Below are 144,179 nucleotides of genomic sequence, written 5' to 3'. Positions count from 1 at the left end.
GAAGCTGATTTTTATAAAACTGTGCAGTGGTCTCTTAATTTTTTCCAGAGCTGTATAAGGACTTTTAATAAATGTACTGTTTGTTGCCTAGATAGTGGCATGATAAGTTAACTCCTTATTGACCCCCGATATGCCCTTTAACTGCGGCAGTTAAGGGTACTTATGATTCAGCTCCGCTTTTTAACAGTGCTAAGAAATAAGTGAGTAGCGCACCCCAGAGTCGGAAATTCTCCGGGGATTTGGCTACCTAGCCAAGACCCCAGAGAACATGATTTGAGTCGGTTTTTAACGACCCCAGTGTTGCAATCACCTTTATTCTTAGAATAACAGCGACCACAAAAAAAGTCAGATTTCCCATTTCATTTCTCTCTCCTCTGATGTGATCGGACATCAGAGGAGAGAGAAACGGGGTACCCCAATGCCCCCGTTACCTCTGGTGTCCCTAGACCCTCTTACATCCCCCCATGATGCCCCCAGCCAGTGGCATCTTCTGGGAAGAAAATGGCAGGCACATGTGTAGTGCACCCGCCGAGATCTGCCGGCCGGCACCCAACAACAATAGGAAATTTTGATAGACCCTATCACAGTGATCAAAATAAAAAGAAATAGTAATTCAAACCCCTCTTTATCACCCCTCAGGTAAAAATTAAATTAAAAAAGTCTTTATTTCCATTTTTCCATTAGGGTTAGGGTTGGGCTAGGGTTAGCGTTGGGGCTAGGGTTATAATTAGGGTTGGGATTAGGGGTTTGTTGGGGTTAGGAGTGTGGTTAGGTTTACGGTTAGGGGTGTGTTGGGGTTAAGGTTGGAGTTAGAATTGGGGGGTTTCCACTGTTTAGGTACATCAGGGGGTCTCCAAATGCGACATGGCGCAAACCATTGATTCCAGCCGATTTTGAATTCAAAAAGTCAAACGGTGCTTCCTCCCTTCTAAGCCCTGCCATGCGCCCAAACAGTGGTTTCCCCCACATACTGGGTACCAGCGTACTCAAGAGAGATTGCACAACAAATTTAGTGGATCATTTTCTCCTGATACCCTTGTGAAAATAAAAAAAATTTGGTTCCAAAGTAAATTTTTTGTAAAAAAAAGTAAAATGTTATTTTTTTCCTTCCACATTGCTTTAGTTCTTGTGAAGCACCTGAAGGGTTAATAAACTTCTTGAATGTGGTTTTGCGCACCTTGAGGGGTGCCGTTTTTAGAATGGTGTCAATTTTGGGTATTTTCTGTTATATTGACCGCCAAACTCACTTCAAACGTGAGGTGGTCCCTAAAAAAATAATTTTGTAAATATTATTAGAAAAATGAGAAATCGCTGGTCAACTTTTAACCCTTATAACGTCCTAACAAAAAAAAATTATGTTTCCAAAATTGTGGTGATGTAAAGTTGACATGTGGGAATTGCTATGTATTAAATATTTTGTGTGACACCACTTTCTGATTTAAGGGTACAAATATTAAAAGTTTGAAAATTGCAAAATTTTCTAAATTTTTGCCAAATTTCAATTTTTTTCATACATAAACGCAAGTTATATCGAATAAATTTTACCACTAACATGAAGTACAATATATCACGAAAAAACGTTCTCAGAATCAGTGGGATTGAGGTATTCCAGAGCTATAACCTCAAAGTGATAGGTCAGAATTGTAAAATTTGGCTTGGTCATTAAATACCAAACTGGCTATCACTAAGGGGTTAAGGAAGTATCTTACAAAAACATAATACAACACATTGTATAGGCCATCTAATCTTTAGAGGAAATGTCACAAATTCCTGTTTATAGGTTACTGGTGAAAGTGAAATTACATTTCTATTAATGCAGTTTTAATTGTAGGTACAAGAAGACACAAGAAACCCTAAGCCAAGCTGGGATGAAAGCTTCTGCTGCAATAACTAACGTGGGAAGCGCCATTGGCAAGAAGCTAGGAGATATGAGGTGCTTAAATAAATGTAAAGTTTATGCTGTATTAATATAATAAGTTTATTTTAACCAGGGAACATTTGAAATAATATGTGCTTGTTCGACATCTTAAACTACTAGCAAGAGGTGCTCACAATAATATTTTGTAGGTCCATGAGTTGGCTTCAACAAATGCCCATGTCTAAATTTCCATTTCCATAAAATCCTATCAGATTACATCACTTTCCAGTTTTGAAGACAATACCAAATATCTAGTCCTCTTACTGGATATTATCCAGCTAAATGGACAAAATATGTTTTATCCTCATGTATTAAAATAAAATAAATAATAATAAATAATGTGATTTAAAGAGTAGGTTCAGCCTCAGTGTCACACACAGATTGCAGAACAATGAGATCAGTGTTACAGATTTGGTCATTTACATCAATATTTCGTTAGTATAAAGGCTTTTAGATGATCGTAGTAAACATCGCTGTTCTGTCTATATGCAAAACAGCACATGGACAAATGTAAGTCAATGGGGTGGTTTGCATGGGCGTGCATCATTGATACATTTTTCTAATCAGATTCACTAAACTAATCCCAAAAATACAACAATGCCATGTCTACACCATTCATATGGCATCTGTTTTACAGATTCATTGCAATTATTAACATAGAAAAGTTTTTTTAATTACCGTATTTTTCAGACTATAAGACGCACCTAGGTTTTAGAGGAGGAAATTAGGAAAAAAATGGTCAGTTCTGTACTGTAATATCCCCTATCCTGGTATGCATGGCTCCCTCATCCCTATTCCAGTGTGCATGGCCCCATCCTTATCCTGGTATGATTGGCACCATCTCGGTCCTGGTATGCACGACCCCATCCCAGTCCTGGCATGATTGGCCCCATCCTTTTTCTTTTATAATTAGCCCCATCCCTTTCCTGGTATGATTGGCCCCATCATTTTTCTTTTATAATTGGCCCCATCTCTTTTCTTTTATAATTGGCCCCATCCCGTTCTTGGTATCATTGGTCCCATCCTTTTTATTTTATAATTGGCCCCATCCTGTTCCTGGTTTCCATGGCCCCATCAGGAAAGATAAAAAACCCAAAAACATTACACTTACCTACACGGCGCTCCCTCGCAGTGTCCTGCACCAGTGCCAGCAGCTGCTTAATGCTTGTAAGCAGCACATGGCAGGGACGTCATGCACTACTCACAAGCAGAGCACAGTTGCCAGAATACTCACCGGGACCGTTCATCAGAGTTCGCATTCCTCTTCAGTAGTGCGCACTGTCAGCCGCCTGCTTCCTGCTGGGGCCAGCGGTCACGTGTGCCGATACTTAAGAGAAATGAATATTCAGAATATTCTGGCAGCTGTGCCCTGCTTGTGAGCAGCGCATGACGTCCCTGCCATGGGCTGCTTACAAGCATTAAGCAGCTGCAGTCACCGGTGCAGGATGCGAAGGAGTGATGTGTAGGTGAGCGTGATGCTTTTTTTTTTTAATCTTTCCTGATGGGGCCATGGATACCAAGAACAGGATGGGGCCAATTATAAAAGAAAAAGGATGGGATCTACATTCCAGGAACAGGATGGAGCTATTCATACCAGGGATGCCAGAAAAATGAATATGCATTGCCCTCCACGCCCATGGGCGTGGAATGCAGTGCATATTCATTTCTCTTTAGCAACAGGCACAGGAGTTAGCCGGAGCTGCCGGCTCCAGCCTCCTGTGACCCGATGCTCCACTGAAACCGCTCCCCCACCTCCCCACCACAGCCAGAGCCCATACATCCGGACTATAAGATGGACCCTTCATTTTCCTCCACATTTTGGGAGGAAAAAAATGTGTCTTCTAGTCCTAAAAATACGGTACTTTTTAAATAATTAATATATAGGGTGGTCCAAAAGTAGGTGGACAGTATGTGTAATAGGGTTATGAAGGGGGAGATTTATCAAACATGGTGTAAAGTGAAACTGACTCAGTTGCCCTTAGCAACCAATCAGATTCCACTATTCATTCTTCACAGACGCTTTGGAAGATGAAAGGTGGAATCTGGATGCTAAGGGCAACTTATTCAGTTTCACAGATAAATCTCCCTCAAATCTGTTTTCTTTTCAGATAATTCAGATATAACCCATAATGGCAAATAATTTAAATACAGATCAAAGAAAATGTATTTTAAAAGAGTATTGGAAATCTCAAAATGCTGAAACAGTTACAGCAAATTGGGTTGAGACATTTGGTACTCAAGCCCCAAAGAGACAAACCATTTACCGCATTCGTGACAAATTCAATGCCACTGGCTCAATCCTTAATGCTCCAAAAACTGGTCGACCAAAAACAGCCTGTACAGAAAATAAGAAGCAACTTGTTGCTGAAACATTTGTTCAGAGTCCAAAAAAGTCCACCAGAAGAGTCTCTTTAGAATTGGGAATTTTACGAGCTTCCATCATACGAAGCCTGAAATCTATTGCATTTAACATTAGAACAACAACTAAATGAGCCTGGTGTCAATGTTTGGGGTGGTATTTCAAGTTTTGGTGTTTTTGGACCATTTTTTTTTATGGAACAGTCACAGGAGATAAGTATCTCAAAATTCTAATGAACCAAGTTGTTCCCCAGTTACAGCAACAGCCTAATTCAAATGACCTTTATTTCCAACAAGATGGGGCCCCTCCACATTATTCAAGAGTAGTCCGCGAGTATCTTGATGAAACATTTCCTATTAAATGGATTGGCCGAAGAGGCCCACTTGATTGGCTGGCACGTTCACCAGACTTGACCCCAATAGATTTTTTCTTTGGGGGAGTACTCAAGGACAAAGTTTATAGTCGAAAGCCAAAAAGTGTCAGTGATTTGAAAAGTTACGTAAGAGATGCATTTCAAGAAATTAATACCCAAAGAGACTTGTGCAAAAATGTTTGTCGAAGTGTAAGAGGCAGACTTCAAAGCTGTGCAAATTGTGATGGAAAACACTTTGAGCACCTGCATTGATAAAATTTAAGGGCTTTTGTATTATTGTTCAGAATAAAATGTAATTGTCAATGTTATGCTTGCGTTAGTAAATATAATTTTATATATAAATCTAAATAAATATTATTTTCTGTCCACCTACTTTTGGACCACCCTGTATATAAGAGATGTAATCCGGATGTAAAAAATGGACATGCAGATGAAAGTACGGATAATAATACGGGTTAAAAATCATTAGTTTTTTCTTAGATGAAAATCGGAAGATTGTACATACGTCATTTGAACCCAGCCTAAAACCAACGGTCGTCCCTCTCATCGCTCATACGATTTTCCTGAAACAATCCTTTCTATTTGCTATAATAGAGTTGTCTTGAGATATGATTCATATTACATGCTGCAGTCACTGTGATTGGACATATTTTACACATATTGGATCAGGTTTCTGCCAGATGAGATAAAATTCAATCATATCAAGCGGCCATTTACACACTTAAATGTCATCTGTCTTCTAAAGACAGTGATAATGGTGTGATATGTTCTCCTGCTTCCATAAATTTTTTAAATACAAAAATCCAATTTTTTTGTTTTTGTTTTAACCTTTTCTCACCCTTCTGGGTACTAAACAGAATGAAAATAACAAATGGCTGTGCCTTTGCACTAATCAAATTAAGACACATTTAACCATCGAATTGTGAAAAATACAATCATGCTTTCTAACATATTTAATCATTTAATTTTGAAACATTCGGTGTCATACTTTCTCCGCAAAATTTAGATTGTGCAAATATATAATTAAAATCATTTGAAAAGTAAGAAAACAATGCTATTTGTTTTTTAAGTTAAATTGGCTGTAGAACTTCAAGTAAACTTTTCCATCAGCTCCCAGGGAGCATACCTGATACCATAAGTCAACTTTTGTGTTTTTGAAGATTTAAGCATGATTGTGCCTGGAGGCTGCATGTTCACTGCTCACATTAGGTGTTTCCTTTATGTTGTAGCTCAAAACTTTTATAACACTCAATGCTTTTCATTCCTCTGCTGCAGATCGCACTCTATTAGGTAAGAAGTTTCAGTATGAATGATTCCCATCAGATATGGAAGAGGTTGCACACATTAATACCATTTTGGACTTGTTAATGTTTCTGTATAAGAAACAAAGATCCATGTACTCTGATATGGCAAAAGTAATCCTATTGGTATATGTATGCGAAAAGTGTTTCATTTTGGCTTAAGTCTAACAGTATAAAGGGGTCGTCCAAGTCCATTGATAGAATGGTTCATCAACATCAGTTCATCGGAGGTATGACACCTCGAAACTCCACAATCCAACTATTACTCTGTTCTAAGTACACGGTGTATCGCTCTGCACAATGTGTAATGACCATTCTCGGGTACTGCAGCTCAGTGCCTATTGAACAGCCTCTACACCCCACATAGTACTCTTTACACTGCGTACTGCACTATTAGTGGAGGAGCTGGATATCGGACTCCCAGTGACCTGACAGTGATTACCCATCATATGGAAGATTTCTAGATTTGACCCTCTCCATAGTAATTTTTGGGAGTTAAACTGATAACTGTTTCACAACTCCGATACCAGCTACAGAGGAGAAATCATAAGGCCTCACAATTTCCCACATATCAATGCTGGCCACACAGTGACCCTCCAACCCAGGATATGATGGTTGAAGACCATGGAGAAAGGTATCCATCAGGTGGCAGAATGTTCTAATAAATTTTTGCATCTAGTTCATGAAACTTGTCTAATTATTGTAGGTATCATAAACCCAGTGTACAACTTATGGTGCAAACTATCAAGTTTCTTCTGTGTGCTGCATGTTTCAGTGAAATGGTATAAATTGTGAAATTTATGGAGTGCGTTCTTTTTTTATCCACAATGCCCTCACATGGCAGCTACTCAATCCGTCACTCTATAAGTATGCCAGCTATGAGGTAATGACATAATACATTTTTATTTGCCATGAATCTACATTTATTGTATTAACATTTTGCTTCCACTTGTGCTAGGTTAAAGGGGTTGTACCAGTTTGGAAGGTATTCCCTTTCCATTGCATAGGAGGTAAATTCCCGATCAATAGGGTCCAACCATTGGGACTCCCACTGATTATGAGATTGGGGCTGTGAAGAGAGATGTGTGAATGGAACTGAAGTTGATCATGTGCATCATCACTGCATTCATTCTTCATGAGATTTAAAGGGAAGGTCAAACAGCAACTGAGCGCAATGCTCGGCTACCTCCATCTATCCTATTGAGAATGAATGTAGCAGAAGTGCACGTGACTATGTTCCATTCAGATGGGACTCTCTAGACCCTCATTCTCAAGATTGGTGGGGGTTCCCAGCTGTCAGACCCACAGCAATCGGGAATAGTGATGAGCCAGTGTACTCGTTGCTCGGGTGACCTCCGAGTATTTGTTAGTGTTCGGAGCTTTAGTTTTCATCACGGCAGCTGAACGATTTACAGCTATTAGCCAGGCTGAGTACATGTGGGGGTTGCCTGGTTGCTAGGTAATCCCCACATGTAATCAAGCAGGCTAGTAGCTGTAAATCATGCTGCTGAGGCGAAGAAAACAATCTCCAAGCAGTCATAAATACTCGGAGACCACCCGAGCATGCTCAGGAAAACCCGAGCAATGAGTACACTCGCTCATCACTAATCTGGAATAAATTCTTTATCCTATAGATAGGGAATAAATTGCAAACTTGGTACAACCCCTTCAAACCTAAGATTGAAAAATACAGCATTACTATTTGTGAATCTTTGTGTATTTTCTGGAAATTGAGATGCCAAAAGTAACCACAACTATATTATATCAGCAGTGGATATGTAATGGTGTCTGTAAATAGGAATATAGTGCTCTATTTAGGATGCCAGTGTTTCGTACTTATTATGCCTGTCAATTGTGAGGTATTTTGAGTAATTTGTCATAAAAGTGAATCCTCAATACATGTCCGCAGTTCGCTGACACAATCTTCTAAGAAAAGATTAACTACAAAGAAAAGGGATTCATTACATAAACCTTTGCAGACAATTACAATGCACCAATGCTTCAGAGATAAAGAAAAATACATATGAATAACGGCATTCACCTCCACGGTTCAAGACAACATAATTGTAATCTGTAAGTTTAATTTCCCATTGTAACATGACAACAAAAGCACGACTTTATATTTAGCAATGAAAGACAAGCCAAACTGGTGTAACCATGCTGGATACAGTACCCTCTGAACATTCTTGTCTGGGCATCATTGTTACATGACCATCTGGGATTAAACACACAGATTGCTTTGTATTTTCTTACAGAAACATAAATGACATATACAGCATATCCAACTTCTAATAAAAAAATACTATCAGGACATATTTCTACTGTAATGTCTTTAAAGTGAATTTTTCTCTTGGTTTTTGTTTCCTCATCTAAGAGCAGCATGATATAAGGGCACAGAACCGGATTCCAGTGATGTATCAATTTTGATAAAATCACTTATCTGCTCCAGATCTTCCAGTAAAAATTAGATGCTATATGGTTGATCCGTATGGGATCCAAATTTATTTGCGTACGCATAGATTTAAATAGGCGAGTTTCATCTGAAATATGGAAGAAACTAGTGCATTCTGCCATTTTTTTTTTCACTCGGACTTTAGGGTTATGTGAAAAATCTGTCATTTTAACAGCCAAATTGAAAAGCATTGATCCTGGAGCTCTTCGTGTGATGTTATTTTTTTTGGAACAGATTGAAAATATGGTTGTGTGAACATAGTCTTACAAGCAATTTGTAATTTTACAAATTTATAATGTTGAGAAAACCCCTTTAAGAACCAAGATGGGAAAGGTCTTTATATCTCAGTAACTAATTAATTTTGCTTAATTTAAACTCACATCTCTAGGAATTCGCCTACATTCAAGTCCTTCGAAGAGCGTGTTGAGAATACAGTGACGACACTGAAGGTAACAGAATGACATGGCTGATTTATGGTTGTACTACAGCAAGGACTTTAAATCTCTGAATTCTAGGTTTACCCTCAACATGGTATAAACCAAGGTAAACATGATTTAGGATATGGTATTAGTTTATCACTGGAGATGAGTTACTAGTTTTACCCGATGCTTAAAACTAGATGTCTAAAATACCATATGAAACTGACATCTAAATAATGCTGCTGACAATCATAGGGATGTATAATAATAATCTTTATTTATATAGCGCCAACATATTCTGCAGCGCTTAACAGTTTAACACTTTCAAACACAACAGTCATAAGTAACAATGTTAACAATACAATAATTAAAGCAAAATAAGACGACCCTGCTCGTGAGAGCTTACAATCCACAATGAGGTGGGGGAGATATAAAGTACAGGTGTGTATTTACAATGATGTATTTACAATGATGGTCCAGCCATCTTCAGGGGGTGTGGGATAGATGGAGATAGTGAATGGGCTACACACACAAACATAAAATGACTTTGATTAGTGAACGTGGTAGGCCGCTCTGAACAAATGTGTTTTGAGGGAGCGCCTAAAACTATGCACATTGTGAATGGTCCTAATATCTTGGGGTAGAGCATTCCAGAGGATTGGCGCAGCACCGGAGAAGTCTTGGAGTCAGGAGTGGGAGGTACGGATTAGTGCAGAGGTTAGTCGAAAGTCATTTGCAGAGCGCAGTGGTCGGCTAGGCCGATAGACAGAAATGAGGGAGGAGATGTAAGGGGGTGCCGCACTGTGGAGAGCTTAGTGGGTGAGAACAAGTACTTTGAATTGTATCCTGTAATGAATGGGCAGCCAGTGTAACAAATGGCGAAGAGCGGACGCGTCCGAGTAACGATTAGCTAGATGGACAACCCTGGCTGCTGCATTAAGGATAGACTGGAGAGGGGAAAGTCGAGTAAGGGGGAGGCCAATTAATAGAGCATTGCAGTAGTCCAGGCGGGAGTGGATCAAGGCAACAGTGAGGGTTTTTGTAGTTTCCATGGTGAGAAACGGGCGGATTCTAGAGATGTTCTTTAGGTGTAAGCGGCACGAGCGGGCAATAGATTGTATATGGGAGGTGAAGGAGAGATCGGAGTCAAACATAACACCAAGACAGCACGCCTGTTGCTGGGGTGTTATTATGGTGCCACCCACGGAGAGGGAAATGTCAGATTTAGGGAAGTTAATAGATGGCGGGAGCAGAAGCAGTTCAGTTTTGGAGAGGTTGAGTTTCAGATAGAGAGCGGACATGATGTTGGAGACTGCAGACAGACAGTCAGTGGCATTCTGTAGTACAGCGGGGGTAAGGTCAGGGGATGACGTGTATAGTTGTGTGTCATCAGCATAAAGATGGTACTGAAAGCCAAATCTGCTGATGGTCTGTCCAATTGGGGCCGTATAGAGGGAGAAGAAAAGGGGGCCAAGGACTGAGCCCTGAGGTACGCCAACAGTGAGAGGAAGAGGAGATGAAGTGGAGCCAGAGAACAGAACACTGAAGGAGCGGTCAGAAAGATAGGACAACCAGGAGAGAGCAGTGTCCTTAATGCCTAGTGACTGGAGCCTAGATAGTAGGAGAGGGTGGTCAACAGTGTCGAAAGCGGCAGAAAGGTCGAGAAGAATGAGCAGAGAGTGGTCACCATTACATTTTGCTGTCAGAAGGTCATTGGTCACCTTGATGAGTGCAGTTTCAGTCGAATGTATGGGGCGGAAACCCGGACTGTGAAGGGTCTAGGAGGGAATGAGTATAGAGGTAACGGGTAAGGTGGGAGTAGACCAAGAGCTCCAAGAGTTTAGAGATGAAGGGGAGATTGGAGACCGGTCTGTAGTTAATTGTGCAGGATGGGTCAAGGGCGGGTTTCTTTAGTAATGGAGTAATGATAAGAGTGTTTGGAAAAGGAGGGGAAAATGCCAGAGGAGAGGGAGAGATTAAAGATTGTAGTTAAGTGAGTTGTGATGATTGGAGAGAGACTGGAGGAGATGTAAGGGAATGTGGTCGGCGGTGCATGTAGTTGGATGAGAAGGAGAGGAGCTAGGAGACTTCTTCTGTGATGGGATCGAATGTGGAGAGTGAGCCAGGGGAGATTCAGGGAGGGATGGGAGTCACTGCACTTGGTGTCTGGGAGCGGATTTCCTGACGGATATTATCTATTTTCTTTATAAAGTGGGAGGCCAGGTCATCAGCACAAATGTCTGTGATAGGGTATTGTGCTTTTGCCCTGAGGAGGGAGTGAAAGGTGTCAAAGTTTCTTGGGGTTCTTGGATAGTGAGGAGATCAGAGTGGTGAAGTAGGGCTGTTTGGCAAGGCGAAGGGCAGAGTTATAGGTCCTTAATAGTGATGAGCGAATATACTCGTTACTCAAAATTTCCCGAGCACGCTCGGGTGTCCGATGAGTATTTTTTAGTGCTCGGAGATTTAGTTTTTTTTCGCCGCAGCTGGATGATTTACAGCGAATAGCCTGCTTGATTACATGTGGGGATTCCCTAGCAACCAGGCAACCTCCACAAGTACTCAGCCTGGCTAAAAGCTGTAAATCATTCAGCTGAGGCGATGAAAACTAAATCTCAGAGCACTAAAAAATCCTCGGAGGACACTCGAGCGTACTCGGGAAATCTCGAGTAACGAGTATATTTGCTTATCATTAGTCCTTAACATAAATTTGAAGTGTATGAAGTCTTCTGGTGTGCGAGTTTTCCTCCATAAGCGTTCAGCACACCTAGAGCATTGCTGGAGAAATTGAGTTTGCGATGTGAGCCAGGGCTGTTTTACTCTGTGTTTGGAGGTACTGAGGGTGAGGGGAGCTACTTGGTCAAGGGTGCTTCTAAGAGTGTCATTGAAGTGATGTACAGCCAGATCAGGACAGGAAAAAGAGGAGATTGGGGACAATGATAAGTGTAGGGAGTCTGAAAGTGTGTGAGGGGTAATAGCATGTAGATTTCTGAATGTGTGGTAGGTAGGAGAGTGCTGGGGTGGGCGAAGAATTATGAGTGTGAAGATAGAATGTTGTGGTCAGAGAGGGGAAGCGGTGAGTTATCTAGGTAGGAGATTGAACAGAGCCAGACAAAGACCAGGTCAAGGGTGTTACCGTCTTTTTGTGTTTCAGAGGTTGAGAGCTGTGAGAGGCCTACAGAAGTGGTTAGTGATAGAAGCTGGGATGCAGATGTGGAAGTGAGGCTGTTAATGGGGATGTTGAAGTCTCCCAGGATAAGGGTTGGTAGTTCTGAGGACATGAAGTGTGGCAGCCAGGCAGAGAAATGGTCCAGGAAGTGGGTGGGTGAGCCTGGGGACCGGTATATGACCGCTACTCTGAGGGAGAGGGGATGAAAGAGCCTGATGATGTGGACCTCAAAAAAAAGAAAATGAGAGTAATGGAGCTGGGGGGGGGGGATGACTTGGAAAGTGCATTGTGGGGACAGGAGTATGCCGACTCCACCGCTATGTCTGTTTGTGGGTCTCGGGGAATGTGAGAATTGTAAGCCGCAATGGGAAATGGCAGCAGAAGAGACCGTGTCAGAATCCTGAATCCAGGTTTCCATGAGGGCCAACAGATTAAGAGAGTTTTTCAGAAAGTAATTGTGTAGGAAACGAAGCTTGTTACATACAGACCGTGGATTCCAAAGGGCACAATTAAAAGAAGGAGATGAAGGAGTGCAACTAATATTAGTAAGATTATTAAGGTTTTGATGTGAGGTAGGGTAGGGGTTGAGGTTGGTGGATGGTGGACCAGGGTTGGGGGAGATGTCTGTCATGATCTCAATGGCAAGAGAACATAGCATAAGCATATATAGGAACTAGCTCTTGGAAGATGGGAACTGAGCTGACCATGAACTAAACCTAACGCACAACTAGCAGTGGCCGGGTAGCATGCCTACGTTGATTCTAGATGCCCAGCACCAGCCGGAGGACTAAATAAAACTAGCAGAGGAAAATATTAGTCCTAGCTCACCTCTAGAGAAATACCCCGAAAGGAGACAGAGGCCCCCCACATGTATTGGCGGTGAGTTGAGATGAAATAACAAACGTAGTATGAAAATAGGTTTAGCAAATTTGAGGTCCACTTACTACATAGCAGAAGACAGAAAGGACACTTTCATGGTCAGCTGAAAACCCTATCAAAAACACCATCCAGAAATTACTTTAAAACTCTGGCATTAACTCATAACACCAGAGTGGCAATTCCTGTTCACAAGAGCTTTCCAGACACAGTAACGAAACTACAGCTGTGAACTGGAACAAAAATGCAAAAACAAACATGGACAAGAGTCCAACTTATCTAGTAGTTGTCTAGGAGCAGGAACAAGCACAGAGAGGCTTCTGATAACATTGTTGACCGGCAAGCAACTAACAGAGCAGCAAGGTTATATAGCGACTCCCACATCTTGATGGGAACAGGTGAACAGAGAAGATGAAGACACCAGTTCAATTCCACCAGTAGCCACCGGGGGAGCCCAGAATCCAAATTCACAACAGTACCCCCCCCTCAAGGAGGGGGCACCGAACCCTCACCAGAACCACCAGGGCGATCAGGATGGGCCCTATGAAAGGCACGAACCAGATCGGAGGCATGAACATCAGATGCATTCACCCAAGAATTATCCTCCTGGCCGTATCCCTTCCACTTGACCAGATACTGGAGTCTCCGTCTGGAAACACGAGAGTCTAAGATTTTCTCCACAACGTACTCCAACTCACCCTCAACCAACACCGGAGCAGGAGGCTCAACGGAAGGCACAACCGGTACCTCATACCTGCGCAATAATGACCGATGAAAAACGTTATGAATAGAAAAGGATGCAGGGAGGTCCAAACGGAAGGAAACAGGGTTAAGAATCTCCAATATCTTATACGGGCCAATAAACCGAGGCTTAAACTTAGGAGAAGAGACCCTCATAGGGACAAAACGAGAAGACAACCACACCAAATCCCCAACAGAAAGCCGAGGACCAACATGACGGTGGCGGTTGGCAAAAAGCTGAGTCTTCTCCTGGGACAACCTCAAATTGTCCACCACCTGCCCCCAGATCTGATGCAATCTCTCCACCACAGCATCCACTCCAGGACAATCCGAAGATTCCACCTGACCAGAGGAAAATCGAGGATGAAACCCCGAATTACAGAAAAACGGGGACACCAAAGTGGCAGAGCTGGCCCGATTATTGAGAGCGAACTCCGCCAATGGCAAAAAAGCAACCCAATCATCCTGGTCAGCAGACACAAAACACCTCAGATATGTCTCCAGGGTCTGATTAATCCGCTCGGTCTGGCCATTCGTCTGAGGATGGAAAGCGGACGAAAAAGATAAATCTATGCCCATCCTAGCACAGAATGCCCGCCAAAATCTAGACACGAATTGGGTCCCTCTGTCAGAAACGATATTCTCAGGAATACCATGCAAACGAACAACATTTTGAAAAAACAGAGGAACCAACTCGGAAGAAGAAGGTAACTTGGGCAGAGGAACCAAATGGACCATCTTAGAAAAACGGTCACACACCACCCAGATGACAGACATCTTCTGAGAAACAGGCAGATCTGAAATAAAATCCATCGAGATGTGCGTCCAAGGCCTCTTAGGAATAGGCAAGGGCAACAATAATCCACTAGCCCGAGAACAACAAGGCTTGGCCCGAGCACAAACGTCACAAGACTGCACAAAGCCTCGCACATCTCGTGACAGGGAAGGCCACCAGAAGGACCTTGCCACCAAATCCCTGGTACCAAAAATGCCAGGATGACCTGCCAACGCAGAAGAATGAACCTCAGAGATGACTCTACTGGTCCAATCATCAGGAACAAACAGTTTATCAGGTGGGCAACGATCAGGTCTATCCGCCTGAAACTCCTGCAAGGCCCGCCGCAGGTCTGGAGAAACGGCTGACAATACCACTCCATCCTTAAGGATACCTGTGGGCTCAGAGTTACCAGGCGAGTCAGGCTCAAAACTCCTAGAAAGGGCATCCGCCTTAACATTCTTAGAACCCGGCAGGTATGACACCACAAAATCAAACCGAGAGAAAAATAATGACCAGCGCGCCTGTCTAGGATTCAGGCGCCTGGCGGTCTCAAGATAAATCAAATTTTTGTGGTCAGTCAATACCACCACCTGATGTCTGGCCCCCTCAAGCCAATGGCGCCACTCCTCAAAAGCCCACTTCATGGCCAAAAGCTCCCGATTCCCAACATCATAATTCCGCTCAGCGGGCGAAAATTTACGGGAAAAGAAGGCACAAGGCCTCATCACGGAGCAGTCAGAACTTTTCTGCGACAACACTGCCCCAGCTCCGATCTCAGAAGCGTCGACCTCAACCTGAAAAGGTAGAGCAACATCAGGCTGACGCAACACAGGGGCAGAGGAAAAACGGCGCTTAAGCTCCCGAAAGGCCTCCACAGCATCAGGGGACCAATCAGCAACATCAGCACCCTTCTTAGTCAAATCGGTCAATGGTTTAGCAATATCCGAAAAACCAGCAATAAATCGACGATAAAAGTTAGCAAAGCCCAAAAATTTCTGAAGACTCTTAAGAGAAGAGGGCTGCGTCCAATCACAAATAGCTTGAACCTTGACAGGATCCATTTCAATGGAAGAGGGGGAAAAAATATATCCCAAAAAGGAAATCCTCTGTACCCCAAAAACACACTTAGAACCCTTCACACACAAAGAATTAGACCGCAAAACCTGAAAAACCCTCCTGACTTGCTGGACATGAGAGTCCCAGTCATCCGAAAAAATCAGAATATCATCCAGATACACAATCATAAATTTATCCAAATAATCGCGAAAAATATCATGCATAAAGGACTGGAAAACTGACGGAGCATTAGAAAGACCAAAAGGCATCACTAAATACTCAAAGTGGCCCTCGGGCGTATTAAATGCGGTTTTCCACTCATCCCCCTGCCTGATTCGCACCAAATTATACGCCCCACGAAGGTCAATCTTAGAGAACCACTTGGCCCCCTTTATGCGAGCAAACAAATCAGTCAGCAACGGCAATGGGTATTGATATTTAACAGTGATTTTATTCAAAAGCCGATAATCAATACATGGTCTCAAAGAGCCGTCTTTTTTTGACACAAAGAAAAAACCGGCTCCTAAGGGAGATGACGATGGACGAATATGTCCCTTTTCCAAGGACTCCTTTATATATTCTCGCATAGCAGCATGTTCAGGCACAGACAGATTAAATAAACGACCCTTTGGGTATTTACTACCCGGGATTAAATCTATGGCACAATCGCACTCTCGGTGCGGAGGTAACGAACCAAGCTTGGATTCTTCAAAGACGTCACGATAGTCAGACAGGAACTCAGGAATTTCAGAGGGAATGAATGATGAAATGGAAACCACAGGTACATCCCCATGAGCCCCCTTACATCCCCAGCTCAACACAGACATAGCTCTCCAGTCGAGGACTGGGTTGTGAGATTGCAGCCAAGGCAATCCTAGCACCAAATCATCATGTAGATTATACAGCACCAGAAAGCGAATAATCTCCTGGTGATCCGGATTAATACGCATAGTTACTTGTGTCCAGTATTGTGGTTTATTATTAGCCAATGGGGTGGAGTCAATCCCCTTCAGAGGAATAGGAGTCTCCAAAGGCTCTAAATCATACCCACAGCGTTTGGCAAAGGACCAATCCATAAGACTCAAAGCGGCGCCAGAGTCGACATAGGCGTCCGTGGTAATAGATGACAAAGAGCAAATCAGGGTCACAGATAGAATAAATTTAGACGGTAAGGTGCAAATGGAAACAGATTTACCAAGCTTCCTAGTGCGCTTAGAGCATGCTGATATAACATGAGTAGAATCACCACAATAGAAACACAACCCATTTTTCCGTCTAAAATTCTGCCGCTCGCTTCGGGACAGAATTCTATCACACTGCATACTCTCTGGCGACTTCTCAGTGGACACCGCCAGATGGTGCACTGGTTTGCGCTCCCGCAAACGCCTATCGATCTGAATAGCCATTGTCATGGACTCATTCAGACCCGCAGGCACAGGGAACCCCACCATAACATCCTTAATGGCATCAGAGAGACCCTCTCTGAAAGTCGCCGCCAGGGCGCACTCATTCCACTGAGTAAGCACAGACCATTTACGGAATCTTTGGCAGTAAATTTCCGCTTCATCTTGCCCCTGAGATAGGGACATCAAAGTTTTTTCTGCCTGAAGCTCCAAATGAGGTTCGTCATAAAGCAACCCCAAGGCCAGAAAAAACGCATCCACATTGAGCAACGCAGGATCCCCTGGTGTCAATGAAAAAGCCCAGTCTTGAGGGTCGCCCCGGAGCAAGGAAATCACAATCCTGACCTGCTGTGCAGGGTCTCCGGCAGAGCGAGATTTCAGGGACAAAAATAATTTGCAATTATTTCGAAAATTCTGAAACCCGGATCTATTCCCCGAGAAAAATTCCGGCAAAGGAATTCTCGGCTCAGATACAGGTGCATGACAAACAAAATCTTGCAAATTTTGCACCTTCGTGGCGAGATTATTCAAACCTGCAGTTACACTCTGAAGATCCATTACAAACAGGTGGACACAGAGCCATTCAAGGGTTAAGAGGAGGTAAGAAGCAGCTAGACAGCAATTAAGGGCTAGGCAGCAAAACTCTGAGGGGAAAAAAAAAAAAATTTCCCTTCAACACTTCTTTTTCTCCTGCTTCAGCCCAAACAATTAACACTTTGAGGGCCGGTCAAACTGTCATGATCTCAATGGCAAGAGAACATAGCATAAGCATATATAGGAACTAGCTCTTGGAAGATGGGAACTGAGCTGACCATGAACTAAACCTAACGCACAACTAGCAGTGGCCGGGTAGCATGCCTACGTTGATTCTAGATGCCCAGCACCAGCCGGAGGACTAAATAAAACTAGCAGAGGAAAATATTAGTCCTAGCTCACCTCTAGAGAAATACCCCGAAAGGAGACAGAGGCCCCCCACATGTATTGGCGGTGAGTTGAGATGAAATAACAAACGTAGTATGAAAATAGGTTTAGCAAATTTGAGGTCCACTTACTACATAGCAGAAGACAGAAAGGACACTTTCATGGTCAGCTGAAAACCCTATCAAAAACACCATCCAGAAATTACTTTAAAACTCTGGCATTAACTCATAACACCAGAGTGGCAATTCCTGTTCACAAGAGCTTTCCAGACACAGTAACGAAACTACAGCTGTGAACTGGAACAAAAATGCAAAAACAAACATGGACAAGAGTCCAACTTATCTAGTAGTTGTCTAGGAGCAGGAACAAGCACAGAGAGGCTTCTGATAACATTGTTGACCGGCAAGCAACTAACAGAGCAGCAAGGTTATATAGCGACTCCCACATCTTGATGGGAACAGGTGAACAGAGAAGATGAAGACACCAGTTCAATTCCACCAGTAGCCACTGGGGGAGCCCAGAATCCAAATTCACAACAGATGTCCCCTGAAATCAGTAGGATTAGGATAAAGAGAAAGTAGTTTTTGGAATTGTATGAAGTTTTTTTGTGCAGTGTGTTTGGGCAAGATGGGCTGAGGTTTTTCAGGAAGGTGAGAAGTGCATGGGAGCTGTACATGGGAGAGGGAAGGAGAGAGGAGCTGATGTGTATGATTTGTGATGGAGGGGGAATTGGGCGGTGAATATGGATTGCAAGGGAACATAGGAGGATAGGAATAAACCACATGGATAGAAGGGTCAGCAGAGTGCTAGGCTACTTTCACACTTGCGTTTTTAGCAATCCGTCGTTTTGGGCAAAAAACGGATCCTGCAAATGTGCTCGCAGGATCCGTTTTTTGCCCATAGACTTGTATTAGCGACAGATCGCGACGGATGGCCACACGTCGCGTCCATCGTGCAACGGATCCGTCGTGTTTTGGCAGACCATCGGCACGATAAAATGTTCAAGTGAACTTTTTTTGTCCGTCGCGTCCACCATTTTCTACCGCGCATGCGAGGCCGAAACTCCGCCCCCTCTTCCCCGGACTTCAGAATGGGCAGTGAATGCATTGAAAAACTGCATCCGTTGCCCACGTCGTGCACAAATTTCACAACGTGCGTCTGTACGTCGGCCCGACGCATAGTGACGGACCCGTACCGACGCAAGTGTAAAAGTAGCCTTACCTGACTCCTGCCCTAACTAACTGCCATGGAATAACTGCTGTATCACGATACTTATCTTTGTGATGCTTTGCTTCTGGGATGCTCACGTGCACCCCCACATCCGTGCACCCCTAAGGATGCTTCTAAATTTATAGTCCAGAATGCTGGGTCAGAACAGTTGGATTGTGGGTACTGGTTGCGGATAATTTGGCAGCTGATCAAAGACATTCAGCCTTGCTACATCTATTTTAACACCTTCCCCCAGATAAGATCTACACTGATCCCAGTCATAGATATGCAACAGTGAGTAATAAGTACAATGCACCAAATGAATTATACCAATGAATTAGCAGGCACATTAAAATATATGTTTTTAGAGGGTAAAGCAGCAGATGACAGGCGGCAAACAGCAAGCAGAGGGAATTTGTACCATTAGAATCTATTGCAGCGGATCAGACAGCAATCAGAGATGGGAAGTTGTACCATTAGAATATATTGCAGGAGACAGCGAGCAGAGGGAATTTGTACCTGTGTGAAGAGAGAAGATTGCCATGGGATAACTGCTGTATCACAATGCTTATCTTCTTGATGCTTTGCTTCTGGGATGCTCGCGTGGTATGTAGAATACAATACCACTATTTGTTCTGAATACAACTATTCAGTTATTAACTAGGTACCGATCTTATATACAGTAAATAGGGTTTAAATATTGGGGTACTGAATGTGCTTCATTTTTACAAAGTAAAATTTAATAAACATTAAAAAGCTAAGGAAACTCAGAATTATCAAATCTGGTGCAAGGGAAAAGTAGAGTGGTTAACCATAGCTACCAATCCATTTTAAGACATACCTGTCACTTCTAATGACTCTTCAAAATAAGCTACCAAGTATGTGCACAATAATTTGTTCAAATATTGGAATCTAATATCAAAATATATTGTTTCCCCATAGGGCACCAAAATGCATAATATTCAAAAATACATATGTACCAGGAACAAAATAATGGACAAGTAAATACCAATCAAAAATATATATTTGTCATTGTACATTTGTGTACACCTTATAATATGTGTACCCTGCAGTGGTATATATTGCTCACTTGGGAGAATTTCACTTAGTATCATATTCATAAAACACACATGCAGATGGGAGGGGAAGGGGGGGTGTACATACATATGTATTTTGTGAGGGATCAGCTCTACGGTAGACGCTGGTTCACATACGGGACGTAGTTCGTTAGTTCAAAACAAACAGGCGATTTATTAAAAGAATATTCATAAACAGGGTTACAAAAATAAGTAGCCTCTTCCAGGTAAACAAAGGTATCACAAAACAAAAAAAAACAAGTCCATAGAACACATGGGATAAATATGAGTCCTTTCCTCTCAGACGCCAGCAGGGTCTGAGCAGTACATGCAAGGCTTCCTCACCTTGCAAAACACACAAAATGAGACAGCCCCGACCTCCTTAAATCAGACCATCCAAGACCTGGACTGGAAGTAAGTGAGCAGCTGATCCCACCAAGCTCTTTCAGCTGCTCATAAAACCCGGACCCATAATCCATGCTCATAAAAACACCTCTCAACACTAAGTGTGCTGGAGCCTGCTTCACCGGGTCCTACAGCACCGAGACTTGGCATCACAGGGTCTCATACCTCCCATCCACGACCTGTCCAGCTGCCACATTGACTCAATCAGCTGACTCAATCAGCTGCTTCCCAAGGTAGACACAGCAACGCTTCTTGTGGTAAATCAGCTGCTGTTTTATTAAGGAACAGCAAAAACCATAGCAGGGTTCAGCAATGTAAACAGAGCCTTTCTGGCATAACTGCAAAACAAAAAGATAGCGTATAACAAAGTCCAATTGTCTGAGGGATTCGCCCTCTCAGACCGCCATATGTAAACCCCAGACCGATAATTCAGCCTCATAAAGACTAGTGATGAGCGAGTATACTCGTTGCTCGGGTTTTCCCGAGCATGCTCTGGTGGTCTCCGAGTATTTGTGAGTGCTCGGAGATTTAGCTTTTGTCGACGCAGCTGCATGATTTACGGCTGCTAGCCAGCCTGAGTACATGTGGGGGATGCCTGGTTGCTAGGGAATCCCCACATGCATTTAAGCTGTCAAGCAGCCGCAAATCATGCAGCTGTGTCAACAAAAACTAAATCTCCGAGCACTCACAAATACTCCGAGCAACGAGTACACTTGCTCATCACTAATAAACACCTCTCAGCAGTAAATGTGCTGGAGCCTGTTTCTCCAGGTCCTACATCACCGAGACACATATCTCTCATCCATGACCTGTCCAGCTGCCACCTAACATACCGTCCCCATCTGCCCAAAAGCTGGGGGGGGCTTGTCACCTTCTGCCAACATACAATAGACCCTTGATAGGGTATCTGCATTCCCAAGTTGTTTCCTAGGCCTATGCTCCACCTGAAAACTAAAATTTTGTAGGGCTAGGAACCACCTAGTTACTCAGACATGGTTTTCCTTTTTCTCTCACATCCACCATAGTGGAGCATGATCTTACACTAACCTGAACCTTCTGCCTAACAGGTAATACCTCAGAGTGTACATTACTGGGTGTTCCTCTCCATTAGACTCTTGGGACAAAAGTGCTTGACATCCGATGTGTTCGTTTGGACCACAAACTCTTTGGAGAAATTGGGCACCACCAAAACTGGCTGTTTACAGAAGACCATTTTCAGTTCCTGGAAGGCCACCTCAGCTTCCGGGGACCACTTAGCCATAGCCAATTTCGTCCCTTTCAGAAGATCCTTCGGCAGGGCTGCTATCAGGGCAAAGTTAGGGGCAAATCTTCATTAGTAACCCATGATACCTAGAAATGCCCTGACCTACTTCTTCAAGAGGGGCTGTGATCAGTTCTGGATCGCTTCCAACTTATATATTGGAGGTTTTATTTCACCTCTACCATGTAGCCTAAATACTTGGCTTCCTCTATCCCCATAGCACATTTTTTTGGATTGATGGTAAAACCTGCCTTCCTTAGGGCATCAAGTATGGCCTGAACTTTGCCAAGATGACTTCCCAAGTCCTGGCTGAATATGACAATGTCATCTAGGTAGGCTACTGCATACTTTTTGTGGGGTGCTAAGATCTGGTCCATGGCTCTCTGGAAAGTGGCCGGGGCTCCCTGCAACCCAGACGGCACCCTGACATACTGATAACATCCGTCTCGCATCAAGAAGACCATCTTCTCCCTGGCCTCTTTGGACAGGGGAATTTGCCATTATTCTTTAGTGAGGTCCATGGTGGTGATGTATCAAGCTGGTCCTAGCCTCTCAATAAGCTCATCTACCCTAGGCATTGGGTAGGTGTCGAACTTCGAGACCTCATTGAGCTTCCTGTAGTAATTACAGAACCGCCACTCTCCATCTGGTTTTGGCACCAACACTATGGGGACTGGACAAGCCACTCTTGGACTCTTCAGTGATCTCTAGATTCAGCATCCGCTTCAGTTCTTTCGAGATCACCTCTCTGCGGGCCTCTGGAATCTGACATGGCTTCAGATTGATGCAAACATGAGGCTCTGTGAGTACCTCAGGCTCTATAACCTGAATGAGGGTTGGTAACTCAGAAAACAGGTCTTAATCCTGCTGCAACAGCTCCCGACATTGCTGTTTCTGTGAGTGGGACAAGGTGTCCGCCACCCACCTTACCATCTTCTGCACTGCTATCAGACTTGGCCACCAGACAAGCAGATTACACGGGCTCTCTGTCCTGCCACTGTTCAATAAGGTTAACATGGTAAACTTGGTAGGGTTTCCTCTTCCCTGGTTGGTGGATTTTATAGTTGACTATAGTTGAATTTCTGCTTTCCTGTCTGTGTTTATCAAAATAGATAATAAAAGCAGCACGGAGAATATTAAACATCACTATTGAGCACTGATGAATCAAGCTCTACCATAAAATAATCTACTAGAGAAGCAGCACATTTTGTCTATACCTCTAAATTTGATCCTTACTTCTCTTCCCAACTTCATAGACTTTAATAGTCAGCTGTAATTTTATATTTCAGTGTGTTGTCAGTCCATCTTGAGCAAATCAAATTTCAGTTAATGATGAGTTTAGAAGGCTGGGGTAGAGATGGTGATGTTGGGGAGAGGTGGGGTGCGTGTAGGGTGTTGAGGAAATGGCTTATAAGTAGAGAAACTCCGTTTTCTCTGATTCAAATTCAGTATTTATTTATGCAAAATTTGCTGAAAGGACAGTGACTAATTAACCATTAGATGCTAAAGGCAATTTTACTCCTTATCCCTTACTATGTAGCTCTGAACCCTCTGTAGCTGCACCCCTCCATTATAAGCTCATACATAACATTTTGATATGTAGTACATTTCAGAGTTTAAGATACATTTTAATCCATATTTTTTTTAAAAAAATTGAAAAACTAGAGCAACAACTTCCATACCTTTCTGCAGCCCCCTCAGTCATGAGCCAATTGCTGGGATTCTGGCTGCTTCAACAAAGATGATTAAATTAGGTTCCAAAGCAGGGTCTGGGTGCAACCCCTTTAAGTCTATAAATCAAGTCATTAAGGTTAATAGTACAAAATCAAATATGTAAAAGTGGAATATGGCTGCATGTCAAACTACATTCTGTCACTATGTTACATTACCACCTAGACATTTCTTTTTAATCCAACGTTGCAGCATTTCAAAGAACACATGGAAATAAATTATGTAAACCCTATTAGCTCAAAGGTACAGACTGTAAAATACTTCAGTTTCTGACAGATGGTGTATGGAAATGTACATGGATTTAGAGGAAATGTAATACAAAAAGTAGTACCAAATGTGAAAGCAGTAGCTATTTCCATGTTGCCTAGGAAACATTCCAGTGCTCTCCAGAACTAGGGTTAAACAATGCCTCTTTGCACAATGAATCGTTAAGTCTCCCATGAAATGTGGTGGAAAGATTCAATACTGTCACCCAACAGCACCAGCTATAGCGTGCACTTTAATGACACAAACAATGTTTGCGTTTCTGAACCGGCTTGACTTATCCAAGATTAGTTTTATTTGGAAGTATGAAAAATTAACATGTTGCTTGGAAAATAAGCGATTGTTGTAACATGTAGGTCTTAACATTGTTATTATTCCAGTAAGTAACATTCGAAAGCCAGGAAAAATCTATATATAAATAGAAGTTTTACAAACAAATTTGATGCAAATAAAATTCAACTTTCTTTTACAAAATCTATAAGTCCTGCTGAATGTAGACAGTTTGTGTGACGCTTGTAAACGTCATTTCGCACGGACAAGTCATGAGGCAGGGGAGTCAAGAGGTTCGTGGACAAATACTAAAAGAGTTTTTCATAAACAAAGTGGCAAAACAAAGGAGTACACTGGTCACAGTCCAAAGTAAAAATTCTGAGAAGATAGTGTTTCAAGACAAATGGGTTAAGCAAATGGTTGGTCAAAACCCAGGTCAGGCAACAAAAGATCAGAATAACAGAGTGGCTAGAGAACAAAGCACATACACCACCAACTGGCAATAATCTAACCATTTTCAGCTAACTAAATAGCCAGGCAATTATTCAGAAAGGGAGACACCTGGACGAAACCTAGCAGGCCTGACCGAAATAGGCAGCTGGGCTGTAATTCACAAAACGGACAGCGCAGCACGCCCCTGCATTCTATAGGGCGGCTGAGCCATCACTCACTGCATCCCTAGGACCTCATGAATGGCAGCATCATGACAGAACCGCCTCTCCTAGGTAGCCACAGAACCCCCAGTTTTCCCAGGAAACCTTAAATACAAGGCTCTGGCCAAGTGATCAGCCTTCAGAGATCAAGCTGGGATCTAGCATCTCTACTTGAGTCCGTATCCCCAACAATGGAAAAGATTTGGAGGGAATTTTGGACCTTCTAAGAATCCACAAATGTCGCCACCTCATGCTCCAAAACTCCACTGACGGAAACAGGAGGAGGCAGGAGAAAGTGTGATAACACAGAGGAGACAAACTTTTAATAGGGATTGGAGAAAGATATTCAGAATGCAAAGAGACGGACAAAATTTTAATCTAAAGGCCACTTGACTGACTACTTCCAGAATCTCATAAGGGCTAATACATTTAGGACCCAACTTCGCCTATGGTACATTAAAAAGTTTAATATTTTTGTTAGATAAAATTAACTATTTTAAAGACAGGACCTCTCAAACGTTTCCTATTGGCATTTAATTTTTTGGCAAAGCTGAGCAACCCCAATATTCTTTTGAACCTCCCTCCATACATCCCCAAGTTTTTGTATGGCGATCTCAACTCAACTCCAGGACTTTGAGAACTTATCCTACAGAGTTCACCAAAATGGAGATGAAAACCATAACTACAAAAAAAGTGAGGTTCCAGTAGACTGATTGACCCAGCCATTAAAGGGGTACTCCAGAAAGATGAAAAATGTATGTAATATCCCTGCCCTTAAACTATAAAGATGAGATGCCCAGTGTTATTATCTTTATGACGCTTATAATTCAGTGTGACAGCAGCTGCTCTTCACTGCTCCCCCCATCCCATCTGGGATGTTATGTCACAGGGCAGTGTTAAGCTCCCCCCTGTGAGTAACAGCCAGTACAAAAAAAAAGGGGGCATGGCCATGCCCCCTGTTCTCTGCAGAGAAACAGCTATCAGGAGACTGGCTGGTAGTAACAGCATGGAGCTGGACACTGATGTAACACTCCTGTCACACCAGCCTCCTGATGTTTTCTTGTCTGCAGTCCGCGGTGAGGAAGCATGACCTGCTCTTGGTTTTTAGTAGCAGCCAGCCCTCTGATAATGTCTTCTTGTCTGTAGTCTGAGGTGAGGAGGCATGGTCTGTTCTTGTTTTTTAGTAGCAGTCAGCCCTCTGATGTTTTCTTGTCTGCAGTCCTAGAAGAGGGGGCATGGCCTGCACCCAGGCTTCTAGTAGCAGCTAGCCCCCTGATAATGCCTCCTTCACTGCAGGGCTACTAGCAAGGATCTGGCCACACCCCCTCACCTCAAACTGCAGACAAAGAGGCATTATCAGGGGGCTGGCTGCTAGTATAAAGGCCCCGTCTCACACAGCGACGCTGCAGCGATACAGACAACGATGCTGATCGCTGCAGCGTCGCTGTTTTGTCGCTGTGTGGTCGCTGGAGAGCTGTCACACAGACCGCTCTCCAGCGACCAACGATGCCGAGGTCCCAGGTAACCAGGGTAAACATCGGGTTACTAAGCGCGGGGCCGCGCTTAGTAACCCGATGTTTACCCTGGTTACCAGCGTAAAAGTAAAAAAAAACAAACACTACATACTCACATTCCGGTGTCTGTCCCCCGGCGTCCGCTTCTCTGCACTGTGTAAGCACAGCGGCCGGAAAGCACAGCGGTGACGTCACCGCTGTGCTCGCTTTCCGGCCGGCAGGCGCTCACAGTGCAGAGAAGCTGAGACGCCGGGGGACAGACAGCGGAAGGTAAGAATGTAGTGTTTGTTTTTTTTTACTTTTACGCTGGTAACCACGGTAAACATCGGGTTACTAAGCGCGGCCCTGCGCTTAGTAACCCGATGTTTACCCTGGTTACCAGTGAAGACATCGCTGGATCGGTGTCACACACACCGATTCAGCGATGTCAGCGGGACCTCAACGACCAAAAAAAGGTCCAGGCCATTCTGACACGACCAGCGATCTCACAGCAGGGGCCTGGTCGCTGGTACGTGTCACACATAGCGAGATCGCTACTGAGGTCGCTGTTGCGTCACAAAACTAGTGACTCAGCAGCGATCTCGCTAGCGATCTCGCTATGTGAGACGGGGCCTTAAGTCTAAGGGCAGGCTACACCCCCTCACCTCTGATTACAGACAAGGAGATATTACCAGGGGGCTGGCTGCTACTAAAGGCCAGGAGAAGGCCACGCCCCCTCACCTCAGGCTGCAGACAAGGAGACAATGAAGAGCAGCTCCCATCACATTGAATTCCAAGTGTTGTAAAGATAATAGAACCGCACTGGGAATCTCATCTTTATAACTTATGAGAGCAGGGTAGTACAACATTTTTCTAATCTCACCAGAGTGCCCCTTTAAAGGCCAACTCAGCCATAGGTGAAAATGTAGACCAGTTCGCCCGCTGGGCTGCAACAAAACACCTTAAAATTTGTTCCAACAATGGATTTATACTTTCTGTCTGACTGTTGATTTCAGGTTGGTGAGCAGAGAAAAAAAGACTAGTCAGTCCCCCAGTTTACTACCAAAAGCTCTCCAGTATTTGGAGACCAATTGCACTACACTGAGATACAATGTTAAAAGGAATTCCATGCAATCTCACATGACTAATAACCTGGATAGTGTTTCAGCATTAGATAACAACGATAATAGAACAAAATGAGCCTGTTTACTGAATCGGTCAACCACCACCCACATAACAGTTTTGCCACAAGACAAAGGCAAATCCATGATGAAATCCATGGACTGATGAGTCCAGGTTTTTTCTGGAATAGAGCCAATTCCTTTGCCAGCCGGTATTGACTGACTATAGAGAGTGCGCAATCTTCACAGGTGGAAAAAAAAAATTCTAATATAATTATACATGTATGGCCACGACATAAGCTTAGCAATGGCTTTTCACGTAGCTGTAACCCCAGGGTGACCACTGAAGATGAAATCATGAAACCCTTGTAATAGGTGTAATCTTCGGTAAACAGGTACAAATAATTGGAATAGCGGAAGGGGCCAATGACTGGACTCTGCGTATCTCTTCTTCCAACTCAGAAGATACCGTGGAAACCACTATGCAGTGAGGAAGAAAGGAGGACAGATTTCATTAGTTGATATACAGCAAATTTAAGTTAAAAATTACTTTTGTCAATTTCACGTGACTTGTGGTATATTCTTTTACAGAAGAGTACCAAAAATGTTGTCAATGTCTGCATATAATGTTTTAGATTGCTTTTATTTTACATTTTTAAGAAAGGTCACTGAAAAACAGCAAATGTGGCATTTTTATGGCATTCAATAGGGCAGGATAGATCTTGTTTTTGTAGTTTGAGTTTTTAAAGCTTCGAACAAAAATAGAAGTCATTGGGGCTTTATTAGGTTTCTAGATGCAATCACAACCTGTTGACTGTGGCATCGTGGCCAAGTCCAACTGTGGCAGTTACAGGCAAATGTCAGCTGTATAAGGGTACGTTCACACAGGACTTTTTTGCTGCTTTTTTTTGCTGCTTTTTTTTATGCTAATTTGGTGCGTTATTTTGGTGCATTTTTGGTGCGTTTTTTGGGTATGTTCACACAGGACTTTTTTGCTGCAGATTTTTGCTGCAGATTTTTGCTGCTTTTTTTATTATGCCAATTTTCAGCTGCTAGGACACCTCACAATGGCTCTTCACACCTCACAATGGCTCACAATGGCTCTTCACACCTCACTAACCACACCCCTAAGCTCTTGGCTGTGAGATCCCTACCTGCTGGCCATGATTTTCTGCACAAAAAACGCAGCAAATAATGCTACATGCGTTTTTTCAGCGTTTTTTTCATCACCCATTCAAGTCAATGGGTGAAAAAACGCTGCAAAAACGCAGCAAAAACGCTGAAAGAAGTGACATGCCCTATGTCCAAAAAAAGCAGCAAAGCAGAAAATACTGATCAAACAAAAAACCAACGTGTGTGCATGAGATTTCTGAAATCTCATAGGCTTTACTGGTACTGTAAAAAGCAGCTGAAAATTAGCATAAAAAAAAGCAGCAAAAAAAAGCAGCAAAAAAGTCCTGTGTGAACGTACCCTAAGGCCATGTGCACATGTTCAGGATTTTTAGCGTTTTTTCGCTATAAAAACGTGATAAAAACGCGAAAAAAACGCTAACATATGCCTCCTATTATTTACAAGGTATTCCGCATTTTTTGTGCAAATGTTGCGATTTTTTCCGCGAAAAAATCGCATAGCGGAAAAAAAAGCAACATGTTCATTAAAAATGCGGAATTGCAGGGATTCCGCACACCTAGGAGTCCATTGATCTGCTTACTTCCCGCACGGGGCTGTGCACACCATGCGGGAAGTAAGCAGATTATGTGCGGTTGGTACCCAGGGTGGAGGAGAGGAGACTCTCCTCCACGCACTGGGCACCATATAAGTGGTCAAAAATAAGAAATAAAATAAAAAATAGTCCTATACTCACCCTCGATGTCCCGCGCAGTGTTCCCGCCTCACCGCTGCACGCTGCCGTTCGGTTCCTGTAGCTGATGTGCGGCGAAGGACCTTGCCGATGACGTCACTGTCCTGTGATTGGTCGTGAGCGGTCATGTGACCGCTCACGTGACCGTGACGTCACGTAAGGCCCTGTGCGCACAGACCAGCTATAGGAAGACGAACGGACGCTGCTGATGAGATGTCTGGGTGAGTATAAGCATTTTTTTATTTTTTTTATTATTTTTAAACATTCTATCTTTTACTATAGATGCTGCATAAGCTGCATCTATAGTAAAAAGTTGGTCACACTTGTCAAACAGTATGTTTGACAAGTGTGACCAACTTGTCAGTCAGTTTTCCAAGCGATGCTACAGATCGCTTGGAAAACTTTAGCATTCTGCAAGCTAATTACGCTTGCAGAATGCTAAAAAAACGCAAAAAAAACGGAAAAAAACGCAAAAAAAAAAATGCGGATTTCTTGCAGAAAATTTCCGGTTTTCTTCAGGAAATTTCTGCAAGAAATCCGCAACGTGTGCACATGGCCTAAGACATGTCTTTCGCCTGTCAGGAAGGATTAAAGTCAAAAACAGTCTAGCCGTAGCAATGTAGATCTATCTGATAAGTAATCGATCCCATTTGTCATGACGGATATAAACAAAATCCATGATGATAAAATGTACCAAACATAACATGGCTTTCCCAACTAGCTAGTTGCTAGAGATACACTAACCCTAATGGCTCATATTCCCAAATATATTATGGTTCTGGAATATTTTTAGATACAAGGAGAAGATTTAGCCCAGAGATCATGAAAGAGGGAGGAATTTAGAACTTCCAAAATGTAATGTATGAATTACTGTGGTCACTTTTTTTTTTTTTATAAATATCTTCACTCTCCTGTTTTCTGACTTGATTTTAGGCTAAAGTAGGAAATACAAACCAAACTCAAGGAAGCTTTGAAGAAGTTCTGAGTTCTACTGCTCATGCCAGTGCCCAGAGTTCGCTGGCTGGAAGCCTTCTGCCTGAAGCTGAAGAAGAGTTACAGTGATGGAACTTACTAGTAATATCTGCTCAGTCATAACACATCGCCTCATGCAGAGTAACATGTCATGAAACTGTCAGACAGCATTTTGTTTTCTTACAATTAAGGCAATGGTGTACGCTTTGTTTTTGACCAAATTTACATGTCAAAACTTGTAGCTGCTAATTTTGAAAAGTGTAAATTAAACTTTTACAGTAATGTGAATAAGTAGTTACCTTCTACAGATGCCTCCTTAATTACATATTTGTCACAGTAAATGGTTTCGGATCAGAAACCGTTCTAATAAAGAGATTCGATAATGGAAAACTGAGTAAATATAAAATGAAGTTTTTGAGTTATTGCAGCAAATATGTAGGGATCAAATTTATACAAGGCCTATAGCATTAATATGTGAAAGTAACTGCCTCATTAGTAATACATTCCACTGATCATGTTTAAAGTACCGGTAGTCATTTTTTTCATACCCCCAGATGTGCAGTTTTCAGCCTAACACAGTTCCAGATTTTTCTCTCCTGAGTACCTCTCCCAGTAATATAGGCTTGATGTGAGGTCTGTGTGTATTCAAAGTGCACAGCTTCTATCTTCATGCTTTTCCTCCTTTTTTAAAGCACATTTTCTGTGCCCTCCCTGAAACTATAAATACTCTACACTGTAGAAGTCTATAACAACCTTCTCCCTGATGCCATCTTTAAGGGCTCATGCACATGACCATAAAAATTGGACAAGTGCTACCCAAAGATATTCAATGAGGCTGTGCACATATCAGATTTTTTTCCTTGGACAAAGTGGTCAGATGAAAATAAGTGCAGTGTACAGTAAAGGAAATAATTATTTGATCCCTTGCTGATTTTGTAAGTTTGCCCACTGACAAAGACTTGAACAGTCTATAATTTTAAGGGTAGGATACTTTTAACATTGAGAGATATCAATATAAAAAACAAAATCCAGAAAATCACATTGTATAAATTATATAAATTTATTTGCATTTTGCAGTGAGAAATAAGTATTTGATCCCCTACCAACAATTAAGAGTTCTGGCTCCTACAGACCAGTTAGACGCTCCTAATCAACTCGTTACCTGCATTAAAGACAGCTGTCTTACATAGTCACCTTTTATAAAAGACTCCTGTACACAGACTCAATCAGTCAGACTCTAACCTCTACAACATGGGCAAGACCAAAGAGCTTTATAAGGATGTCAGGGACAAGATCATAGACCTGCACAAAGATGGAATGGGCTAAAAAACCCAAAAGTAAGACGCAGTAGGAGGAGACAACTGTTGGTGCAATAGTAAGAAAATGGAAGAAATACAAAATGACTTGTCAATCGACATCTATCTGGGGCACCATGCAAAATCTCACCTTGTTAGGGTATCCTTGATCATGAAGAAGGTGAGAGATCAGCCGAAAACTACACAGGGGGGGAGGGAACTTGTTAATGATCTCAAGGCAGCAGCTGAAACTACAGTCACCAAGAGAATTATTGGTAACACAATAATCCGTAAAGTTTTAAAATCCTGCAGTGTCTGCAAGGTCCCCCTGCTCAAGAAGGCATATGTGCAGGCCCATCTGAAGTTTGCCAATGAACACCTGGCTGATTCTGTGAGTGATTGGGAGAAGGTGCTGTGTTCAGATGAGACCAAAATTGAGGTCTTTGGCATTAACTCAACTCGCCGTGTTTGGAGGAAGAGAAATGCTACCTATGACCCAAAGCACACTGTCCCCACTGTCAAGCATGGAGATAGAAACATTGTTTTGGGGGCGTTTTCTGCTAAGGACACAGGACTACTTTATTGCATCAATGGGAAAATGGATGGAACCATATACCGTAAAATCCAGAGTGGCAACCTCCTTCCCTCTACCAGGACATTAACCCCTTTCTGACTTTGGATGGGATAGTACGTCAAAGGTCAGAACCCCCCGCTTTGATGCGGACTCCGGCGGTGAGCCCGCATCAAAGTCGGGGCATGTCAGCTGTTTTGTACAGCTGACATGTGCCCGCAATAGCGGCGGGTGGAATTGCGATCCACCCTCCACTATTAACTAGTTAAAAAAGTTCTGTTAGCCAGCATAAGTACATGTGGGGGTTGCCTGGTGGCTAGGGAATCCCCACATGTAATCAAGCTGGCTAAGAGATGTAAATCATTCAGCTGAGGTGAGGAAAACAATCTCCGAGCACTAAAAAATACTCGGAGGACACCCGAGCATGCTCGAGAAATCTCGAGTAACAATTATATTTGCTCATCACTTTTCCCGATTGCTGTGGGTCTGACAGCTGGGACCCCCCAACAATCTTGAGAATGAGGGTCTAAAGAGTCCCATCTGAAAGGAACGTAGTCATGCGCACCTCCGCTACATTTATTCTCAATAGGATCGATGGAGGTAGCCGAGCATTGCGCCCAGCTGCTGTTTGACCTTCCCTTTAAATCTCATGAAGAATTACTAGAATTGGGAAACACTAAGGATGAATTAATATCAGCAAGTGGCAGGGGGAAACGCATTTTACAATGGGTTACCAGTTTACCCATGCAGCTTGTACAGGTACAACATTTGTTCAATGTGTTTCACCTCTTAAGGGTGCAACCTCGACAGCTGCAGCTGAAAAACCTTTTTGCAGGCAGTTTTGTCCACTATCTGGCTGGGTAGAAACATGCTAACAGTACAAATAGAAGTAGTGTAAAAACAACCCTCATGCCAATATAGCCTATATTACAAGAATCAATACACAAAACTATTTTCTCAAGTACCGATAAGCTCATTCAAGCATCCAGAAACGTGTGCATTATCATCTGCTACAAAATGTGAAGTGAGACAAATGCCAGCAGGTTTACATTTTCACATGGTCAATGATGTATTGTCCTGAACAGTAGGAAATTTATTTTTCAAAGAATACTCTTTTCTAACTAGTTAACAAATGTACAACATTTAAATCTATCATTTTTGTACAGTTTGACAGCACTAATATTTTTATTTTCATCTCCTGGCTCTTAATGGGATATTTATGTGCCAAAAAAACTAAAATGTGACAAAAATAATGTAAAGTTCTTGAAAACAATAATAGCTTAGCATTTTTAGATAGATATTCCATATTTCTGAGACTAAGACACACTTTTTTTCCCAAAAATTTGGGAGGAAAAAGGGGGTGCATCTTTTAGTCCGAATGTAGCTTGTCGTGCGGGGGAGAGGGCAGCGGTGGAGTGGGGTCACATGAGGCAGGAGTGTGGTGATGCTGCGGGCCATGGACTAGGAGAATGGGCTGTGAAGGCACTGTAAGGCAGAAACAGAGTCCCCGCTGCGCCCATTGACCCTGTGGTGGGCTTCAGGAAAATGTCTCCAGTTGTCAGCGCAGATTTAGATCTCAATCTGCACATGCACCATTTTACTGAAGACCCCCAAGAGATCAATGTTCGCAGCAGGGAGTCCGCACCTGCCTCGCACCATCGGGACACTTCTTCCTCCTAGCCCTGGGCCTGCAGCATCACCCCACTCCTATTGTCAAATGACCTAAATGTTACCTTGCTACACCACTGCTTCCCCCAGTAAGCTACATTTGAACTGTAAGGCACACCTGTGACCCCTGACATGCCAGATCCTGATCTTCTTTAAATTTGGAGTGCGTGTTATGGTCCGGTGTGTCTTATGGTCCGAAAAATACGGTTCATGGAAATGGTGTAAATTATCTTTCTAAACTGTGTTTGTTTACGAGTTACTTGAAACTGATCCGAGATGTTTTTGCTTGATCAAACCACGTGATATTTGGTATGCTTATGATGTTGTGTCTGTGTGGATACAAAAAGTATTTTATTAAATAGAAAAGCAAACTACTAGACCAATAGTTTTATGTATACAAGATGAATATTCTTATTAAAGATCTCCTGGTTTCATTGTGTCATGTCTTATTTACTTATTGTTACCTGAGTAATTACTAAGGTAAAGCAACAGGTTCACTTTTATTGAGTCTTGCAGCATATTATTTAGGAAGATCTCACCGGATTTCACAATACAAACTGCATACATTATTAGCCCCTTCATGACTTTGTAATTTTCAGTTTTTGCGCTTTTGTTTTTCCATCCCCTTATTCCAAGAACCATAACTTTTTTATTTTTCTGTCCCATTAGCTGTATGAGGGCTTGCTTTTTGTGGGATGAGTTGTACTTTTGAATGACTTCATTCATTTTATCACGTTATGCACTAGTAAGCAGGAAAAAAATTCCAAGTGAGTTGAAACTGCAAATAAAAGTGCAATGCACCCGTTTGTTTTTTTTGTTTATTTTACCAAGTTCACTATATGGTAAAACTGGCTTGCCTTTATAATTCCCCAGGTTAGTATGAGTACGCAGATACCAAACATGTATTTTTTTTATTCAAGTGGTTAAAAAAAAAATCTGAAATTTGAAAGAAAAATAAATGTAGCTTATGATGTCATTTTCTGAGACCCATAGTGTTTTCATTTTTCAGGATATGGGGCTCAGTGAGGGCTTATTTTTTGTGCCTTGACCTGACGTTTTTATTGATACCATTTTGGGGTATATACAATGTTTTGATCACCTCTTATTGCAGTATTGCGGTGGCAAAACCCCCCATAATTCTGGTGCTTTTATTTTTTTTCTTGTTACGCTGTTTACAGATCGTCAAGGATAACAGCCAGGGGGTCATGCAGATCCCACCACTGTTACCACACTGTCACGATGACACAGATCCCACCAGTTTGTCAAGGGAAATCAACTCCGCTGCCTCCAATCATCAAGGCAATTACGCAATTGACTGACGAGGGGTGGACGAGGCTGCGGCTGCTTCCACTACTAGGCCAGTTGTTGGGGAACTCACAGTGAGCCTATGATATATACACCTCAGATTCCAACACATAGAACGTATGTATATACATTGGTATGGTCACTGCCAACTCCACAATAACAAAAACAACTACTAGCTGCCACCACCAATCGTTTATACAGGCCGATTGGACACCAGTTACATGTAGTGTATGGCTTCAGGGGTGCGCTTTACAGAGCAAGAGGAACAGAACTATTACATTTTATATGGTGGCATGCACCCTCGGCTGTTAAAGGCACAAGATGACTGATTAATTCAATCATCATGTGCGGGGAAAGAAGTGTGCTTGCAGGGACAGAACCTATGACATAAATATATGTCAAAGGTTGTGAAGGGGTTAAAGAAGCACTCCCATGATTTTTTTTAAATTAAATGTATATATGTGTGTATGAAAACATTAGATATTTCATGAAAACTTAAGAGTGATCATCATACTGTGAAGAGATTTGAGACTGAAACAGAGCACAGACAGAGTTCATGCAGGTAAAGGCATAATGAGGAAGGTTTCTGCCAGACAAATTCATGGGTTAAGAGAGCAGCTGCCAAAATACTATTACAAAGCAGCAAACAGTTATTTGAAGCTGTTGGTGCCTTTGGATTCCCTCAAACCTCAACGTGTAACATCCTTCAAAGGCTTGCTGTGGTGCATAAACCTACTATTCGGCCACCCCTAAACAGTGTTCTCAAGCAGAAACGGTTGCAGTGGGCCCAGACATACATGAAGATTAATTTTCAAACAGTCTTGTTTACTGATGAGTGTGGAGCAACCCTGGATGATCCAGATGGATGGAGTAGTGGATGGCTGGTGGATGGCCACCATGTCCCAACAAGGCTGTGACATCAGCAAGGAGGTGGAGGAGTCATGTTTTGGGCCAGATACATTGGGAAACAGCTGGTAGGGCCCTTTAAGGTTCCTGAAGGTGTGAAAATGACCTCTGCAAAGAATATAGAGTATCTGACTAACAACTTTCTTCCATGGTATAAAAAGAAGAAACGTGCCTTCAGGAGCAAAATCATCTTCATGCATGACAAGGCACCATCTCATGCTGTAAAGAATACCTCATTGGCTGCTATGGGCATAAAAGGAGATAAACTCATAGTGTGCCCACCATCTTCCCCTGACCACAACCCTATAGAGAACCTTTGGAGTATCATCAAGCAAAAGATCTACGAGGGTGGGAGGCAGTTCACATCAAAACGGCAGCTCTGGGAGGCTATTCTGACTTCATGCATAGAAATACAAGCAGAAACTCTCCATAAACTCACAAGATCAATGGATGCAAGAATTGTGAAGGTGATATCAAAGAAAGGCTCCTATGTTAACATGTAACTTGGCCTGTTAGGATGTTTTGGAGTTAAATAGCTTTTTTGTTCACTGCATGTGACCTCCTAATGCTGCAAATTCCACAAATGAGCATTTTCAGTTCTTTAACCCCTTTCTGCCATTGGACGTACTATTCCGTCCATGTGGGGTGGGCCCTAATTCCCAAGGACGGAATAGTACATCCAGCACGATCGGCCGCGCTCACGGGGGGAGCGTGGCCGATCGCGGCCGGGTGTCAGCTGCCTATCGCAGCTGACATCCGGCACTATGTGCCAGGAGCGGTCACGGACTGCCCCCGGCACATTAACCCCTGGCACACCGCGATCAAACATGATCGCGGTGTGCCGGCGGTGCAGGGAAGCATCGCGCAGGGAGGGGGCTCCCTGCGTGCTTCCCTGAGACCCCCGGAGCAACGCGATGTGATCGCGTTGCTGCGAGGGTCTCCTACCTCCTATCCCTGCAGGCCCCGGGGCTGCATCCGGGTCCTGCAGGGATTACTTCCGGGTGCAGAGCAGGCTGCAGATGAAAGCTGCAGCCTGCACGGATGTAAGTGAGATCGGTGATCTCACAGAGTGCTGTGCACCCTGTCAGATCACCGATCTGTAATGTCCCCCCCGGAACAAAGTAAAAAAGTTAAAAAAAAAATTCCCACATGTGTAAAAAAAAAAAGAAAAAAAAATTCCTAAATAAAGAAAAAAAAAATATATTATTCCCATAAATACATTCCTTTATCTAAATAAAAAAAAATCAAACAATAAAAGTACACATATTTAGTATCGCCGCGTCCGTAACGACCCCACCTATAAAACTATATCACTAGTTAACCCCTTCAGTGAACACCGTAAAAAAAACAAAAAACGAGGCAAAAAACAACGCTTTATTCTCATACCGCCAAACTAAAAGTGCAATAACACGCGATCAAAAAGACGGATATAAATAACCATGCTACCACTGCAAACGTCATCTTGTCCCGCAAAAAACGAGCCGCCATATAGCATCATCAGCGAAAAAATAAAAAAGTTATAGTCCTCAGAATAAAGCGATGCCAAAATAATTATTTTTTCTATAAAATAGTTTTTATCGTATAAAAGCGCCAAAACATAAAAAAATGAAAGAAATGAGATCGCTCTAATCAAACTGACCCGAAGAATAAAACTGCTTTATCAATTTTACCAAACGCGGAACGGTATAAACGCCTCCCCCAAAAGAAATTCATGAATAGCTGGTTTTTGGTCATTCTGCCTCACAAAAATCGGAATAAAAAGCGATCAAAAAATCTCCCGTGCCCGAACATGCTACCAATAAAAACGTCAACTCGTTCCGCAAAAAACAAGACCTCACATGACTCTGTGGACTCAAATATGGAAAAATTATAGCTCTCAAAATGTGGTAACACAAAAAATATTTTTTGCAATAAAAAGCTTCTTTCAGTGTGTGACAGCTGCCAATCATAAAAATAAGCTAAAAAACCCGCTATAAAAGTAAATCAAACCCCCCTTCATCACCCCCTTAGTTAGGGAAAAATAAAAAAATTTAAAAAATGTATTTATTTCCATTTTACCATTAGGGTTAGGGCTAGGGTTAGGGTTGGGGCTAGGGTTGGGGCTAGGGTTAGGGTTGAGGCTAGGGTTAGGGTTGGGGCTAGGGTTAGCGTTGGGGCTAGGGTTAGGGTTGGGGCTAGGGTTAGGGCTAGGGTTGGGGCTAGGGTTAGGGTTGGGGCTAAAGTTAGGGTTAGGGTTGGGGCTTAAGTTAGGGTTTGGATTACATGTACGGTTGGGAATAGGGTTGGGATTAGGGTTAGGGGTGTGTCTGGGTTAGAGGTGTGGTTAGGGTTACCGTTGGGATTAGGGTTGGGGGTGTGTTTGGATTAGGGTTTCAGTTATAATTGGGGGGTTTCCACTGTTTAGGCACATCAGGGGCTCTCCAAACGCGACATGGCGTCCGATCTCAATTTCAGCCAATTCTGCGTTGAAAAAGTAAAACAGTGCTCCTTCCCTTCCGAGCTCTCCCGTGCGCCCAAACATGGGTTTACCCCAACATATGGGGTATCAGCGTACTCGGAACACATTGGAGAACAACTTTTGGGGTCCAATTTCTCCTGTTACCCTTGGGAAAATACAAAACTGGGGGCTAAAAAATAATTTTTGGGGGAAATTCTTTTTATTATTTTCACGGCTATGCATTATAAACTGTAGTGAAACACTTGAGGGTTCAAAACTCTCACAACACATCTAGATGAGTTGCTTAGGGGTTCTACTTTCCAAACTGGTGTAACTTGTGTTTTTTTTTACTGTTTAGGTACATTAGGGCTCTGCAAACGCAATGTGACGCCTGCAGACCATTCCATCTAAGTCTGCATTCAAAATGGCGCTCCATCCCTTCCGAGCCCTCCCATGTGCCCAAACAGTGGTTCCCCCCACATATGGGGTATCAGCATACTCAGGACAAATTGGAGAACAACTTTTGGGGTCCAATTTCTCCTGTTACCCTCGGGAAAATACAAAACTGGGGGCTAAAAAATAATTTTTGTGGGAAAAAAATGTTTGTTTTATTTTTACAGCTCTGCATTATAAACTTCTGTGAAGCAGTTGGTGGGTCAAAGTGCTCACTACACCTCTAGATAAGTTCCTTAGGGGGTCTACTTTCCAAAATGGTGTCAATTGTGGGGTTTTTTCAATGTTTAGGCACATCAGTGGCTCTCCAAACGCAACATGGCGTCCCATCTCAATTCCTGTCAATTTTGCAGTGAAAAGTCAAACGGCGCTCCTTCCCTTCCGAGCTCTCCCATGCGCCCAAACAGTGGTTTACCCCCACATATGGGGTATCAGCGTACTCAGGACAAATTGTACAACAACTTTTGGGGTCCAATTTCTTCTCTTACCCTTGGGAAAATAAAAAATTGGGGGCGAAAAGATCATTTTTGTGAAAAAATATGATTTTTTTATTTTTACGGTTCTGCATTATAAACTTCTGTGAAGCACTTGGTGAGTCAAAGTGCTGACCACTCCTCTAGATAAGCTCCTTAGGGGGTCTACTTTCCAAAATGGTGTCACTTGTGGGGGGTTTCAATGTTTAGGCATATCAGGGGCTCTCCAAACGCAACATGGCGTCCCATCTCAATTCCAGTAAATTTTGCATTGAAAAGTCAAATGACGCTCCTTCGCTTCCGAGCTCTGTCATGCGCCCAAACAGTGGTTTACCCCCACATATGGGGTATCGGCGTACTCAGGACAAATTGTACAACATCTTTTGGGGTCCATTTTCTCCTGTTACCCTTGGTAAAATAAAACAAATTGGAGCTGAAGTAAATTTTGTGTGAAAAAAAAGTTAAATGCTCATTTTTATTTAAACATTCCAAAAATTCATGTGAAACACCTGAAGGGTTAATAAACTTCTTGAATGTGGTTTTGAGCACCTTGAGGGGTGAAGTTTTTAGAATGGTGTCACACTTGGGTATTTTCTATCATATAGACCCCTCAAAATTACTTCAAATGAGATGTGGTCCCTAAAAAAAAAAATGGTGTTGTGAAAATGAGAAATTGCTGGTCAAATTTTAACCCTTATAACTCCCTAACAAAAAAAAATTTTGGTTCTAAAATTGTGCTGATGTAAAGTAGACATGTGGGAAATGTTACTTATTAAGTATTTTGTGTGACATATCACTGTGATTTATTTGCATAAAAATTCAAAGTTGAAAAATTGCGAAATTTTCAAAATTTTCGCCAAATTTCCATTTTTTTCACAAATAAACGCAGGTAATATCAAAGAAATTTTACCACTATCATGAAGTACAATATGTCACGAGAAAACAGTGTCAGAATCACCGGGATCCGTTGAAGCGTTCCAGAGTTATAACCTCATAAAGGGACAGTGGTCAGAATTGTAAAAATTGGCCCGGTCCGTAACGTGCAAACCACCCTTGGGGGTTAAGGGGTTAAAACATCAAATGTTTAAAAATTCTACTGTGCCTAATAATTTGGAACAGTGCATTTTGAGTTTTTATTTTCATTTTGGAGATTACACGGTTATCATTGGGAGGTTTCTTCAATAAAATTCGATGTATACTCGAATGGGTGATGACTTATTAGACTGACTGTCATTTGCACCGATCATTTAGGAAAATCCGAGAAAAATATAATTTGCATAATAATTTGGAACATAGTGTAGTGTGTGTGAATATTTTCTCCGCTGTTCCGCAACATTCCTCTTCTCAGTGACATCACTGCAATTTAGACTAGCCGGATCACTCTAGACATACGCCAGAAGTCTATTTTACAATGTAAGCCTAAGGAGTCTCTTTCTGACACTCCATAGACTTGCGCTGTAGAAGCCACTTTCAGGTCACGTAGAGCTCAGTGTGATCCAGAGAGTTTACAGAGCGGCGATATCACCGAGAAGCTCAGCATAACGGCGGTAGGCGAGTATATTAATACTCACACTACACACCATACACAACACACATTTAATTAAAACTATTCATGGGAATGCTTCTTTAAATATATAAGACCTGATTAAGATAATGTACTTACTGTAACAATCCGTGTCAGAATGGTTTTACCATTCAGACACCAAGATCGCCATTTCATGAGTTCAGCTAGAACTGATCATCTTAATATCAGGCAGGAACATTTTTTAATAAGGACTATACAGCTATGATGACAGAATGTCAAAGTATATACATCAGCCCCATTAGGTATAAGCTCTAGATAATTTTTTTTAATAATGTGATGTTTATAAGATCAAATAAAATTACAGATCTACTTTAAAGCCAACATCTGCATTCTACTTATAATGGATGCCAGTGCGGTGAAAGTAATGCTTTACCAGAAAAAAACAGACTTTCTAGTAAACATAGATGCCGACAGCACTTTGAAACGTGTTGATAAGGAGCAAATAATTTTAAACTTTATGTGGCAAGTCCCACTGATCCACTGGTCCAAACAGTTCACACGTACCAGAATTGCTGTGGATTTTTTAATATAAAATGTACAGTGGAATAGTAGCAGCAAAGTGGATGACCTAATATTTTTTTTTCTATACCGCCAACATATTCCGCAGCACTTTACAATTTAGAGGGGACTTGTACAGACAATAAAAGACATTAAGCGAACAATCATATACATCAACAGATAACAGAGGAGTGAGGGCACTGCTCACAAGTTTACAATCTATGACCTCTGAACAAATCTCACGTAAATAATGTACAACCCCAATTTTAAAAAAAAAATAGCACGCTGTGTAAATCTAAAGAAGAGAAGAGTGTAATCTCTTATAACCATATTTAATTCACAACAGAACATAGAACACATATCAGAAGTTGAAAGACATTTTTCCATTTCATTTAAAAAAAATAACTCCTTTAGAAATTGATGGCAGTAACATATCTCAAGAGTGTTTGATCAGGGTTATCAAAAGGCTGGGAAATAAGGGATACTAATGAAAAACAGCTGGAGGGTCAATGTTCAAGTCAAAGTATTGTGTATAAAAAAAGCATGTTGGAGAGGCAGAGCCTCTCAGAAACAAAGATGGTCAGAGGTTCCAATTTAGAAGTTACAATACATGTCATCCGAAGATTAAGAAATTCTGGAGAAATCTATGTGCACAAAGGATAAGGCCTAAGGTCAATACCAGATGCTTGTTATCTACGGATCCTTAGGCCACACTGCTTTAAAAAACAGGCATAATTCAGTTATGCAAATCACTGCATGGGCTCAGTCATACTTCCCCCAAATCATTGTCTGTGAACACAATTCACAGTGCAATCCACAAATGCAAGTGAAAGCTCTAGCAATAGTGATGAGCGAGTGTACTCGTTGCTCGGGTTTTCCAGAGCACGCTCGAGTGACCTCCGAGTATTTATTAGTGTTCGGAGATTTAGTTTTCATCTCAGCAGCTGAATGATTTACAGCTATTAGCCAGGCTGAGTACATGTGGGGGTTGCCTGGTTGCTAGGAAATCCCCACATGTAATCAAGCTGGCTAATAGCTGTAAATCATGCTGCTGAGGCGATGAAAACAATCTCTGAGCAGTCATAAATACTCGGAGGTCACCCGAACGTGCTTGGGAAAACCCGAGCAACGAGTACACTCGCTCATCACTATCTAGCATGCAAAGAAGCAGCCATATTTTAACACAATCCAGTAGTGCTGCCATCTTCTCTAGTTCTAAGCTAACTGGAAAACGAAGCAAAATGGAAAACTGTTCTGTGGTCAGTTGAATCAAAATTTGAAATTCTGTATGTTAGGCTGGTTTCACACTTGCGTTTAGATCTGCAGCGTTTTAGCGCTAAAAAACGCATGCGTTTTTTTTCTATACTTAACATTAAAAAACGCATGCGTTTTTTAGCATGTGTTTTGACGCGTTTTCGGCAACGCATGCGTTTTTTGACGCGTGCGTTTAGTTGCAGAAATGCAACCTGTAGTAATTTCTAGCGGCGTTTTTTTGCCGCAAAAAACGCATGCGTTTATTCGCGGCAAAAAAATGTATTGCTGTCTATGTAAACGCATGCATTTTTAAGCACATGCGTTTGCTTGCATTAAAAACGCATGCGTTTTTATAGAAAAACACAAGAAAACACAAGAAAAAACAAGAAAACCCTAACCCTAACCACAAGAAAAAACAAGAAAACCCTAACCCTAGGGTTACTAGGGATCCTAACCCTAACCCTAAGGTTAGGATCCCTAGTAACCCTAGGGATCCTAACCCTAACCCTAGGGATCCTAACCCTAACCCTTAGGGTTAGGATCCTAACCGTTAGGCCGGCGTCACACATGCGTGTTTTACGGACGTAAGAGCGCAAAAACTACGTCCGTAAAACTCGCATAACATACGGCACAATGATTCTCAATGGGTCTAGTCCTATCAGCCGTATATTACGGATCCGCAATGTACGGCGTTCTACGGCCGTACAAAATCGCAGCATGCTGCGTTTGTCAGCGTATTGCGCAAATAATACGCCAATGAAAGTCTATGGGGGCGAGAAAAATACGGATTCCACACGGACCAGCAGTGTGACTTGCGAGAAATACGCAGCGGTGTTAGTGCAAAGTCGGTAATTCAATTGCCGGCTTTTCATTTCTCCTTCACAAACCCGACAGGATATGAGACATGGTTTACATATAGTAAACCATCTCATATCCCCATTTTTTTGCATATTCCACACTACTAATGTTAGTAGTGTGTATGTGCAAAATTTCAGCGCTGTAGCTGCTAAAATAAAGGGTTAAATGGCGGAAAAAATTGGCGTGAGCTCCCGCGCAATTTTCTCCGCCAGAATGGTAAAGCCAGTGACTGAGGACAGATATTAATTGCCAGGAGAGGGTCCATGGTTATTGGCCCCCCCCCTGGCTACAAACATCTGCCCCCAGCCACCCCAGAAAAGGCACATCTGGAAGATGCGCCTATTCTGGCACTTGGCCACTCTCTTCCCACTCCCTGTAGCGGTGGGATATGGGGTAATGAAGGGTTAATGCCACCTTGCTATTGTAAGGTGACATTAAGCCAGATTAATAATGGAGAGGCGTCAATTATGACACCTATCCATTATTAATCCAATTGTTTGAAAGGGTTAAAAAACACACACACACATGATTTAAAAGTATTTTAATGAAATAAACAGCGGTTGTTTTAATAATTTATTGCTCTCTCAATCCATTTGCAGGCCCTCGCTTGGCAAAATAATAAACGCACAAGATACATACCCTTCTGATGTCCGATCACGTCCCACGAGGTAATCCATCTGAAGGGGTTAACTAATATTACAGGCACGAGCTGCGATAAACCACTCGCTCGTGTCTGTAATCCCCCGGGTGCTAAAAGGAAAGCTGGATCTGTACTTACATTGAGTCGCGGTGATGCGCCCCTGCTGGATGTTCTCATGAACTGCAGCCTGGGAACTTTTTCCCATGCTCCAGGTCATATGAGGACATCCACCAGGGGGCGCATCACCGCGACTGAAGGAAATGTAGGTCAATGACCTACATTTCATTCATTCGCCGGGGAATTACAAGCACGAGCACACAGCTGCATTTGCAGGGCTCCTGCTTGTAAATTATTTTAACCCCTTCAGATGGATTACCTCGTGGGACGTGACGGTTCAGCTGAGGGTATGTATCTTGTGCGTTTAATATTTTGCCAAGCGAGGGTCTGCAAATGGATTGAGAGAGCAATAAATTATTAAAACAACCGCTGTGTTTATTTCATTAAAATACTTTTAAATCATGTGTGTGTGTGTTTAACCCTTTCAAACAATTGGATTAATAATGGATAGGTGACACAATTGACGCATCTCCATTATTTATCTGGCTTAATGTCACCTTACAATAGCAAGGTGGCATTAACCCTTCATTACCCCATATCCCACCACTACACGGGAGTGGGAAGAGAGTGGCCAAGTGCCAGAATAGGCGCATCTTCCAGATGTGCCTTTTCTGGGGTGGCTGGGGGCAGATGTTTTTAGCCACGGGGGGGCCAATAACCATGGACCCTCTCCTGGCTATTAATATCTGCCCTAAGTCACTGGCTTTACCATTCTGGCGGAGAAAATTGCGCGGGAGCCCACGCCAATTTTTTCCGCCATTTAACCCTTTATTTTAGCAGCTACAGCGCTGAAATTTTGCACATACACACACTACTAACATTAGTAGTGTGGAATATGCAAATAAAATGGGGATATGAGATGGTTTACTGTATGTAAACCATGTCTCATATCCTGTCGGGTTTGTGCAGGAGAAATGAAAAGCCGGCAATTGAATTACCAGCTGTTCACAGATATCGCGCTGAATGAAATCTAAATACAGAATATATATATATATGTGTCTCATTGACATATATATATATATATACACTGTATATATGTTTTCCCGAACATTTGAGCACATAAATCCATTAGATGTCGGTTTTGCAAGCCTGCGCGAAAATCTCGCAGTACGGATGCCATACGGATTACATACGGAGGATGCCATGCGCAAAATACGCTGCCACACCCTGACTACGGATCACTATTTTGGGAACATTTCTCCGTATTACGGCCGTAGTACGGACATATAATACGTGGCGTATTGTCTTACGCCAAGTGTGACGCCGGCCTTAGGGTTAGGATCCCTAGGGTTACTAGGGATCCTAACCATAACCCTAACCCTAGGGATCCTAACCCTTAGGGTTAGGATCCTAACCCTTAGGGTTAGGGTCCCTAGGGTTAGGGTCCCTAGGGTTAGGGTTGGGGTTAGGATCCCTAGGGTTAGGATCCCAAGGGTTACTAGGGATCCTAACCCTAACCCTAGCTATTTCTGTTTATAGTGGGTTTTCTAGTTGATTTTGATGATTGGCAGCTGTCACACACTTCTCAGCATGCGTTTAAAAACCGCAAGCGCAGGAAAAAACGCATGTAAACGCGGCAAAACGCTGCGTTTTTTTTTCTGCATGCAAAAACGCATGCGTCTAAAAAACGCAGCGTTTGCACGCGTTTACAAGAGTTTTTTCACATGCGTTTTTTTTTAAAACGCTGCAGATCAAAACGCAAGTGTGAAACCAGCCTAACCCATGGACAACGTGTCCAGCGGACTCAAGAGCAGAGTGACCATCCAGGTTTTTATCCACAGCTACAAAGCTTGCAACTCTGAAGGTATGGGGTTGCATTAATGAATATGGCAGCTTACACATATGAAACGCACTATCGATGCTGAGCATTATATAGAGGTTTTAGAACACGATATGCTGCCAATTCAGACATGGTCTATATCAGAGAAGGTCTTGCATATTTCAGCAAGGCAATACTAAAGCACATACTGTACATCGTGACTTTGCAGAAGAAGAGATTGAGTGATGAACTGGCCGCTTGCAGTCCAAACCTTTCCCCAATAGAAAATATTTGGCGCATTATGGTAAGCACAGGTTTCCCAAATGAAATATTACATGTAATAGGTTGAAATTTAAATAGACATAATAGCAATAAGATCACGGAAAGACATAATTAAAGTATCCAGGAAGCCATATAGTATTTTAAACCATACAAAAAGTATTTTATTAAAGTTGGTAGGCACATTAAAAACACATACAATGACAGTATCACTGCATGAAGCAGGAAAAATTACTAATGGATCCTCAATCTGGCATATGGCCATTAGGAGTATATACAATATCTATGCATCAAGTAAAGAAATGTTCCAAGTATATACCCCTAAAAAATAGATTAAGCCAGTCTAAATTGATATGAATTTAGTCAAGCTTATCTGGCACATGTTGGCCAGGGGATCTGTAGAGAGTAATAAGCGTGACACCTCCTGACAAAGAAACATGGCGAAACGCGTGTAGGGGCAGCAGCAAAGGCCCTACTCATCACATTTTCAGTATCAGCCCATTTCATGCACTTTATTATACTCTGCTACATGCACTTTATTCAGCCTTGACTTATTCCCACTACACGGGCATACCACCATGTACGGATACAAACAGCTGGTTGGTCAGCCTGCTTATTACGCTCTACAGATCTGCAGTTATCCAATTTGCCACTGGCAAACATATACCAGATAACCTTGATTAAATCCATATCAATTTGGACTGGCATAATCTATTTTATAGGGTTATATACTTGGAACATTTCTTTACTTAATGCATAGAAATATGCTTCATATGGCTGTATGCTAGATTGAAGATCCTTTAGTAATTTTTCCTGCTTTTGTTTGTTAGTAATACTCTGTCATTGTATGTGTTTTTAATGTGTGTCTACCAATTTTAATAAAAAATACTTTTTGTATGGTTTAAAATACTGTTTGGCTAACTGGATACTTTATGTCTTTCTGGGATCTTGTTGCTATCAGACAAGAACGGGACCACTTTCCTCTCTAAAAATTCTTACCAATTTGTCTCACCACTTCCAAGAAATGTAGACTGTTATAAAAAGAAGAGAAGAGGTTATGCTACACAATGGTGGACATGGCCCTGTCACACACTTTTTTGAGATTTGTTACTGCCATCAATTTCTAAATGAGTGAATTTTTTTTAAAGAAAACTGAAAAATGTCTCACTTTCATCTTATATGGGTGATATGTTCTGAATAAAATATGGCTATTACAGATATCCAGATCATTGCAGTCTTGTTTTCTTTACAGTTTACACAACTCTTTTGGAATTTGAGTTGGTTGGATATGTGCAAACTTCAGAAATAGAACTATAGCGTGGCGTTCTAAATCTATGGCATCTCAATACTTCTTGAGAATTTGTTGCAGGTTTTTGAAGTTCATAGAAGTCTACATTTGGAAAAAACTACAATTGTTGTGCATTAACCATGGATCTGTAGCAAAATCTGCCTGTTCAACCGAGTTTAAAATGAACCCCTATAATGTGATGATGTAAAATGAGGCCGGGTGAACGAGGATCTGCACTGGACCAGAAAATATTTTATATTGAAGCTTTAGTGAAGGCAAGTGCTTTTTTTTCACAAAATTAGTTTTTTTTCTCCCCATAGCAAAACCAACAAAATTCTCACAATTTACTGAAACACTGGGGAACAATTTTGAAAATATTTACAGTACAGACCAAAAGTTTGGACACACCTTCTCATTTAAAGTTTTTTCTGTATTTTCATGACTATGAAAATTGTACATTCACACTAAGGGCATCAAAACTATGAATTAACACATGTGGAATTATATACTTAACAAAAAAGTGTGAAACTACTGAAATTATGTTTTATATTCTAAGTTCTTCAAAGTAGCCACCTTTTGCTTTGATGACTGCTTTGCACACTCTTGGCATTCTCTTGATGAGCTTCAAGAGGTAGTCACCAGGAATGGTTTTCACTTCACAGGTGTGCCCTGTCAGGTTTAATAAGTGGGATTTCTTGCCTTATAAACTAGGTTGGGACCATTATTTGTCTTGAGCAGAAGTCTGGTGGATACACAGCTGATAGTCCTACTGAATAGACTGTTAGAATTTGTATTATGGCAAGAAAAAAGCAGTTAAAGGGACACTGTCACCCCCTCCAGCCGTTATAAACTAAAAGAGCCACCTTGTGCAGCAGTAATTCTGCAGTCTAATATGTGTCCACGTTCAGGATTGCATCAGGATTTGGTCAGGATTTTTCATCAGTATTTGTAAGCCAAAACCAGGAGTGGGTGATAAATGCAGAAGTGGAGCATATGTTTCTGTTATACTTTTCCTCTAATTGTTCCACTCCTGGTTTTGGCTTACAAATACTGATGGAAAATCCTGACCAAATCCTGATGCAATCCTGAACGTGGACACATACCCTAACAGGGTGACTCTTTTAGTTTTTGTTGCTGATATTCCCACAATAAAGGTATTTATAATTTTGCTCAAATACCTATCTTTGTACCTGGAGGCAGGTCTGAAGCCTCTTCTTTGAAGCGTCCAACTGCCGTCAGTCATCTCTTCTGGGGCGATTGTCGCTGCCCCCTCAGCGCTGTTTTCATCCGAAATCCGGCGTCTGCGCTCTGCTCTTCTGCCTGGAGCAGGCGCATAGAGCATTGGCCGTCCTGGCTCTGATGCCGGGTTCCGGTCTGCGCCTGTGCGGCCACCCTGTTACTGAATCCCTGCCCCGCACTGTGCATAATGCATAACACAGTGCGGGGATTCAGTAACAGGGTGGCCGCACTGCCCGCACAGGCGCAGACTGGAACCCGGCATCAGAGCTAGGACGGCCAATGCTCTATGCGCCTGCTCCAGGCAGAAGAGCAGAGCGCAGGCGCCGGATTTCGGATGAAAACAGCGCTGAGGGGGCAGCGACAATCGCCCCAGCAGAGATGACTGACGGCAGTTGGGCGCTTCAAAGAGGCTTCAGACCTGCCTCCAGGTACAAAGACAGGTATTTGAGCAAAATTATAAATACCTTTATTGTGGGAATATCAGCAACAAAAACTAAAAGTCACCTTGTTAGACTGCAGCATTACTGCTGCACAAGGTGGCTCTTTTAGTTTATAACGGCTGGAGGGGGTGACAGTGTCCCTTTTAGTAGAGAAAAACGAGTGACCATCATTACTTTAAGAAATGAAGGTTGGTCAGTCCGAAAAATTGGGAAAACTTTGAAAGTGTCCCCAAGTGCAGTGGCAAAAACCATCAAGTGCTACAAAGAAACTGGCTCACATGAGGACCGCCCCAGGAAAGGAAGACCAAGAGTCACCTCTGCTTCTGAGGATAAGTTTATCCGAGTCACCAGCCTCAGAAATTGCAGTTAACAGCAGCTCATATTAGAGACCAGGTCAATGCCACACAGAGTTCTAGCAGCAGACACATCTCTACAACAACTGTTAAGAGGACTTTGTGCAGCAGACCTTCATGGTAAAATAGCTGCTATGAAACTACTAAGGACAGGCAACAAGCAGAAGAGACTTGTTTGGGCTAAAGAACACAAGGAATGGACATTAGACCAGCGGAAAGGACATTAGACCAGTGGAAATCTGTGCTTTGGTCTGATTAGTCCAAATTTGAGATCTTTGGTTCCAACCACGGTGTCTTTGTGCGACGTAGAAAAGGTGAACGGATGGACTCTACATGCCTGGTTCCCACCGTAAAGCATGGAGGTGTGATGGTGTGGGGTGCTTTGCTGGTGAGACTGTTGGGGATTTATTCAAAATTGAAGGCATACTGAACCAGCATGGCTACCACAGCATCTTGCAGCGGCATGCTATTCCATCCGGTTTGCGCTTAGTTGGACCATTTTTTTCAACAGGACAATGACTCCAAACACACCTCCAGGCTGTGTAAGGGCTACTTGACCAAGAAGGAGAGTGATGGGGTGCTACGCCAGATGACCTGGCCTCCACAGTCACCAGACCTGAACCCAATCAAGATGGTTTGGGGTGAGCTGGACCGCAGAGTGAAGGCAAAAGGGCCAACAAGTGTAAGCATCTCTGGGAACTCCTTCAAGATTGTTGGAAGACCATTCCCGGTGACTACCTCTTGAAGCTCATCAAGAGAATGCCAAGAGTGTGCAAAGCAGCCATCAAAGAAAAAGGTGGCTACTTTGAAGAACCTAGAATATAAGACATAATTTCAGTTGTTTCACACTTTTTTATTAAGTATATAATTCCACATGTGTTAATTCATAGTTTTGATGCCTTCAGTGTGAATTTACAATTTTCATAGTCATGAAAATACAGAAAAATCTTTAAATGAGAAGGTGTCTCCAAACTTTTGGCCTGTACTGTATATAGTTTGGAATTCAAGAATTCAGTGAACTTTAAAGATACGGTAACTGTTTTTGTTCTTGTTTTTTGCACTCCATAGTAGCGTTGATACTGCCGTATACTGCACTTACTAACACCGTTCCTATGCACACGTTGAATATTAGGAATGTTGCCGGTGGATAGCTTGTGAGTGGCAGTATTAATTAATTAACTACGGTATGTCCTCCTCAACAATAGCAATTTATTTGGTGGAGTCCCAATTGGGTATTCCGTTTCTCTTTTTGTGAAGAGTACGGAGACATAAAGAGTCATTAAGCTTTTGTAATATCACAAACACAATTGGATTATCTGTATTGACCTTAAAATGGTATGCATACTTCCTATTCAGCAACTCAGATACACCAAGTGTCCTTATTTTCTGTGAATGCGGGACAGCAGAGCTCGTGAGGAATTGGCCTTCAAGATCTGACCTCAAAGCTGGTGATCCAAAAATTATACATGACAGAAAGAACATTATATTCCCACCTTTACACAATTGTGTTCCTAAGTGCAATTTGCAGCTGGGGATTCTTATAGAAATTCGCAGTAAATTTTCTAAAGCAACTGCACTACATGTGAACATACCATAAGTGATTCTCAATGTGAACCACATTCATGCATGTATTCCCAAGTCTACTCCTGCAGCTAAACTATACAAATCTCCCATTCAGGAGGCTGCCTTGTCCTGTGCATGCTAAAATTTTGGTTATCGTCTTCCTTTCCTTGAAATAGAATTAGCCAAGGAATGATCAAAGATCATTTTCCACATCTGAATGGGATATTACATACATATAAAGTGCCATGGAATAAATGGTGCTATAATAATAGTAATAATAAATAATAATAGAGAAACATCTACATTTTCTGTCCTGATTTTAGTGTGAAGTCTATTTTTGCATACCATTATGATCACATTGTAGTTTCTACAAGTTCATTACTCTTGGATGATCTGAGTAACTACATAAATTTGTAGCCATAATTAAAATATTCCACCTCCGGGGGCTTAAAAAAAAAAAAAAAAAAAAAAAAAGGCTTTGAAAGGCTTTGTACAAAAAGGATTACTGTAATAACTCCCTGATCCTTGAATACTATCAGCAAGCGATGCTTTGTTTGCGGCATACATGCCTGAAGACATTCATTACTCGATTTCTCTTTCAGAGCATGAGAACAGCTTCCTTGTTTGACTTTACAAGAATTGCTCAAAACAAGATTGGGTGAGATCTAGAGACATAACGGATTGTGCACAGATAAGCAAATGTACCAAATTTCATATGGCCTGTATGGTGATGCAAGCAGTCAATATGATGCTTAACCAGTTCAATACCAGGCTATTTTTCCCCCTTCTTGACCAAGCATATTTACTTTTTTTTGCAGAAGTGGTTTTAAAAGCTTTGAAATTTGTTCTTGTTCAGATGTTCAAATCATTTTTGCCTCATTTTTGTGAAATCTTTATATTTTGGACATAAGTTTGTTTTTTCGATGGGTGCTGAGCTAGAAATAGATACTTGGATTAGGAAGGGCTTTTTTCTTGCTTTTTATTTCACAAATTGTGCTCCCATATAAGGTTGCAAAAGCCATTTGTGGGCACTTCCAACACTTATTTTTAACATGGTTGAACTTGCCCTCTACCCGGGGCTCAACTCTTAAATACACTGCAGAGCGGATCTTGGTCTATTAGAATACAGCAGATCCAGCATTTTCCCAGTGATCACGAAAGGAAATCACTGTTATCGCTTTCTATACAGTACAAATATTGCTTAATCAGCATTCTGTATATAGCAATCTTTACATTGTCTATGAGGAGTCTGGCTGTGACAATCACCTTCCTGCAACTATACCATCTCTAAAACGTCATTTCAAAGTTGCAAATTGCCCTCAAGTTTAACGTTTATGGGTGATCTCAAAGTAGATAATTTATCCACATAAATATCTATATGAGAGATGCAATGCTGTACCACCATAATTGGAAGTATCTTTTCCTAGTAAACGTATTGAATTCAACAGACCCTGCATGCTGTAAGTGAATAGAAACATTCATTGTTTAAATTCAAAGATTGCACATTCATTGACCTAGTCCTGCAAACAGAGCTGACACCATGACTTTCCTCTGTGAAGTACACAAGAGCAGCAGAACACTGTCTTTTTACATGGACTACCTACAGTCTGAATGTCATTTCTTCCACTGGTACAATATAGCAAGCAGAAAAACCTACAGTGGGTACGGAAAGTATTCAGACTCCTTTAAATTGTTCACTCTGTTTCATTGCAGCCATTTGGTAAATCCAAAAAAACTTTATTCTTTTTCACATTAATGTACACTCTGCACCCCATCCTGACTAAGAAAAAAAAACAAATGTAGAAATTTTAGCAAATTTATTAAAAAAATAAACAAAATATCACATGGTCATAAGTATTCAGACCCTTTGCTCAGACACTCATATTTAAGTCACATGCTGTCCATTTCCTTGTAATCCTCCTTGAGATGGTTCTACTCCTTCACTGGAGTTCAGCTGTGTTTAAATAAACTGATAGGACTTGATGTGGAAAGGCACACACCTGTCTATATAAGACCTCACAGCTCACAGTGCATGTCAGACCAAATGAGAATCATGAGGTGAAAGGAACTGGCCAAGGAGCTCAGAGACAGAATTGTGGCAAGGCACAGATCTGGCCAAGGTTACAACAGAATTTCTGCAGTACTCAAGGTTCCTAACAGTGGCATCCATAATCCTTAAATGGAAGAAGTTTGGGACCACTAGAAGTCTTCCTAGACCTGGCCATCCAGCCAAACTGAGCAATCGTGAGAGAAGAGCCTTGGTGAGAGAGGTAAAGAAGAACCCCAAGATCACTGTGGCTGAGTTCCAGAGATTAGGTAGGGAGATGGGAGAAAGTTCCACAAAGTCAACTATCACTGCAGCCCCCACCAGTCGGGCCTTTATGGCAAAGTAGCCCGACGGAAGCCCCTCCTCAGTGCAAGACATATGAAAGGCGGCATCGAGTTTGCTAAAAAACACATGAAGGACTCGCAAACTATGAGAAATAAGATTCTCTGGTCTGATGAGATGAAGACAGACCTTTCTGGTGATAATTCATCACCTGCCCAATACAATCCCAGCAGTGAAACATGGTGGTGGCAGCATCATGCTATGGGGGTGTTTCTCAGCTGCAGGGAAAGGAGGACTGGTTGTCATTGAAGGAAACATGAATGTGGCCAAGTACAGAGATATCCTGGATGAAAACCTCTTCCAGAGTGTTCTGGACCTTAGACTTGGCCGAATGTTCACCTTCCAACAAGACAATGACCCTAAGCACACAGCTAAAATAACAAAGGAGTGGCTTCAGAACAACTCTGTTACCATTCTTGACTGGCCCAGCCAGAGCCCTGACCTAAACCCAATTGAGCATCTCTGGAGAGAAATGAAAATAGCTGTCCACCAACGTTTATCATCGAACCTGACGGAAATGGAGAGGATCTGCAAGGAAGAATGGCAGAGGATCCCCAAATCCAGGTGTAAAAAACTTGTTGCATCATTCCCAAGACGACTCATGGCTGTACTAGCTCAAAAGGGTACTTCTATTCAATACTGAGCAAAGGGTCTGAATATTTATGACCATGTGATATTTCAGTATTTCCTTTTTAATAAATTTGCCAATATGTGTACATTTATATATTTTTTCAGTCAAGACAGGGTGCAGAGTGTACATTAATGAGAAAAAAATTAACTTTTTTGAATTTACCAAATGGCTGCAATGAAACCGAGTAAACAATTTAAAGGGGTCTGAATACTTTCCGTACCCACTGTATTTGTGAGCAGTATATCGGTTCACTGAAATGGAGACAAGTAGGAATGAACGAGAACTAAAATGCTTGGATGTTCGGTACTCCAACCGAGCAATTCCGAATGCTCGTTTTGAGTAACGAGTATAATGGGAGTCAATAGGAAATCCAAGCATTTTCCCGGCAGACCCTACAAAGAGGTCTGGGGGACAGTGAAAATGTTGAAATGGATGAAAAACGTGCTGAATGGAAGGAGAACAGCATGGGGAAGATCCCTGGAAGCATCTCTGACTCCCAGATCACTGCTGAGAACAATGGCATCACACTTTTACTTCACTTTAAGGATGGACAATAAAACATTCAAAATCGATGAGAAATTGGAATTTACAGTAAAAAAAAAAAAAAGTTAGAACATTTTTTTCCTGTATAACTTGTATATAAGGAAAAATGTAAAAAGGATTTCACAAAATATATAATTTAAGCCAAAATAAAAAAATTATTAAATAAATTGGAAATTTCAGTGTATTTATGAAGGAAGCAAGAACTGCCAAAAATTTGATGGAAGAAGGACTAGGGACTCAGATACACCCTGTATTTGACATAGAGGGCCTCATACACATTCTGTTCAAATTGTCATGTAGTGGTACTCAGACTCAAATATTATGCACACAATGCAAAGCCTGCCAAAAATTATAAGCAAGGTCATCCATACACCCTTGAAGGCACCAAATGTAGTGCCTTATTCAAATATTAAGAAAGTGTAGTTGTGGTACTCCTACACTTAAAGGATTTGCACAAAGTGCAAAACCAGGATAAAATTAAAAGTAGGGTCATCCATAGACCCATGAAGGAACAACTGGCAGGTCTCATTCAAATATTGATAAAAAAAAATTATGTGTTGCTGTAATCTGGTGGTGTGGAAAAATTGGGACTAATCCAGGCTTTGTTCATTTTTATCAGAGTGAGCCTGTCAGCATTTTATATTGACAGTCGAAAACGCCTGTCTTATGACAACCCAGCAGCATTAAAAACCCACTCAGACAAGATGCTAGCAGCAGGGCAGCACAACACCTCCAAGGCATAGAGGGACCGCTCATGACAGGTGACCAGCTTTGAGACCCAATAATCGAAGGTTTCTGATGAATTAAGGAGTACGCTGGTTGAGTTGGCCAGGTGTTGCTTGACCATCTTTAAAAATGTTTCCCTCTTTGTAAAAAAAATACCCAGTCATCCAGGCATGGATGCTGGGAGGGTGTGTGTAATGAAATAGGCCCAGGCCTTTGACAGTGTACCCCTGACTCTACTGTATCTGGTGTGTCTCACTTGCCTCTCCTCCTTGGTTGAGCAAGGAAGCTTTCCCAGTGCCTCTAGTGTTGTCTGATGGGATTTTTTTCAACATATTTTCCACAATGGCCTTCTGGTATGGCACCTTTTTAGTTGGCCTCCACACCTCAGGAAGGAGAGATACAAGGCTCTCCCTGTAGCTTGGGTCTAGCAGGGTGAATAATCAGTACTCTTTTTGTCCAAGATGAAAGTAACGTGAGGATTACAGGGAAGGAAGCAGTACATAAACTCAGCCATATGTGATAAGCTCCCTACAGCCAACACTTCCTTGTCTCCACCATGACGACGACACTCCATCTCTTCCTCCTCAGCCCATCCACAGAGACGGGACAAAGCTTGTGTGGGTACTGGCCTCTGTTGTGCTAGTAACCAGCTCTTGTTCCTTCTCTTCCTCAGCCTCCACCTCCTCATTGTTACCCAGTCCGCACTGAGCAGATGAGATGAGGCTGGAATGGGTAGTATTTCCCTGTATGCTCATATGTTCATCCATCTTCACGTGGTCCACATGCAAAGCTTCAGCTTTGTGAGCAACCATTGTTTAAGTAGGCACAAAAGCGGGAACATGGCGCTGATTATGGTGTCTTTGCAGCTCCCCATCTTTGAGAACCCTACAAATATCAGACATACATGCACACTCTTCAGTTGTTATGTGCGGAGTCTGCCCTAAACACCAAAGGGGAACAGCTGTATCCAACTTACAGAAATGGGTGCAGACACGGCCTACCTTGACCATAAGCGCTGGCAAATCTGAACCACCAAGTTTAGCATGCGGGCCAAGCATTGTACGTAAGCTTGGCAAGCTTCACTGCCGTCACCAGGTTACGGCCATTATCACACGCGACCATGCCTGGTTGGAGGTTCTGCAGCAAGAGCCACAGACCTGTCTGGTCTGTTATGCTGTGGTGTCCATTTTGTCTCCTAGAGAAATTAGCATCAGCAGAGCCTGTTGCCGCTTAGCTGAGGCATTGCCGCAGAGCTTCTAGCTGATGTGTGCGACGTGCTCTGAGGTACCAAATTGGATCTGGAGGAGGAGGAGCAGAAGGAGGTGCAGGAACTGGTGTAGGAGTTAGAAAAAAATCATGATAGAAGAAGGGCCAGCAACCCTCGGCATCGGTAGCCCATAGTAACATAGTAACATAGTTAGTAAGGCCGAAAAAAGACATTTGTCCATCCAGTTCAGCCTATATTCCTATATTCCATCATAATAAATCCCCAGATCTACATCCTTCTACAGAACCTAATAATTGTATGATACAATATTGTTCTGCTCCAGGAAGACATCCAGGCCTCTCTTGAACCCCTCGACTGAGTTCGCCATCACCACCTCCTCAGGCAAGCAATTCCAGATTCTCACTGCCCTAACAGTAAAGAATCCTCTTCTATGTTGGTGGAAAAACCTTCTCTCCTCCAGACGCAAAGAATGCCCCCTTGTGCCCGTCACCTTCCTTGGTATAAACAGATCCTCAGCGAGATATTTGTATTGTCCCCTTATATACTTATACATGGTTATTAGATCGCCCCTCAGTCGTCTTTTTTCTAGACTAAACAATCCTAATTTCGCTAATCTATCTGGGTATTGTAGTTCTCCCATCCCCTTTATTAACTTTGTTGCCCTCCTTTGTACTCTCTCTAGTTCCATTATATCCTTCATGAGCACCGGTGCCCAAAACTGGACACAGTACTCCATGTGCGGTCTAACTAGGGATTTGTACAGAGGCAGTATAATGCTCTCATCATGTGTATCCAGACCTCTTTTAATGCACCCCATGATCCTGTTTGCCTTGGCAGCTGCTGCCTGGCACTGGCTGCTCCAGGTAAGTTTATCATTAACTAGGATCCCCAAGTCCTTCTCCCTGTCAGATTTACCCAGTGGTTTCCCGTTCAGTGTGTAATGGTGATATTGATTCCTTCTTCCCATGTGTATAACCTTACATTTATCATTGTTAAACCTCATCTGCCACCTTTCAGCCCAAGTTTCCAACTTATCCAGATCCATCTGTAGCAGAATACTATCTTCTCTTGTATTAACTGCTTTACATAGTTTTGTATCATCTGCAAATATCAATATTTTACTGTGTAAACCTTCTACCAGATCATTAATGAATATGTTGAAGAGAACAGGTCCCAATACCGACCCCTGCGGTACCCCACTGGTCACAGCGACCCAGTTAGAGACTATACCATTTATAACCACCCTCTGCTTTCTATCACTAAGCCAGTTACTAACCCATTTACACACATTTTCCCCCAGACCAAGCATTCTCATTTTGTGTACCAACCTCTTGTACGGCACGGTATCAAACGCTTTGGAAAAATCGAGATATACCATGTCCAATGACTCACCGTGGTCTAGCCTATAGCTTACCTCTTCATAAAAACTGATTAGATTGGTTTGACATGAGCGATTTCTCATAAACCCATGCTGATATGGAGTTAAACAGTTATTCTCATTGAGATAATCCAGAATAACATCCTTCAGAAACCCTTCAAATATTTTACCAACAGTAGAGGTTAGACTTACTGGCCTATAATTTCCAGGTTCACTTTTAGAGCCCTTTTTGAATATTGGCACCACATTTGCTATGCGCCGGTCCTGCGGAACAGACCCCGTCGCTATAGAGTCCCTAAAAATAAGAAATAATGGTTTATCTATTACATTACTTAGTTCTCTTAGTACTCGTGGGTGTATGCCATCCGGACCCGGAGATTTATCTATTTTAATCTTATTTAGCCGGTTTCGCACCTCTTCTTGGGTTAGATTGGTGACCCTTAATATAGGGTTTTCATTGTTTCTTGGGATTTCACCTAGCATTTCATTTTCCACCGTGAATACCGTGGAGAAGAAGGTGTTTAATATGTTAGCCTTTTCCTCATCATCTACAACCATTCTTTCCTCACTATTTTTTAAGGGGCCTACATTTTCAGTTTTTGTTCTTTTACTATTGATATAGTTGAAGAACAGTTTGGGATTAGTTTTACTCTCCTTAGCAATGTGCTTCTCTGTTTCCTTTTTGGCAGCTTTAATTAGTTTTTTAGATAAAGTATTTTTCTCCCTATAGTTTTTTAGAGCTTCAATGGTGCCATCCTGCTTTAGTAGTGCAAATGCTTTCTTTTTACTGTTAATTGCCTGTCTTACTTCTTTGTTTAGCCACATTGGGTTTTTCCTATTTCTAGTCCTTTTATTCCCACAAGGTATAAACCGCTTACAGTGCCTATTTAGGATGTTCTTAAACATTTTCCATTTATTATCTGTATTCTTATTTCTGAGGATATTGTCCCAGTCTACCAGATTAAGGGCATCTCTAAGCTGGTCAAACTTTGCCTTCCTAAAGTTCAGTGTTTTTGTGACTCCCTGACAAGTCCCCCTAGTGAAAGACAGGTGAAACTGTACAATATTGTGGTCGCTATTTCCTAGATGCCCAACCACCTGCAGATTTGTTATTCTGTCAGGTCTATTAGATAGTATTAGGTCTAAAAGTGCTGCTCCTCTGGTTGGATTCTGCACCAATTGTGAAAGATAATTTTTCTTGGTGATTAGCAGAAACCTGTTGCCTTTATGGGTTTCACAGGTTTCGGTTTCCCAGTTAATATCCGGGTAGTTAAAGTCCCCCATAACCAGGACCTCATTATGGGTTGCAGCTTCATCTATCTGCTTTAGAAGTAGACTTTCCATGATTTCTGTTATATTTGGGGGTTTGTAACAGACCCCAATGAGAATTTTGTTACCATTTTTCCCTCCATGAATTTCGACCCATATGGACTCGACATCCTCATTACCTTCGCTAATATCCTCCCTTAAAGTGGACTTTAGACAAGACTTTACATAGAGACAAACCCCTCCTCCTCTCCGATTTTTACGATCCTTTCTAAACAGACTGTAACCCTATAAGTTAACTGCCCAGTCATAGCTTTCATCTAACCATGTCTCGGTTATTCCCACTATGTCAAAGTTACCTGTAGATATTTCTGCTTCTAGTTCTTCCATCTTGTTTGTCAGGCTTCTGGCATTTGCGAGCATGCAGTTTAGAGGATTTTGTTTTGTTCCAATCTCCTCGCTGTGGATTGTTTTAGAAATGTTCTTACATCCCTTCTGAGTATGTTTTCCTGGGTCTTCTTTGTTCGAGTCTAATGTTTTTCTTCCCGTCCCCTCTTCTTCTAGTTTAACGCCCTCCTGATGAGTGTAGCGAGTCTTCTGGCGAATGTGTGTTTCCCAGGTTTGTTGAGGTGTAGTCCATCTCTGGCGAGGAGTCCATCGTACAAGTAATTCACACCGTGGTCCAGGAATCCGAATCCTTGTTGTCTGCACCATCGTCTTAGCCAGTTGTTCGCATCAAGGATCCTGTTCCATCTCCTGGTGCCATGCCCGTCTACTGGAAGGATAGAAGAAAAAACTACCTGTGCATCCAGTTCCTTTACTTTCTTCCCCAACTCTTCAAAGTCCTTGCAGATTGTCGGTAGGTCCTTCCTTGTGGTGTCATTGGTGCCAACATGTATCAGAAGAAATGGGTGGACGTCCTTGGAGCTGAAGAGCTTTGGTATCCTATCAGTCACATCCTTGATCATCGCACCTGGAAGGCAGCATACTTCTCTTGCGGTTATGTCCGGTCTGCAGATGGCTGCTTCTGTGCCTCTCAGTAGTGAGTCTCCCACCACCACCACTCTTCGTTGCTTCTTGGCTGTACTTTTTGCTGTCACTTGTTGCTGCGTACCCTTTTCTTTTTTGCTTGCTGGTAGTGCTTCATCCTTAGGTGTGCCATCTTCAACCTCTACAAAGATTTGATATCGGTTCTTCAGTTGTGTGGTTGGTGATTTCTCCATGGTCTTCTTGCTTCTTTTGGTCACATGCTTCCACTCATCTGCTTTTGGAGGTTCTCTGACACTTTTTTCACCTTCTGTGACTAGTAGAGATGCTTCTGTTCTGTCTAGGAAGTCTTAATTCTCTTTGATGAGTTTCAAAGTTTCTATTCTTTCTTCCAGACCCCGCACCTTTTCTTCTAAAAGGGCCACTAGTCTACACTTCTGGCACCCATGTGCCGTGCCAGAGTGGGACTCGGCCCCAGCCTCCACAATGTTCACCCAGCCTGCTGTCATGGAAATGTAGTGTCTCTGGCCACAAGAGCTTGCCCACGTGTCTGTTGTTAAGTGTGCAATCCCAGTAATTGCGTTGGTAAGGGCACGGGTGATGGTCCTATACATGTGCTGGTAAAAGGCGGGTATGCCACAGCGGGAGAAATAGTGGAGGCTGGGCACCGAGTGTCGGAGGCCACAACGAGTTGGCATAAATCTTTAGTCTCTACAAGCCTAAAAGGCATTTCCATGGCAAGCAGCCTGGAAATATGCCCATTTAGCATTTAGACCTGTGGGTGGGTTGCTAGGAACTTTCTTTTTCGTTTCAACGCCTGGGTAGGAACAGTTAAAGGCTGTGCTGGGACAAGTTTTTGGAAGTGTTTGATTATGGTGCCTCAGAATGCGCAAGGACAGGTGCAGGGCGGGAGCCATCTGCACCAGTGTCATGGACAGAGGATTGGGAAGCATCTAGCACAGGGGAATAGGCAATGGTGTCACTCGCTGTCACCAATCGTGGATCCAGGCATTCAGCCCACCAAGTGAAGTGCTTAGATGACATGTGCCTGATTATGTTGGTGGTGGTTAGGTTCTTAGTGGACAGGCCCCTAGTGATCTTGGCATTACACTGGTTGCAAATGACCACTTCTTTTAGTCTCAGAACTCTTTTTAAAAAAGTACCAGACTAGGGAACACCTAACTCTTTGACAAAAAAATTCACTAGTGTCCTGACTGGGTGACTTAACAGCCTGACTTATTGGCAACTGTGTCTCATCATCATCTACCTGCTTATACAGAATTTGCCACTCCCCACCGTCATCTTCTTGTGACCGTGGCAGTTTTACGTTTTGTGGATCAATACAAAGCATCTTCTCCTGTTTCTCTTGGAACATGCAAGGCGAGAGGCCACAATCAAAAAATTATGTTGTTAAGAGCTCTTTGAAGTGTCAGTTTGGGATCACTGGTCAACTGGGACTCAACATATTGGAAGGAAGGAGGATCAGGATGAGGATTAAGTGATCCAGAATATTGGCTAGTGAGACTGGACAGTGTGGAAGACTGGGTGGTGCTGAAAAGCATGCTGGAAGCATCATCTGCTACACAAACGACCACCTGTTCACACTGGTGTGGCTTCAGAAGTTGTGTCCTATGCCTCCCTGCAAAGTGCGAAAGGAAGCAGTGTGTAGTGGATGGACATGTTTCATCTGCTCTGCTTACACATCCCTTACCCCAAGCCTTACGCTTTTTCTAAATGCTAGGTCTCTGGAAACCAAGTTTCCTTTATTATTTTAAACTAATTTTTTTTTTAATGAACCGTGTGGTCAACTGTAGCATGCCAAGCGGTTTTTAAAAATTTAAAACCACCGTAGTTTTACACAGAACCAGTATGGATGACTAACTGAATACAAAAAACTTTTTTTTTTTTTTTTAGTTTTATATACCACCGTAATGTAACACTAAGCAGTGACTAACTGAATAAACAAAACATTTTTTAACTATTTCTTGGAGTTTTATATAACACCGTAATGTAACATTAACCACGTTAAACTGTATGAATGTCAATATAGTACATGGCGTGGCCGCTCCTGTCCTTTTATAACCTCTGATGAGATAATACAGCCAGTCAATCACAGTAATGCCACTACTAACATGGCTTCGGCATTACAGCGACTGGCAAGCAATCCCTGCATGCTTACTGGCTGAGTAACAGGCGCCAAACATGCAGGTCGGGAAATCAGTCTTCAAATCAGAGCACCAACCAATGCTCATCAAGTGCTGAGCACATTCAGTCACCCAGTTACTTGAGTGGTATCACCGAGCACATTCGCTCATCCCTAGTGACAAGCTATAGGATACTAAAGTGGCAAGATCAAATTTCTAACATTTTTCTTTTGCAACAAAATCACATTCAACACTTCTTCATACTTCAAATTAAGCTTCCCAAAAACAAAATGCAGACACATAGGTATAAAACAAATAAATAATTTTATTTTTGGACAAAAACTATTTTACAGAGGAGTATTACTTCCCTGTGAGGCTATTTTGGATTCTCTTTCTTCATAAATTGCAGAAACCAACTGAACAATTTCTGGATGTTTAAATTTTCCTAGAAAATAAGAGAAAACACTTGATTTAATGTTGATTAGGATAAAATGAAATGTAATGTGAATACACTTAAAAGCAGAATTGTATGAAATATGATGGAGTGTGTTCATACCTGTGGAAAGGGTGAATTTAATTAGCAGAATACTTAAAGAGGTTGTCCCATCATCACCACTGTTCTAATTACAGAGTGCGCTGATTACTAGGTCTATCTAAAACAGTTATCAAATATCACCATTATGATAAAATGGTACGAGGAGTTGGGCAGAACAAAAGCAGATCTTTGTACATCCCCTCTATATGGCATAAATAAGGTAAAAAAAAGAAGCTAATTAGGTGAAGCGGCATTTCGTTCAGTTGGTTTAAAAATAATGGCTATTAGGGTATATCTCTGAGTGCCGTCATTTAGATGCCGGAACAGACGCCAAGTTATCTCAGGCAAAGCCACTTCAGGAAAATGCCGGCAGTCATTTTCTGAAGCGGCTTCGAAAGTGGCCTTGCTGTAGATCTTGCCTGTGGCAGCTTTCTGTCTATACTGTTAAGAATAGGGAGCAAGCAACTTCCCAGCGGAAGCCGTCCAAAGAATGAGCATGTCACTTCTTTCCTCCAGTTCAGACAACTTGAGGCACTTGTAAGAAGTGACATAAGATGGAAAATGTGCACAATAGTGCCAAGTGTGTCATTTTATGTGGCACTTTTTTAGGCGGAACCCAGGCGCACATATCCTTAGACAGAATGCCAAGAAAATGTTTGCATGTAATGTAATTAGAGTTGTTTATGCCGTGCCGGTTTAGGGGAACTAAAAATGAAAACAAAATACAGAAGCCTTCATTCTACAGACCTGTCAAAAACTGAAGCCATGGGCTATAGATTCGGTACCTGCAGTTGAGTCATAGAAATCTTGAAGTCTTCCCGGTCTGTTTTCAATCTCTTCATACTCAAGAGCCTGGAGGATCATTTCACACTGGTCCAATTCTTTCACAAACTTCGCTTCAGCGCTGGATTGATGCTCATACTCCTGTGTGCAAAGCACAAACTGTTAATCTATCCATATATGAATATGGTGTCCATTGGGATTTCATACAAATGAATGCATAGAATTACATTAAAATGTCCCCATTTGTCAGATCACCCCATTCATCAAGTAGTTTACGTCAATTTTGTGAGGTGAAACTACTTCAAATAACACACTTTTACTCTAGCTGTGCCTACTTTTTGAAGAACTTTTTTGAAAGAGGGGTGAGCCTCTGCGACCAGTCAATTTTCAACATGTGCGCCACAAAAGTACCATACATTTAAACAGCTATGTATTCCACCCTAACAGGAGCACACCTTTTATCCCTTTTTCAACATTTGAAGCTTGAGGGGTCCCTGAACCATGGATTGAGGCTTGAGGAGGACAATTTGCATATTCCAGGTGCCTTCTGGGAAAACGGGAAGCCTATGATCTTGTCCCTGACATTCTTATAAAGCTCTTTGGTCTTGCCCATGTTGTAGAGGTTAGAGTCTGACTGATTGAGTCTGTGGACAGGAGTCTTTTATAAAGATGACTATGTAAGACAGCTGTCTTTAATGCAGGTAACTAGTTGATTAGGAGAACTCTTAATGGCTGTTAGGAGTTTAAATATTATTTCTCACTGCAAAATGCAATATTATATTAATATTTAATTTTTGATATTCTATCTCAATGTTAAAATTAACCTACCCTTAAAATAATAGACTGTTGATGTCTTTGTCAATGGGCAAGCTTACAAAATCAGCAAGGAATCAAATACTTATTTCCCCCACTAGTGATGAGCGAATATACTCGTTACTCAAGATTTCTCGAGCACGCTCGGGGGTCCTCCGAGTATTTTTTAGTGCTTGGAGTTTGTTTTTCTTGCCGCAGCTGAATAACTTTCATCTGTTAGCCAGAATAAGTACATGTGGGGGTTGCCTGGTTGCTACGGAATTCCTACATGTAATCAAGCTGGCAAAGAGATGTAAATCATTCAGCTGCGGCAAGAAAAACTAAATCTCCGAGCACTAAAAAATACTCGGAGGACCCCCGAGCCTGCTCGAGAAATCTCGAGTAACGAGTATATTCGCTCATCACTAATCCTTACTGAAGATCACTTTCTACCATGGTTGGACACATTCCTGTAGATTTCGGAAGACAAAGTTCTCTGGAAAGCAGAGAACATTCCACACTTCAGACCATATCTATCACACAAACTAGTTCTTATTTCCATGGAAACTCAACAAACCTAGGACCAACTTGACCATAAAATACTTCACACAACCAAAACTTCAAAGCCACATTAATCTTCTTCTAAATAATAATATTTCGTATCGCATGACTGCTTAGCCTGGCTTTCTCGTATCAGGTGACTTTCCGGTTAAATTGAGAACTGCATCTCTCAGTTACTTACCTGAATGATAGTTTGTGAAAAAAGTAGCAGACAAACGTGAAGATTGAATCATATTTCCACGGGTTGCCTAATTATTCCTCATCGGGAACATACAGATCAGTGTTTCTAAGATGTATTGACCTACTTTACCATCTAACATGTCAAACACCTCCACTGATTCGGTTTTCCCATGATTTATTATTTCAGTCTAGAAAGCTTCCTTTTATACATAGTCTTTCCTTTAATCATTCTGCTTCCTTTAAGTCATCCTAATGAACACTCTTTGCAAGCACTGAGCTTGCGAGAAATCACACATTGCTTTTTAAAAAAGGTATTATCACACATCATGGAGGACTGGCAGCAAAAATGTAAGGCCGACGCTCCGATTTCTGTTATGGATGTACTATTGATGTGCACAAAATCTGTGCCCTAATCCTTTTGAAATCCAGAATATGTCAACAGACGCCGAGAGACCTAGTCAGTATTACTTAGCTAACACTTGGAGGTTTGGTACTTTACAGCACTGCGATCAGATAGGGGCAGTTTTTACCAGTAGATGACATTTCTGCCACGTCCCCTGACATCTATTTCTAGTAAATATGTGATTTTCCCCTGGAATAACAATTGTGGGGCACGTTTTCTCATAATCCTCTGTTGGGCCATTCCTTCTTTACTCCTCCTGAATATTTATGAATAAATTGACAGTTGGGCGTTACGATTTTCCTTGACAAAGAGATGTGTCTCTACATAGTCGACATTGGCAGTAAAAATCAGTCAATGTCAGAATGTGACAATATCTTCCCAAGTGGTAACATCCAATAGCGAATTAATTCATACATTTCTAGGAGGCATAACAGAGAGAAGGCACAATGCAGAGTTACAAGAATTAGTAAACGGGCTATCCACTACCGGAGCCCTATGTCTCCCACTGCTCTCCTGACAATGTTGTCTGACCTCTGCAGGCAATCAGCGGCTGATGATCGAAACACTGCTCATTAACCAAAACTCTGGGACCAATGATAAGTGTTTGTCCAGAAATCATATATAACACAATTGTTCTCTAAAAGATAAGTACACAGGTTAATAAATTGATTAGTGACCAAAAAGCAATGCAGTCTTGTTAACCCCACTGGCACAAATGGATATAATAGAATGTCCATGCGACACTGAGCCTACTCAGGATTTGTGCCTGCTCTACAAAAGGCAGATACAGTGTGTGTTAAACAACTGACATCTGTCTGTAATAGTAGAAACCGGAGAGAGCTTTGAATGCTGGCGTTTAACCATTTACAGTAGATGCCGCTGTCAATCACTGAAAGTGGCATTTAAATGGAAAGATAGTTGGTGTTACCATGACAGATGGTCTGTTGATGGCCCCAATGGCTGCTAAGTCCCAGTATTGTAGTATTGCATTATATAGAACAAGTGATGAAACCTAAAAAACAATGGAAAAATTGCATATGGTTTTCACCATTTCCACTCTTGGACCCCCCACTCACAATTAACCACTAAAAGTGAAAAATGAAAATTAAGTGTCTAAGAGGTTAAAGTGAAAAGAAAAAAAAACACAAACAAAAGTGAGCGATAGTCTGGCATCTTTGTAAGGACATGAACATTTATGACCCACTCCTTGAAGCATAGGTGCACAGTTGTAGGAAAAATATTTTGATTAGTTTCCTTTTCCACAGGTAAGAGCAGTTTTAGGGATCCAGGCATAAAAGAAGAGAGAGTCACCTTGGAAACCAAGAAATGTTCTGCAGAATCAAAAGCGAATTCGGCTGCACAGTAGAATGGGGACGTCTTTGTTCTCCTGGCAGAGCTGCTGAAGTCAGAGGTAGCTAAGTAATCAAGCTGGAAGAACGTGTATACACAACACTTAACATGTCACTGAGCGAAATGCTAAGCGAGTGGAGCAAAAAGCATAAAAATAGAAATAACCCCGCAACGTAGGCCGTGATTATCTGCTACAATTTCTCACAAGTTCAGGATGTCATTCTCCTCAAGCTCAATGAGGTAAGAAAAGAGGATTTTTGTTTTTGATCAGCCAACTCCAAATATATAAGCCTCATCTCTACTTTAGAAAAAAAAAACAGGTAGAAGTCATCCACCCAGATCAGATCATTCCATTACCAGGAGCAATAAATACACAGATAGAAGCCAGGTTCACAGCACCTTAAGTGGGGAGGGTTATAAAAAAACTTAATCATTCATGAATGGAAAATCATCTTATTCTGCTTGGCTGTATTCTTCACTATTTTCAGGATTACTCATCAGTAAACAGAAGCAGAGGTTGAAAATCGTTGATGTCCGAAATTGTTGATGTTTGAAATTTCATTTAGGAAAACTTGTAGCAGAATGTCTGTTTCCCTCTAGCTCCCGTCTCCTCCCTATAGGACTTTACGAGCACCAACCATCATCTCCTCTCTCAGTAATCGGGAAGTCCGTATTCTCTGAAAACATATTTTGCCCATAGATTGAGAATGAAAGATCAGTCAAGGAGAAAGCCAAGATTTTTCTGCCAAGATACATTTAAAAAGTTTCATATTTTCACTTTAAAGACTCTTTAAAGACAACCTGTCAGGCGCTTCATCCTGCCCAAACTGTGGTGGGCAGCATAAATTCCAACCTGCTATATAACATATTTAAAGATGCAGCCTGTCCTCATAATCAGAGACCAGACTAGTACAGCGCACTTACAGGAGATTGGCAGGTCTCTCCCTATGTACACGTGAGGGACACACCAGTCATTCTCCTGTAGAGGTGCTGAGAAGAGTTGGCCAAGGGTGGAGGCGGACCTGTCTGGTCTCTTGCCATCTTCTTCAGAAACTAACATACCGTATATACTCGAGTACAAGCCGAGATTTTCAGCCCAAATTTTTGGGCTGAAATTGCCCCTCTCGGCTTATACTCGAGTCATGAGGGGGAGAGAGGTCTGTCATATACTCACCTAGTCCCGGCGCTCCCCCTGCCCGTCCCATGGTCTTCGGGTGCCGCAGATCTTCCCCTGTTCAGCAGTCACGTGGGACCGCTCATTAAAGTTATGAATATGGACTCCACTCCCATAGGGGTGGAGCCGCATATTCATTCCTCTAATGACGGTAACGGTGACCGCTGACAGAGGAAGAGGCTGCGGCACCCGGAGACCATCTGTCCGGGATAAGGAGCCAGGGACGCCGGGAGCAGGTGAGTATTACATATTTACCTGTCCGCGTTCCACACGCCGGGCGCCGCTGTTCAGGTCAGAGGGCGCGATGACGTACTAATCTGCGCGCCCTCTGCCTGAACAGTCAGTGCGGAGAGACGCCGAGACGGGACGCTGAGGAGCTGCGGGCAGCAAGAGGTGAGCATGTCATTTTTTTATTTTATTGCAGCAGCAGCATTATATATATGGCACAGCTTTATGTGGAGCATCTATGGGACCATAATGAACGGTGCAGAGCATTATATATGGCACAGTTTTCTATGGAGCATCTATGGGGCCATACTGAATGGTGCAGAGCATTATATATGGCACAGCTTTCTATGGAGCATCTATAGGGCCATAATGACCGGTGCAGAGCATTATTTATGGCACAGCTTTATGTGGAGCATCTATGGGACCATAATGACCGGTGCAGAGCATTATATTTGGCACAGCTTTATGTGGCGCATCTATGGGACCATAATGACCGGTGCAGAGCATTATATATGGCACAGCTTTATGTGGAGCATCTATGGGGCCATACTGAACGGTGCAGAGCATTATATATGGTACAGCTTTATGTGGAGCATCTATGGGGCCATAATGAATGGTATGGAGCACCTATTTTTATTTTTGAAATTCACCGGTAGCTGCTGCATTTTCCACCCTAGGCTTATACTCGAGTCAATAACTTTTCCCAGTTTTTTGTGGCAAAATTAGGGGGGTCAGCTTATACTCGGGTCGGCTTATACTCGAGTATATACGGTACCTGGCTGCAATTGTGTGTTCTCTCCCTCCTGGATGTGCTTCTACACAAGGTTTGTTTTTTTCATCAGTGTATACATCACATCCTTTCCTTACATAACATATTATAGTGGTTGGCATAAAGAAAGCAGCTGTATGCCTCCATATACAAAGCCTTATAATTCATTACACCTATATACTGTATATCTGCTCTATAGACCAAATCCACTACCACTCTGAAACCGAAAATTGTATTGGTAGGATGCTGTGACATTATCTGGAAGTTAACATGTGAGTTACATCTCAATTGGAAAAAGTAAGGACATTTATCCACTAAAGGCAACAGAATTGTGGCAAATTTGCACTAAATAACTGTTTTGTGATCAGCCGCATATTTATTATACGTTTTAGACACTTTTTAAGCCTTGTCCAATAGAGAACGTGACTTTAAAGGAAAGGTATACTGGAAAATAGGCATCATCTACTGTGCGCCAAATAACATCCAAGAATTGTGGCACACAAAGTAAGACAACTAATAGGTGGCGTCAATTTCGATTGGACAGTCTTAAAATATGCCAGATAAATCAAACAGCATGAACCGCTAGGATAAATCTAGCACATTGAGACCAATTACTCTAAGTTTGCATGGTCTAAAAATGAGATATATCTGCCCCAATAATGTCAGGTTTTACTTTTACCAGTTATTCCACATCTTATGATTGCAGTTGCAACTCTTAATTTATACAGTTCTTCATTGTACCTTGGCACATATGGGTTAATGGTCTCCCCATAGGCAACTACGATTGCCCAAATAGGTTGCAGTACAGATTGCACTGCAGAAATATTTTTAGAACCAACAGTTAAAGGGTTCTTCAGGCAAATAACCTGATTATCCTTAGGGGTCTGACACCCTCCACCCCACTGATCGGTAGTTACCAGCTCCACTGGGAAATGGATATAAAAGATGGAAAGGAGAGGTGCTGCGCAGATCCATTTAGCGTCCGAGGCCACTGCTAAGCACGGCAGATGAGCTTCAATTCTCTTGAATAGATTAATACTACATATTAAATATTGTAGCGCCATTCAATTTTTACATCCAGCTGGAGTTGATAGCAGCTGATCAGTGTGGGTAGCGAGCGTCGAACTCACACCAATCTGATATTTGCTACCTATCTTGATAGGTCATCAATATTATTTGACCCAACAACCCCTTTAAATTGAATTTTCTCACCATATTATCGCTATTAGAAAGAGGTCTGTGTAACAGAACAGGGACAGAGGACCCAAGTAACACAAAGCAAAAACAAAAGGGCCGAAAGAAGGTCTAGACAAAGTAAGTCACACCCCCAACTCAAGTTCAACATCTAGTTTACTGAACTGTACGGAATTTCTACAAGTGGACAGGATATTGAGGAGAACATCTCCCTTAAAGGGATTCTCGGCTCAAATGATATTGATGATCTATCCTTCAGATAGGCCATCAATACAAGATCAGTTGGGTTCTGAAATTCGGTGTCCGCATTGATCAGCCGTTATCAATTTCAACAGCACACTGATATACACTGTGTTCCAAATTATTATGCAAATTGGATTTAAGTGTCATAAAGATTTAATGGTTTTGTTTTTCAAATAAACTCGTGGATGGTATTGTGTCTCAGGGCTCAATGGATCACGGAAATCAATCTTACACACGGGATAATTAGTTTTCCAGGTGATTCTAATTAAAGGAAAACTACTTAAAAATGATGTTCCACATTATTAAGCAGGTCACAGTTTTCAAGTATCATGGGAAAGAAAAAGGATCTCTCTGCTGCTGAAAAGCATCAAATAGTGCAATGCCTTGGTGAAGGGATGAAAACATTAGATATTTCCCGAAAACTTAAGCGTGATCATCGTACTGTTAAGAGATTTGTGGCTGTATCTGAGTACAGATGTGTTTGTGCTGATAAAGGCATAATGAGGAAGATTTCTGCCAGGCAAGTTCATCGAATTAAGAGAGCAGCTGCTAAAAAACCATTACAAAGCAGCAAACATATATTTGAAGCTGTTGGTGCCTCTGGAGTCCCTCGAACCTCAAGGTGTAGGATCCTTCAAAGGCTTGCTGTGGTGCATAAACCTACTATTCGGCCACCCCTAAACAGTGTTCACAAGCAGAAATGGTTGCATTGGGCCCACACATACATGAAGACTAATTTCCAAACAGTCTTGTTTACTGATAAGTGTTGAGCAACCCTGGATGGTCCAAATGGATGAAGTAGTGGATGGTTGGTGGATGGCCACCATGTCCCAACAAAACTGCAACGTCAGCAAGGAGGTGGAGGAGTCATGTTTTGGGCCGAAATCATGGAGAAACAGCTGGTTGGGCTCTTGAAGGTTCCTGAAGGTGTGAAAATGACTTCTGCAAAGTATATAGAGTTTCTGACTGACAACTTTCCTCCATGGTATAAAAAGCAGAAACGTGCCTTTAGGAGAAAAATCATCTTCATGCATGACAATACACCATCTCATGCTGCAAAGAATACCTCAGAGTCATTGGCTGCTATGGGCATAAAAGGAGATAAACTCATGGTGTGGCCACCATCTTCCCCGGACCACAACCCTATAGAGTACCTTTAGAGTATCATCAAGCAAAAGATCTATGAGGGTGGGAGGCAGTTCACACCAAAACAGCAGCTCTGGGAGGCTATTCTGACTTCATGCAAAGAAATACAAGCAGAAACTCTCCAAAAACTCACAAGTTCAATGGATGCAAGAATTGTGAAGGTGATATCAAAGAAGGGTCCTATGTTGACATGTACCGTATTTTTCGGACTATAAGACGCACCGTACCATAAGACGCACCCGAAATTTGGGGTGAAAATTGCAGAAAAAAAAAGATTTTTTATAAGATGGGGGTCAGTCTTATTGTCCGAATTTAAGATCTCTTACCTGAGGGCAGGCAGTGGCAGAGCAGGGTCACAGGAGGCATGGTGGTGGCAGAGGTGAGGTGATGCTGAGGTGTGGTGGGTGGAACGTCGTGCACCTGAGCAGGGTCCCATCCTGCTTAGGTGGGCGAAACCATGGCCTGGTGTCAATGGGGAGGTTGCGGCAGTGCTGTGGCGGCGGCAGATGTGCGGTCACTTCCTCAGGTGGCGGCGGCCATTGTCCCTTCCACATTTGAGGTAACGCCACGGCAGTATTGAAGGAGGGCAGCAGAGCTGGGTGAGTCACGGTTTTCCCGGTGGCGGCGGGCTTACCGGCATTGTGGCGGCGACAGAGGTGCGGGGATGATGTGGCGCGGTGAGCGGTATGGCGTGAGCAGGGTCCCATCCACATTTGAGGTGAATCCGCGGCCCTGTACTGAAGGAGAGCAGCAGAGCTGGGTGAGTTAAGGTTTTCCCGGTGGCAGCGGCCATCTTTCTGAGGCCGCGCGTGCGCAGATTCAGTACTCTGCTTCCCAGGGCTTCAGGAAAATGGCCGCGGGAGGCCGCACGTGCGCAGATGGAGATTGCGGCGGCCATTTTCCTGAAGCCGAGATCTCAATCTGCAAACTCGGCTTCAGGAAAATGGCCGCCGTGATCTCCATCTGCGCACGCGCGGCCTTTTTCCTGAAGCCCCAGGAAGCAGAAAACTCAATCTGCGCACGCGCGGCCTCAGGAAGATGGCCGCCGCCACGGGAAAACCGTAACTCACCCAGCTCTTCTGCTCTCCTTCAAACCGGGCCGCGGATTCACCTCAAATGTGGACGGGACCCTGCTGACGCCATACCGCTCACCGCGCCACATCATCCCCGCACCTCTGTCGCCGCCACAATGCCGGTAAGCCTGCGATCTAACTATAAGACGCACCCATTTTCCTCAATTTTTTTGGGGAAAAAGTGCGTCTTATAGTCGGAAAAATACGGTAACTTGGCCTGTTAGGATGTTTTGGAGTTAAATAGCTTTTTTGTTCAGTGAATGTGACCGAATGCTGCAAATTCCACAAATGAGCATTTTCAGTTCTTTAAAACATATCAAATGTTTAGAAACTCTACTGTGCCTATTAATTTGGAACAGTGCATTTTCAGTTTTTATTCATTTTGGAGATTATACGGTTATCATTGGGAGGTTTCTTCAATAAAATTCGATGTATACACTAACGGGTGATGACTTTTATTAGACTGACTGTCATTTGCACCAACCATTTAGGAAAATCCGATAAAAATGTAATTTGCATAATAATTTGGAACATAGTGTAAACACTGAACTGAGCTGAACAGCACAACTCTGCATACTGTGTAGTGCATGCAGCCGGGCACTGCAGTTCAACTATTACTGTATTCTCTTTAATAGGGAGAACAAGCAGTGGAACAGTTTGAAGGCAGCCAATCCGTTGTCCCATCATGATTTGTTTCTACAATCAGTGATAGTTTGGGAGCCATGTCATCTGCTGGTGTAGGCCCACTGTGTTTTATCAAGACCAAAGTCAGCGCAGCCTTCTACCAGGAAATTTTAGAGCACTTCATGATCCCCTCTGCCAACAAGCTTTTTGTAGCTGGAAATTTAATTCTCCAGTAGGACTTGGCACCTGTCCACACTGCCAAAGTACCAATACCTGGTTTAAAAACAAGAGTATCACTGTGCTTGATTGGCCTGCAAACTCATCTGACCTTAACCCCATAGGGAATCTATGGGGTATTGTATAGAGGAAGATGAGACACCAGACCCCACAATGCAGACAAGCTGAATGCTGCTATCAAAGCAACCTGGGCTCCCATAACACCTCAGCAGTGCCACAGGCTGGTTGCCTCCATGCCATGCCGCAATGATGCAGTAATTGATGCAAAAGGAGCCCCGACCAAGTATTGAGTGCATTTACTGAACATACATTTCAGTAGGCCAACATTTCGGATTTTAAAATCATTTTTTCAAGCTGGTGTTATAAAGTATTCTAGTTTACTGAGATAATGACTTTGGGTTTTTCATTGGCTGAAAGCCATAATCATCAACATTAACAGAAATAAACACTTGAAATACATAACTCTGTAAATTACACTATATAATATGAGTTTCACTTTTTGTATTGAGGAACTGAAATAAATTACCTTTTTGATGATATTCTAATTTTGTGAGACGCACCTGTATATTCCAAGCTCAGGAAATGTAGTATTATATTAGACTTCACCAGTTGTCTACCCAGGTCCACTAAGAACAGCTTGCCCTGATTGGTTCCAAAAGGTTTCAAGGATAGTATCTGACAAAAACCTTTGCTTCCCACCAGATTACATGCAATGTCCGTTAATTTCAGAGATGGACACTATCCTCCCAAGCTACATGAACAAGAAAAAAGCAGGACTCCTGCTTTTGTCCACACCACAAACGCACACCCAGGACAATAAACCTGCACGTCTACCCTTTGTTCACACACATCACTCCCTCATGCCCAAAATTCATAGGATGTTTCATAAACATGAGCTCCTCCTACATCGTGCTACCCTTCCATTGAAAATCAACAGCCCTCATATTCATCAGGAGACCCCGAAGCATTGACGACAGTTTAGTCAGAGCAGAAGTAGACAGCACTAAACTATTGCCCACCCCACAATTTTTAGATAGTAAGAAAATGGGTACATTCCCGTCTCAGATGTGCGGCTTGCTCTAATGTCATAAAATCTAGTGAGATCCTAGACCAATTCCCCAATTAAGGGATACTTTGCATGTGAGTGTAACTTTGTAATTTATATCATCAAGTGCTCCTGCGGGTTTCTCTATGTTGGTGAAACACCACAACATGTCAGGGACTGTATAGCCAGCCACAAATACACCATCCTCTGTGGCAAGACCTGATTACCACTTCCTTTCCATTTTGTCAAAGCTAGACACGCAGTAGTATCCACTGGTGTAATTTGAAACTCATGGGCCCGATGCGAAAGCTCCAATGGGGCCTCCAAATATTTTAAATCTTTAATAGCGATAGTCTTTTTCTATAGGCCAAATGGACTTTTAGGGCCCCCTAGGCTCCAGGGCCCGGGTGCGAATGCAACCCCTGCACCTGTTGTAGTTACACCCCTGGTAGTATCACAGTTAAGTTTCCAGGTCCTGGAACAAGTCCCCAGACCACAACATGGGGGCAACCACATTAAATTACTCAAAAAAATGGAGGGCTTCTTGCCCAGAAACTCAAGACCCTGGCCCCTTTGGGCCTTAATAGAGAATTGGACTAAAATTTTATTAACCAATTATCTTTGTCTCCCATAAAGAACCGTTAACCCCTTAGTGACGGAGCCAAATTTTTTAAATCTGACCAGTGTCACTATATGTGGTAATAACTCTGGAACGCTTCAACAAATCCCAGTGATTTTGAGATTGTTTTTTCATGACACATTATACTTTATGATAATGATAAATGTAGGTCAATATGTTTTGTGTTTATTTATAAAAAAATATCAGAAATTTGAGAAAAATTTTAAAAAATTAGCAATTTTCAAACTTTGAATGATTATCCCTTTAATCCAGATAGTCATACCACAGAAAAACATTAATAAATAACATTTCACACATGTCTGCTTTACATCAGCGCCATTTGTAAAATGTTATTTTATTTTGTTAACATTTTAGGAGGTTTAAAAAAATAGCGGTAATTTTTCATTTTTTTCAAAGAAATTTACAAAATTTACTTTTTTAGGGACCTATCCAGGTTTGAAGTGCCCTTAGGGGTCCCATATATTGGGAAACCCCCAAAAGTTAAACCATTTTAAAAACAGAACCCCCTGACATATTGAAAACTGCAGTCAGGTAGATTATTAACGCTTCCGGTGCTTTGCAGGAATTAATGCAAAGTGGCATGACAGAAATAAAAATGTGTATTTTTACCACCTAAATATCTCTAACTTCTGAACAGATTACTACAGCCGTCAGACTCTAAGGGTACCGTCACACATTGAAATTTTAATCGCTGCGACGGCACGATTCGTGACGTCGCAGCGTCGTATAATCATCGCTCCAGCGTCGTAGACTGCGGTCACACGTTGCAATCACGGCGCTGGAGCGATGCCGAAGTCCCCGGGTAACCAGGGTAAACATCGGGTTACTAAGCGCAGGGCCGCGCTTAGTAACCCGATGTTTACCCTGGTTACCAGCGTAAACGTAAAAAAACAAACAGTACATACTCACCCGTCGGTGTCCTTCAGGTCCCTTGCCGTCTGCTTCCTGCTCTGAGTGCAGCCGTACAGTGAGAGCAGATCGCAGCACCGCTGCGCTCTGCTCTCACTTTCCGGCCGGCACTCAGAGCAGGAAGCAGACGGCAAGGGACCTGAAGGACACCGACGGGTGAGTATGTACGGTTTGTTTTTTTACGTTTACGCTTGTAACCAGGGTAAACATCGGGTTACTAAGCGCGGCCCTGCGCTTAGTTACCCGATGTTTACCCCGGTTACAAGCGAAGACATCGCTGGATCGCTGTCACACACAACGATCCAGCGATGTCAGCGGGTGATCAAGCGACGAAAGAAAGTTCCAAACGATCTGCTACGACGTACGATTCTCAGCAGGGTGTCTGATCGCAGTAGCGTGTCAGACACAGCGATATCGTAACGATATCGCTAGAACGTCACGAATCGTAACGTCGTAGCGATGGAAATTTCAATGTGTGACGGTACCCTAAGGCCGCTATTTGGTCATGAATTGCCATGGCAAACATTAGGACCACAAAATGATGATCTCATGGTGCCAATTGGGATAAAGGGGAAGCCCCCACACTCTGTTAACCATTTATAATGATGTAGTCACTATTGACAGCAGCATCTAAGGGGTTAAACAGATTTGGACGGTGCAAACACTGATCGTGCCTGATGCAGCAAGTTGTCAGCTATAGTGTACAGCAGACAGCTGCTGGATTGTCACCTGTATGGGGAGGCTATTCTCTCATATCTCAGGTCAGTTAAAAGACGTATTGGCGGTCATTAAGGGGTTAAATCGTTTGCCACAGGAACCCCTTACCCCATTGTGCCTCCAGCAGGGTAAGTTTCTGGCCTTTTACACCCAAGCCTTTCCCCCTCTCTCTATATAGTGACTCCGCCATCCCTTCTACCAACTAACACTACTGCCCCCACAACGCAACCCTTTTCCCCGCACAATATATCCTTGTGTTCACACCCTTTAACTAATACCTCTATTACCATCTCCTTCTGGTCATTATTCTCTATTTATTCCTTCTCCTCCCCTACACACACACAAGCACACCATAACTGCACTTCAGTCCTTTAAACCATGCTAGGTGCTGCCCCTTAACATAACATAGGGCCTTCAGGATGCACTCTGCAGCATCACATGTTCCCATGACAACAGGTCATGTGGTGCACGACACGGCATCACATGACATCGACGTCACCCTCCATGACGCGCACTCTCCAAACATGATTCCGGCCCTTATGATCAGCACTCTCGTACTACGTGATGCCGGCGTTGCCCTCATTCTACCCCCATGATGACGCACATCTTCCAACATACGCCCTACACAATGGCACCATTGTACACATGGCACCAGGACAAAAGGGTATGGCTACAGGCATCACACCATTTGCCCACAATACTAAATTTTTAATGTCAGTTACCTTAATCGTTGTTTTATGAAGAAAAAATACAAACGCTTATCTGAGAATCTCCACGTTTTGTGACATGCACAGTACGCTGTTTGCTGCTATACCTATACATGCTCCATAAACACCTATTTGGGTCTATTTAATATACACATTTACAATATATACAATATCTATATGTGTTCTCTAACAGTATGTTAATCTCTTCCCCTCCAGAGCGACTTTGTGAACAAGACCTGGGTTGAAACGTTATGTCGCATCTATAATTTGCACTTTATGCTTGCTTTGAGTTTATGTCTACCTGCACTTGAATTTTTAAATTAAAAAACTGCATTCATCACACAAGTGTGCGTTGTATTTACCTTACTAGATGTCCCAGGGGCTCATCACCAACTTTGACCCGCACCTCGCCTCTAATACTGTGTGCACACCAATTCTCCTCTCCAACAATAAAGGAGAGCCGGCACAGCTTCAGTAACTGCTCGGTATATCGTGATTAGCAGCTGTAATCATGCAGGATCAGCAGTGCATCTGTGCAGAGCTGGCTGTCATCGCGCCCTCTGACCTGAACATCACAGCCAGAGGACCCGGAATACACAGCACGGCAGTGGAACGGGGACAGGTGAATATGGCATGGCTCACCCTTCCCCAGTTCTACTCACCCTCCTGGCGCTGCATATCAGGCACTGCATCTCTCTTCCTGTCTTCCTTCCTGTGCTGAGCGGTCAGTGATACCGCTCATTAAAGTAATGACTATGAGCTCCAGGCCTATGGGAGTGGAGACGCGTACTTTGGCATTACCCACATCCCAATTTTATCCGTACACTTTTTATAGGTTTTCAACGTTTAGCTTTTCTTCAGTAACAGCTTTTCCTAAACAAAGTGAATTGGCTGCTTTTCATTTAGGTTTTCCTGTTAGAGATTCTCAGATATATTATGACGAATAGTATAAGGACGTTCCATTTATGATAATGTAAATAATGTGTTAAAAAAAAAAAGGGAGTGTTTCACACTTACTTCCCACAGTTCATACACCTCCTTTTTCATATCATCTGGTAACATATTAGACAAATAATTCATGGCATCCTAAAAGGAAGAAAGAAGAAAAAGGAAATTACCCTATGTTCTATTACAAATCACCATGTATCATACCTGTGTGCAGATGTAAGAGGGTGAGAAATGCTCAAGACGTTGTAGCAAGTGGATTTAAGAGTTAAAAAATGTTTTGTTTGCTTATGATATCTATATATATAATTGCCTAAGGGGTACTTCCGTTTGTCTGTCGCAGAAATCCCAGGTCGCTGATTGGTCGTGGCCAGCTGGGCGCGACCAATCAGCGACAGGCACAGTCCGGCCACGAATTGGCCCCTCCCTACTCCCCTCCAGTCAGTGCCCCCTCCAGTCAGCGCCCACCTAGGGTTTTAGGAGTCCGTTAAACGGACTACGTTACACCGTGGCATAACGCGGTGTAACGCAGTACATTAACGCTGCTATTAACCCTGTGTGATCAACTTTTACTATTGATGCTGCCTATGCAGCATCAATAGTAAAAACATATGTTAAAAAAAATAAAAAAAACATTATATTCTCACCTTCCGGCGCCTTTCCCGCTCCTCGTGACGCTCTGGTCCCATGAATGCATTTCGGCAATGACCGGAGATGACGTAGCGGTCTCGTGAGACAGCTACATCATCACGTGGTATTGCCGCAATGCATTCTTGGGACCGGAGAGTCGCGAGGAGCATCGCTAAACGCTTGGCCTGGTTCCGGGGGCCGACGGAAGGTGAGTGTATATTATACTATTTTTTATTTTAATTCTTTTTTTTAACAGGGATATGGTGCCCACATTGCTATATACTGCGTGGGCTGTGCTATATACTGCGTGGGCTGTGTTATATACTACATGGCCAGTGTTATATACTGCGTGGCCTGTGTTATATACTATGTCTCTGTGCTATATACTATGTGGCCTGTGCAATATACTACGTGGCTGTGCAATATATACTGCGTGGCTGTGCAATATACTGCGTGGCTGTGCAATATACTGCGTGGCTGTGCAATATACTGCGTGGCTGTGCAATATACTGCGTGGCTGTGCAATATACTGCGTGGCTGTGCAATATACTGCGTGGCCTGTGTTATATACTACGTGGCTGTGTTATATACGTCTGTGCTATATACTACGTGGCCTGTGCTATATACTAGGTGGCTGTGCAATATACTAGGTGGCTGTGCAATATACTGCATGGCTGGGCAATATACTACGTGGCTGTGCTATATACTACGTGGCCTGTGCTATATACTACGTGGCCTGTGCTATATACTACTATACATATTCTAGAATACCCGATGCGTTAGAATCGGGCCACCATCTAGATTATATATAAAAGAGTTTGATTTTAACCTCATTGCCGGTTTGTATTTGGTATACTGGAGGTTTAACCTCAAGGCCGTCTCTATTTCAGGCAATCCCTGTATGTGTTGCGGCTCTCTAACAGCCACGAGATCCGCAGCTCGCAGCCGCAGGGATGCGAACATTTTATTCGAGCACACCGAAGACACTCTGATAACCCCCGAGCACGTTCACTCATCACTAGTATCTGTCTAACTGCAGCTACTGAAGATTGCTCCAGCCGCTGTTTAAATGCTGCTGTCAATCTTGGGAGAATTGATGGGTTACAATGGCAGCAGCATGCCTCCGTGAATGCCATCTAAATCCTCCTGTGAAGCTCAGTGTAGGCTGAACTTTGTGGGAGAACCGTGATTACACTATATATTTATTCTAAGTTCAAGTTTCCTAAAGGGACTAAAGCAAAGTAAAAATTAAAATTAAATATATAAAATAAAATGAAATGCATGGCCATACCACGATCAAATCAATGTAATAACAAGCAGTTAGTGTACCTAGAAAGACTAGTGGGGACAACCATCCATTATAACACCCTAAGCCATAATCTTGGGAATAGAATTAGTGTGACGTTCCCTTGTGAAGGTCTATTCATTGTGATGCCCACGTGGTCTCCAGACCAATCTACGGCTATCATTGCGTCAAAAGTTGAACTGATCACTGGAGAGGATAGACCTCCATTGCAGTCTTGCTTGGTTTCACGATAGCCATTGTGATCAGTAGCATAAGATAAATGTCATGCATAAACCTTCTGATGGTTTGTGTAGAACGTGTTTAACACCTTAGGCTATTTCACACGTCATGTTTTTGGTGCGTTTTTTAATGCAAATTTTAAGCTGCGTTTTACAGTACCAACAAAAGCTATGACATTTCAGAAATCTCATGCACACACATTGTTTTTCTTCCTGATTGAATTGGAAAACTGCGGCGCTTTTGAAAACTGCAGCATGTCACTATTTTCAGTGCTTTTTCACCTATAGAAAGCAACAAGTGCAAAAACGCAGGTATCAGGTTTTGCTGCGTTTTTAGTGCAAAAATCTAAGGAAGTGGCATCATGTTTTTTTGGGGGGTGGGGCACTAAACTTTATCAGCATGCACAAGTGACAAAAACGCAATGTGTGAACATAGCCTTTGGCTTGGTATGTGATGTCCAAGAATGGATTGATGTTGGAACCAGTGGTCCGGCCATTTCTCCAAGATGTAGGAGTTGTCTTTCAATACTGCATCAAACTGCATGTTGCTACTGTGAGCAGCCCGAGTGGCCTAAACATGCTACCATGGCCTGCAGCATCTTGTTTGTTATCTAACATATCTGGTACATCATTGGTCGGCAATCGCAAAGGTAGCTACTAGCAGCACATCATGATTTGTGTGCCCAAATGCATTCAGCATAGCAGAAAATTCCTCAGACAGCCATTAACCCCTTCACCCCCAAGGGTGGTTTGCACGTTAATGACCGGGCCAATTTTTACAATTCTGACCACTGTCCCTTTATGAGGTTATAACTCTGGAACGCTTCAACGGATCCTGGTGATTCTGACATTGTTTACTCGTGACATATTGTACTTCATGATAGTGGTAAAATTTATTTGATATTACCTGCGTTTATTTGTGAAAAAAATGGAAATTTGGCGAAAATTTTGAAAATTTCGCAATTTTCCAACTTTGAATTTTTATGCAATTAAATCACAGTGATATGTCACACAAAATACTTAATAAGTAACATTTCCCACATGTCTACTTTACATCAGCACCATTTTGGAACCAACATTTTTTTTTGTTAGGGAGTTATAAGGGTTAAAAGTTGTCCAGCAATTTCTCATTTTTACAACACCATTTTTTTTTAGGGACCACATCTCATTTGAAGTCATCTTGAGGGGTCTATATCAGGGGTCCCCAACTCCAGTCCTCAAGGCCCACCAACAGGTCATGTTTTCAGGATTTCCTTAGTCTTGCCCAGGTGATAATTGCATCACCTGTGCAATACAAAGGAAATCCTGAAAACATGATCTGTTGGTGGGCCTTGAGGACTGGAGTTGGGGAACACTGGTCTATATGATAGAAAATACCCAAGTGTGACACCATTCTAAAAACTGCACCCCTCAAGGTACTCAAAACCACATTCAAAAAGTTTATTAACCCTTCAGGTGTTTCACAGGAATTTTTGGAATGTTTAAATAAAAATGAACATTTAACTTTTTTTCACACAAAATTTACTTCAGCTCCAATTTGTTTTATTTTACCAAGGGTAACAGGAGAAAATGGACCCCAAAAGATGTTGTACAATTTGTCCTGAGTACGCCGATACCCCATATGTGGGGGTAAACCACTGTTTGGGCGCATGACAGAGCTCGGAAGCGAAGGAGCGCCATTTGACTTTTCAATGCAAAATTGACTGGAATTGAGATGGGACGCCATGTTGCGTTTGGAGAGCCACTGATGTGCCTAAACATTGAAACCCCCCACAAGTGACACCATTTTGGAAAGTAGACCCCCTAAGGAACTTATCTAGAGGTGTGGTGAGCACTTTGACCCACCAAGTGCTTCACAGAAGTTTAGAATGCAGAACCGTAAAAATAAAAAATGATATTTTTTCACAAAAATGATCTTTTCGCCACCAATTTTTTATTTTCCCAAGGGTAAGAGAAGAAATTGGACCCCAAAAGTTGTTGTACAATTTGTCCTGAGTACGCTGATACCCCATATGTGGGGGTAAACCACTGTTTGGGCGCATGGGAGAGCTCGGAAGGGAAGGAGTGCCGTTTGACTTTTCACTGCAAAATTGACAGGAATTGAGATGGGACACCATGTTGCGTTTGGAGAGCCACTGATGTGCCTAAACATTGAAACCCCCCACAAGTGACACCATTTTGGAAAGTAGACCCCCTAAGGAACTTATCTAGATGTGTGGTGAGCACTTTGACCCACCAAGTGCTTCACAGAAGTTTATAATCCAGAGCCGTAAAAATAAAACAAAAATTTTTTCCCACAAAAATTATTTTTTAGCCCCCAGTTTTGTATTTTCCCGAGGGTAACAGGAGAAATTGGACCCCAAAAGTTGTTGTCCAATTTGTCCTGAGTACGCTGATACCCCATATGTGGGGGGGGAACCACTGTTTGGGCGCATGGGAGGGCTCGGAAGGGATGGAGCGCCATTTGGAATGCAGACTTAGATGGAATGGTCTTGCAGGCGTCACATTGCGTTTGCAGAGCCCCTAATGTACCTAAACATTAAAAAAAAACCACAAGTGACACCATTTTGGAAAGTAGACCCCCTAAGGAACTCATCTAGATGTGTTGTGAGAGCTTTGAACCCCCAAGTGTTTCACTACAGTTTATAACGCAGAGCCGTGCAAATAAAAAATATTTTTTTTTCCACAAAAATTATTTTTTAGCCCCCAGTTTTGTATTTTTCCAAGGGTAACAGGAGAAATTGGACCCTATATATTGTTGTCCAATTTGTCCTGAGTACGCTGATACCTGATATCTGGGGGGGAACCACCGTTTGAGCGCATGGCAGAGCTCGGAAGGGAAGGAGCATCATTTGCAATGCAGACTTAGATGGATTGGTCTGCAGGCGTCACATTGCGTTTGCAGAGCCCCTAATGTACCTAAACAGTAGAAACCCCCCACAAGTGACCCAATATTGGAAACTAGACCGCCCAAGGAACTTATCTAGTTGTGTTGTGAGAACTTTGAACCCCCAAGTGTTTCACTACAGTTTATAACGCAGAGCCGTGAAAATAATAAAAAAAAAAATTTCCACCCAAAATTATTTTTTAGCCCCCAGTTTTGTATTTTCCCAAGGGTAACAGGAGAAATTGGACCCCAAAAGTTGTTCTCCAATGTGTTCCGAGTACGCTGATATCCCATATGTTGGGGTAAACCCCTATTTGGGCGCACGGGAGAGCTTGGAAGGGAAGGAGCACTGTTTTACTTTTTCAACGCAGAATTGGCTGGAATTGAAATCGGACGCCATGTCGCGTTTGGAGAGCCCCTGATGTGCCTAAACAGTGGAAACCCCCCAATTATAACTGAAACCCTAATCCAAACACACCCCTAACCCTAATCCCAACGGTAACCCTAACCACACCTCTAACCCACACACCCCTAACCCTAATCCCAACCCTATTCCCAACCGTAAATGTAATCCAAACCCTAACCCTAACTTTAGCCCCAACCCTAAATGTAGCCTTAACCCTAGCCCTAACCCTAATTCTAGCCCTAACCCTAACGGGAAAATAGAAATAAATACATTTTTTAATTTTTTTTAATTTTTCCCTAAGCGGGTGATGAAGGGGGGATTGATTTACTTTTATAGCGGGTTTTTTAGCGGATTTTTATGATTGGCAGCCGTCACACACTGAAAGACACTTTTTATTGCAAAAAATATTTTTTGCATTACCACATTTTGAGAGCTATAATTTTTCCATATTTGAGTCCACAGAGTCATGTGAGGTCTTGTTTTTTGCGGGACGAGTTGACGTTTTTATTGGTAACATGTTCGGGCACGGGAGATTTTTTGATCGCTTTTTATTCCGATTTTTGTGAGGCAGAATGACCAAAAACCAGCTATTCATTAATTTCTTTTGGGGGAGGCGTTTATACCGTTCCGCGTTTGGTAAAATTGATAAGGCAGTTTTATTCTTCAGGTCAGTACGATTACAGCGATACCTCATTTAAATCATTTTTTTATGTTTTGGTGCTTTTATACGATAAAAGCTATTTTATAGAAAAAATATTTTGGCATCGCTTTATTCTGAGGACTATAACTTTTTTATTTTTTCGCTGATGATGGTGTATGGTGGCTCGTTTTTTGCGGGACAAGATGACGTTTTCAGCGGTACCATGGTTATTTATATCCGTCTTTTTGATTGCGTGTTATTCCACTTTTTGTTTGGCGGTATGAGAATAAAGCGTTGTTTTTTGCCTCGGTTTTTTTTTTTTTTTTTTTTTACGGTGTTCACTGAAGGGGTTAACTAGTGATATAGTTTTATAGGTGGGGTCGTTAAGGACGCGGCGATACTAAATATGTGTACTTTTATTGTTTGATTTTTTTTTTTTTTATTTAGATAAAGAAATGTATTTATGGGAATAATTTTTTTTTTAATTTATTTAGGAATTTTTTTTTTAATTTTTTTTTTACACATGTGGACATTTTTTTTTTTTTTTACTTTTTTACTTTGTCCCAGGGGGGGACATCACAGATCGGTGATCTGACAGTTTGCATAGCACTCTGTCAGATCACCTATCTGACAGAGCAAAGCAGGCTTACCAGCGCCTGTACTGAGCAGGCACTCGGTAAGCCACCTCCCTCCCTGCAGGACCCGGATGCCGCGGCCATCTTGGATCCGGGACCTGCAGCGAAGAAGGAGGTAGGAGACCCTCGGAGCAACGCGATCACATCGCGTTGCTGCGGGGGTCTTAGGGAAGCCTGCAGGGAGCCCCCTCCCTGCGCGATGCTTCCCTGTACCGCCGGCACACCGTGATCATGTTTGATCGCGGTGTGCCGGGGGTTAATGTGCCGGGGGCGGTCCGTGACCGCTCCTGGCACATAATGCCGGATTGTCAGCTGCGATAGTCAGCTGACACCCGGCCGCGATCGGCTGCGCTCCCCCCGTGAGCGCGGCCGATCGTACTGGACGTACTATTCCGTCCTTGGGAAGTAGGGCCCACCCCACATGGACGGAATAGTACGTCCAATGGCAGAAAGGGGTTAATAATCTCACTGATAACATGTTAAGGCGTGTGAGTGCGTGTTTTTCTGCATGTGGCACTACTACCCCATTACTGAATAAATCAGGGTTTTAAAAACTGCTATATTTTTCATTAAGCATATCATTAAAGGGGTTGTCTACTACTTGGAATTCCTAGACTGGACACCCTCTTCATATTCAGTTTGTCAGAAGGTGGAGACAGTGATGCCAGCGCTGATTGGGTGCCGGGCATCATGTGTTATTCTACCGCATCACAGCCCTGGAAACGCGAGTGCCGACATCACTGGAACTGAGTTGGCACGGGAGGCGAGTATAGGTTTTATTATTTTATCAGGGCCGAACATTTAGTTTAAGAAGGGGTTGTCCTAGTAGTGGAAAAGCTCTAACTCCTTCTCACAAAAGGATGTTGTATTCACATCCTGGAAAGCGGTCCTCAGATGTGTTGGGGGCTCCGAAGCGGAGATCCCTCCACACACAGCAGAGATCAGCTATATTATATAACTGGCATCTGCCTCTAACAACCACAGCTGGCACAGCATTCCGATCATCTTTGCTATCTAATCGATCTCTGACAAGGGCATTTAATTTTAATACGTGCTGATGGCCGTGCGCTCTGGCTCCCAGATCGCAGGGACCAATGGGTTACTATGACAGTAGGGGGATCTGCTACAGAAATCCTATGAAGCTGAGCTTTGGTATTTTAGTACTTTGTATAAGCGATGAAATGATCGCAGGTTGACTCCTCCATGGGCACTAAAAAAAAAAATTAATGTAAAAAATATATATGTATAAAAAAAAGTTAAAAGGTTTAAATCACCTCCCTTTTCTAAATTAAAATAAGAAATAAGAAAAAAATTGGTGTCACCACATCCGTATGATGTATTAAAATTTTGAATTAACTCAATTAGCGAATGCTGTAAAATGTCTTACCAGTAATTCGTTCCTAGGAACCTTCCACGATAGCATCATCGGATAATGTCTCCCCACCCTAAATGGGCGACAGGAAACAGAAGAGGTTAAATACTCTCCCCTTCCTGCAACCACCAGTGTTTTTTCTGGACACCGTAACATGTACAGGTCCTTCTCAAAAAATTAGCATATAGTGTTAAATTTCATTATTTACCATAATGTAATGATTACAATTAAACTTTCATATATTATAGATTCATTATCCACCAACTGAAATTTGTCAGGTCTTTTATTGTTTTAATACTGATGATTTTGGCATACAACTCCTGATAACCCAAAAAACCTGTCTCAATAAATTAGCATATTTCACCCGTCCAATCAAATAAAAGTGTTTTTTAATAACAAACAAAAAAAACATCAAATAATAATGTTCAGTTATGCACTCAATACTTGGTCGGGAATCCTTTGGCAGAAATGACTGCTTCAATGCGGCGTGGCATGGAGGCAATCAGCCTGTGACACTGCTGAGATGTTATGGAGGCCCAGGATGCTTCAATAGCGGCCTTAAGCTCATCCAGAGTGTTGGGTCTTGCGTCTCTCAACTTTCTCTTCACAATATCCCACAGATTCTCTATGGGGTTCAGGTCAGGAGAGTTGGCAGGCCAATTGAGCACAGTAATACCATGGTCAGTAAACCATTTACCAGTGGTTTTGGCACTGTGAGCAGGTGCCAGGTCGTGCTGAAAAATGAAATCTTCATCTCCATAAAGCATTTCAGCCGATGGAAGCATGAAGTGCTCCAAAATCTCCTGATAGCTAGCTGCATTGACCCTGCCCTTGATGAAACACAGTGGACCAACACCAGCAGCTGACATGGCACCCCACACCATCACTGACTGTGGGTACTTGACACTGGACTTCAGGCATTTTGGCATTTCCTTCTCCCCAGTCTTCCTCCAGACTCTGGCACCTTGATTTCCGAATGACATGCAAAATTTGCTTTCATCAGAAAAAAGTACTTGGGACCACTTAGCAACAGTCCAGTGCTGCTTCTCTGTAGCCCAGGTCAGGCGCTTCTGCCGCTGTTTATGGTTCAAAAGTGGCTTTACCTGGGGAATGCGGCACCTGTAGCCCATTTCCTGCACACGCCTGTGCACGGTGGCTCTGGATGTTTCCACACCAGACTCAGTCCACTGCTTCCTCAGGTTCCCCAAGGTCTGGAATCGGTCCTTCTCCACAATCTTCCTCAGGGTCCGGTCACCTCTTCTCGTTGTACAGCGTTTTCTGCCACATTGTTTCCTTCCAACAGACTTACCATTGAGGTGCCTTGATACAGCACTCTGGGAACAGCCTATTTGTTGAGAAATTTCTTTCTGGGTCTTACCCTCTTGCTTGAGGGTGTCAATGATGGCCTTCTTGACATCTGTCAGGTCGCTAGTCTTACCCATGATGGGGGTTTTGAGTAATGAACCAGGCAGGGAGTTTTTAAAAGCCTCAGGTATCTTTTGCATGTGTTTAGAGTTAATTAGTTGATTCAGAAGATTAGGGTAATAGGTCATTTAGAGAACCTTTTCTTGATATGCTAATTTATTGAGACAGGTTTTTTGGGTTATCAGGAGTTGTATGCCAAAATCATCAGTATTAAAACAATAAAAGACCTGACAAATTTCAGTTGGTGGATAATGAATCTATAATATATGAAAGTTTAATTGTAATCATTACATTATGGTAAATAATGAAATTTAACACTATATGCTAATTTTTTGAGAAGGACCTGTATTGTTACCACTCAAGTGCAGAAATCATCCAATAAGAATATCAGATAGGGAGGGAAATTAGTGCTGTCATGGAAGGTTCCTAGAAACCGAATTACTATTTTCTAATTCACCTTCCACGACAGCATCATCGGAGTAATACCAACAACTAATTTCTTTAGGGAGGGATCACAGCTTGCAGAACTCGTCTGCCAAAACGTTAAATCCCTATTGAAATTTAGTCTATAGTGTCTGGTGAACATGTGGACAGACAGCCAGGTAGCGGCTCTGCATATCTGCTCGGAAGATGCATTCCCTCAGTTTCAGTTTGTTGGAGGTAATATAGGACCACCCTGCGGACATCAAGGTTGTGAAGGATTTCTTCCTGCGCGTTGGAAGGATTTGGGCAGAATGAGGGTAGCATAATATCCTGACCTCTGTGAAAGTCTGAGACTACCTTAGGTACAAAGGAGGGATCTAATCTAAGGACAATACTGTTTGTAGTGATAGTTAGATAAGGTTCCTGTATCGATAGGGCTTGTAATTCTCCTATGCGTCTAGCGGTAGTAATCGCAACTAAGAAGATGGTTTTGAGGGTCAGGTTTTTTTAAGGTCATGGATGAAAGAGGTTCAAATGCATCTCGGATTAGACTATATTCAAATCCCAAAGGGGGATCTGACTACGGAGCCTAGGACGAATTCTAGTTGCAGAGGTCATGAAGCGTTTAACCCAGCTAGGTCTTGATCAAAGAAAGAGCCGATACCTGCACTTTCAGTGTACTGGGTGTAAGGCCTAGCTCCAATCCCTTTTGCAGAAAGTCTAAAATCTGCGCTATATTGGGACGAAAAGGATTATTATTATTATTCATTTATATAGCACCATTAATTCCATGGTGCTGTACATGAGAAAGGGGTTACATACAGAGTTATAGATATCGTTTACAGTAAACAAGTTTACAGTGAGACGGGTACAGAGGGGAGAGGACCCTGTCCTTGCGGACTTACATTCTATGGGGTAATGGGGAAGAGGCAGAAGGCAGGGGGTGAGGCGGCAGCTCTGGTGATGGCGAAGCGGCAGAATGGTTATTGCAGGCTGTAGGCTTTCTTGAAGAGATGGGTTTTCAGGTTCCATCTGAAGGATCCGAGGGTGGTGGATAATCGGACGTGTTGAGGAGTGGAATTCCAGAGGATGGGGGATATTCGGGAGAAATCTTGGAGGCGGTTGTGTGAGGAACGAATAAGTGTGGAGGAGAGAAGGAGGTCTTGGGAGGATCGAAGATAACGTGAGGGAAGGTAGTGGGAGATTAGTTCAGAGATATAGGGAGGGGACAGGTTGTGGATGGCTTTGTAGATCAGTGTTAGTAGTTTGAACTGGATTCATTGGGGAATTGGGAGCCAGTGGAGGGATTTGCAGAGGGGAGAAGCAGGGGAGTAGCGAGGAGAGAGGTGGATTAGCCGGGCAGCAGAGTTGAGGACAGACTGGAGTGGTACAAGAGAGTTAGCGGGGAGGCCACAGAGGAGGGTGTTTGGGAAACACCAGGATGAGAAGCGCTTCCAGACTTTGCCATAGATGGCATTAGTTACTGGCTTTCTACTTTTCTGGAGAGTTTGGATCACTTTATCAGAGAGACCTTTAGTCTTTAAGATCTTGGCTTCAGTAGCCAGGTCGCAAGGTTCAATTTGGTTAGATACGGATATAGAAGGGGACCCTGGTGAAGGAGGTCGATCTTCTGAGACAGGAGCAAAGGACCCTCTTGAGCCATGTCCAGCAAGGCGCTGTACCAGCTTCTCCCTGGCCACATGGGAGCGACTAAGATCATAGTGACTTGATCTATTCGAATCTTCTGTAGTGTTCTCGCCAGCATTGGTATTGGCGGGAAGGCGTACACCAGGCTCCAAGGATGGGAGAAGGCGTCTATTCCCCGTGCATCGCTTGCGGGACAGAGAGAAATGAATGTCCTCACTTTTGCATTTTGGCCATTGGCAAACAGGTCTATGTCGGGACTCCCCCATGTTGAAAAAAACTGCAGAAAAAAAAAGCTTCTTTTAACTTTTCTGCTCAGGAAGGGATTTCTTCTTGTCCGTAGCCTTATCTAGGATCTTGGCCAGGACTGAGCCGAACACATAATGGCTTTGAAAAGGAATAGAGCACAGTTTAGATTTGGAAGTAAAGTCGCCCCCTCCCCCCAAGACTTCAGACGATAGTAATCTCATGGATAAATTGGAGAGGACAGCAGTTCTCACCGCCACCCGGACAGACTCAGCCAGGAACCCCGTTGCCTTCTGTAGGAGGGGAAGGGAGTCCAGTGTCTCCTCTCTAGAAGTACCTGGAGTAAGGTGACCTTCCAATGTGCGTAGCCAGAGGAATAGAGATCTGCTGACGCATGTTGAGGCTACGTTCGTTTTAAGCAGATTGGTGGAGGTGTCCCAGGATTTTCTTAACAAGCTCTCGATTTTTCGGTCCACAGGATCATTGAGCTGGGAAGAATCCTCAAAGGGGATTAGCTACCCTAGACATCTGCACATCTACCTTAGGGATTTCCCATAAGGAACCATCCCCGTTTTTTTTTTTTTAGCTCTGAGGGCACACTAAGACCTTTCTCAGGGAAGCCCCACTCCTGAAGGATAAGGTTCTGTACATTCTCATGTATAGGGAACCCCTTCAGATCCCTGGGTTTCAGCCCCCCAAACATCTCGTCTTGTATAGAGTGTTTTACTTCCTCCTCAACCCCCATGGTGCCCCTCACCATACTAATCAGCTCTTCCATATCTTCGGAAGAAAAGTAATATTTCTTATTATCTGATTTAGGGGTGGAAGTGGAACTCTCATTCTTCCAAAAATCCTCCGAATCCGAAGTACCGATTTCATCCGAGTCTGAGTCAGATTCCACAGGAGCCACCTTCCTTTTTTAGGAGGAGGGGGTTGTGGTACTGGGGCCTGGGAGAAGGTAGCCATAGAGGTTTGGACCTTTTGTTTTATGAGGGTCTTGATGCTATCCAGGAGGGAGGGCTGCTCCGTACGTAATACCTCATCTGTGCACGGCTGGCAAAGCTTTTTCTTATGTGTGGAAGGGAGCCTGGAGGCGCAAAAACCACACTTGCGGCTCGTCTTATCTGTCTTTAGGGCAAGGACCTTTTCTCCTTAACAAGAGAGAGAGAAGGTATACTAAGTAACCCATGTGCTACAAGCACCTGGATAGCAGGGACCATCACCCACTACTTACAGTAGGCGGGGGAACGCTGGGTTCTGCAGATGCAGATAGGGAGGATTTGTCGCCGTCCATGTCAGTGTGTCCACAGTCACAGGGGAACATAGAGAATGGTCTTACCTGGCGGCATCCTCGACCAGGATTTTAAAGAAAACCGAAGTCCCAGCGTCATTCTGTGCTCCTCACCCCCAGGTCTATTGAGGGGGGAGGGACGCAAAGAGTACGCCCCACGAGGCCGCTGATTCCAAAGACCCGGCATCTGCCGGCGCCAGTGTGCGTTCCAGCATGGAATGCACCGAAAGTGAACCGGGAGTTTGGGCCAACGTTACTTCTGGTGCGCACGCTCCAAGGAATTAGCAGCACGGAGGAGGAGGATGCCGGGGAGCTACAGGAGGACCCCGGCCGTACATCACCGCCCTGGTTTACCCCTCGAGGGAGTGCAGGTGGGGCAGGAAGGTCACAAGTCTCACACACACGTGGAGACGGGAGCAACTACCGGAGAAGGAGAGCAGAGCCCCCGACCTCAGCTGCCCGGCATTGAAAGGTAACGTGGGATGCTCCAGATCGTCGGCCACGGCAGCACCATCGAAAACCTCTTCATGCCTCATAGGAGACAGGAAAAACACTGGTGGTTGCAGGAAGGGGAGGGTATTTAACCTTTTCTGTTTCCTGTCCCCCACTAGGGCGGTGAGACATCCTCCGATGATGCTGTCGTGGAAGGTGACTCGAGAAATATGTGATAATAAACAAAGGATCATATTTACACAAAACGCATCACAAAACCATTAGCTCATCGCACAAAAAACAAGCCCTCATTCAGCCCCATCAACAAAAAATAAAAAATGTTATGGACGTTGAAAAATGACGACACAAAGAAAAGTATGTTAAAAAAAAGTATTGAACACGTATTTGTAAGGGTGCCAATTCACACAACTTATAGACATCTATGGCTTGATTTCTTTGCCTGAGTGGATTAGATGGATTGTTAGCGTCCGACATCTGGTGAGAATTTCACATCAACAGGGCCTTAATAAATATATTTACAGTTACCGTATTTTTTCGGACCATAAGACGCACAAATTTTTTTTCTTTCTTCCAAATTTGTGAGGAAAGTGTGGGTGCTTCTTATGGTCGGAATGTAGCATGTGGGGAGGGGGCAGCGGCAGAGTGGGACCGCACTGGGATCACACTTGCAGGAGGCAGGAAAATGTCTCCACTGCAGGATTCTGGTGCTGGGGAAACCACATGGTCCCGATACTTAAAGTGAAGTGAATATTCATTAGCAGCTTCCCCGCCCACCTGTCAGCAAGGAGCGGGGAGCAGCAAACCAATATTCCTTCACTCAAACAGCGGACACACATGGTTTCCCCAGTGCTGGATTCCTGCAGCAGATGGGGAGATCTGTGTCCGGTGGAGGAGGGGCAGGAGCAGGGGGCCACAGGAGGGAGGAATGCCGCATACTTGACAGCGCTGATGCAACTGGTGCAAGGCTGAATACTCTGTAGAGGACCTGTGCTGAGGTCATGAAGAGGGCGGGCTGGCGCATCACATGACAGCACAAAGCCCTTCCTCTTCATGATATCAAAACAGGTCTTACAGACACCTCAATTCAAACAGTGCAGCATCGCCTTTCATGATCTGTGGTGAGGTCATAAGAGGGAGGCCACTGTGCGCTCATGGCTGGCTGCAGGACCTGCACTGAGCACAGCCTGTACAAGAAATAATTAATTAAAAGGTTAGTGATTACAGCACATAAAAACGCACTCTGCCACTCCTGTGGTGAATTATAACTATCAGCATGCCATAGGATCTGCAGGACATGCTGGGAGTTATAGTTCTCCCATGGGATCCTAAAGCAGCACTCCAGTGTTATTTTTCAGTGCTGGAGTGGTGCTTTAAATATACGCCCTGTGCCCCCATTCTTATACTCACCCTCCATCGTCTTCGCATAGTACTTTACAGCCACCACACTGGTCCCCGCAGTGCCATCTTCTACCCGTAGCTTCCAACATAATAACATACTATTACATATAGTAACACCACATATAATAGTATGCTATTAAATATTTTACGACATTTTTTGCTTCAAATATATTTTTCCCTATTTTCCACCTCTAAAACCTGGGTGTGTCTTATAGTCCGGTGCGTCTTATAGCCCAAAAAATACGGTATACTTTTATGTTTGCTTAAAGGGAACCTATCACCCCGTTTTTTAAAGATTAGATAAAAATAGTGTGAAATAGGGGCAGAGCTGGGCTTTACATTAGTGCCTTTTTGGTGCCTTTACACCCCCGTTAGGCTGCCGAAATACCTTTGTGAAGTGGCCGTTTTGTCCTGTCACTCAAGTTGGTCAGGTCGGATGGGCGTGGTCACAGCGCTGTTTCTCCCCCAGATCAGGCTCATCATTACGTTGGTGGCGTAGTGGTGTGCGCATGTCCAAGGTCCCGAATCCTGCACAGGGGTGTGAAAATAGCAGCGATGTCCGTTATTCCATTGGTGGTCGGTGGGCGCGGCCATCTTGCTTTGGCCGCGCGTGCGCAGAAGCGGCGCTCTGCTGGCCGCGGCTTCAGGAAAATGGCTGCGGGCATCCGCGCGTGCGCAGATGGCTATCGCGGCGGCCATTTTCGTGAAGCAGAGTTCGCATCTCGGCTTCACGAAAATGGCCGCCGCGATAGCCATCTGCGCACGCGCGGATGCCCGCGGCCATTTTCCTGAAGCCGCGGCCAGCAGAGCGCCGCTTCTGCGCACGCGCGGCCAAAGCAAGATGGCCGCGCCCACCGACCACCAATGGAATAACGGACATCGCTGCTATTTTCACACCCCTGTGCAGGATTCGGGACCTTGGACATGCGCACACCACTACGCCACCAACGTAATGATGAGCCTGATCTGGGGGAGAAACAGCGCTGTGACCACGCCCATCCGACCTGACCAACTTGAGTGACAGGACAAAACGGCCACTTCACAAAGGTATTTCGGCAGCCTAACGGGGGTGTAAAGGCACCAAAAAGGCACTAATGTAAAGCCCAGCTCTGCCCCTATTTCACACTATTTTTATCTAATCTTTAAAAAACGGGGTGATAGGTTCCCTTTAAAAACTAAAAGTTCCCTGGTCAACAAGGTTTTAATTTCCCAAAACCCCTTTATTTTCGTTTTTAGCTCCTTTTCAGTCATCTTTGTGGTTACAGTCTACATCCTGAAGTTCCTTTATTTTTACAGTAAAGGGCATCATAACTCTGGACCAGACCTCAGTTAGAGGACAATAAAACTTTCACACTCCTTATATGTTAACAGCACCAATATTTAGGGAGACAGCTGTTTCTTTCCTTCCCATATTGATGGTTCTGCTTCACGTCACTTGTCTTATTACTGCACTATTCTGTGTCCTGTTGTGTATAAATATGTGACTCTTTCAATCCAGTCTTATTCTATGTCTGATGAGACCTGAGTAATCTGGAAAGCTGCTAAGTTACCAACTTTACAGTTAGTTATTAAAATGTATCAACTACCGAGGACTCAATTTTTAATATTTTTATTTATTTTTAATAATTTAAACAGCATGGAAAGACATGCAACTTGGCTAATCACTTTGAGGCGATTTGTCTTCAGTCACATACGAAGATTACATTTAAGTGGCTTCCAAACCCCTGCTTAGAAATGAAATGTATGCATATATTTGTATTTAATTCACATGTTGAGATGGTTGTAAAATCACTTACCTTTTCTTTCCTGTGTTTTTCCTCCTTAGAGATATTGTCAGCGGGCGCTATGTCCCCCACAATACACTCAGCCATGTCATGCACAAGAGCAAGCTTTATACACCTAGAAAAAAGGAAACGTACACTAGTTGTAGGACAGGACATATGTAGCCACGCATGCATAGTTGCCGGTGTATTGATGTATACTGCTTCAGCTGTCCTCCTTTTTGTGCTTTGCGGTTTAAGGCACCTTTTTAATCTTTTTGTCTATATTAATGTGTATTTTAAACATTTGGTGAAAATAAAGTATTTTTTTCATTTAAATTTTCTTGCAATTGCAAGTCCTCTTTTTCTCAGAAGAGGCAATTTGCATCTTGCAATTGCAAACACTTATTAATCAGTATGTGGTTTATCTAGCACAGGATCAGTATGCTTAAATAATATAAAAATTGTAAAATAAAAAACGTAATTAAAAAAAACAAAAAACTACTGAGCGCCTGCAACTACAGTGGTGTTCAAAAGTCCTGCATAGGCTTGAAGAAAACTATATGTTTCATACTTCTGCAGCTCTACAGTGAAACTGGTGGAACATATATGTTTTTGTAATCCCTCATTGTTTGCCACACTCATTTTTGAATGTCCCAAGTGTATAAATTGTTATAGTATGCGCATTTTTGATAATTTTTTTTGCAGCATAACCATACCTACACCAGTACAGTGTGTAGAATCGTGAACAGGTTTCTAAGTTCATTAACTTCCAATGCAAGTTCACACAGACTTAAATTTTACTTTTTAAGATTTATTATTTTTTATTTAATTCAGAGTCCTGAAAAGGGCCTTTTGAGTGCATCTTAAGCTTCTAATACTTTATTGGCCAGCGTTTGCTCTTGAGCACCAGCTTGCATCTCTGTGGCATTGAGTGAACAAGCTTCTGCAGATGTTCACGAGTGATGATGTGGTTCCAGGCCTGTATCAGAGCCTCAATCAACTCACTCTTGGTCCTTGGCTGTTTTCTAGATATCTCTAATGATACCTTGTGCCACAAATTTTCAATTGGATTGAGGTCCGGGGACTGAGCTGGCCAGTCAATAGTAGCCACCTTTGTTGTGAATTCCGTTCTTGGGCTCCCTCCTATGGTTGTGAATGATACTTTGGGAGTTCTGCCCTTGGGCTCCCTCTGGTGGGTTTGAGTGGAACTGCTGCTCCTGGAGTTTGGCCTGGCAGCTGACTTCACTAATCGGCTCCCTTGGCCTTGGTATTTAACAGGGCGCTGGCCTGTAATTCATGCCAGCTGTCAATATTCTTCTAGGTTAGACTCAGTCTTCTCCTTGGATTTCTCTGATGGCCTGTCCATGTCAGCATAAGATAAGTTCTTGCTAGTTCTTGTACTTACTGTTCAGTTTAAAGCTATGTCTCTTTTTGTCCAGCTTGTCATTATGAAACATTCAGGCTAGCTGGAAGCTCTGGGGAAGCAGAGTTATTTTTCTAATCTCTGCGTGGATTTTTAGGTTCTATATACTGACCGCACAGTTCCCTTTCCTATTTCTGTCTATCTAGTCAGAGTTGGCCTCCTTTGCTAAAATCTGTTTTCATCCCTGCGTTTGTCATTTCCCTCTCCACTCACAGTCAATATATGTGGGGGGCTATCTTTCCTTTGGGGAATTTCTCTGAGGCGAGATAGTTTTCTATTTCCATCTTTAGGGGTAGTTAGTTCTTAGGCTGTGAAGAGGCTTCTAGGGAGTGACAGGAACGTCCCACGGCTATTTCTAGTGTTTGTGTTAGGATTAGGGATTGCGGTCAGTAAAGCTACCACCTCAGAGCTTGTTCATGATCTATTTTACCCACCAGGTCATATCAGTGCTGCTCCGTACCCACCAGGTCATATCAGTGCTGCTCCTTACCCACCAGGTCATTTCAGTGCCGCTCCGTACCCACCAGGTCATTTCAGTGCTGCTCCGTACCCACCAGGTCATATCAGTGCTGCTTCGTTCCCACCAGGTCATATCAGTGCTGCTCCGTTACCACCAGGTCATAACAGTACAGCTGGCCCACAATGTGTTAAATACATCTCTAAAGAGGGAAAAGAAAGTTCTGAGTAATTTTTTTTTTTTTTTGTAGCTTGTTTTGTCTTTTTTTTTTCCCCTTAATCTTTGGGTGGTTTAGTATTTGGGTACTGATATGGAGGTTCAGGGTTTGTCCTCGCGTGTTGATCATCTCGCTGCAAGGGTACAGAGTATCCAAGATTATGTTGTCCAGACTCCGGTTTCTGAGCCTAGAATTCCTATTCCTGATTTGTTTTCTGGGGATAGATCTAAATTTTTGAATTTCAAAAATAATTGCAGATTGTTTTTTGCTCTGAGACCCCGTTCCTCTGGTGACCCCATTCAGCAGGTGAAGATTGTTATTTCTCTGCCCCGTGGAGACCCGCAAGACTGGGCATTCTCCCTTGAGCCAGGAAATCCTGCATTACTCAATGTAGATGCATTTTTTCAAGTGCTTGGACTGCTTTATGATGAACCTAATTCTGTGGATCAGGCAGAAAAAATCTTGCTGGCTCTGTGTCAGGGTCAGGAAGCAGCAGAAATTTACTGCCAGAAATTTAGAAAGTGGTCTGTGCTTAGAAAATGGAATGAGGATGCCCTGGCAGCTATTTTCAGAAAGGGTCTTTCTGAAGCCCTTAAGGATGTTATGGTGGGGTTCCCCACACCTGCTGGTTTGAACGAATCAATGTCTCTGGCCATTCAGATTGATTGGCGCCTGCGTGAGCGTAAGGTGGTGCACCATATGGCGGTGTCCTCTGGGCAGAGTCCTGAGCCTATGCAATGTGATAGGACTTTGACTAGAGCGGAACGGCAGGAATTCAGACGTCAGAATGGGCTGTGTTTTTACTGTGGTGATTCTGCTCATGCTATTTCTGATTGTCCTAAGCGTACTAAGAAGGTCGCTAGGTCTGTTGCCATTAGTACTATACAGCCTAAATTTCTTGTCTGTTACTCTGATTTGCTCATTGTCGTCCTTTTCTGTAATGGCATTTGTGGATTCTGGCGCTGCCCTGAACTTAATGGACTTAGACTTTGCCAGGCGCTGTGGTTTTTCCTTGGAGCCTTTGCAGAGCCCTATTCCCTTGAGGGGGATTGATGCTACGCCATTGGCCAAGAATAAACCTCAGTACTGGACACATTTGACCATGTACATGGCTCCAGCACATCAGGAAAATATTTGCTTTTTGGTGTTGCATAATTTGCATGATGTTGTTGTGCTGGGTTTTCCATGGTTACAGGTACATAATCCGGTGCTGGATTGGCGATCTATGTCTGTGACTGGTTGGGGTTGCAAAGGGATACATAGTGATATTCCTGTGATGTCAATTTCCTCTTCCCCTTCTTCTGAAGTTCCTGAGTTTTTGTCGGATTTCCAGGATATATTTGATGAGCCTAAGTCTACTTCCCTGCCTCCTCATAGGGACTGTGATTGCGCTATTAATTTGATTCCTGGCTGTAAGTTCCCTAAGGGTCGACTTTTCAATCTGTCTGTGCCAGAGCATGCTGCTATGCGGAGTTATGTAAAGGAGTCCTTGGAGAAAGGGCATATTCGCCCGTCTTTGTCACCGTTGGGAGCGGGGTTCTTTTTTGTTGCCAAGAAGGATGGCTCCTTGAGGCCCTGTATAGATTATCGCCTTCTCAATAAGATCACAGTTAAATTCCAGTACCCTTTACCTTTACTTTCAGATTTGTTTGCTCGGATTAAAGGGGCTAGCTGGTTTACCAAGATCGACCTTCGAGGGGCGTATAATCTTGTTCGTATTAAACAGGGTGATGAATGGAAACAGCATTTAATACGCCCGAAGGCCATTTTGAATATCTGGTGATGCCTTTCGGGCTCTCTAATGCTCCATCTGTGTTTCAGTCCTTTATGCATGATATTTTCCAGGAGTATCTGGATAAATTTATGATTGTATATTTGGATGATATCTTGGTTTTCTCCGATGATTTGGAGTCTCATGTGAAGCAGGTCAGGATGGTATGTCAGATCCTTCGTGCTAATGCACTGTTTGTGAAGGGGTCTAAGTGCCTTTTTGGAGTTCAGAAGGTTTCTTTTTTGGGTTTCATTTTTTCACCCTCGGCTATTGAAATGGACCCTGTTAAGGTCCAGGCCATTCATGATTGGACTCAACCTACATCTGTGAAGAGCCTTCAGAAATTTTTGGGCTTTGCTAATTTTTATCGCCGCTTCATTGCTAATTTTTCTACTGTGGTTAAACCTCTGACCGATTTGACAAAGAAAGGTGCTGATGTGGTGAATTGGTCCTCTGCGGCTGTGGAGGCCTTTCAGGAGCTTAAGCGTCGTTTTACTTCTGCCCCTGTGTTGCGTCAGCCAGATGTTTCTCTCCCTTTTCAGGTTGAGGTTGACGCTTCTGAGATTGGGGCAGGAGCTGTTTTGTCTCAGAGAAGTTCTGATGGCTCTTTGATGAAACCGTGTGCTTTCTTCTCCAGAAAGTTTTCGCCTGCTGAGCGTAATTATGATGTCGGCAATCGAGAGTTGTTGGCTATGAAGTGGGCATTTGAGGAGTGGCGTCATTGGCTTGAGGGAGCTAAGCATCGCGTTGTGGTCTTGACCGATCATAAGAATTTGATTTACCTCGAGTCTGCCAAGCGGTTGAATCCTAGCCAGGCTCGATGGTCTTTGTTTTTCTCCCGTTTTGATTTTGTGCTCTCGTATCTTCCGGGATCTAAGAATGTGAAGGCGGATGCCCTTTCTAGGAGTTTTCTGCCTGATTCTCTGGGATTCCTTGAGCCGGCTGGTATTCTCAAGGAGGGGGTGATTCTTTCTGCCATCTCCCCTGATTTGCGGCGGGTGCTTCAGGAGTTTCAGGCTGATAGACCTGACCGCTGTCCTGTGGGGAAACTGTTTGTTCCTGATAGATGGACTAGTAAGGTAATTTCTGAGATTCATTGTTCTGTATTGGCTGGTCATTCGGGGATTTTTGGTACCAGAGATTTGGTTGCCAGGTCCTTTTGGTGGCCTTCCTTGTCGCGGGATGTGCGTTCTTTTGTGCAGTCCTGTGGGACCTGTGCCCGGGCCAAGCCCTGCTGTTCCCGTGCTAGTGGGTTGCTTTTGCCTTTGCCGGTTCCTGAGAGGCCCTGGACGCATATTTCCATGGATTTTATTACTGATCTTCCTGTCTCTCAGAAGATGTCTGTCATCTGGGTGGTTTGTGACCGGTTTTCTAAGATGGTCCATTTGGTACCTTTGCCTAAGTTACCTTCCTCCTCTGATTTGGTTCCATTATTTTTTCAGCATGTGGTTCGTTTGCATGGCATTCCGGAGAATATTGTGTCCGATAGAGGTTCCCAGTTTGTGTCTAGGTTTTGGCGGTCCTTTTGTGCTAGAATGGGCATTGAGTTGTCTTTTTCTTCGGCATTTCATCCTCAGACTAATGGCCAAACTGAGAGAACCAATCAGACCTTGGAAACCTATTTGAGATGCTTTGTGTCTGCGAATCAGGATGATTGGGTGGCCTTCTTGCCGTTGGCCGAGTTTGCCCTTAATAATCGGGCCAGTTCGGCTACCTTGGTTTCGCCTTTTTTTTGTAACTTCGGTTTTCATCCTCGTTTTTCTTCGGGGCAGGTTGAGCCTTCGGACTGTCCTGGTGTGGATTCTGTGGTGGACAAGTTGCAGCGGATTTGGACTCAAGTGGTGGACAATTTAACGTTGTCTCAGGAAAGGGCTCAACGTTTTGCTAACCGCCGTCGGTGCGTTGGTCCCCAGCTTCGTGTTGGGGATTTGGTCTGGTTGTCTTCTCGTCATGTTCCTATGAAGGTTTCTTCCCCTAAGTTCAAGCCTCGTTTTATTGGTCCTTATAAGATTTCTGAAATTATTAATCCGGTGTCTTTTTGATTAGCCCTTCCTGCTTCTTTTTCCATTCATAATGTGTTCCATAGATCTTTGTTGCGGAGATATGTGGTACCCATGGTTCCCTCCGTTGACCCTCCTGCTCCTGTGTTGGTTGACGGGGAGTTGGAATATGTGGTGGAGAAGATTTTGGATTCTCGTCTTTCCAGGCGGAAACTTCAGTATCTGGTCAAGTGGAAGGGTTATGGCCAGGAGGATAATTCTTGGGTTTTTGCCTCCGATGTCCATGCGGCCGATTTGGTTCGTGCTTTTCATCTGGCTTGTCCTGATCGGCCTGGGGGCTCTGGTGAGGGTTCGGTGACCCCTCCTCAAGGGGGGTACTGTTGTGAATTCCGTTCTTGGGCTCCCTCCTATGGTTGTGAATGATACTTTGGGAGTTCTGCCCTTGGGCTCCCTCTGGTGGGTTTGAGTGGAACTGCTGCTCCTGGAGTTTGGCCTGGCAGCTGACTTCACTAATCGGCTCCCTTGGCCTTGGTATTTAACAGGGCTCTGGCCTGTAATTCATGCCAGCTGTCAATGTTCTTCTAGGTTAGACTCAGTCTTCTCCTTGGATTTCTCTGATGGCCTGTCCATGTCAGCATAAGATAAGTTCTTGCTAGTTCTTGTACTTACTGTTCAGTTTAAAGCTATGTCTCTTTTTGTCCAGCTTGTCATTATGAAACATTCAGGCTAGCTGGAAGCTCTGGGGAAGCAGAGTTATTTTTCTAATCTCTGCGTGGATTTTTAGGTTCTATATACTGACCGCACAGTTCCCTTTCCTATTTCTGTCTATCTAGTCAGAGTTGGCCTCCTTTGCTAAAATCTGTTTTCATCCCTGCGTTTGTCATTTCCCTCTCCACTCACAGTCAATATATGTGGGGGGCTATCTTTCCTTTGGGGAATTTCTCTGAGGCGAGATAGTTTTCTATTTCCATCTTTAGGGGTAGTTAGTTCTTAGGCTGTGAAGAGGCGTCTAGGGAGTGACAGGAACGTCCCACGGCTATTTCTAGTGTTTGTGTTAGGATTAGGGATTGCGGTCAGTAAAGCTACCACCATCTCAGAGCTTGTTCATGATCTATTTTACCCACCAGGTCATATCAGTGCTGCTCCGTACCCACCAGGTCATATCAGTGCTGCTCCTTACCCACCAGGTCATTTCAGTGCCGCTCCGTACCCACCAGGTCATTTCAGTGCTGCTCTGTACCCACCAGGTCATATCAGTGCTGCTTCGTTCCCACCTGGTCATATCAGTGCTGCTCCGTTACCACCAGGTCATAACACACCTTGTTCTTCCAACACCATTGGCTGCCATACAGCCCCAGACCATTACTTTCATTACATGTTTCACAGAGAAGCTCTAACACTCTGGCTTGTACTCTTCATGTGGGAACCTTCTCACATAAGACTTGCCATCATTTCCTAAAATGCAAAAAGTGCTTTCATCACTAATTAGCACTTTTTCCCACTCCTCCTTCCTCCATTTTAAATATTTCAATGCCCACAGTTTTCGCCTTTGTCTTTGTATGGCTGTCATCAATGGCTTCTTTCGGGCCTTGCACCCTTTCAATCCTGCTTCCAAACATCTCTTCCTAACAGTTGATGTTGCTACCTCAATATTGCACTTTTCTTGCCATTCTCGCAGAAGCTGAGGAGAGGTGAGCTTTCTATCCTCCCTTTTAGTTGACTTTCTGGGCCGATCAGATCTGGGCCTGTCCTGGGTAATTCCAAGCTGCTTATGTTTCTGCAAAATTCTTATGACTGTACTCTGATTACAGCCGACCTTCCTTGCGATCTGGGGGCCAGTATAACCCTCTTCATGTAGCACCACAACTCGCACACGATCCTCCGCTGACAAAAATCTGAAGGCTCCCATCATAAAACTCTACAGTATGATTCACTAGATAGACCAACAGATAAAACAAACAAAGCAGCAGATGTGATGCAATGTAATGCAATGTGATTGGCTGCCATATCCAGGTTATGATTGGTCACAAGAACCTCATCTGTGATTGGCTAATTTTGGATCTGAAGCTGTACAATATATAGTTGTGCTTTCAATTCCCATATTGTTGCAATAATTTCAGGCAAAACTGCTTCAAAAGCTAAAAATATTACAGGGAGAGAATGCAAAATTGTATTCTGAACAAAACCATATATAATATGTCATATTAGCATCGAAGATATTCGACAGAAAACGTTTAAAACTTGAAAAATCAATTTATCCTATGCCTATGCAGGACTTTTGAACACCACTGTATATGACACTAACCCTGAGCATATTCAGTAAAAAAATGTACAGTAATATATGCTGATTACTACAGTATATTTTTACTGTCACTAATCTAAACTACTTTTTAATTCTTTTTTCACACACACACAAAAAAACACAACAACTGGAGGCCGATAATTGATGTGTGTCGCTGATCAGTACTCAGTGGCTGTAGGACGCACAAGATTATTTGTTTCCGCTGTGCTCTCTGACACTAACCCTGACTTTATTCAGTAAAAAATGATGTAGTATAAGCCAATTACTACAGTATATTTTTACTGCCCCTTATCTAGTCCTCTAAACTAATCTACGTTATTTTTTATTTAATTTTTTCCACACAAAAAAAAACCAAAACAATAACCGGATGCTGATCAGTAATGTGCGTCACTGACCAGCGCTCAACGACTGTAAAGACGCATGCACGCATGTGGAACAAAGAGGGGAAAACAAGTCCTTGCTAAAAGCAGGAGCATTAACAAGAAAAAAAGCGAGAAATCAAGTACTGATCAGCGCTCGCTGTCAAAAGGGGGGGGGGGGGGGGGGCAGATGGATTAGGAAAAATCAGGGATTATGAACTTTTTTTTCCAGGAATTGCAGCAGTGATGGCACAGGAGTGAAAAAGCTTGTGGTAGCACAAGGCTCAGCACAGCAGGACAGGGCAGCACAGTGACCGCTCTACAACATTCCCAAGGTGGAATGAAGCGCCTTATCATGGCTACAAGGTACAAAAATTGTCCAATTTATGCGCTAAACGTTCTCAATTTTTCATATTTCTAGTGCAGTACTGCAATTCAATTTTCATGTTTGCAGGTTGTGGCGCTACAGTGTGCTTCCTTATTTATTTGACTGTATACGAGTTGGTGACTCTAGGTTCAGCACTGTTCACACTTAGTCTATGTTTGGATGTGACGGTCAGATTTTTTAGATCAGCGATGTGCATCACTGACCAGCGCTCAACGACTGTAAAGACACATGCACGTATGTGGAGCAAAAAGGGGAAAAAAAAAAGTCCTTGTTAAAAGCAGGACGCATTAACAAGAATCAAGGACTGATCAGCGCTCTATGGCAAAAGGGGGGTCAGATGGATTAGGAAAAAAGTCAGGGATTAGGAACTTTTTTTTCCCCAGGAATCGCAGCAGTGATGGCACAGGATTGAAAAAGCTTGTGGCAGCACAAGGCTCAGCCCAGCAGGACAGAGCAACACAGTGACCGCTCTACCACATCCCCAAGCTGAAATGAGGCGCAGAGCGGTCAGTGTGGGGTCAAATTGCGTCTGTTCACTCTGATTGGGGAAATCGGCATCATCATCTGATTGCAGCAATCAGTGATGGGTATGGTGATGCTGGCACTATTAGACTTCAGCCTATGATCGGTCCGGTTATAGCACCGATCATAGGCTGAACATTAGTGTTTCAGGCAATTTCATTGCCTGAAACACTGAAAACTGTGATTGGCTGTTCAGAACTGAACAGCCAATCACAGAGATGGTAGTTGCGGAGAGGGTGACGGAATCCATCGTGATGACAAGCCCAGGTGCCCTGCAGGCAACTTAATGCGATCATTGCGACTGCGGTCACAGTGCCACATTTTAGCCATGATGTACCCAGTACGTGCAGGGTTGGCAAGTCACTCCCAAAACATACTGGGTTTGTCCAAGGTCTGGATGGGGTTAAAGAGAACGCATCTGCATGACTTTCTAAGTAAAGAAAAGACAAATGGCACTGTAATAACGCTGTACCGATAGGGTACAGTCAGAACTACATGCACCGAAATATAATTAGCAGAAAACTTCAAATTGTGGTTAAGGAACAACAACAAAGCAGATTTCTTCACAAAGGTATCAATGTAATCAGTATTACAGCACCAATTCAGTCTTGTTTTTAATGCACAAAATCGTGCTGACTGGCTGTCTTTAATGGTGTAGGTTGAGAAAGGACAGTGCTCGTTTCAATGGCAGATAGCTCCAGCACATGTCCAAATCACACACACAACCAGTCAAGTGTGCAATATGCTTGTGTGATAGTTGCCCAATTCCTTTATTCCTTAACCTTTACGTTCCAAACTGATTGCAGTTTGATGTGGGCAGCTCCACAAAACAGAATCATATCGACTCTCCACATTAGGCCTGTTTCACACGTCAGTGGCTCCGATACGCGTGGTGACAGTTTTCTCACGTATCGGATACACTGACTCACGTAGACACATTAAAATCAATGTGTCTCTGCACATGACAGCGTGTTTTCACGGACCATGTGTCCGTCTGAAAAACACGGAGACATGTCAGTGTTTGTGGGAGCGCACGTATCACACGGACCCATTAAAGTCAATGGGTCCGTGTAAACACGTACCGAACACGGATGCTGTCCGTGTGCCGACTGAGTACCACAAGGACCGCGCAGGAGACAGCGCTACATTAAGCGCGGTCCCCCCAGCGTGTGGTGCTGAAGCCGGAATTCATTCCTTCTTCCCAGCAGCGTTCGATGAGAGAAGGAATGAAAAAAATCATTGTTTTTTTAATTTCTTTTGTGGTTAAAATAAAGTTCCCGGCAACCTCCCCCCTCCCACCCCCTGTGCGCCCGCCCGCTGGAAATAAAATACTCACCCAGCTCCCTCGATGCTTCCTCCTATGGGAGGTGGAGCCGCATATTCATCACAGTAATGAGCGGCACCACGTGACCGTTTATACAGGACAAGCTGCGGCGCTGAGAGGAAGCATCGAGGGAGCTGGGTGAGTATTTTATTTCCAGCAGGCGGCCGCACAGGGGGTGGGAGGTGACAAGGAACTTGATTTTAAAGACAAAAATAATAAAAAAACATTGATTTTTCATTCCTTCTCTCCAGCGAACGCTGCTGGAGAGAAGGGATGAATGGCGGCTTCAGCACCACACGCTGGGGACAGCGCTTACTGTAGCCCTGTCTCCTGCACGGTCCGTGTGGTACTCAGTCGGCACACGGGCGGCACACAGCTGCCGCACGTGTACCACACTGATGTGCCACGTGAGCTCACGGACACGGATAACTCCGGTACCGGAATTATCTGGACGTGTGAGACTGGCCTTAGACTGTAATCCAGTTCAATTAGACATTAAACTGTGAATGAAACCTGCGAATCTCCGCTGGAGCCACAGACAGTTATAATGCCAGATTTAGCCAACACAGCTTCCATCAGTCATGGAATGACTAGGAACCACTACATCTTACAGTACCATACCTATCCTTGTTTAGTCTCTTGTCTTCAGTTAACATTGCCATGACTGCCATCCTATACATATGATCTGACACGCTCTCTGGCTTCTCCACTTTGCGGTATACCCATCCAGTTCTTGGGACTCTCTGCAAATAAAAACTGAAGTTATTTCTGGACTTCCAGCAGCAGGTACTTATGTAACAAAGAAATAAATAATAAAAAAATGAAAATAATGTTATGGTCTCAAATATCGTTAAAAAGGCATTACATTGAATAGTGTAAAATGGCAAAATAGAGTCCGATCGGTCAAAGAGAAAAAATTACTGACTGCTCTTCAGTCAGTAATATCTGAGAGTGGCATTTAACTCACGCTTACTGGAAACATGTCGTAAAACCCGCCCATCGGTTGACCCCGTCACATGATTGCAGGTCACTGATGGGCTGGCATGACAACCAGAGGTCTGCAGCAGACCTTTATGGTTGTCATTGCCAGATTCCTATGAGCACCGCCCCGTGGTCGACGCTCATAGCAAGTGAGCACTTCTGCTACACACAATCTGATCATCGCCTGCATGTAGCAGAAGTGATCAAAGTAGTGCAGCTTCTTTAGAGGTGATCCGATGGCGTCGACATCACCTGAGCAATAGCAGCTATCGGATCACCTCAATATACACCGATAGATGCTACTGCACAGGTGCGGCGGGCGCCATTTTCAAATGGATTTATTTCTTTTTATTATCAGGAGAACCTCAAGCACATTAATTATATATACAGTAACCATGAGATTATGCTGCAGAGCAGGTGCCACGGCAGGCAGCTGCCTGCAAGTTTTTTTTACAGTATGTACATACATTCATTATGCAAACTAGGGGACAGGTCAGTGACCTGTCAGAAGCCATACAGATGAATACCTAATCAGAGCACCACATGCAGACCCCCACAGGTCGCCCCGAAGCACGAAAATATCATTAACTCAAAACTGAAAATAAAGATTACACAACAACCACAAGACGGATTTCATCAACCAACGTATCATTGTTATCAGTATAAGGGTAAGTTTACACAGAGCTTTTTTGATGCTTTTTTTTCTGCAGCAAAACCTGGTCATCTTGGCAGGAAAGAAGCTGCGTCAAAAACGCAGGTTTAGGTGCGTTTTTTTTTTCCTCTTTGTCCAGGCTAAGGGTATGTGTCCACGTTCAGGATTGCATCAGGATTTGGTCAGGATTTTTCATCAGTATTTGTAAGCCAAAACCAGGAGTGGGTGATAAATGCAGAAGTGGTGCATATGTTTCTATTCTACTTTTCCTCTAATTGTTCCACTCCTGGTTTTGGCTTACAAATACTGATGGAAAATCCTGACCAAATCCAGATGCAATCCTGAACGTGGACACATACCCTCATGTCCTTGAATTTTCAGCAGCAAAAACGCATCAAATAATGATACCTGCGTTTTTTCAACACCCATTCAAGTCAATGGGTGAAAAAACGCAGCAAAAACGCTGAAAGAAGTGACATGCTCTATGTCAAAAAAACGCAGCAAAGCACAAAATACAGATCAAACAAAAAACCAATGTGTGTGCATGAGATTTCTGAAAACTCATAAGCTTTGCTGGTACTGTAAAAAGCAGCTGAAAATTAGCATTAAAAAAGCAGCAAAAACGTCCTGTGTAAACTTACCCTAACGGTGCCAACCTGACACTGTCTGTAGGTTACTGTGCAAAATCCTGCCGTCAGGCGCCCTTTTTAAATGGAGAAATTGTCATGTACCTCTGCCCTATGGGACGGACTGTGAAAGTGTTGCCATCTCTTCTCCAGTTTTTGGTGTAACCTCTTGAAAAAGTTAGTGCCAAATATCGAAGACACATTGATGTGATTATATATTCACAATGTATAGTGACAGCAGTGTAGTTTATCCACAGGTGACCACATAATGCTACGGCGACCCCCATGTACAGTGACTATACAGAGCCGCCAGACAATACTGACACATATTGCATTGCGCGCCGATGTACATATACCTATATAGCCCGCTGTATATGGAGGTGCACTAAGTAGAAGCTCCCCCTGTGTATGGCTATGGCCGGGTTACTGTATATATACCTATATAGCCCGCTGTATGTGGAGGGGCACTAGGTAGATGCTCCCCCTGTGTATGGCTATGGCCGGGTTACTCTATATATACCTATATAGCCCGCTGTATGTGGAGGGGCACTAGGTAGAAGCTCCCCCTGTGTATGGCTATGGCCGGGTTACTGTATATATACCTATATAGCCCGCTGTATATGGAGGTGCACTAGGTAGAAGCTCCCCCTGTGTATGGCTATGGCCGGGTTACTGTATATATACCTATATAGCCCGCTGCATGTGGAGGGGCACTAGGTAGAAGCTCCCCCTGTGTATGGCTATGGCCGGGTTACTGTATATATACCTATATAGCCCGCTGTATATGGAGGTGCACTAGGTAGAAGCTCCCCCTGTGTATGGCTATGGCCGGGTTACTCTATATATACCTATATAGCCCGCTGTATGTGGAGGGGCACTAGGTAGAAGCTCCCCCTGTGTATGGCTATGGCCGGGTTACTGTATATATACCTATATAGCCCGCTGTATATGGAGGTGCACTAGGTAGAAGCTCCCCCTGTGTATGGCTATGGCCGGGTTACTCTATATATACCTATATAGCCCGATGTATATGGAGGGGCACTAGGTAGAAGCTCCCCCTGTGTATGGCTATGGCCGGGTTACTGTATATATACCTATATAGCCCGCTGTATATGGAGGTGCACTAGGTAGAAGCTCCCCCCGTGTATGGCTATGGCCGGGTTACTGTATATATACCTATATAGCCCGCTGTATGTGGAGGGGCACTAGGTAGATGCTCCCCCTGTGTATGGCTATGGCCGGGTTACTCTATATATACCTATATAGCCCGATGTATATGGAGTACTACCTAGAAGCTCCCCCTGTGTATGGCTATGGCCGGGTTACTGTATATATACCTATATAGCCCGATGTATATGGAGGGGCACTAGGTAGAAGCTCCCCCTGTGTATGGCTATGGCCGGGTTACTGTATATATACCTATATAGCCCGCTGTATATGGAGGTGCACTAGGTAGAAGCTCCCCCTGTGTATGGCTATGGCCGGGTTACTGTATATATACCTATATAGCCCGCTGTATGTGGAGGGGCACTAGGTAGAAGCTCCCCCTGTGTATGGCTATGGCCGGGTTACTGTATATATACCTATATAGCCCGCTGTATATGGAGGTGCACTAGGTAGAAGCTCCCCCTGTGTATGGCTATGGCCGGGTTACTGTATATATACCTATATAGCCTGCTGTATATGGAGGTGCACTAGGTAGAAGCTCCCCCTGTGTATGGCTATGGCCGGGTTACTGTATATATACCTATATAGCCCACTGTACATGGCGGTGCACTAGGTAGAAGCTCCCCTGTGTATGGCTATGGCCGGGTTACTGTATATATACCTATATAGCCCGCTGTATATGGAGGGGCACTAGGTAGAAGCTCCCCCTGTGTATGGCTATGGCCGGGTTACTGTATATATACCTATAAAGCCCGATGTATATGGAGGTGCACTAGGTAGAAGCTCCCCTGTGTATGGCTATGGCCGGGTTACTGTATATATACCTATATAGCCCGCTGTATATGGAGGTGCACTAAGTAGAAGCTTCCCCTGTGTATGGCTATGGCCGGGTTACTGTATATATACCTATATAGCCCGCTGTATATGGAGGGGCACTAGGTAGAAGCTCCCCGTGTATGGCTATGGCCGGGTTACTGTATATATACCTATATAGCCCACTGTATATGGAGGTGCACTAGGTAGAAGCTCCCCCTGTGTATGGCTATGGCCGGGTTACTGTATATATACCTATATAGCCCGCTGTATATGGAGGTGCACTGGGTAGAAGCTCCCCCTGTGTATGGCTATGGCCGGGTCACTGTATATATACCTATATAGCCCACTGTACATGGCGGTGCACTAGGTAGAAGCTCCCCTGTGTATGGCTATGGCCGGGTTACTGTATATATACCTATATAGCCCGCTGTATATGGAGGTGCACTAGGTAGAAGCTCCCCGTGTATGGCTATGGCCGGGTTACTGTATATATACCTATATAGCCCACTGTACATGGCGGTGCACTAGGTAGAAGCTCCCCCTGTGTATGGCTATGGCCGGGTTACTGTATACAGTTAGGTCCATATATATTTGGACAGAGACAACATTTTTCTAATTTTGGTTATAGAGATTACCAAAATGAATTTTAAACAAAACAATTCAGATGCAGCTGAAGTTCAGACTTTCAGCTTTCATTTGAGAGTATCCACATTAAAATTGGATGAAGGGTTTAGGAGTTTCAGTTCCTTAACATGTGCCACCCTGATTTTAAAGAGTCCAAAAGTAATTGGACAGATTCAATAATTTTAAATAAAATTTTCATTTTTAGTACTTGGTTGAAAACCCTTTGTTGGCAATGACTGCCTGAAGTCTTGAACTCATGGACATCACCAGACACTGTGTTTCTTCTTTTTTGATGCTCTGCCAGGCCTTCACTGTGGTGGTTTTCAGTTGATGTTTGTTTGTGGGGCTTTCTGTCTGAAGTTTAGTCTTTAACAAGTGAAATGCATGCTCAATTGGGTTGAGATCAGGTGACTGACTTGGCCATTCAAGAATATTCCACTTCTTTGCTTTAATAAACTCCTGGGTTGCTTTGTCTTTATGTTTTGGGTCATTGTCCATCTGTTGTATGAAACTACGACCAATCCGTTTTGCTGCATTTGGCTGGATCTGAGCACACAGGATGTCTCTGAATACCTTAGAATTCATTCGGCTGCTTTTGTCCTGTGTCACATCATCACTAAACACTAGTGACCCAGTGCCACTGGCAGCCATGCATGCCCAAGCCATCACACTGCCTCCGCAGTATTTTACAGATGATGTGGTATGCTTTGGATCATGAGCTGTACCATTCCTTCGCCATACTTTTCTCTTTCCATCATTCTGGTAGAGGTTGATCTTGGTTTCATCTGTCCAAAGAATGTTCTTCCAGAACTGTACTGGCTTTTTTAGATGTTTTTTAGCAAAGTCCAGTCTAGCCTTTTTATTCATGATGCTTATGAGTGGCTTGCACAGTGCAGTGAACCCTCTGTATTTACTTTCATGCAGTCTTCTCTTTATGGTAGATTTGGATATTGATACGCCTACCTCCTGGAGAGTGTTGGTCACTTGGTTGGCTGTTGTGAAGGGGTTTCTCTTCACCATGGAGATTATTCTGCGATCATCCACCACTGTTGTCTTCCGTGTGCGCCCAGGTCTTTTTGCATTGATGAGTTCACCAGTGCTTTCTTTCTTTCTCAGGATGTACCAAACTGTAGATTTTGCCACTCCTAATATTGTAGCAATTTCTCGGATGGGTTTTTTCTGTTTTCGCAGCTTAAGGATGGCTTGTTTCACCTGCATGGAGAGCTCCTTTGACCGCATGTTTCCTTCACAGCAAACCCTTCCAAATGCAAGTACCACACCTCAAATCAACTCCAGGCCTTTTATCTGCTTAATTGAGAATGACATAACAAAGGGATTGCCCACACCTGTCCTTGAAATAGCCTTGGAGTCAATTGTCCAATTACTTTTGGTCCCTTTAAAAACAGGGTGGCACATGTTAAGGAGCTGAAACTCCTAAACCCTTCATCACATTTTAATGTGGATACCCACAAATGAAAGCTGAAAGTCTGAACTTCAACTGCATCTGAATTGTTTTGTTTAAAATTCATTGTGGTAATGTCTATAACCAAAATTAGAAAAATGTTGTCTCTGTCCAAATATATATGGACCTAACTGTATATACCTATATAGCCCACTGTACATGGCGGTGCACTAGGTAGAAGCTCCCCCTGTGTATGGCTATGGCCGGGATACTGTATATATACCTATATAGCCCGCTGATTATGGAGGGGCACTAGGTAGACGCTCCCCCTGTGTATGGCTATGGCCGGGTTACTGTATATATACCTATATAACCCGCTGTATATGGAGGGGCACTAGGTAGACGCTCCCCCTGTGTATGGCTATGGCCAGGTTACTGTATATATACCTATATAGCCCGCTGTATATGGAGGTGCACTAGGTAGAAGCTCCCCTGTGTATGGCTATGGCCGGGTTACTGTATATATACCTATATAGCCCGCTGTATATGGAGGTGCACTAGGTAGAAGCTCCCCCTGTGTATGGCTATGGCCGGGTTACTGTATATAAACCTATATAGCCCGCTGTATGTGGAGGGGCACTAGGTAGATGCTCCCCCTGTGTATGGCTATGGCCGGGTTACTCTATATATACCTATATAGCCCGATGTATATGGAGGGGCACTAGGTAGAAGCTCCCCCTGTGTATGGCTATGGCCGGGTTACTGTATATATACCTATATAGCCCGCTGTATATGGAGGTGCACTAGGTAGAAGCTCCCCTGTGTATGGCTATGGCCGGGTTACTGTATATATACCTATATAGCCCGCTGCATGTGGAGGGGCACTAGGTAGATGCTCCCCCTGTGTATGGCTATGGCCGGGTTACTCTATATATACCTATATAGCCCGATGTATATGGAGTACTACCTAGAAGCTCCCCCTGTGTATGGCTATGGCCGGGTTACTGTATATATACCTATATAGCCCGCTGTATGTGGAGGGGCACTAGGTAGATGCTCCCCCTGTGTATGGCTATGGCCGGGTTACTCTATATATACCTATATAGCCCGCTGTATGTGGAGGGGCACTAGGTAGAAGCTCCCCCTGTGTATGGCTATGGCCGGGTTACTGTATATATACCTATATAGCCCGCTGTATATGGAGGTGCACTAGGTAGAAGCTCCCCCTGTGTATGGCTATGGCCGGGTTACTGTATATATACCTATATAGCCCGCTGTATGTGGAGGGGCACTAGGTAGAAGCTCCCCCTGTGTATGGCTATGGCCGGGTTACTGTATATATACCTATATAGCCCTCTGTATATGGAGGGGCACTAGGTAGAAGCTCCCCCTGTGTATGGCTATGGCCGGGTTACTCTATATATACCTATATAGCCCGCTGTATGTGGAGGGGCACTAGGTAGAAGCTCCCCATGTGTATGGCTATGGCCGGGTTACTGTATATATACCTATATAGCCCGCTGTATATGGAGGTGCACTAGGTAGAAGCTCCCCCTGTGTATGGCTATGGCCGGGTTACTCTATATATACCTATATAGCCCGATGTATATGGAGGGGCACTAGGTAGAAGCTCCCCCTGTGTATGGCTATGGCCGGGTTACTGTATATATACCTATATAGCCCGCTGTATATGGAGGTGCACTAGGTAGAAGCTCCCCCCGTGTATGGCTATGGCCGGGTTACTGTATATATACCTATATAGCCCGCTGTATGTGGAGGGGCACTAGGTAGATGCTCCCCCTGTGTATGGCTATGGCCGGGTTACTCTATATATACCTATATAGCCCGATGTATATGGAGTACTACCTAGAAGCTCCCCCTGTGTATGGCTATGGCCGGGTTACTGTATATATACCTATATAGCCCGATGTATATGGAGGGGCACTAGGTAGAAGCTCCCCCTGTGTATGGCTATGGCCGGGTTACTGTATATATACCTATATAGCCCGCTGTATATGGAGGTGCACTAGGTAGAAGCTCCCCCTGTGTATGGCTATGGCCGGGTTACTGTATATATACCTATATAGCCCGATGTATATGGAGGGGCACTAGGTAGAAGCTCCCCCTGTGTATGGCTATGGCCGGGTTACTGTATATATACCTATATAGCCCGCTGTATATGGAGGTGCACTAGGTAGAAGCTCCCCCTGTGTATGGCTATGGCCGGGTTACTGTATATATACCTATATAGCCCGATGTATATGGAGGGGCACTAGGTAGAAGCTCCCCCTGTGTATGGCTATGGCCGGGTTACTGTATATATACCTATATAGCCCGCTGTATGTGGAGGGGCACTAGGTAGAAGCTCCCCCTGTGTATGGCTATGGCCGGGTTACTGTATATATACCTATATAGCCCGCTGTATAGGGAGGTGCACTAGGTAGAAGCTCCCCTTGTGTATGGTTATGGCCGGGTTACTGTATATATACACCTATATAACCCGCTGTATATGGAGAGGCACTAGGTAGAAGCTCCCCCTGTGTATGGCTATGAAGGGTCACTGTATATATATCTATATAGCCCGCTGTATATGGAGGGGCACTAGGTAGAAGCTCCCCCTGTGTATGGCTATGGCCGGGTTACTGTATATATACCTAAATAGCCCGCTGTATATGGAGGTGCACTAGGTAGAAGCTCCCCCTGTGTATGGCTATGGCCGGGTTACTGTATATATACCTATATAGCCCGCTGTATATGGAGGTGCACTAGGTAGACGCTCCCCCTGTGTATGGCTATGGCCGGGTTACAGTATACACCTATATAGCCCGCTGTATGTGGAGGGGCACTAGGTAGAAGCTCCCCCTGTGTATGGCTTTGGCCGGGTTATTGTATATATACCTATATAGCCCGCTGTATATGGAGGGGCACTAGGTAGACGCTCCCTCTGTGTATGGCTATGGCCGGGTTACTGTATATATACCTATATAGCCCGCTGTATATGGAGGGGCACTAGGTAGAAGCTCCCCCTGTGTATGGCTATGGCCGGGTTACTGTATATATACCTATATAGCCCGCTGTATATGGAGGTGCACTAGGTAGAAGCTCCCCCTGTGTATGGCTATGGCCGGGTTACTGTATATATACCTATATAGCCCACTGTACATGGCGGTGCACTAGGTAGAAGCTCCCCTGTGTATGGCTATGGCCGGGTTACTGTATATATACCTATATAGCCCGCTGTATATGGAGGTGCACTAGGTAGAAGCTCCCCCTGTGTATGGCTATGGCCGGGTTACTGTATATATACCTATATAGCCCACTGTACATGGCGGTGCACTAGGTAGAAGCTCCCCCTGTGTATGGCTATGGCCGGGTTACTGTATATATACCTATATAGCCCGCTGTATATGGAGGTGCACTAGGTAGAAGCTCCCCCTGTGTATGGCTATGGCCGGGTTACTGTATATATACCTATATAGCCTGCTGTATATGGAGGTGCACTAGGTAGAAGCTCCCCCTGTGTATGGCTATGGCCGGGTTACTGTATATATACCTATATAGCCCGCTGTATATGGAGGTGCACTAGGTAGAAGCTCCCCCTGTGTATGGCTATGGCCGGGTTACTGTATATATACCTATATAGCCTGCTGTATATGGAGGTGCACTAGGTAGAAGCTCCCCCTGTGTATGGCTATGGCCGGGTTACTGTATATATACCTATATAGCCCACTGTACATGGCGGTGCACTAGGTAGAAGCTCCCCTGTGTATGGCTATGGCCGGGTTACTGTATATATACCTATATAGCCCGCTGTATATGGAGGGGCACTAGGTAGAAGCTCCCCCTGTGTATGGCTATGGCCGGGTTACTGTATATATACCTATAAAGCCCGATGTATATGGAGGTGCACTAGGTAGAAGCTCCCCTGTGTATGGCTATGGCCGGGTTACTGTATATATACCTATATAGCCCGCTGTATATGGAGGTGCACTAAGTAGAAGCTTCCCCTGTGTATGGCTATGGCCGGGTTACTGTATATATACCTATATAGCCCGCTGTATATGGAGGGGCACTAGGTAGAAGCTCCCCGTGTATGGCTATGGCCGGGTTACTGTATATATACCTATATAGCCCACTGTATATGGAGGTGCACTAGGTAGAAGCTCCCCCTGTGTATGGCTATGGCCGGGTTACTGTATATATACCTATATAGCCCGCTGTATATGGAGGTGCACTAGGTAGAAGCTCCCCCTGTGTATGGCTATGGCCGGGTCACTGTATATATACCTATATAGCCCACTGTACATGGCGGTGCACTAGGTAGAAGCTCCCCTGTGTATGGCTATGACCGGGTTACTGTATATGTACCTATATAGCCCGCTGTATATGGAGGTGCACTAGGTAGAAGCTCCCCGTGTATGGCTATGGCCGGGTTACTGTATATATACCTATATAGCCCACTGTACATGGCGGTGCACTAGGTAGAAGCTCCCCCTGTGTATGGCTATGGCCGGGTTACTGTATATATACCTATATAGCCCACTGTACATGGCGGTGCACTAGGTAGAAGCTCCCCCTGTGTATGGCTATGGCCGGGATACTGTATATATACCTATATAGCCCGCTGATTATGGAGGGGCACTAGGTAGACGCTCCCCCTGTGTATGGCTATGGCCGGGTTACTGTATATATACCTATATAACCCGCTGTATATGGAGGGGCACTAGGTAGACGCTCCCCCTGTGTATGGCTATGGCCAGGTTACTGTATATAAACCTATATAGCCCGCTGTATGTGGAGGGGCACTAGGTAGATGCTCCCCCTGTGTATGGCTATGGCCGGGTTACTCTATATATACCTATATAGCCCGATGTATATGGAGGGGCACTAGGTAGAAGCTCCCCCTGTGTATGGCTATGGCCGGGTTACTGTATATATACCTATATAGCCCGCTGTATATGGAGGTGCACTAGGTAGAAGCTCCCCTGTGTATGGCTATGGCCGGGTTACTGTATATATACCTATATAGCCCGCTGCATGTGGAGGGGCACTAGGTAGATGCTCCCCCTGTGTAGGGCTATGGCCGGGTTACTCTATATATACCTATATAGCCCGATGTATATGGAGTACTACCTAGAAGCTCCCCCTGTGTATGGCTATGGCCGGGTTACTGTATATATACCTATATAGCCCGCTGTATGTGGAGGGGCACTAGGTAGATGCTCCCCCTGTGTATGGCTATGGCCGGGTTACTCTATATATACCTATATAGCCCGCTGTATGTGGAGGGGCACTAGGTAGAAGCTCCCCCTGTGTATGGCTATGGCCGGGTTACTGTATATATACCTATATAGCCCGCTGTATGTGGAGGGGCACTAGGTAGAAGCTCCCCCTGTGTATGGCTATGGCCGGGTTACTGTATATATACCTATATAGCCCGCTGTATATGGAGGTGCACTAGGTAGAAGCTCCCCCTGTGTATGGCTATGGCCGGGTTACTCTATATATACCTATATAGCCCGCTGTATGTGGAGGGGCACTAGGTAGAAGCTCCCCCTGTGTATGGCTATGGCCGGGTTACTGTATATATACCTATATAGCCCGCTGTATATGGAGGTGCACTAGGTAGAAGCTCCCCCTGTGTATGGCTATGGCCGGGTTACTCTATATATACCTATATAGCCCGATGTATATGGAGGGGCACTAGGTAGAAGCTCCCCCTGTGTATGGCTATGGCCGGGTTACTGTATATATACCTATATAGCCCGCTGTATATGGAGGTGCACTAGGTAGAAGCTCCCCCCGTGTATGGCTATGGCCGGGTTACTGTATATATACCTATATAGCCCGCTGTATGTGGAGGGGCACTAGGTAGATGCTCCCCCTGTGTATGGCTATGGCCGGGTTACTCTATATATACCTATATAGCCCGATGTATATGGAGTACTACCTAGAAGCTCCCCCTGTGTATGGCTATGGCCGGGTTACTGTATATATACACCTATATAACCCGCTGTATATGGAGAGGCACTAGGTAGAAGCTCCCCCTGTGTATGGCTATGGCCGGGTCACTGTATATATATCTATATAGCCCGCTGTATATGGAGGGGCACTAGGTAGAAGCTCCCCCTGTGTACGGCTATGGCCGGGTTACTGTATATATACCTAAATAGCCCGCTGTATATGGAGGTGCACTAGGTAGAAGCTCCCCCTGTGTATGGCTATGGCCGGGTTACTGTATATATACCCCGCTGTATATGGAGGTGCACTAGGTAGAAGCTCCCCGTGTATGGCTATGGCCGGGTTACTGTATATATACCTATATAGCCCGCTGTATATGGAGGTGCACTAGGTAGACGCTCCCCCTGTGTATGGCTATGGCCGGGTTACTGTATACACCTATATAGTCCGCTGTATGTGGAGGGGCACTAGGTAAAAGCTCCCCCTGTGTATGGCTTTGGCCGGGTTATTGTATATATACCTATATAGCCCGCTGTATATGGAGGGGCACTAGGTAGACGCTCCCTCTGTGTATGGCTATGGCCGGGTTACTGTATATATACCTATATAGCCCGCTGTATATGGAGGGGCACTAGGTAGAAGCTCCCCCTGTGTATGGCTATGGCCGGGTTACTGTATATATACCTATATATCCCGCTGTATATGGAGGTGCACTAGGTAGAAGCTCCCCCTGTGTATGGCTATGGCCGGGTTACTGTATATATACCTATATAGCCCACTGTACATGGCGGTGCACTAGGTAGAAGCTCCCCTGTGTATGGCTATGGCCGGGTTACTGTATATATACCTATATAGCCCGCTGTATATGGAGGTGCACTAGGTAGAAGCTCCCCCTGTGTATGGCTATGGCCGGGTTACTGTATATATACCTATATAGCCCACTGTACATGGCGGTGCACTAGGTAGAAGCTCCCCCTGTGTATGGCTATGGCCGGGTTACTGTATATATACCTATATAGCCCGCTGTATATGGAGGTGCACTAGGTAGAAGCTCCCCCTGTGTATGGCTATGGCCGGGTTACTGTATATATACCTATATAGCCTGCTGTATATGGAGGTGCACTAGGTAGAAGCTCCCCCTGTGTATGGCTATGGCCGGGTTACTGTATATATACCTATATAGCCCGCTGTATATGGAGGTGCACTAGGTAGAAGCTCCCCCTGTGTATGGCTATGGCCGGGTTACTGTATATATACCTATATAGCCTGCTGTATATGGAGGTGCACTAGGTAGAAGCTCCCCCTGTGTATGGCTATGGCCGGGTTACTGTATATATACCTATATAGCCCACTGTACATGGCGGTGCACTAGGTAGAAGCTCCCCTGTGTATGGCTATGGCCGGGTTACTGTATATATACCTATATAGCCCGCTGTATATGGAGGGGCACTAGGTAGAAGCTCCCCCTGTGTATGGCTATGGCCGGGTTACTGTATATATACCTATAAAGCCCGATGTATATGGAGGTGCACTAGGTAGAAGCTCCCCTGTGTATGGCTATGGCCGGGTTACTGTATATATACCTATATAGCCCACTGTATATGGAGGTGCACTAGGTAGAAGCTCCCCCTGTGTATGGCTATGGCCGGGTTACTGTATATATACCTATATAGCCCGCTGTATATGGAGGTGCACTAGGTAGAAGCTCCCCCTGTGTATGGCTATGGCCGGGTCACTGTATATATACCTATATAGCCCACTGTACATGGCGGTGCACTAGGTAGAAGCTCCCCTGTGTATGGCTATGGCCGGGTTACTGTATATATACCTATATAGCCCGCTGTATATGGAGGTGCACTAGGTAGAAGCTCCCCGTGTATGGCTATGGCCGGGTTACTGTATATATATATACCTATATAGCCCACTGTACATGGCGGTGCACTAGGTAGAAGCTCCCCCTGTGTATGGCTATGGCCGGGTTACTGTATATATACCTATATAGCCCACTGTACATGGCGGTGCACTAGGTAGAAGCTCCCCCTGTGTATGGCTATGGCCGGGATACTGTATATATACCTATATAGCCCGCTGATTATGGAGGGGCACTAGGTAGACGCTCCCCCTGTGTATGGCTATGGCCGGGTTACTGTATATATACCTATATAACCCGCTGTATATGGAGGGGCACTAGGTAGACGCTCCCCCTGTGTATGGCTATGGCCGGGTTACTGTATATATACCTATATAGCCCGCTGTATATGGAGGTGCACTAGGTAGAAGCTCCCCCTGTGTATGGCTATGGCCGGGTTACTGTATATAAACCTATATAGCCCGCTGTATGTGGAGGGGCACTAGGTAGATGCTCCCCCTGTGTATGGCTATGGCCGGGTTACTCTATATATACCTATATAGCCCGATGTATATGGAGGGGCACTAGGTAGAAGCTCCCCCTGTGTATGGCTATGGCCGGGTTACTGTATATATACCTATATAGCCCGCTGTATATGGAGGTGCACTAGGTAGAAGCTCCCCTGTGTATGGCTATGGCCGGGTTACTGTATATATACCTATATAGCCCACTGCATGTGGAGGGGCACTAGGTAGATGCTCCCCCTGTGTATGGCTATGGCCGGGTTACTCTATATATACCTATATAGCCCGATGTATATGGAGTACTACCTAGAAGCTCCCCCTGTGTATGGCTATGGCCGGGTTACTGTATATATACCTATATAGCCCGCTGTATGTGGAGGGGCACTAGGTAGACGCTCCCCCTGTGTATGGCTATGGCCGTGATACTGTATATATACCTATATAGCCCGATGTATATGGAGGAGTGCTAGGTAGAAGCTCCCCCTGTGAATGGCTATGGCCGGGTTACTGTATATATACCTATATAGCCCACTGTACATGGCGGTGCACTAGGTAGAAGCTCCCCTGTGTATGGCTATGGCCGGGTTACTGTATATATACCTATATAGCCCGCTGTATATGGAGGTGCACTAGGTAGAAGCTCCCCGTGTATGGCTATGGCCGGGTTACTGTATATATATATACCTATATAGCCCACTGTACATGGCGGTGCACTAGGTAGAAGCTCCCCCTGTGTATGGCTATGGCCGGGTTACTGTATATATACCTATATAGCCCACTGTACATGGCGGTGCACTAGGTAGAAGCTCCCCCTGTGTATGGCTATGGCCGGGATACTGTATATATACCTATATAGCCCGCTGATTATGGAGGGGCACTAGGTAGACGCTCCCCCTGTGTATGGCTATGGCCGGGTTACTGTATATATACCTATATAACCCGCTGTATATGGAGGGGCACTAGGTAGACGCTCCCCCTGTGTATGGCTATGGCCGGGTTACTGTATATATACCTATATAGCCCGCTGTATATGGAGGTGCACTAGGTAGAAGCTCCCCCTGTGTATGGCTATGGCCGGGTTACTGTATATAAACCTATATAGCCCGCTGTATGTGGAGGGGCACTAGGTAGATGCTCCCCCTGTGTATGGCTATGGCCGGGTTACTCTATATATACCTATATAGCCCGATGTATATGGAGGGGCACTAGGTAGAAGCTCCCCCTGTGTATGGCTATGGCCGGGTTACTGTATATATACCTATATAGCCCGCTGTATATGGAGGTGCACTAGGTAGAAGCTCCCCTGTGTATGGCTATGGCCGGGTTACTGTATATATACCTATATAGCCCACTGCATGTGGAGGGGCACTAGGTAGATGCTCCCCCTGTGTATGGCTATGGCCGGGTTACTCTATATATACCTATATAGCCCGATGTATATGGAGTACTACCTAGAAGCTCCCCCTGTGTATGGCTATGGCCGGGTTACTGTATATATACCTATATAGCCCGCTGTATGTGGAGGGGCACTAGGTAGACGCTCCCCCTGTGTATGGCTATGGCCGTGATACTGTATATATACCTATATAGCCCGATGTATATGGAGGAGTGCTAGGTAGAAGCTCCCCCTGTGAATGGCTATGGCCGGGTTACTGTATATATACCTATATAGCCCGCTGTATGTGGAGGGGCACTAGGTAGACGCTCCCCCTGTGTATGGCTATGGCCGTGTTACTGTATATATACCTATATAGCCCGATGTATATGGAGGAGTACTAGGTAGAAGCTCCCCCTGTGAATGGCTATGGCCGGGTTACAGTATATATACCTACCGTATATAGCCCTCTGTATATGGAGGTGCACTAGGTAGAAGCTCCCCCTGTGTATGGCTATGGCCGGGTCACTGTATATATACCTATATAGCCCACTGTACATGGCGGTGCACTAGGTAGAAGCTCCCCCTGTGTATGGCTATGGCCGGGTTACTCTATATATACCTATATAGCCCGCTGTATGTGGAGGGGCACTAGGTAGAAGCTCCCCCTGTGTATGGCTATGGCCGGGTTACTGTATATATACCTATATAGCCCGCTGTATGTGGAGGGGCACTAGGTAGAAGCTCCCCCTGTGTATGGCTATGGCCGGGTTACTGTATATATACCTATATAGCCCGCTGTATATGGAGGTGCACTAGGTAGAAGCTCCCCCTGTGTATGGCTATGGCCGGGTTACTCTATATATACCTATATAGCCCGCTGTATGTGGAGGGGCACTAGGTAGAAGCTCCCCCTGTGTATGGCTATGGCCGGGTTACTGTATATATACCTATATAGCCCGCTGTATATGGAGGTGCACTAGGTAGAAGCTCCCCCTGTGTATGGCTATGGCCGGGTTACTCTATATATACCTATATAGCCTGATGTATATGGAGGGGCACTAGGTAGAAGCTCCCCCTGTGTATGGCTATGGCCGGGTTACTGTATATATACCTATATAGCCCGCTGTATATGGAGGTGCACTAGGTAGAAGCTCCCCCCGTGTATGGCTATGGCCGGGTTACTGTATATATACCTATATAGCCCGCTGTATGTGGAGGGGCACTAGGTAGATGCTCCCCCTGTGTATGGCTATGGCCGGGTTACTCTATATATACCTATATAGCCCGATGTATATGGAGTACTACCTAGAAGCTCCCCCTGTGTATGGCTATGGCCGGGTTACTGTATATATACCTATATAGCCCGATGTATATGGAGGGGCACTAGGTAGAAGCTCCCCTGTGTATGGCTATGGCCGGGTTACTGTATATATACCTATATAGCCCGCTGTATATGGAGGTGCACTAGGTAGAAGCTCCCCCTGTGTATGGCTATGGCCGGGTTACTGTATATATACCTATATAGCCCGCTGTATGTGGAGGGGCACTAGGTAGAAGCTCCCCCTGTGTATGGCTATGGCCGGGTTACTGTATATATACCCCGCTGTATATGGAGGTGCACTAGGTAGAAGCTCCCCGTGTATGGCTATGGCCGGGTTACTGTATATATACCTATATAGCCCGCTGTATATGGAGGTGCACTAGGTAGACGCTCCCCCTGTGTATGGCTATGGCCGGGTTACTGTATACACCTATATAGTCCGCTGTATGTGGAGGGGCACTAGGTAAAAGCTCCCCCTGTGTATGGCTTTGGCCGGGTTATTGTATATATACCTATATAGCCCGCTGTATATGGAGGGGCACTAGGTAGACGCTCCCTCTGTGTATGGCTATGGCCGGGTTACTGTATATATACCTATATAGCCCGCTGTATATGGAGGGGCACTAGGTAGAAGCTCCCCCTGTGTATGGCTATGGCCGGGTTACTGTATATATACCTATATATCCCGCTGTATATGGAGGTGCACTAGGTAGAAGCTCCCCCTGTGTATGGCTATGGCCGGGTTACTGTATATATACCTATATAGCCCACTGTACATGGCGGTGCACTAGGTAGAAGCTCCCCTGTGTATGGCTATGGCCGGGTTACTGTATATATACCTATATAGCCCGCTGTATATGGAGGTGCACTAGGTAGAAGCTCCCCCTGTGTATGGCTATGGCCGGGTTACTGTATATATACCTATATAGCCCACTGTACATGGCGGTGCACTAGGTAGAAGCTCCCCCTGTGTATGGCTATGGCCGGGTTACTGTATATATACCTATATAGCCCGCTGTATATGGAGGTGCACTAGGTAGAAGCTCCCCCTGTGTATGGCTATGGCCGGGTTACTGTATATATACCTATATAGCCTGCTGTATATGGAGGTGCACTAGGTAGAAGCTCCCCCTGTGTATGGCTATGGCCGGGTTACTGTATATATACCTATATAGCCCGCTGTATATGGAGGTGCACTAGGTAGAAGCTCCCCCTGTGTATGGCTATGGCCGGGTTACTGTATATATACCTATATAGCCTGCTGTATATGGAGGTGCACTAGGTAGAAGCTCCCCCTGTGTATGGCTATGGCCGGGTTACTGTATATATACCTATATAGCCCACTGTACATGGCGGTGCACTAGGTAGAAGCTCCCCTGTGTATGGCTATGGCCGGGTTACTGTATATATACCTATATAGCCCGCTGTATATGGAGGGGCACTAGGTAGAAGCTCCCCCTGTGTATGGCTATGGCCGGGTTACTGTATATATACCTATAAAGCCCGATGTATATGGAGGTGCACTAGGTAGAAGCTCCCCTGTGTATGGCTATGGCCGGGTTACTGTATATATACCTATATAGCCCACTGTATATGGAGGTGCACTAGGTAGAAGCTCCCCCTGTGTATGGCTATGGCCGGGTTACTGTATATATACCTATATAGCCCGCTGTATATGGAGGTGCACTAGGTAGAAGCTCCCCCTGTGTATGGCTATGGCCGGGTCACTGTATATATACCTATATAGCCCACTGTACATGGCGGTGCACTAGGTAGAAGCTCCCCTGTGTATGGCTATGGCCGGGTTACTGTATATATACCTATATAGCCCGCTGTATATGGAGGTGCACTAGGTAGAAGCTCCCCGTGTATGGCTATGGCCGGGTTACTGTATATATATATACCTATATAGCCCACTGTACATGGCGGTGCACTAGGTAGAAGCTCCCCCTGTGTATGGCTATGGCCGGGTTACTGTATATATACCTATATAGCCCACTGTACATGGCGGTGCACTAGGTAGAAGCTCCCCCTGTGTATGGCTATGGCCGGGATACTGTATATATACCTATATAGCCCGCTGATTATGGAGGGGCACTAGGTAGACGCTCCCCCTGTGTATGGCTATGGCCGGGTTACTGTATATATACCTATATAACCCGCTGTATATGGAGGGGCACTAGGTAGACGCTCCCCCTGTGTATGGCTATGGCCGGGTTACTGTATATATACCTATATAGCCCGCTGTATATGGAGGTGCACTAGGTAGAAGCTCCCCCTGTGTATGGCTATGGCCGGGTTACTGTATATAAACCTATATAGCCCGCTGTATGTGGAGGGGCACTAGGTAGATGCTCCCCCTGTGTATGGCTATGGCCGGGTTACTCTATATATACCTATATAGCCCGATGTATATGGAGGGGCACTAGGTAGAAGCTCCCCCTGTGTATGGCTATGGCCGGGTTACTGTATATATACCTATATAGCCCGCTGTATATGGAGGTGCACTAGGTAGAAGCTCCCCTGTGTATGGCTATGGCCGGGTTACTGTATATATACCTATATAGCCCACTGCATGTGGAGGGGCACTAGGTAGATGCTCCCCCTGTGTATGGCTATGGCCGGGTTACTCTATATATACCTATATAGCCCGATGTATATGGAGTACTACCTAGAAGCTCCCCCTGTGTATGGCTATGGCCGGGTTACTGTATATATACCTATATAGCCCGCTGTATGTGGAGGGGCACTAGGTAGACGCTCCCCCTGTGTATGGCTATGGCCGGGTTACTCTATATATACCTATATAGCCCGCTGTATATGGAGGGGCACTAGGTAGAAGCTCCTCCTGTGTATGGCTATGGCCGGGTTACTCTCTATATACCTATATAGCCCGCTGTATATGGAGGGGCACTAGGTAGAAGCTCCCCCTGTGTATGGCTATGGCCGGGTTACTGTATATATACCTATATAGCCCGCTGTATATGGAGGTGCACTAGGTAGAAGCTCCCCCTGTGTATGGCTATGGCCGGGTTACTCTATATATACCTATATAGCCCACTGTATATGGAGGGGCACTAGGTAGAAGCTCCCCCTGTGTATGGCTATGGCCGGGTTACTGTATATATACCTATATAGCCCACTGTACATGGCGGTGAACTAGGTAGAAGCTCCCCTGTGTATGGCTATGGCCGGGTTACTCTATATATACCTATATAGCCCGCTGTACATGGCGGTGCACTAGGTAGAAGCTCCCCTGTGTATGGCTATGGCCGGGTTACTCTCTATATACCTATATAGCCCGCTGTATATGGAGGGGCACTAGGTAGAAGCTCCCCCTGTGTATGGCTATGGCCGGGTTACTGTATATATACCTATATAGCCCGCTGTATATGGAGGGGCACTAGGTACAAGCTCCCCCTGTGTATGGCTATGGCCGGGTTACTGTATATATACCTATATAGCCCGCTGTATATGGAGGGGCACTAGGTAGAAGCTCCCCTGTGTATGGCTATGGCCGGGTTACTGTATATATACCTATATAGCCCGCTGTATATGGAGGTGCACTAGGTAGAAGCTCCCCCTGTGTATGGCTATGGCCGTGTTACTGTATATATACCTATATAGCCCGCTGTATATGGAGGGGCACTAGGTAGAAGCTCCCCTGTGTATGGCTATGGCCGGATTACTGTATATATACCTATATAGCCCGCTGTATATGGAGGGGCACTAGGTAGAAGCTCCCCTGTGTATGGCTATGGCCGGGTTACTGTATATATACCTATATAGCCCGCTGTATATGGAGGTGCACTAGGTAGAAGCTCCCCCTGTGTATGGCTATGGCCGGGTTACTGTATATATACACCTATATAACCCGCTGTATGTGGAGGGGCACTAGGTAGAAGCTCCCCTGTGTATGGCTATGGCCGGGTTACTGTATATATACCTATATAGCCCGCTGTATATGGAGGTGCACTAGGTAGAAGCTCCCCCTGTGTATGGCTATGGCCGGGTTACTCTATATATATACCTATATAGCCCGCTGTATATGGAGGCGCACTAGGTAGAAGCTCCCCTGTGTATGGCTATGGCCGGGTTACTGTATATATACCTATATAGCCCGCTGTATGTGGAGGGGCACTAGGTAGAAGCTCCCCTGTGTATGGCTATGGCCGGGTTACTGTATATATACCTATATAGCCCGCTGTATATGGAGGTGCACTAGGTAGAAGCTCCCCCTGTGTATGGCTATGGCCGGGTTACTGTATATATACCTATATAGCCCGCTGTATATGGAGGTGCACTAGGTAGAAGCTCCCCCTGTGTATGGCTATGGCCGGGTTACTGTATATATACCTATATAGCCCGCTGTATATGGAGGTGCACTAGGTAGAAGCTCCCCCTGTGTATGGCTATGGCCGGGTTACTGTATATACCTATATAGCCCGCTGTATATGGAGGGGCACTAGGTAGAAGCTCCCCCTGTGTATGGCTATGGCCGGGTTACTGTATATACCTATATAGCCCGCTGTATATGGAGGTGCACTAATAACAAGCTCCCCCTGTGTATGGTTATGGCCGGGTTACTGTATATATACCTATATAGCCCGCTGTATATGGAGGGGCACTAGGTAGAAGCTCCCCCTGTGTATGGCTATGGCCGGGTTACTGTATATATACCTATATAGCCCGCTGTATATGGAGGGGCACTAGGTAGAAGCTCCCCTGTGTATGGCTATGGCCGGGTTACTGTATATATACCTATATAGCCCGCTGTATATGGAGGGGCACTAGGTAGAAGCTCCCCCTGTGTATGGCTATGGCCGGGTTACTGTATATACCTATATAGCCCGCTGTATATGGAGGGGCACTAGGTAGAAGCTTCCCCTGTGTATGGCTATGGCCGGATTACTGTATATATACCTATATAGCCCGCTGTATATGGAGGGGCACTAGGTAGAAGCTCCCCCTGTGTATGGCTATGGCCGGGTTACTGTATATATACCTATATAGCCCGCTGTATGTGGAGGGGCACTAGGTAGAAGCTCCCCTGTGTATGGCTATGGCCGGGTTACTGTATATATACCTATATAGCCCGCTGTATATGGAGGGGCACTAGGTAGAAGCTCCCCCTGTGTATGGCTATGGCCGGGTTACTGTATATATACCTATATAGCCCGCTGTATATGGAGGTGCACTAAGTAGAAGCTCCCCCTGTGTATGGCTATGGCCGGGTTACTGTATATATACATATATAGCCCGCTGTATATGGAGGTGCACTAGGTAGAAGCTCCCCCTGTGTATGGCTATGGCCGGGTTACTGTATATACCTATATAGCCCGCTGTATATGGAGGGGCACTAGGTAGAAGCTCCCCCTGTGTATGGCTATGGCCGGGTTACTGTATATACCTATATAGCCCGCTGTATATGGAGGTGCACTAGGTACAAGCTCCCCCTGTGTATGGTTATGGCCGGGTTACTGTATATATACCTATATAGCCCGCTGTATATGGAGGGGCACTAGGTAGAAGCTCCCCCTGTGTATGGCTATGGCCGGGTTACTGTATATATACCTATATAGCCCGCTGTATATGGAGGGGCACTAGGTAGAAGCTCCCCTGTGTATGGCTATGGCCGGGTTACTGTATATATACCTATATAGCCCGCTGTATATGGAGGGGCACTAGGTAGAAGCTCCCCTGTGTATGGCTATGGCCGGGTTACTGTATATATACCTATATAGCCCGCTGTATATGGAGGTGCACTAGGTAGAAGCTCCCCCTGTGTATGGCTATGGCCGGGTTACTGTATATATACCTATATAGCCCGCTGTATATGGAGGTGCACTAGGTAGAAGCTCCCCTGTGTATGGCTATGGCCGGGTTACTGTATATATACCTATATAGCCTGCTGTATATGGAGGTGCACTAGGTAGAAGCTCCCCCTGTGTATGGCTATGGCCGGGTTACTGTATATACCTATATAGCCCGCTGTATATGGAGGGGCACTAGGTAGAAGCTCCCCCTGTGTATGGCTATGGCCGGGTTACTGTATATACCTATATAGCCCGCTGTATATGGAGGTGCACTAGGTACAAGCTCCCCCTGTGTATGGTTATGGCCGGGTTACTGTATATATACCTATATAGCCCGCTGTATATGGAGGGGCACTAGGTAGAAGCTCCCCCTGTGTATGGCTATGGCCGGGTTACTGTATATATACCTATATAGCCCGCTGTATATGGAGGTGCACTAGGTAGAAGCTCCCCCTGTGTATGGCTATGGCCGGGTTACTGTATATATACCTATATAGCCCGCTGTATATGGAGGTGCACTAGGTAGAAGCTCCCCTGTGTATGGCTATGGCCGGGTTACTGTATATATACCTATATAGCCTGCTGTATATGGAGGTGCACTAGGTAGAAGCTCCCCCTGTGTATGGCTATGGCCGGGTTACTCTATATATATACCTATATAGCCCACTGTACATGGCGGTGCACTAGGTAGAAGCTCCCCTGTGTATGGCTATGGCCGGGTTACTCTATATATATACCTATATAGCCCGCTGTATATGGAGGTGCACTAGGTAGAAGCTCCCCCTGTGTATGGCTATGGCCGGGTTACTGTATATATACCTATATAGCCCGCTGTATATGGAGGTGCACTAGGTAGAAGCTCCCCCTGTGTATGGCTATGGCCGGGTTACTGTATATACCTATATAGCCCGCTGTATATGGAGGGGCACTAGGTAGAAGCTCCCCCTGTGTATGGCTATGGCCGGGTTACTGTATATACCTATATAGCCCGCTGTATATGGAGGGGCACTAGGTAGTAGCTTCCCCTGTGTATGGCTATGGCCGGATTACTGTATATATACCTATATAGCCCGCTGTATATGGAGGGGCACTAGGTAGAAGCTCCCCCTGTGTATGGCTATGGCCGGGTTACTGTATATATACCTATATAGCCCGCTGTATGTGGAGGGGCACTAGGTAGAAGCTCCCCTGTGTATGGCTATAGCCGGGTTACTGTATATATACCTATATAGCCCGCTGTATATGGAGGGGCACTAGGTAGAAGCTCCCCCTGTGTATGGCTATGGCCGGGTTACTGTATATATACCTATATAGCCCGCTGTATATGGAGGTGCACTAGGTAGAAGCTCCCCCTGTGTATGGCTATGGCCGGGTTACTGTATATATACCTATATAGCCCGCTGTATATGGAGGTGCACTAGGTAGAAGCTCCCCCTGTGTATGGCTATGGCCGGGTTACTGTATATACCTATATAGCCCGCTGTATATGGAGGGGCACTAGGTAGAAGCTCCCCCTGTGTATGGCTATGGCTGGGTTACTGTATATACCTATATAGCCCGCTGTATATGGAGGTGCACTAGGTACAAGCTCCCCCTGTGTATGGTTATGGCCGGGTTACTGTATATATACCTATATAGCCCGCTGTATATGGAGGTGCACTAGGTAGAAGCTCCCCCTGTGTATGGCTATGGCCGGGTTACTGTATATATACCTATATAGCCCGCTGTATATGGAGGGGCACTAGGTAGAAGCTCCCCTGTGTATGGCTATGGCCGGGTTACTGTATATATACCTATATAGCCCGCTGTATATGGAGGGGCACTAGGTAGAAGCTCCCCTGTGTATGGCTATGGCCGGGTTACTGTATATATACCTATATAGCCCGCTGTATATGGAGGTGCACTAGGTAGAAGCTCCCCCTGTGTATGGCTATGGCCGGGTTACTGTATATATACCTATATAGCCCGCTGTATATGGAGGTGCACTAGGTAGAAGCTCCCCTGTGTATGGCTATGGCCGGGTTACTGTATATATACCTATATAGCCTGCTGTATATGGAGGTGCACTAGGTAGAAGCTCCCCCTGTGTATGGCTATGGCCGGGTTACTGTATATACCTATATAGCCCGCTGTATATGGAGGGGCACTAGGTAGAAGCTCCCCCTGTGTATGGCTATGGCCGGGTTACTGTATATACCTATATAGCCCGCTGTATATGGAGGTGCACTAGGTACAAGCTCCCCCTGTGTATGGTTATGGCCGGGTTACTGTATATATACCTATATAGCCCGCTGTATATGGAGGGGCACTAGGTAGAAGCTCCCCTGTGTATGGCTATGGCCGGGTTACTGTATATATACCTATATAGCCCGCTGTATGTGGAGGGGCACTAGGTAGAAGCTCCCCCTGTGTATGGCTATGGCCGGGTTACTGTATATATACCTATATAGCCCGCTGTATATGGAGGTGCACTAGGTAGAAGCTCCCCTGTGTATGGCTATGGCCGGGTTACTGTATATATACCTATATAGCCTGCTGTATATGGAGGTGCACTAGGTAGAAGCTCCCCCTGTGTATGGCTATGGCCGGGTTACTCTATATATATACCTATATAGCCCACTGTACATGGCGGTGCACTAGGTAGAAGCTCCCCTGTGTATGGCTATGGCCGGGTTACTCTATATATATACCTATATAGCCCGCTGTATATGGAGGTGCACTAGGTAGAAGCTCCCCCTGTGTATGGCTATGGCCGGGTCACTGTATATATACCTATATAGCCCACTGTATATGGAGGTGCACTAGGTAGAAGCTCCCCCTGTGTATGGCTATGGCCGGGTTACTCTATATATATACCTATATAGCCCGCTGTATATGGAGGTGCACTAGGTAGAAGCTCCCCTGTGTATGGCTATGGCCGGGTTACTGTATATATACCTATATAGCCCACTGTACATGGCGGTGCACTAGGTAGAAGCTCCCCTGTGTATGGCTATGGCCGGGTTACTCTATATATATACCTATATAGCCCGCTGTATATGGAGGTGCACTAGGTAGAAGCTCCCCCTGTGTATGGCTATGGCCGGGTCACTGTATATATACCTATATAGCCCACTGTATATGGAGGGGCACTAGGTAGAAGCTCCCCCTGCGTATGGCTATGGCCGGGTTACTGTATATATACCTATATAGCCCGCTGTATATGGAGGGGCACTAGGTAGAAGCTCCCCCTGTGTATGGCTATGGCCGGGTTACTGTATATATTCCTATATAGCCCGCTGTATATGGAGGGGCACTAGGTAGAAGCTCCCCCTGTGTATGGCTATGGCCGGGTTACTGTATATATACCTATATAGCCCACTGTATATGGCGGTGCACTAGGTAGAAGCTCCCCTGTGTATGGCTATGGCCGGGTCACTGTATATATACCTATATAGCCCACTGTATATGGCGGTGCACTAGGTAGAAGCTCCCCTGTGTATGGCTATGGCCGGGTTACTGTATATATACCTATATAGCCCGCTGTATATGGAGGTGCACTAGGTAGAAGCTCCCCCTGTGTATGGCTATGGCCGGGTTACTGTATATATACCTATATAGCCCGCTGTATATGGAGGTGCACTAGGTAGAAGCTCCCCTGTGTATGGCTATGGCCGGGTTACTGTATATATACCTATATAGCCTGCTGTATATGGAGGTGCACTAGGTAGAAGCTCCCCCTGTGTATGGCTATGGCCGGGTTACTGTATATACCTATATAGCCCGCTGTATATGGAGGGGCACTAGGTAGAAGCTCCCCCTGTGTATGGCTATGGCCGGGTTACTGTATATACCTATATAGCCCGCTGTATATGGAGGTGCACTAGGTACAAGCTCCCCCTGTGTATGGTTATGGCCGGGTTACTGTATATATACCTATATAGCCCGCTGTATATGGAGGGGCACTAGGTAGAAGCTCCCCTGTGTATGGCTATGGCCGGGTTACTGTATATATACCTATATAGCCCGCTGTATGTGGAGGGGCACTAGGTAGAAGCTCCCCCTGTGTATGGCTATGGCCGGGTTACTGTATATATACCTATATAGCCCGCTGTATATGGAGGTGCACTAGGTAGAAGCTCCCCTGTGTATGGCTATGGCCGGGTTACTGTATATATACCTATATAGCCTGCTGTATATGGAGGTGCACTAGGTAGAAGCTCCCCCTGTGTATGGCTATGGCCGGGTTACTCTATATATATACCTATATAGCCCACTGTACATGGCGGTGCACTAGGTAGAAGCTCCCCTGTGTATGGCTATGGCCGGGTTACTCTATATATATACCTATATAGCCCGCTGTATATGGAGGTGCACTAGGTAGAAGCTCCCCCTGTGTATGGCTATGGCCGGGTCACTGTATATATACCTATATAGCCCACTGTATATGGAGGTGCACTAGGTAGAAGCTCCCCCTGTGTATGGCTATGGCCGGGTTACTCTATATATATACCTATATAGCCCGCTGTATATGGAGGTGCACTAGGTAGAAGCTCCCCTGTGTATGGCTATGGCCGGGTTACTGTATATATACCTATATAGCCCACTGTACATGGCGGTGCACTAGGTAGAAGCTCCCCTGTGTATGGCTATGGCCGGGTTACTCTATATATATACCTATATAGCCCGCTGTATATGGAGGTGCACTAGGTAGAAGCTCCCCCTGTGTATGGCTATGGCCGGGTCACTGTATATATACCTATATAGCCCACTGTATATGGAGGGGCACTAGGTAGAAGCTCCCCTGCGTATGGCTATGGCCGGGTTACTGTATATATACCTATATAGCCCGCTGTATATGGAGGGGCACTAGGTAGAAGCTCCCCCTGTGTATGGCTATGGCCGGGTTACTGTATATATTCCTATATAGCCCGCTGTATATGGAGGGGCACTAGGTAGAAGCTCCCCCTGTGTATGGCTATGGCCGGGTTACTGTATATATACCTATATAGCCCGCTGTATATGGAGGTGCACTAGGTAGAAGCTCCCCCTGTGTATGGCTATGGCCGGGTCACTGTATATATACCTATATAGCCCACTGTATATGGCGGTGCACTAGGTAGAAGCTCCCCTGTGTATGGCTATGGCCGGGTTACTGTATATATACCTATATAGCCCGCTGTATATGGAGGGGCACTAGGTAGAAGCTCCCCTGTGTATGGCTATGGCCGGGTTACTGTATATATACCTATATAGCCCGCTGTACATGGCGGTGCACTAGGTAGAAGCTCCCCCTGTGTATGGCTATGGCCGGGTTACTGTATATATACCTATATAGCCCGCTGTATATGGAGGTGCACTAGGTAGAAGCTCCCCCTGTGTATGGCTATGGCCGGGTTACTGTATATATACCTATATAGCCCTCTGTATATGGAGGGGCACTAGGTAGAAGCTCCCCCTGTGTATGGCTATGGCCGGGTTACTGTATATATACCTATATAGCCCGCTGTATATGGAGGGGCACTAGGTAGAAGCTCCCCCTGTGTATGGCTATGGCCGGGTTACTGTATATATACCTATATAGCCCTCTGTATATGGAGGGGCACTAGGTAGAAGCTCCCCCTGTGTATGGCTATGGCCGGGTTACTGTATATATACCTATATAGCCCGCTGTATATGGAGGGGCACTAGGTAGAAGCTCCCCCTGTGTATGGCTATGGCCGGGTTACTGTATATATACCTATATAGCCCTCTGTATATGGAGGGGCACTAGGTAGAAGCTCCCCCTGTGTATGGCTATGGCCGGGTTACTGTATATATACCTATATAGCCCGCTGTATATGGAGGGGCACTAGGTAGAAGCTCCCCCTGTGTATGGCTATGGCCGGGTTACTGTATATATTCCTATATAGCCCGCTGTATATGGAGGGGCACTAGGTAGAAGCTCCCCCTGTGTATGGCTATGGCCGGGTTACTGTATATATACCTATATAGCCCGCTGTATATGGTGGTGCACTAGGTAGAAGCTCCCCCTGTGTATGGCTATGGCCGGGTCACTGTATATATACCTATATAGCCCACTGTATATGGCGGTGCACTAGGTAGAAGCTCCCCTGTGTATGGCTATGGCCGGGTTACTGTATATATACCTATATAGCCCGCTGTATATGGAGGGGCACTAGGTAGAAGCTCCCCTGTGTATGGCTATGGCCGGGTTACTGTATATATACCTATATAGCCCGCTGTACATGGCGGTGCACTAGGTAGAAGCTCCCCCTGTGTATGGCTATGGCCGGGTTACTGTATATATACCTATATAGCCCGCTGTATATGGAGGTGCACTAGGTAGAAGCTCCCCCTGTGTATGGCTATGGCCGGGTTACTGTATATATACCTATATAGCCCTCTGTATATGGAGGGGCACTAGGTAGAAGCTCCCCCCGTGTATGGCTATGGCCGGGTTACTGTATATAGCCCGCTGTATATGGAGGTGCACTAGGTAGAAGCTCCCCCTGTGTATGGCTATGGCCGGGTTACTGTATATATACCTACTAGCTGTACTACCCGGCTTCGCCCGGGTTAATGACTGCTGTTAGCAAAATAGAATGTGTTAACAAAAATTTATTCTGCACACAAAAACCACAAAACAAATAGATAGAAATGTAATTATTAAAAGGCAAAAACTAAGCAAATAGAAGCATTTCACAACATATATTAGCTTTGTTATACTGAGAATGTCTTTGTTGCCTATATTAACCAATCAGAGCTCAGGTTAATTAACTGTAGCAAAATAGAAGCTGAGCTGTGATTGGTTGCTATTGGCAGCCTGATAAATCCCCAGCCAACAGGAAGCCCTCCCCCCTGGCAGTATATATTAGCTCACACATACACATAATAGACAGGTCATGTGACTGACAGCTGCCGTATTTCCTATATGGTACATTTGTTGCTCTTGTAGTTTGCTTATTAATCAGATTTTTATTTTTGAAGGACAATACCAGACTTGTGTGTGTTTTAGGGCGAGTTTTATGTGTCAAGTTGTGTGTGTTGAGTTGCGTGTGGCGACATGCATGTAGCGACTTTTGTGAGATGAGTTTTGTGTGGCGACATGCGTGTAGCAACATTTTGTGTGTTGAGTTGCATGTGACAGGTTAGTGTAGCAAGTTGTGTGCAGCAAGATTTGTGCATGGCGAGTTTTGCGCGTGGCGAGTTTTATGTGTGGTGCATTTTGAGTATGTGCAAGTTTTGTGTGAGGCAACTTTTGCATGTGGTGCAACTTTTGTACATGTGGCAATTTTTCTGTGTGTGCAAGTTTTGCATGAGGTGAGTTTTCCATGAGGTGAGTTTTGCACGTGTGGCGAGTTTTGCGTGAGCCTAGTTTTGCATATGGCGAGTTTTGAATGTAGCGAGTTTTGAGTGGTGACTTTTGTGTTTCGACTTTTATGTGGCGAGGTTGGTGTGTGTGTGTGGTGAAATGTGTGCTGAGGGTGGTATATGTGTTCAAGCACGTGGTAGTGTGTGGCGCATTTTGTGTTTGTGTTCATATCCCCGTGTGTGGTGAGTATCCCATGTCGGGGCCCCACCTTAGCAACTGTACGGTATATACTCTTTGTCGCCATCGCTCTCATTCTTTAAGTCCTCATTGTTCACATCTGGCAGCTGTCAATTTTCCTCCAACACTTTTCCCTTCACTTTTTCCCCATTATGTAGATAGGAGCAAAATTGTTTGGTGAATTGGAACGCGCGGGGTTAAAATTTCACCTCACAACATAGCCTATGACGCTCTCGGGGTCCAGACGTGTGACTGTGCAAAATTTTGTGGCTGTAGCTGCGACGGTACAGATGCCAATCCCGGACATACACACATACATACATACACACATTCAGCTTTATATATTAGATATACCTGTATGTAATCTCCTGTATATAGTATATACCTGTGTGTCATCTCACCTATATATAGTATATATCTGTGTGTCATCTCCTGTATATAGTATATACCTGTATGTCATCTCCTCCTATACATAGCATATACCTGTGTCATCTCCTCCTGTATATACTATATACCTGTAGGTAATCTGCTCCTGTATATAGTATATACCTGTGTGTCATCTCCTCCTGTATATAGTATATACTTGTATGTCATCTCCTCCTGTATGTAGTATGTACCTGTATGTCATCTCCTCCTCTATATAGTATATACCTGTGTGTCATCTCTCCTGTATATAGTATATATCTGTGTGTCATCTCCTCCTGTATATAGTATATACCTGTGTGTCATCTCCCCTGTAAATAGTATATACCTGTGTGTCATCTCCTGTATATAGTATATAGCTGTATGTCATCTCCTCCTGTATTAGCCCTCGTTCACACGTTATTTGGTCAGTATTTTTACCTCAGTATTTGTAAGCTAAAATGGCAGCCTGATAAATCCCCAGCCAACAGTAAGCCCACCCCCTGGCAGTATATATTAGCTCACACATACACATAATAGACTGGTCATGTGACTGACAGCTGCCGGATTCCTATATGGTACATTTGTTGCTCTTGTAGTTTGTCTGCTTATTAATCAGATTTTTATTTTTGAAGGATACCAGACTTGTGTGTGTTTTAGGGCGAGTTTCGTGTGTCAAGTTGTGTGTGTTGAGTTGCGTGTGGCGACATGCATGTAGGGACTTTTGTGAGATGAGTTTTGTGTGGCGACATGCGTGTAGCAACTTTTTGTGTGTCGAGTTGCATGTGACAGGTTAGTGTAGCAAGTTGTGTGCAGCAAGTTTTGCGCATGGCGAGTTTTGCGCGTGGCGAGTTTTATGTGTGGTGCCTTTTGAGTATGTGCAAGTTTTGTGTGAGGCAACTTTTGCATGTGTTGCAACTTTTGTGCATGTGGCAATTTTTCTGCGTGTGGCAATTTTTCTGCGTGTGCAAGTTTTGCGTGTGGCGAGTTTTGCACGTGTGGCGAGTTTTGCATGTGGAGAGTTTTGCGCGTGGCGAGTTTTGAGCGGCGACTTTTGTGTTTCTACTTTTATGTGGCGAGGTTGGTGTATGTGTGGTGAAATGTGCACTGAGGGTGGTATATGTGTTCGAGCACGTGGTAGTGTGTGGCGCATTTTGTGTGTGTGTTCATATCCCCGTGGTGGTGTGATTATCCCATGTTGGGGCCCCACCTTAGCAACTGTACAGTATATACTCTTTGGTGCCATCGCTGTCATTCTTTAAGTCCCCCTTGTTCACATCTGGCAGCTGTTAATTTGCCTCCAACACTTTTCCTTTCATTTTTTCCCCATTATGTAGATAGGGGCAAAATTGTTTGGTGACTTGGAAAGCGCGGGGTTAAAATTTCACCTCACAATATAGCTTTGACGCTCTCAGGGTCCAGACGTGTGACTGTGCAAAATTTTGTGCCTGTAGCTGCGACGCCTCCAACACTTTTCCTTTCACTTTTTCCCCATTATGTATATAGGGGCAAAATTGTTTGGTGAATTGGAAAGCGCGGGGTTAAAATTTCACCTCACAACATAGCCTATGACGCTCTCGGGGTCCAGACGTGTGACTGTGCAAAATTTTGTGCCTGTAGCTGCGACGGTTCAGATGCCAATCCCGGACATACATACATACATACATACATACACACACACACACATTCAGCTTTATATATTAGATATAGCCCGCTGTATATGGAGGGGCACTAGGTAGAAGCTCCCCCTGTGTATGGCTATGGCCGGGTTACTGTATATATACCTATATAGCCCGCTGTATATGGAGGGGCACTAGGTAGAAGCTCCCCTGTGTATGGCTATGGCCGGGTCACACAACACTGTACTGGCCTCAGTCTCCTGCACCTCCAGGATAGTAAGCGCTGCGATGGAAGAAGCCTGCGCTGCCGTTACACCGCACGGACCCGGTTGTTCCCGCACTACACACTCTGCACGGAGCGGCCACTACTTCACCTTCAGCTGTCCCACACATTTCATGAAGTGCAGCAGGCTCCTCCCCGCTCCGCTCCCGGATCCCGCGGCCGCCATACCGGCTGTACAGAGCACAGGAAGCGGAACCAGCGGAGGCCCCGCCCCCAAAAGTCATGTGAGCTGTCAGCTCCGCGGCGCGGGGAGCCTCGTGCACCCGGAGACTGCGGGGCCTCTAGCAGTTATCATTTCTGTCAGAGGACTTGTCATATCACAAGGGCCACATGGGGTCGCTGTCCACACACAGTAACCAATCCTCTTTGCAGTTACATCCATCCCTGAAAGAAAAAGAATTTGCGTGCGAGCGATGTCTGCTGCGTTTCTCCCTTCTGCATTACCCTGCCATTAGTTTACAATTGCCCAAACCTCTAGATTCATTCAGAGCCCGGACCAGTAACGCTACAGCCATGTTCACACTGTCAGTAGTTGGTCAGTATTTTACCTTGGCACGTGTAAGCCAAAACCAGGAGTGGGTGATAAATGCAGAAGTGGTGCATATGTTTCTGTTATACTTTTCCTCTAAGGCCGGCCTCACACTAGCGAGTTTTACGGACGTAAGAGCGCAGAAATTACGTCCGTAAAACTCGCAAAATAAACTGCACAATTATTCTCAATGGGGCTGCTCCTATCAGCCGTATATTACGGTTCAGTATTATACGGCTTTCTACGGCCGTACAAAATCGCAGCATGCTGCGTTTGTCAGCGTATTGCGCAAAAAAATCGCCAATGAAAGTCTATGGGGGCGAGAAAAATAGGGATTCCACACGGACCAGCAGTGTGACTTGCGAGAAATACGCAGCGCTGTTAGTGAAAAGTCGGTAATTCAATTGCCGGCTTTTCATTTCTCCTTCCCAAACCCGACAGGATATGAGACATGGTTTACACACAGTAAACCATCTCATATCCCCTTTTTTTTGCATGTTGCACACTACTAATGTTAGTAGTGTGTATGTGCAAAATTTCAGCGCTGTAGCTGCTAAAATAAAGGGTTAAATGGCGGAAAAAATTGGCGTGGGCTCCCGCGCAATTTTCTCCGCCAGAGCGGTAAAGCCAGTGACTGAGGGCAGATATTAATAGCCAGGAGAGGGTCCATGGTTATTGGCCCCCCCGTGGCTACAAACATCTGCCCCCAGCCACCCCAGAAAAGGCACATCTGGAAGATGCGCCTATTCTGGCACTTGGCCACTCTCTTCCCACTCCCTGTAGCGGTGGGATATGGGGTAATGAAGGGTTAATGCCACCTTGCTATTGGAAGGTGACATTAAGCCAGATTAATAATGGAGAGGCGTCAATTATGACACCTATCCATTATTAATCCAATTGTAGGAAAGGGTTAAAAAAACACACACACATGATTAAAAAGTATTTTAATGAAATAAACACAGCGGTTGTTGTAATAATTTATTGCTCTCTCAATCCATTTTCAGACCCTCGCTTGGCAAAATAATAAACGCACAAGATACATACCTTCTGGTGAACCGTCTCGTCCCACGAAGTAATCCATCTGAAGGGGTTAACTAATATTACAGGCACGAGCTGCGATAAACCACTCGCTCGTACCTGTAACCCCCGGGTGCTGAAAGGAAAGCTGGATCTGTACTTACATTGAGTCGCGGTGAGGCGCCCTCTGGTGGATGTTCTCATGAACTGCAGCCTGGGAACTTTTTCCCACGCTCCAGGTCATATGAGGACATCCACCAGGGGGCGCATCACCGCGACTGAAGGAAATGTAGGTCAATGACCTACATTTCATTCATTCGCCGGGGATTACAGGCACGGAGCACAGCTGCATTTGCAGGGCTCGTGCCTGTAATATTAGTTAACCCCTTCAGATGGATTACTTCGTGGGACGAGACGGTTCGCCAGAAGGTATGTATCTTGTGCGTTTATTATTTTTCCAAGCGAGGGTGTTCCTGATGGATTGAGAGAACAATAAATTATTACAACAACCGCTGTGTTTATTTCATTAAACTACTTTTAAATCATATGTGTGTGTGTTTTTTAACCCTTTCCAACAATTGGATTAATAATGGATAGGTGTCATAATTGACGCCTCTCCATTATTAATCTGGCTTAATGTCACCTTCCAATAGCAAGGTGGCATTAACCCTTCATTACCCCATATCCCACCGCTACAGGGAGTGGGAAGAGAGTGGCCAAGTGCCAGAATAGGCGCATCTTCCAGATGTGCCTTTTCTGGGGTGGCTGGGGGCAGATGTTTTTAGCCACGGGGGGGGCCAATAACCATGGACCCTCTCCTGGCTATTAATATCTGCCCTCAGTCACTGGCTTTACCATTCTGGCGGAGAAAATTGCGCGGGAGCCCACGCCAATTTTTTCCGCCATTTAACCCTTTATTTCAGCAGCTACAGCGTTGAAATTTTGCACATACACACTACTAACATTAGTAGTGTGGAATATGCAAAAAAAAAAGGGGATATGAGATGGTTTACTGTATGTAAATCATGTCTCATATCCTGTCGGGTTTGTGCAGGAGAAATGAAAAGCCGGCAATTGAATTACCGGCTGTTCACAGATATCGCGCTGAATGAAATCTAAATACAGAATATATATATATGTGTCTCAATGACATATATATATATATATATATATATATATATATATGTATATATATATACTGTATATATGTTTTCCCGAACATTTGAGCACATAAATCCATTAGATGTCGGTTTTGCAAGCCTGCACGAAAATCTTGCAGTACGGATGCCATACGGATTACATACGGAGGATGCCATGCGCAAAATACGCTGACACACCCTGACTACGGATCACTATTTTGGGAACATTTCTCCGTATTACGGCCGTAGTACGGACGTATAATACGTGGCGTATTGTCTTACGCCCAGTGTGAGGCCGGCCTAATTGTTCCACTCCTGGTGTTGGCTTACAGATACTGAGATAAAATACTGACCAAATACTGAGGTAAAAACCTCTCCAAATACTGGTCGTATGCACATTAGGGCTCATACTGGCGCAAAACTCGGTCTCGCACGGTAATACCCGGCACTCAGGAGCGGAGCGTGCGGCTGCATGTATTCCTATGCGGCCGCACGCTCCAATCTGAGTGCCGGCAGCAGTGCCGGGTATTGCCTAAGTATGAGCCCTTAGGCTGTAAATCTGTACCAAAATATGCACATTTTATTTTACTGCAGTTTCCTCTACAGTACAAAACCACAGATTTACCAGGACATCCACTTCATTCCAACCCTTGAGAACTTAGCCTTCACTTCATACAAATCCTAGAAACGACCTTTAACCCCTTCATGACTCCAGCTGTTTTCAGTTTTTGTGGTTTCGTTTTTAGCTCCGCTCCTTCCCAGAGCCATATCATTTTTTATTTTTCTGTCAATATGGCCATGTGAGGGCTTATTTTTTGTGGGACGAGCTGTACTTTTGAACAACATCATTGGTTTTAGCTTGTCGTGTACTAGAAAATGGGAGAAAAATTCCAAGTGCAGTGAAAATGCAAAAAAAGTGCAATCCCATAGTTGTTTTTAGTTTGGCTTTTTTGCTAGGTTCACTAAATGCTAAAACTGACCTGCCATTTTGATTCTCCAGGTCATTATGAGTTCATAGACACCAAACATGACTTGGTAATTTTTTATCTAAGTGATAAAAATATTCCAAACTTTGCTACAAAAACAAAATTGCACAATTTTCTGATACCCATAGCGTCTCCATTTTTCGTGATTTTGGGTAAGGTGAGGGCTTTTTTCTTTCATGCTGAGCTGACATTTTTAATGATACCATTTGCTGCAGATACGTACTTTTGTTCAAAAAAACGTAATTCTGGTGTTTCATATTTTTTTCTCGCTACGCCATTTAGGCCATGTTCACACTTTGCGGTTTTTACTGCGGGTCCGCCGCGATTTTGATGCTGTGGGTCCGCAGCAGTTTCCATTGCGTTTACATTTACATGTAAACCCTATGGAAACCTCAAACATGCTGCGGGAAAAAACGCGCAGAAACACAGCGGTTTACAACCCGCAGCATGTCACTTCTTTGTGCAGAATCGCAGCGATTCTGCACCCATAGGAATGCATTGAACCGCTTACTTCCCGCATAGGGCTGTGCCCACGTTGCGGGAAGTAAGCGGCTAATGTGCAGGTGGTACCCGGGGTGGAGGAGAGGAGACTCTCCTCCAGGCCCTGGGAACCATATTTAGGGTAAAAAAAAGAATAAAAATAAAAAATCATGTTATACTCATCTCTCAGCGCTGCACGCAGCCGGCCGGTCAGAGTTGCTGTGCGAACAGGACCTGCGGTGACGTCGCGGTCACATGACCGTGATGACGCCCGGGTCACATAACCGTGACGTCACGAAGGGTCCTTCTCGCATAGCATCTTTGGAACCGGACCGCCGGGTGCAGCGCCGAGGAGATCGGGACGTCAGTGGGTGAGTATATAAACTTTTTTTTTTATTTTAACATTACTATTGATGCTGCATATTGCTGCATATGCAGCATCAATAGTATAGGAGTAATCCCGCAGCGGAAACCGTGGAACAAACCGCGATAAATCTGCAGGGATAACCGCAGCGGTTTTGCCCTGCAGATTTATCAAATCCGCTGCGGGAGAACCCGCAGAGGTCACCCGCAAAGTGTGAACATGGCCTTAGAGATCAGGTTAATCCTTTTTTCATTGATAGATCAGGTGAGTCTGAACGCGGCAAAACCAAATATGTGTATGTTTGATTTTTTGTTTTATTTCAATGGGGCAAAAGGGGTGTGATTTAAACTTTTTTTTTTTTTTTTTCATATTTTTTACAACATTTTTTTTTACTTTTGCCATGCTTCTATAGCCTCCATGGGGGGGGGGGGGGGGGGGGGGGCATGTCAAGCATTGTATTGCGTTCAATATGAAATCTATCAATCAATCTCTCTTTACTGGTTGCAACCGGCGTGTGAAAATGTGAACATGTATTTGGCCTTTGTTACAGGGTTGCAAATAGACCAGCTATAAAGTTAGGCCCCTTGCTATCAGTACTTGGTGC

At 44.1% G+C, this 144,179-nt stretch overlaps 2 protein-coding genes across 3 annotated transcripts in view; one reads left to right on the top strand and one right to left on the bottom strand.

Moving 5' to 3' along the window:
* TPD52L1 (TPD52 like 1) overlaps positions 1-34,046 on the top strand; it is a 108,978-nt gene extending 74,932 nt beyond the window's left edge. The window contains exons 4-8 of one of the 2 annotated variants that reach the window (XM_077289439.1): positions 1,832-1,933; positions 5,926-5,940; positions 6,796-6,834; positions 8,792-8,852; positions 30,042-30,385. In XM_077289439.1, coding sequence (XP_077145554.1) covers positions 1,832-1,933; positions 5,926-5,940; positions 6,796-6,834; positions 8,792-8,852; positions 30,042-30,170 — 346 coding nt within the window. In that variant the 3' untranslated portion in view covers positions 30,171-30,385. Of the gene's footprint in view, positions 1-1,831; positions 1,934-5,925; positions 5,941-6,795; positions 6,835-8,791; positions 8,853-30,041 lie in introns of both variants that reach the window. The other variant, XM_077289440.1, reaches the window with a different exon arrangement.
* A 28,612-nt stretch (positions 34,047-62,658) lies between these two features.
* HDDC2 (HD domain containing 2) lies at positions 62,659-139,319 on the bottom strand. Its single transcript, XM_077289438.1, has 6 exons — positions 139,152-139,319; positions 106,730-106,851; positions 95,379-95,481; positions 78,681-78,749; positions 63,674-63,812; positions 62,659-62,798 (listed from the first exon to the last, which is right to left on the bottom strand). The coding sequence occupies exons 1-6, from the start codon at positions 139,224-139,226 to the stop codon at positions 62,701-62,703; spliced, it is 606 nt and encodes a 201-aa protein (XP_077145553.1). The 5' UTR covers positions 139,227-139,319; the 3' UTR covers positions 62,659-62,700.
* Positions 139,320-144,179: the final 4,860 nt, after the last annotated feature.

Source organism: Ranitomeya variabilis, chromosome 2, assembly GCF_051348905.1.
Source record: "Ranitomeya variabilis isolate aRanVar5 chromosome 2, aRanVar5.hap1, whole genome shotgun sequence".
NCBI lineage: Eukaryota > Metazoa > Chordata > Amphibia > Anura > Dendrobatidae > Ranitomeya > Ranitomeya variabilis.
Note: the sequence above shows the minus strand (reverse complement) of the source record. Positions and strands in the feature narration are given on the sequence as shown.

Coding starts and splice junctions, on each gene's coding strand:
- HDDC2 (XM_077289438.1), bottom strand. CDS start 139,226: ATGGCGGCCGCGGGATCCGGGAGCGGAGCGGGGAGGAGCCTGCTGCAC. Junction 78,750..95,378: donor AAAAACACAGGAAAGAAAAG/GTAAGTGATTTT, acceptor TCTTCCTTTTAG/GATGCCATGAATTATTTGTC. Junction 62,799..63,673: donor TTTCTATGACTCAACTGCAG/GTACCGAATCTA, acceptor CTTATTTTCTAG/GAAAATTTAAACATCCAGAA.